Here is a 144179-nt window from a genome sequence, read left to right on the forward strand (position 1 = left end):
TACTTGATCGACATCACTCTCACTAATGATTCTATTCAAGGCATGGACAATGACGATAGAGACCATTAAGAAAAATGTACCAGCCTTAAACTAATAGTTGGCCAGGTTCTCTGATGGCAGATGGCAGTTAGCAGTCAACTTAGTTCCTTGGGATTAGATTAACTTTCAGGTTAGAGAACTTTATAGGCTCAATCAATAGCTCAGTCGAGGAGGGCGATGGCATCATGATTTCACGAGACCCAGTTCAATATCCGGGGGATGACCACGTCAGAATTATTTGACTCTGTATATACATACAGTACAAAAATGAATTGTAAAGAATCCAAAAGAGCAATGACAAAGATGGCAACCAACACTCAAAATTGACATTTGAGGCAAAGATTGTCTAAACTGGAACTACCAACCTGGAACAAAGAAGAGAAAGAGATCTATTGGTCATTCTACAGAATCCATTTTTTTGAAAAAAATAAGGCATGGAGGTCCTTAATAGTGAAGACTTATTTAAAGTGGGATAAAAGAAATAAACAAAAGGGACATGGAAAAAGGAAACTCAAATATAATAGCTATAGAAGGACATCTGAAAGAAAAAAGTTTTTTACACAGAGTGGTGGATGTCTGGAAACAAAGATTGATTGAAATAATAGTGTGTACAAATACACCACACAAGAATTTAAAAAATAAATTAGATGTTATGAGATTACAAAGACGGGTACATTATGAGTATTAGCTCCCCTTCCCGTATAATTATACATATACCAAAGGCTTTTTCCCTCTACACGGGGGGTTAGCCAAAAAAGAAAAAGGCATAGAAACCACTCCCACCAATTCCCATTTTCCTATTACAGGAGTCCCTCAAATAACGCGGGGATTAGGTTCCTGAAATTACCACGTATGACCAAATTCTGTGTATGCGTGACTTTCCATATTATAATACCGTAAAACACGTATGTATAGTGTACCGTGCGTGTGTGTGTATTTACCTAGTTGTATTTTACGGGAAGGGGAGCTTATGCTCGTGGTGTCCCGTCTTTATATCTCATTTTATCTAAAACTATTTCTAAAATTATGTATTGTTTTTGCACACACCACTTTCTTCATCTATCTTGTTCCAAATGTCTATTACTCTGTGAGGGAAAGCTATTCTTTTTCAGATCTCTTCTATAGCTGTCTTTCTTGATTTTCTTTACGTGTCCTCTTGTATTTCATTCATCCCATTTTATTAGATTCCTCTCTATCAATAGATTTTCTATGCCTTTCATTGATTATGTAAATAGTTATCAAATCTCCTCTCTCTCTTATCTGCTCTAGTGTCTGTAGCTCAAGTTTTGCTTGGTCTCTTCTTCATATGATTAATATATAAAGGGGGGGAAACAAGGAAAAACCGCTACTAACTATTAGCACCAGTCTCTCTTACAAGTATGGATAGCTAAAATTTGTGATAGAAAGAATGATCCAAAAGTAGATGGGTAAGGGCAATTTGGAAAAAAAACAACATACTAAAATCAAGGCAATTTAGGGAATTTAGACAAGGATAATCATGCATCATAAACTTAATGGTGTTTCTATTCATGGCTAATAGATAGCATAGGCTGACTGGTTGCATTTCTAGACCTGAAAAAAGCTTTTGATAAGGTGCCACATAAAGAAGTTGCTTAAGAAATTGGTTTAAACTGAGGAATACAGGGGCAAACAACTGAAGTGGATAGAAAGACTTTCTTTCATGAAAGAAAAATGAGAGTGGGTAATAAGTAGTCAAAACACTCTAATTAAGGATGAAGTGATAAGTTAGAGTTTCCACAATGGAACAGTTCTGGCCCTAATAATGTTTGCTATTATATATTACTGATTTGGAGATAAAGGGAAGTTGAAAGAATTATTTTGAGCTTCTTTGTGGATAGATGCAAAATTATTGAAAAAAGTGAACACTGAAGAAGATTGTGAGTCAACTACAGAATTATCTCAATAAAGTATGGGAATGGAGTAAGGAAGTGGGAGATGGAATTCAATATGAAGAAGTATAGTATAATGGAATTTGGGAAGAAGCAAAAAAAAACAATAGTGGGATCATATAAATTGGGAGGAAGAAGGGAATAAAAAACGTAGAAAATTGAGGAAGGACCTGGGAGTCATTATTATTGAATTACTATGTCTCATGAGAAACATATAAAATAATTTTTTTGGCAAAACTTATAATTTAATAAGAACAATCAAAGTGTGCTTTTTACAGTACCTGGATGACAGAAATGGTCTTGGAAGAACAAAATACTAGTCACTTTGATAAGACCAAGATTGGAATATGCAGCGATGATGGTGTCACCAAGTACAAAAAATGTATAACAAAAAACTTGAAAAAATACAAAGAGCAATTACGAAATTGGCACCAACACTTTCAGAACTATCATATGAAGGAGAGACTAGCAAAAACTTGAGCTACAGACATTAGAGCAAAGAAGAGGAGAAGAGGAGACTTGATAACTATTTTATAGAATCATGAAAGGGAATAGATAACTATTGATAAAAAGGATCTAATAAAAATGAGATTGCAGTAAATACAAGGGGAGGACACAGAGGAGAAATTCAAGAAAGACAGTTTATAGAAGAGACTCTGAAAAAGAAACAGCTTTCCCCCACAGGGGTAAATAGATGTTTGGAACAAGTCAGTATGAGAAAATTGTATCGTGTGCAAAATTAATTACAAGTAATTTAAAAACAGTCTAGATAAAATGAGATGTGAAGAAGGGACACCACAAGCATAGCTCCCCTTCCCATAAAAATGCAACTAGGTAAATACACAATGTAGGGACACTGGGATCTTTCATCCAAGGAAGAAGCTTAAAAATGTAAAAGGGAAACAGTTGGGTGGACAGATGGGAATGGGATGGGTGAGGATGAGTGCATTGTCTTGGCTGGCCACCCCATTTGTAAGAAGAGAACAAACTTGTTGGTATATAGATTGATAGATTAAACAATTACAAAACTTTATCATAAACAAACCTGCTGGCTTGTTAGGGGACATATGGAGGCATCTCCTGCAGGTTGTGTAGATGACCACAAAGGTGTGTACAGCCAACTTACATATCTCTTGCTGTCCTGATAAAACATAATCACATTTTATTCATGCCAATGCTAATTCTATACTATCCTCACTATTGGTTTATGTGTTGTTCTTCCTCACCATCATCACTACTTTAAATTTACACTATCACCATTACCAAGACTCACTTGCACTTTTAAGTGACCAAAATCTATGCCATCACTACCAATTAGGGCAACATGCTGTGAACAAACTCAATGAATATAATGAGACGAATTATAAAGGCACAAGAAAAGGATCTGGGAGTGTGGGTCCATGGATGACTTGTACAGCAAGTGGGCAGGGATTGTCAAAACTTTGAAATTGTGGGCATTATTGGTCTTTGAAAATAAAACAGTTACTTTGCTTGCATAGGATTCAGGAAAACCACCACATAGGTTTCCAGGAAGAGAGGTGTTAGGATAAGGGAGTTATTCTTAGATCATTAAATCACAGTTCCATGCTATGTAAAAAGGACTAGAAGGGTATCATATAATCTCTCAAAACAGATGTGTGAAAGTGTGCAATAGTGGAAGAGGTGTCTACACTGTGAGCAGTTGACAAAATAATCATAGCTCCAGTTGACTACTTCCCTTATATGGGGGAAGAAGACTTTGGAATAGAGACAGAATAGCTCCAGCTTTTCCCCACTTCACAACCCCACCCTCCCTCTTTTCTTGGCCCCTCCTGGATGAGGGTCATCCCTGTATCTCACCCACTGCCCTGGGTCAGAAGCAGTGTAGCAGGACACAGCGAATCCACAGCAAGGCTGCTTCATTTAATCAGCAATGCCACCTCTGTTCCATCATGAAGAACAAGAGAAGATGGGGAGGAATCCCTTCAAGCTGCATCAAAATATCACCCACACACACTCCCTCATCCTCCACCCACTCCCTTCCATGCATCACATCATCAATCATCACTACCTTTCCTTTAATTTCCTCCCGTCCTCTTTGTTCCACACACCATCTTTGCACACCTTGTATTTACCTAGTTGTATTTCATGGGAAAGAGAGCTAGGCTCGTGGTGTCCCGCCTTTGTATCTCACAGTGTCTAGTTTGCTCTTAAATTCATGATTGGTTTTTGTGCACACTATTTCTTGGTTCAGTTTGTTCCAAGTGTCCACCACTCTATGTGGAAAACTTTTTCTTCAGATCTCTTCTATAACTATGTTTTTTTTTTTCTTTCCATGTCCTCTTGTGTTTCTCTTGTCCCAGTTTAACAAGTCCTCTCTATCGAGTATTTCTGTGCCCTTCATGATTCTGTAGATGGTCAGTAGGTCGCCTCTCTCTCTTCTTTGCTCCAGAGTCGGTAACTCCAGTTTAGCTAGTCTGGGTGACCACAATGTCGCCCCATATTCTAGTCTAGGCCTTATTAGTGTGACCAATAGTTTTTTAATAATTTCTTCATCCAAATATGTTAATGCCACTTTTATTGATCTTAGCAAGTTTCTCCGACAATTTTGTTTATCTGTTAATCATAGGACAAGTCGTTTGAGATGATTATACCCAAATCTTTTTCAGATCCCACTTTCTTTACCTCTTTGATTTCAATTTTATATTGTCCTGATATTCTATTTTTACCTTTTCCAAACTCTATTATGCTACACTTAATGCTGAAGTCCAGTTCCCATTTCTGACTCAGGTCTTCCTGTAGTGATTTGCAATCCATTTCAGTTTTTACTTTCCTTAACAATTTAGCATTGTCTGCAAAGAAGCTCATGTAACATTGCACATCGTCATCCATGTCATTCACATAAACAGCAAACATTACTGGAGCCAATACAGATCCTTGCGGAACTCCACTGATCACCTCTTTCCAACCTGAATATTTTTCTCTGAGTACCACTCTCATCTTTCTACCAATCAGGAAGTCCTCCATACATTTTAGTAGGTTCCCTTGTATCCCTCCTATTTGTTCCAGGTTTTTTTTTTTTTTTTTTTTTTTTTCTGTGGTACCTTGTCAAAAACTTTTTGTAGGTCCAGGAAGGCACAATGAGTCCATCCATTCCTTTCTTGCACTATGTCTATTAATCTTGAGAAAAAACATATTAATTTTGAGGTACATGATCTTTGTCTGAACCCAAATTGTCTTGGGTTTATTATATCATTTGCTTCCAGGTGCTTTACCCATTTATTCTTTATGATTTTCTCACAAATTTTGGCTATAGTGCTTGTTAGTGAGACTGGTCTATAGTTAGTTGGTACTTCCTTGTTTCTTCCTTTATATATTGGTACAATGTTAGCATTTTCCCAGTCTTTTGGTATTTTTCCTTCTTTACATGAGCAACTTATTATGTTATGTATTTTGTCCATTAGTTCTTCTTTGCATTCTTTTAGAATCTAATTTGCAATTATGTCCGGGACATGTGATTTCCTGACATCAAAGTTTGATAGATGTTCTATTTTTTTTTTTTTTTTTTTTTTTTTCACTCATGGGGGGAAATCACACTTCATTTCCTTCATCCCAATATTGTGCTTTTTCTCTAGTGAAAACAGACTTGAAGTGATTATTCATGACTTCAGCCATTTCTCAATCTTCTGTGTATTCTATATTTCCTTGGCATAGTTTCACCATTTCCTGTTTATTTTTAAGTTTACCATTCACATATCGATAGAATGGCTTGGGTTGCTCTTTGCATTTATCTATAATGTCTTCTTCATAGTTCCTTTTTTCCTCTCTTCACACTTTTACATACTTATTTTCTATAGTTCATATATACTTGCCATTTTCCAATTTTTTTTTATCCTTTCTCCATCTTTTCCAAGCTCTGTCCCTTCTATCTTTTGCCTCACTGCATCTTCTGTTGAGCCAGCATTTAATGTAAACTCTATCTAGCTTCTGTCTTGGTACATGCCTATTCACCCCTTCATTGTAATTTTCCATCAAGATATCCCATTTCTCTTCCACTTTGTCTCTTCCACGTATTATTTTTCCCAATTTGCATTCGGAAGGAATTTCTTTAGTTTTACAAAGTCTGTTTTGCTGTACATCAATCTTCCTTTCCTATGTTTTTCATTTCTCTCCATGTATATTTCTTCCTTTAGTTTAGTCTCAATAAGCATATGGTCGCTCTTTCCAATTGGTGTCTTACATTGGATTTTGTCTACAATTTCAGGTTCTGTTGTAAATATCAAATCTAGCCTCCATGGCTCCTCATTATTTCTGTATCTGGTGTTTTCACTGACCCACTGTGTCATTGTATATTCCATGGTCATGTCCAGTAACATATTACTCCACAAGTCTTCTCTGCCTTTCACTATCATGTCCTCCCAACAAATTTCCCTGCAGTTAAAGTCCCCCATAATTATCAGTTTACTTCCACCCATTAGTATCTCATTCAATGAATGCCTTGTATCTTCTAGCATTTTCATATGCTCGTTCTCTTTCCAAGCATTCGTTTTTGGGGTCACATAAGTTACCACAAACTTATGTGACTTTTATCATGATCAGTTCTACATTACCTTTACCCTCTGCAATTTTTGCCACATTCAAGTTTTTCTTGGCTAAGAACATTATTCCTCCTCCCTGTTTCTTGTCTCTGTTTTTAATCCAGTAATTGTATAGTACAGTTACAACATCTAATGATGGTATTGCGCCCCTTAGTTTAGTCTCCACAATTCCCATTATGTCTGGTTTTTCTTCTAACAGGTAATCATTAAGTTCATTCAGTTCTGAAATTAATCTGTAGAAGTTAATATAGGCCACTTTTGATTTTTTCCTTTCTCAATCTTTTTTCATCCAGGAGGTCCCAAGATAAGAGGGAGGGTAGAGGATGGAGGGGAGTGGAGTGTATTAGGAATGGAATGGGTGGGAATGGTTTTTATGCCTTTGTTTTTTGGCTACCTCCCTTGTAAGGGGGAAAAAGCCTTTGGTATATGTATGTATATATCTTTTTTTCTGTCTTTGGTTTGCCCATTCTGATGTACCATTTTCTCAGTCTCATGTTGATTACTCTCCAATAGAATTCCTTGCTTTCGGTCTCCGTTCTCTTCGCATTTTTTTCCCTTGGCTTCATCTCTTAGTGTCTTCTCTTTTTCTAATTCCTCAATACTCATATCTATTTTTATCCATATCTTATTATAATGTTCACTCCTTGCCAACTTACCTACTTTTTCAAATATGTCTCCTACTACCATTTGTGATCTTAGTTTTATCTTGAACTATCTACATTCCTCCTCCACTCCTAGTTCTACTCTATCCTTCACTCTCTCCCATTCCTCTCTCATCTTCTTCTTGTACTCCTGTCCTTTTCCTCTTTCTCCATCTATCCTTCACTCTCAACTTACATTCCACCAAAAATTTATCTGATATTCCCCCATTCTCTCTTCTAAGAACATGAACATCCAATACTCTTCCTTCTCTTCTCTTGGTTACCACTATATAGTCCATTAAACCCCTATCTACAACCCTTCTATCCACCACCCTCTCCCATGTGTACTTATGCTTGACTTTCTTCCTAAACAGTGTTTCCTATCATTAACTCTCTAGACACATCTCTACTACAATTTTTTCCTGTTATGTGTTATGTCACCCTGGCTGTTCAATTTATACATGGATGGGGAGGTGTGAGAGGTAAATGCAAGGGTGGTGGGTCAGGGGTTGGAGATGGTTAAAGAAAATGGAGAAAAGTGGGAGATAAACCAGCTGTTGTTTGCGGACAACACTGCACTTGTAGCAGGATCAGAGGAGAGGTTGAGGAAGTTAGTGACAGAGTTTGGGAAAGTGTGTGAAAGAAGGAAGTTGAAGATAAATGTGGGTAAAAGTAAGGTGATGAGACATACAAGTGGCAGCAGACTGGAAGTGAGTATTAAGGGAGAGGGACTGGTGGAAATGGATAGTTTTAGATATTTGGGTGCGAATGTGGCAGGAAAGGGAGGAGTGGAGGTGGAGGTAGAGTGTAGATTGAGAAAAGCGAGTAAATGGCTTGGTGGATTGAAAAGTGTAATTAGAAATAGACATTTGGGAATGGAGGCTAAGAGGAGATTATACGAAGGAGTGATTGTGCCAACAGCACTGTATGGGGCAGAAACATGGAACTTCAGAAAGGAAGAAAAGAGTTTGAATGTGTTTGAGATGAGGTGTCAGAGAAGTATGATAGGGGTTACTAGGCTGAATAGATGAGAAATGAGGAGGTGAGGAGGAGAATGGTGGTGGAAAGGGAGTTGGGAGATAGGGTAGATGAAACGAGTATTGGGATGGTTTGGACACATGGAAAGAATGAGTGAAGAAAGACTAGTAAAAGAGGTGTGGAAGGCAGATGTGGAGGGAGTGAACATGAGGGGGCGACCTAGAATGAGATGGATGGAGTAAAAAGGGCTTTGGGGAAGAGGGGAATGTCTGTTGAGGAAGGACAGGAGAGGACAGAAGACAGGGGTGAATGGAGAATGGTTGTATATGGATGATGTTGTGATGCATGAGGTGGAATGGGTGGGGGATGGGGGGTGAGGGAGTATGTATGAGAAAATTTTGACACAGCCCGAAGGGATTTCTCCCTATCTCCTTTTCTGTGTGAGGGGACAGAGGTGTTTTTTTTTTTTTTTTTTTTTTTTTTTTTTTGCCGATTTAATGAAGTGGCCTTGCTGTGGATGTGTTGTGTCTTGCAACACTGTTTCTGACCCAGGGTAGTGGACAAGATGCAAGGATGACCCGTCATCCAGGAGGTGCCAAAATAAGAATGAAGGGAGAGGGTGGAGGGGAGTGGAGTCTGATAGGGATGGAATGGTTGTGAGTGGTTTTTATGCCTTTCTTTTTTTGGCTACCTCCCTTATATGGGGGAAAAAAGCCTTTGGTGTATGTATGTATACATGTATTCTACACTTCCCAACCACTGACTAGGTCTCAGTGTTTTTTTTAAGCTACATGAAAAATGCTGAAAGAAATAATTTTTTATGCTATTCTCAACATCTAAGAAAGAAGTGGGTACTAACATTGTTTTTAAGCTACATGAAAAAGGCTGTAAGAAATAACCTTTAATGCTATTCTCAAAATCTAAGAAAGAAGTGGGTGCTAATATTGGTTATAGTGGTGATGAACAATCTAAGCTGTTTACTTGCCTTTGAAGAATGCATTTCACCCACTGGGTTCACAGGATATAAGTAGTTTGTTTAACAGGTTATTCTTACAGCACAAAATGTGTAAAGGTGTGTAAAGAGGAATAGGAGGAAAAACAGGGAGGCTATGTTTATTGCCTCTAAAAATAAAAGAGCACAGAAGAGAAAGAGCTGGTGCTGCAGTGTCCAGCTTACAAGCAGCTGGACTGTGTGTAAAGATGATGAAGAGAGGATAGCACCACCCCCAAGAAAATAGACAGTAGTTATCCAAGCTCTGCCACAGGCACTAAATACCCACCCCACCTCCTGAAGGCTGCAGGTCTTCTGCAAGACAGACCAAGGACTGATTGATTGACTGGAAGAGGTTGATTATATTTACACTTGAACTTCATAGGTTCCAACCTGAAGATTTCAGATATCTCATTATTGGTCAATCAATCAATCCATTGCCCCTGGTCTCTCTTGCAGAAGACCCATGGCTCTAAGGTAACCTGCAACAGCCTCATGGCTCCACCTCCTTGAGAAAGGCAGGGTATGATGTATTGGTTAAATCCAGGATGAGGCTGAAGCTGGTAAAAATTGGTGATACTGTCTCCCACACTTTGAGGATTTATCTAAGGTTTGCATATTTTCAGTTGAAATGCAAATATAGAACAAAGTAATCTCATCTTTTGAAATTCAGTTTTATAATTTGGAGAGCAAACTTAAACAAGAAAAATCACACCAAGACAAGAAGCATCAACTTCTCAGTACAATAAAGGAAAACAACATCAGGATCAAGTCAAATGAAAAAAAAATTGAAGATTGGTTTTCTATACAACAGAAGGATGCAGAGATCATGAAGTGGCAGAAAAGATTATGTGAGAGTAGAAGAAGATATGGTGAAGAAAAAAATTATATATAATAATAATAGATAAATAAAAATAAAAAATAAAGAAAAAAAAATTAAATATAATAATAATAATAATAGATAAATAAAAATAAAAAATAAATAAGATAACAAATAAATAAAAGAAAAGAAATTCATAAATAAATCTTGTTAGGGATGTAGTAATCAAGGTCAAAAGTGTCACTGATGTTAGCAAGAAAGAGGATCACATTATGTTCCAGAGGGAACATCAGGAACATGAGTCGCAAAATGCTAAAAAAAAAAGTTATTTTCACAATTACTAGAAATAACTTGAAATTGACAGATGAGGTCAAAGGGATGCCTCTTGTCCATTTAAAATTGAATTCAAATCATAAGCCACAGCAAATAAGATAATCACCAGGTTTTGGAGGTGGGTAATGACATGTTTAAAGACATTTGAGTTGGGAGAAATGCCACTGAGGATGAACTTGCAAAGACATGGAAACTTGTAAAAGCCAAGGATAGGAATGAAAAGAGGACAGATGAAGTCTGCTATGTATGTTAAGTACTGTATATGTACTATCCAATCCATACAGTTACTGCTAATGCACAATCAAATTCACTAATATAAGCAAATTACAACTTCCACCCTCACACATTCTTAATCATTAATTAAATAAGATGCAACATCCTATACCTTGGCCAAGTTGTTGGGCTGGTGACATATGCAAAATCATGTCATGTGAATTTGGCTGCGATCCACCAGACTGATGACCACTACTCTGACTGCTCAGTTCATTATCTCGACTTCAAGAGAAATGTAAAAATCAATACCAAGCAAAGTTACAATGTTAAGTATTTATACATATATTTTGTTGAAGGGAGTATAAACAGCACATGTTAGGTTGCTAAGCTGTGTGCCAGAAAATACTGAAAAGATAATGAATGGTTTATAGCAGAGATGGGATTGAGACAAATATTTATCTCATCATTTACAGGAACAGAACTCCACTCACAGATTTTGATCTCCTCATTTCTATCCCCCATATATGGCTTTAAATTCATAATTTTTATTAGACTACTTCCTCTATTAAGTTATTCCAGAAGTTAATACATCTTCACTCCTTTTATTATTCTGAACACAACAATATTGTCATATTTTCATTTTTCTTTTAATGAGGGGAGATCCAGTTTTTGTACATACATATCATTACCAAAGGCTTTTTCCCCCTTACAAGGGAGGGAGCTAAAGTCAAATGCATAAATCCACTCCCACCCATTTCATCCTCACATACTCCACTCCCAATCACCACCACTCCCCTCCTTCTTTTCTTGGCTCCTCCTGGATGATGGGTCATCCCTGCATCTTGCCCACTGCACTGGGTCAGAAACAATGTGATAAAACACTGCACATCCATACCAAGGCCACTTTATTTAATCAGCAACCCTCCCTCTCTGTCCCCTCATGCAGAAAAAGAATATGGGGAGAAATCCCTTTGGGTTGCATCAAAACATCATTCACATATATTTCTCCCATCCCCCCCCCCCACCTCCCTTCCATGCATCACAATATCATCCATATACAACCATTCTCCATTCACCCCTTCTCCCTACCCTCCTCAACAAACATTACCCTTTCCCAATGCCTCTTTTAGCCCATCCATCCATCTCATCCTTGGTCACCCCCTCATATTCACTCCCCCCACCTCTGCCTTCCACACCTCCTTTATTAGTCTTTTTCACTTTCTTTCTTTCCATGTGTCCAAACCATCCCAATACTCTTCATCAAACCTATCTCCCAACTCCCTTTCCACCTCTACTCTCCTCCTTATCTCCTCATTTCTGACTCTATCCAGCCAGGCATTTCATCTCAAACACATTTAAACTTTTCCTCTCTTATGTTCCATGTTTCTGCCCTATAGCACTGTCTGCACAATTGCTCCTTTATACAATCTCCTCTTAGCATCCATTCCCAAATGTCTATTTCTCATTAAACTTTTTAATCCCCTAAGGGATTTACTTGCTTCCCTCACTCTTTATTCTACCACCACCTCCATTCCTCCCTTTCCCACCATATTCACTCCCATGCATCTAAAGCTATGGTCCTTGATAGAGAAGACTAAATTGGGATAGGAGAAACACAAGAGGATATGGAAGGAACCTTAAAAAGGAATGTTATAGAAGAGACCTGAAAAAGAACAGCTTTCCCCACAGAGTGGTGGATGATGTCTGGAACATACTAGACGAAACAATAGTATGTGCAAAAACAATACACAAACTTAAGAGCAAATAAGACATGGCAAAATACAGAGATGGGACACCACGATCATAGCTCCCCTTCCCATAAGGTACAACTAGGTAAATACATCCTCCATTTTCTCTTCCTCCCAGTTTTTGTTTCCTTCCTTCATATATTTAGTCTGGGAACAATATTTGGTTGTTGTTCTTTGATGGAAGGAAAACCCTGTGATCTTCGATGAAACTACTGCCAAATCCAAAATGTAAAACAAGACAAGAACCCCACTATTGCAAGAAGCAGCAGCCCTGGATGGGCCAGTACTTTGTCTCCAGATCTGGTCCAAAAACTCACACTATTCACATTATCACTTCTCTCCCTCTTAATCCTGTTTTTTCACATAAGGTCAGTACCCTGATGCCTTCCCTCCCACACCTAATAACAAGGACACAATAACCAACCCAAGCCCATACACATGCCCAAACAAACAAAAGCATACACTATTTAAAAAATAGTCTCAATTCAAACATAAAAAAACAATATTACAAATATTTACATACCACCTACTACATCAGCTCCCAGAGGCTCAACTCCATGTCCCCCCACCCTATCTCTCTCTGAAAGAAAGATGAGGGGGGGGGGGGCATAAAACTGGACAGGGAAGGTGGAGATGGGTAGGAGTGGGATACACATCAAACACCTTACTAGCTATATATTTGTCTTGACAGGTATTACAATTAAGGGAATAATATAAACATAAGAGGCTAGGTCTCAATTTAAAAGGTGTGTGCAGTTAACAGAAGACAAAAATGGAATGCAGTTTCCCTATTAAGGAATTAGTAAATATTTTACAACTTATTCTTCATACCTGATATAGAACTGAAAATTTGTTGCTTCTGAAATTTCAGTTTGTGGTCCTACAGTAGACAGATGGCCAGTCTGGTATCTTGGGATTAAAGTCACAGGCTGAAGTGATTCAGAAGGACAGACTCTCCTACAACTGGCTGGATGATTTGGAACAAGGAGAAAACTTCTGCCTGTAGACGATCTTGATGGATGTTGAGCATTGGCTTCATAAAAACTATTATGTGAGGATGGGTTGCTAGGGGATGGTGCATTATATATAACATTTTGAGGAAAGTTAGTAATTTCTGGGTTCTGGGGATAAAATGTTCTCATATCTTGCCATTTTCTTTTCTCAGCTTTGTGATGAAGATTGGGTACATCAACATAGTATAAAGGCTGGGTTACAAGAGAAGGTAACCACACTTCCTGAGTTGAGTCTATATTCATTTTGACCTCAGGTTCACATTTGGCCTTAATAAATGAGTTCACATTATTTGTATTATGATTTTGCAACACATTGTCAACGTCACTTAATTTACTTTGACAGCTTTCATTTACATCTTTACTTGTCTGTGAATTTGACAAAAAGTCTTTATCAAAGACTGTTGAGAAAGTATTGTTCTCTTTATCACCAACTGGATTTTTCTCACACCTTTTTAGATATTCTAATGGGTTTATTACAACTGTCTTTGAATTATTTTTCTTTAAATCTTTAATTTCTTGTTGTGGAGTATGGGGCACTGCTCCACCTGATTCAGTGCTCTGAAGTTTGTGATTCATTTTGTGTTCCTCACACTTCCTTAAGAAAGACAATGGATCAATTATCAGTGTTCTTGGACATATTGGTTCCAGCAGTCTTGAAGTCTTTGGAGTTTTGGTTAGGTGTGGGTCTGAGTGGAAGTTATTTCTTTCATTGCTATCAGTGACTGTTATAGAGAGAGAGAGAGAGAAAAAATAAAGTAAAATAAAATAATAAATAATGACTTAATAAGAATAAATACATCTATAAAAGATTTTTTCCCTTTTACGAGCCAAAAAGCAAAGGCATAAAATACACTCCCACCCATTCCATCCCCACATACTCCACCCCCATTCACTCCCTTCCTCCCTTCCTCCCTCCCACCTCGGGTCCTCCCTGCATCTCATCCATTGCTCTGGGTCAGAAGCAGCACCATAGAAAGGCTGCTTCATTAAATTGGCAACCCCCACCTTCCCGTCCCCTCATCCAGAAAAAGAGAAGACAGGAAGAAATCCCTTTGGGCTGCATCAAATTATTCTTCACACATACTCCCTCACCCCCCATCCCCCACCCACCCCCTTTCATGCATCACAGCACCATCCACACACAACCACCCTCAACTCACCCCCACCTTCTGTCTTCTTCCGTCCTTCCCCAACAGACACTCCCCTCCCTCCCAATGCCCCCCTCCCCTACCCCATCCATCCATCCCATCCCCGGTCACCCTCCCCCATGTTCACTTCTTCCACCTCTGCCTTCTACACCTCTTTCACTAATCTTTCTTCACTCACTCTTTCCATATGTCCAAACCACCCCATCTCCCAACTCCCCTCCTCACCTCCTTGTCTCTCACTCTATCCAGCCTAGCAACCCCTATCATACTTCTCAGGCACCTCATCTCAAATACATTCAAATTCCTCTTCTCTTCCTCTCCCATGCTCCATGTTTATGCCCCACACAGTGCTGTTGGCTAAATCACCCTTTTATACGATCTCCCCCAGCATCCATTCCCAAATAAAATAAGACAAATACATACATATACCAAGGGTTTTTTCCCTCCTACAAGGGAGGTAGCCAAAGTCAAAAGCATAAATCCACTCCCACCTATTTCATTCCCACATACTCCATTCCCATTCACCACTCCTCCCTCCCTCTTTTCTTGGCTCTTCCTGGATGATGGATCATCCATGCATCTCACCCAATGCCCTAGGTCAGAATCAATGTGATAAGACACAGCACATCTACATTTCATTGGCAACCCCCTCCCTCTGTCCCCTCATGCAGAAAAAGAGAAAATGGGGAGAAATCCCTTTAGGCTGCATCAAAACGTCATTCACACATACTCCCTCACCCCACCCCATCTCCCACTCGCTCCCTTCCATGCATCACAGCATCATGCATACACAACTATTCTCCACTCACCCCTATCTTCCATCTTCTCCCTTCCTTACTCAACAGACATCCCCCTCTTTCTCAATCCCCCTTTTAACCTATCCATCCATCTCATCCTCAGTTGGCCCCTCACGTTCACCACCCTCATGTTCACTCCTTCCACCTCTACCTTCCACACCTCTTTTACTAATCTTTCTTCACTCATTCTTTCCATGTGTCCAAACTATCCCAATATTCTTTCATCAACACTATCTCCCAACTCCCTTTCCACCTCTGCTCTCCTCTTCTGATCTCACTCTATCCAGCCTAGTAAACCTACCATACTTCTCAAGCTTTTCATTTCAAACACATTCAAACTCTTCATCCCTATGTTCCATGTTTCTACCCCATATAGTGTTGTCAGTACAATCATCCCTTCATACAATCTCCTCTTAGCATTCATTCCCAAATGTCTATTTCTCATTACTTTTTAATCCACCAAGGCATTTACTTGCTTCTCTCAATCTACATTCTACCTCCACCTCCACTCCTCACTTTCCCACCACATTCACCCCCAAGTATCAAAAACTATCCACTTCCTCCAGTCTCTCTCCCTTAATAATCACTTCCAATTTGCTGCCATCCTTTCCCTTGTACATCTCATCACCTTACATTTATCTTTAACTTCCTTCTTTCACAAACCTTCCCAAACTCTGTCACTAACTTCCTTAATCCCTCTGATCCTGCTACAAGTGCAGTGTCATCAGTAAACAACAACTGGCTTATCTCCCATTTTTCTCCATTTTCTTTAACCATCTCCAATCCCCAGCCCATTACCCTTGAACAGCCATGGTCACATGACACATCCCTGATGAAGTCTCACCTTTACCTCAAACCACTCTACTACTCTTGTAAAAATTCTTGGCTGTTTTCCTCCTATCCCATATATCTGCAATATCTTGTCAAAAGCCTTTTCCAAATCCATAAAGGTCCAAAAAAACATCTTTACCTTTTCCGAAAGCTTTCTCACATATCTGCCTTACCAAAAAAATCTGATCTACACAATCCCTACCTGCCCTAAACCTACACTATTCCTCCCCAATTACTCTCTCTATTCCTCTCCTAATCCTCTCAATCAAACTTTCCCATAAGCCTTCCCAACTACACTCAACAAATTGATCCCTCTGAAACTACTACACTCACATTTGTCCCCTTTTCCACCTGTAAAACAGAACTATACAGGCACTCTTCCAGTCCTCTGGTACTACCCTCTATTAGACAAACATTAAACAACCTCACCAGCCAGTCCACCATCACTGTACCTCCCTTTTTAAGACACTCTGCAACAAGGGAGGTAGCCAAAAAACAAAGGTATAAAATTTGCTCCCACCCATTTCATCCCCACATACTCCACTCCCATTCACCTCACTCCCTCCCTCTTATCTTGGCTCTTCATGGATGTTGGGTCATCCCTGCATCTTGCCCACTGCCCTGGCTCAGAAGCAGTGTTGCAAGACACAGCAAATCCATAGCAAGGCCGCTATATTTAATTGGCGACCACCCCTTCTCTGTCCCCTCATACAGAAAAAGAGAAGATGTGGAGCCCTTCAGGCCATGTCAAAATATCATTCACACATCCCTCACCCATCACCCTCTGTCCCCTCCCTTCATCCCTCAACAGACAATCCCATCCATCCCACTCCTTCCACCTCTGCCTTCCACACCTCTCCCACTAATCTTTTTTCACTTATTCTCTCTATGTATCCAAACCATCCCAATACTCTTCCATCAACCCTAACTCCTAACTGCCTTTCCACCCCTGCTCTCCTCCTCACCTCCTTGTTTCTCACTCTATCCAGCTTAGTAACCCCTACCATGCTTCACAGGCATTTCATCTCAAACACACTCAAACTCCACTTCCCTTAAGTTCCATGTCTCTGCCCCATACAGTGCCGTCTGCACAACCACACCTTCAAACAATCTTATCTCAGTATCCACTGCCAAATGTCCACCTCTCATTACACTTTTTAATCCCCATGGCACCCACTTGCCTCTCTCAATCTACATTCCTTCTCCACCTCCACTCCTCCCTTTTCTGCCACATTCACACCCAAGTACATACATATACCAAGGCTTTTTCCCCCTTACAAGGGAGGTAGCCAAAAAGGGAAAGGCATAAAATCATTTCCACCTATTCCATCCCTGAATACACTCCACACCCCTCCACCCTCCCTCTTATCTGAGCACCTCTTGGATGACGGGTCATCCCTGCACCTTGTCCGCTGCCCTGGGTCAGAAGCAGTGTCGCAAGACACAGCACATCCACGGCGATCACCCCTCTCCGTCCCCCCATTGCATAAAAGGAGAGGACGGGGAGAAATCCCTTCGGGCTGCGTCAAATTTTGCTCACACACACTACCCCACCCCCACGCCCATTCCACCTCATGCAATCACAACATTATCCATATACAACCATTCTCCATTCACCCATCTTCTGTCCTCTCCCGTCCTTCCTCAACAGACATTCCCCTCTTCCCCAAAGCCCCCTTCACCCCATCCATCCACCTCATCCTAGGACGTCCCTTCATGTTCACTCCCTCCACATCTGCCTTCCATACCTCTTTTACTAGTATTTCTTCACTCATTCTTTCCATGTGTCCAAACCATCCTAATATTCTTTCATCAACCCTACCTCCCAACTCCTTTTCCACCCCTGTTCTCCTCCTCACCTCCTCATTTCTCACTCTATCTAGCCTAGTAACCCCCATCATACTTCTCAGACACCTCATCTCAAACACATTCAAACTCCTTCTCTCTTCTTCTCTTATGTTCCATGTTTCTGCCCCATACAGTGCTGTTGGCACAATCACTCCTTCATAAAGTCTCCTCTTAGCATCCATTCCCAAATGTCTATTTCTCATTACACTCTTTAATCCACCAAGGCATTTACTCGCTTCTCTCAATCTACATTCTACCTCCACCCCCACCCCTACCCCCCACTCACACCCAAGTATCTAAAGTTATTCACTTCCTCCACTCTCTCTCTCTTAATACTCACTTCCAATTTGCTGCCACATTCTCCCCCTGCACATCCCATCACCTTACTTTTACTCACATTTATCTTCAACTTTCTTCTTTTGCACACTTTCCCAAACTCCATCACTTACTTCCCCAATCCCTCCTCTGACCCTGCCATGAGAGCAGTGTCATCAGCAAACAACTGGCTTATCTACCATCTTACTCCACCTTCCTTAACCACCTCCAATCCCTGGCCCATTACCCCTGCATTCACCTCTCATACCACCCCATCCATATATAAATTGAACAGCCAAGGTGACATAATACATCCCTAGTGAAGTCCCACCTTTTCCTCAAACCACTCACTCTCTCCATTTCTAATTCTTGTAAAAATTCTTGACTGTTCTTAACAGTCCACCTTGTCATAAGCCTTTTTCAAATCCATAAAAGTCCAAAAAACATCCTTGTCTTTTCCTTAAGCTTCCTCACACATCTGCCTTACCACAAAAATCTGATCCACACAATCCCTACCTGTCCTAAACCCACACTGTTCTTCACCAATTACTATGTTCCTCTCCTAATCCTCTTAATCAAAATCCTCCCATAAGCCTTCCCAACTACACTTAACAAACTGAAACTACTACACTCACACCTGTCCCTTTTTCCTTTGTAAAGAGGGATTATACAGGCACTTTGTAAAGTGGGATTATACAGGCACTCTAGTCCTCCAGCACTCTACCCTCTTTTAGACAAACATTAAACAACCTCATCAGCCAGTCCACCATCACTGTACATCTCTTTATTAGATAATCCACATGACACCCATCCAACTCAGGTGCCTTACCTGTTCTCATAATTTTAATAATTGTTAGTCATCTCATCTTTCCTTATTTCTTCTCCGGTTTCCTCATTCATCAATGTAATTTTCTAAGCATTTCCCACTGCAACTACCTTTCCTTCCCTAAAATACTCTGCCCATTTTCCTCCTACCACTGTCACCTCCACCTATCCTCTCCACTTGACTCACCTCCCTTTCTTCTAATTTCCTTCCAAAACATATTTTTATTACTTTCAAAAAAATTTCATACTCTTTGCCTCCTTTATAGATAAATAAATATTCTTGAATGTATTTCAGAGAAACCAATCATTTAAAAAACTTACAACACTGATGTGAATGATCTTCTACATCATTTTTCTCTTGCTTTTCTTTTCTCTCACATTCTTTCTTGCACTTCCCTTTCATCTTGACTTCTTTTATCATCTCTACCATTCCTTCACCTTCCTGTATTTCTCTGAGGTATCTTGTAATTTGACTTTTGCCAGATGGAGAACCTGAATCCCAGTGGCTGGAAAAGAAAGAAAAAATTAAAAATAAATAGATAAAATAAAATGAATAAATAAAGGAGTGATTTGTAAAAGGATGTCAAAATTACATTGTAGTATCAATAAATGTGTTAGCCTGGTTTCCTTCAGGTAACCAACAACAGCCTCTGGGTGGGTACACAAGTCACTCAGGAAAGATATATTGTGTTATGTAGGGATTATTAATGTGAATCATTGTAGTATGAGGTGTTTTGTGTTCTCTGTGTGGTGGTTGTATCTGGGGTGATTTGAATCTGTGGTCAGGCCTACTCTGTATTGGTACCATTTCAGTGCTAGATGGTGTCCTGAATGCATGCATGCAAGTGTGGTTCTTACCAGATGTGGGGCTTATTTACCTAGTTGTATTTTGCGGGAAGGGAAGCTATGCTCGTGGTGTCTGTGGGGGTTTGTTGGTGGAGTATTGAAATGGGTGGCCTTTCTTGAAGGGCTTCTTTAGTGATCTGAGTAAAGTATCTAAAGTTATTCACTTCCTCCAGTCTCTCTCCCTTAATACTCGCTTCCAATTTGCTGCCACATTCTCCCCCTGCACATCCCATCACCTTACTTTTACTCACATTTATCTTCAACTTTCTTCTTCTGCACACATTCCCAAACTCCATCACTTCCCCAATCCCTCCTCTGACCCCAGGACTGTGGAGTTGGAACACAAAACCTCCGACTCCAACTGCTCTATTTTTGGCACCACTGACTCCGACTCCGACTACAACTCCTCTTCAAGTAATTAACTGATTATGGCCTACATATTTTATAAAGTCTATTCAACACACATACACTCCAATCTTGAGTAGACTTGTATCATTATAACCAGTTTATATCAAAGAATAAAGATATATGTTATAGTGTGGCTTTCCTATGTTTGACCTCTTCATATATACTTTAAAACTGAAGTAGAGACAGATTTTTGAAAGGATATTGAAGAAAATTCAGTAAAAAAATATTCTATAATGTAAGACATTTGGAATAATATATATCTTTGCAAATATGTGATAAGTACATTTCAAAAACAAAAATACTGTACTTTATAACAAACCTAATAATAAAAAAAATATAATGGAAGATTTTTTTTTACATACAGTATATAGTTTTGCACATACAAAAAATTAAAATACTTAATAAAAGAAGTTTAGGCAAATTTCTTGAAAGGAAACAGTAAATATAGAGAAAATAAACCTTATTGATACAAGTATGGTACAAGAATGAGTGTTACAGCTGAATATGTATGATACTGAAAGATATATGTATCATACATACTTTTTGGGTATCATCATCCTTCATATGTTTTCATACCTTCTTTTGTCTTAATGTACTGAAATTACTGACACAAGTACCTCTTGGTTTAACCTCTTCAGTACGGGCCAAAATCTCGTGGGCAGCATTAGCTGCCAGACATACAATGTGTCTTAATAATACTCGCATCATAAAATATAGTCACCGCTTATATCGATCATTCTCTCTTTCACCCGTGAATTTTGATAACCATAGAAAATGTGATGAAGACAGTTTAGAGAGTATGTCATTACGCAGGGGCAACTACAATAAATATAATCAAGATGCCGATATGGCAGCCTCGCGTATCCACTTGCTCCTCATGCCGCCTACGTATGCGGCACCGTATGGAAGGGGTTAACTACATACAGGCACTCCTCGTTTAACGACCTACTCGGTAATATTTTAAACAATTATTTTAGCTCGGTATTCGTAAACAAAACACCTGTGGAAAGGCTAGGGTAAACTTACTACAGTAAATATAACAAAAGAAAAAATTAAAAGGTGTATAGACACTCAAAGTTAATAAAACACCAGGGCCTGACAGTTGGCATCATAGAATCTTAAAGGAAATGAAAAATAAGATTGCTGTTCCATTAAAGATTATTTTCAAGAAATCCGGAGATGTCCCAAGAGAATGGAAGATAGCTAACATTACACCCATAATCAAAAAAGGTGACAAAAAGAATCCAAATAACTATAGACCTATAAGTTTGACTTCAATTGTAGGAAAAATAATGGAAACTATCATCAGAGATGCTATCGAACATCATTTAGAAAGTAACCGTTTGATAAATGATAGCCAGCATGGTTTCAGACAGAAAAATTCTTGCGTGACTAACTTACTCGAATTCTACAACACAGTTATCTCGAATTATGACAAAAGAAACAATATAGATTTAATATATCTAGACTTTGCAAAAGCTTTTGATACCGTCCCACACGAAAGACTACTTACTAAATTAGCTTCGCACGGAATAAATGGTAGCCTATTAAGTTGGACTAGTAATTGGTTGAATAATTGAAAACAGAGAGTTGTTTTAAATGGAAAAACTTCTAGATGAAAAAATGTTACAAGTGGAGTTCCTCAGGCTTCCGTTCTTGGGCCACTTCTATTCATAGTATATATAAATAATACAGACCATGGACTAAAATCTACTGTTTCCAAATATGCTGATGATACAAAACTGTGCGGAATGGCAAATGATCACTTAAACCAATTAGATATTCAAGAAGATTTAGATAAATTACAGCAATGTGGTGGGGGAAACGAATACTGCCACCAAGTTTCCCACTTGGATCGTAAGAGGCGAGAAGAAAGGAACGGGGAGAGGGACTAGGCATCCTTCTCCCTGTAGCCCCAAGGGGCAGATTCCTAAAAAGCAAAGGAAAGGCATAAGGGGTGCTGGAGGGCCTCGGGCCAGCACCCTAAGGTTTGGGTCTTTTAATGTGCGTGGATGTGGTACAGATGAGAGTAAAAGGGAAGAGATAGGTAGTATGTTTGTGAGAAGAAAGTTGGATGTGTTGGCTTTGAGTGAAACTAAGTTGAAAGGGAAGGGTGAGTGTAAGTTTGGGAGTGTAAGTAGGAGGTTATCAGGAGTGAAGAGAGGGCGAGGGAGGGAAGGGGTGGCTATTCTAGTAAGTGAGGAGATAGGTAAAGGGGTAGTGGAGTGGAAGGAGGTTTCCTCAAGGATAATGTGGATGAGGGTGAAACTGGGAAAGGAGATGTGGGTCTTTGTAAGTGCATATGGGCCGGGCAGTGAGAAGAGCATGGAAGAAAGGGAGGCCTTTTGGATAGATTTAAATGAGTGCATAGAGGGTTTAGGAAGAAATGTCAATGTAATAGTACTGGGAGACCTTAATGCTAGGGTGGGAAATGGTCCAATCGATGGAGTGGTTGGGAAGTGTGGAGTTCCAGGAAAGAATCGTAGTGGAGAGTTGATGGTGGAAATGTGTCTAGAAAGAGAGTTGATGATAGCAAATACAGTGTTTTGGAAGAAAGTCAAGCATAAGTACACATGGGAGAGGGTGGTGGAGGGAAGGGTGGTAGATAGAGCGCTAATGGATTATGTAGTGGTAAATAGGATTATGATAGGAAGAGTTAAGGATGTACATGTGCTAAGGGGAGAGGGTGGGGGAATATCAGATCATTTTTTGGTGGAAGGTAAGCTGAGAGTGGAGGATAGATGGAGAAGGAGGAAAGGGACAAAAGGTAGGGAGGTTCTTAGAGTGAACTCCTTGAATGAAAAGGAAAAGGAGAAGGAGTACAAAAAGAAGCTGAAGGAGGAGTGGGAGGGAGTAAAGGATAGAGCAGAGATGGGTGTGGAGGAGGAATGGGGATGGTTCAAGGAGGGAGTCTTAAAGTGTGCAAGGATGGTGTGTGGAACAAGAAGGACAGGGGAAAATAGAAGAAAGGGTAGTGAATGGTGGGATGAGGAAACAAAGAAGGTTGTAGAAGAGAAGAAGCGAGCATTCACAGATTGGTTACAAAAGAGGACAGGGGAGTCATATGAGACGTACAAAGAAAAGAAAAGAGAAGTAAAGCAAAAGGTAAAGGAGGCAAAGAGGAGAGCAGATGTGAAATGGGGTAGGAGTATGAAAGAAAATTTTGAAAGTAATAAAAAGATGTTTTGAAAAGAAATTAAGAGAGGAAGAGGAGGCAAATCAAGTAGGGAAGAAAAGGTAAAAGGTACAGATGGAGAGTTGATAATGGAAGAGATGGCAGTGAGGGGAAGATGGGCAGAATATTTTAGGGAGTTGCTGAATGTGAAGGAGGATAGGGAAGGAAAGATAGCTGCAGTGGGAAATGCGAAGAAAATGAGAGTGATGAGTGAGGAGAATGGAGGAGAAATAAGGAAGGATGAGGTGAAGGCAGTTGTAAAGATGATGAAAGAGGTAAGGCACCTGGTCTGGATGGATGTCATGCAGAATGTCTGAAAAAGGGAGGTGCAGTGATGGTGGACTGGTTGGTGAGGTTATTTAATGTTTGCTGGAGAGAGGGTAGAGTACCGGAGGACTGGAGTAGTGCCTGTATAGTTCCTCTTTACAAGGGAAAGGGGGACAAGTGTGAATGTAGTAATTTCAGAGGGATTAGCCTGTTGAGTGTAGTAGGGAAGGCTTATGGGAGGATCTTAATTGAGAGGATTAGGAGAGGAACAGAAGGAGTAATTGGTGAGGAACAGTGTGGATTTAGGACGGGTAGAGGTTGTGTAGATCAGATCTTTGTGGTAAGACAGATATGTGAGAAAGCTATAGGAAAGGGGAAGGATGTTTTTTGGGCTTTTATGGATCTGGAAAAGGCTTATGATAGGGTAGACAGAAAGGCACTGTGGGAGGTTATGCAGATTTATGGGATAGGAGGAAAGCTTTTGGGAGCTAAGAGTTTTTATGAGAGTAGTAGAGCATGTGTTAGGATTAGAAATGGAGAGAGTGAGTGGTTTGAAGTAAAGGTGGGACTTCGTCAAGGATGCATTATGTCGCCCTGGCTGTTCAACTTATACGTGGATGGGGTGGTGCGAGAGGTGAATGCTAGGGTAGTGAGTCAGGGATTGGAGATGGTTAAAGAAAATGGAGAAAAGTGGGAGGTGAGCCAGCTCTTGTTTGCGGACGACACTGCACTTGTGGCAGGGTCTGAGGAGGGATTGAGGAAGCTGGTGGCAGAGTTTGGGAGAGTATGTGATAGAAGAAAGCTAAAGATAAATGTGGGTAAAAGTAAGGTGATGAGATGTACAAGGGGTGAAAGTGGCAGTAGACTGGAAGTGAACATTAAGGGAGAGCGACTGGAGGAAGTGGATAGTTTTAGATACTTGGGTGCAAGTGTAGAAGGAAAAGGTGGAGTGAAGGTGGAGGTAGAATGTAGATTGAGAGAAGCGAGTAAATGCCTTGGTGGTTTAAAGAGTGTAATGAGGAATAGACATTTGGGAATGGATGCTAAGAGGAGACTGTATGAAGGAGTGATTGTGCCAACAGCACTGTATGGGGCAGAAACGTGGAACATAAGAGAAGAAGAGAGAAGGAGTTTGAATGTGTTTGAGATGAGGTGTCTGAGAAGTATGGTGGGGGTTATTAGGCTGGATAGAGTGAGAAATGAGGAGGTGAGGAGGAGAACAGGGGTGAAAAAGGATTTGGGAGATAGGGTTGATGAAAGAATATTAGGATGGTTTGGACACATGGAAAGAATGAGTGAAGAAAGACTAGTAAAAGAGGTATGGAAGGCAGATGTGGAGGGAGTGAACATGAGGGGACGTCCTAGGATGAGGTGGATGGATGGGGTGAAGGGGGCTTTGGGGAAGAGGGGAATGTCTGTTGAGGAAGGAAGGGAGAGGACGGAAGACAGAGGTGAGTGGAGAATGGTTGTATATGGATGATGTTGTGACTGCATGAGGAGGAATGGGCGGGGGGGTGGGGGGTGGGGTAGTATGTGTGAGTAAATTTTGACGCAGCCCGAAGGGATTTCTCCCCGTCCTCGCCTTATATGCAAAGGGGAACGGAGAGGGGGGGTCGCCGATTAAATGAAGCGGCCTTGCTGTGGATTTACTGTGTCTTGCGACACTGTTTCTGACCCAGGGCGGTGGGCAGGGTGCAGGGATGACCCGTCATCCAGGAGGTGCTCAGATGAGAGGAAGGGTGGGAGGGGTGTGGAGTGTATTTAGGGATGAAATGGGTGGGAGTGTTTTTATGCCTTTCCCTTTTTGGCTACCTCCCTTGGAAGGGGGAAAAAGCCTTGGTATATGTATGTATGTACAATTACAAGTTATTTGGAAATTCGTTAACAAAAGTGGATAGTGAAAAAGATGTCGGTGTACTTATCAGCAACGATCTCAAATCATCTAAGCAGTGTATTTAAGCCTCTGACAAAGCAAATAAGACTCTAGGACTGATTGCGCGATCTTTTGATTTCAAAAGTCCATCACTCATTAACAAGCTATGTAAATCGTTAGTTCGTCCACATTTGGAATATGCTGTTTCCATATGGTCACTGAATCTCATTAAAGACATTGACAGACTGGAAAAAGTACAACGGCGAGCCACAAAACTGATTCCAAATATAAAAAATAAATCATACAAAAATTGACTACAACATATAAATCTGTTTTCCCTAAAAAACCGTAGACTCAGAGGTGACTTGATACAGGTCTTTAAAATTCTAAAAGGAATTGACAACATCAAAAGTGACAAAATTTTCACATTGAATGAGAATCAGACAAGAAACAATGGTCTCAAACTGTCTGGAAATAGATTCAATTTGGAAGTAGGTAGAAACAACTTTGCCAACCATGTCGTTAATGAATGGAATAAACTTCCTGCACAGGTAGTGCAATGTAGTTCAGCTCAAAGCTTTAAGAACCATTTAGATAAACACCTAAGCAAGATGCTGTAATGATTATAATTTATCTTATATTATTTGTTTTTGTTTTGTTATCATTTGTCTGTTTGATTTTCATTTATTATTAGTTATATGTCAATTTATTATTATTTACTATTTACCTGTTTGTTTATTATTTAACTATACCTATGCATTTATTTATTTTATTTGTTATTTACATTATTATAGTTTTTATTTATTAATTTATTATTATGATTTTTTTTGCATCCGACCTAGATATGGACCAAAAGGTCTCCTGTCAGCATGCTCCACCTTTGTAATCCTTTGTATGATGGGGATGGAATGGGTGGGAGTGGTTTTTATGCCTTTGTTTTTTAGCTACCTCACTTGTAAGGGGTAAAAGCCTTTGGTATGTGTATGTACACACATACACATACCAAGGCTTTTTCCCCCTTACAAGGGAGGTAGCCAAAAAGGAAAAGGCATAAAACCATTCCCACCCATTCCATCCCTAAATACACTCCACACCCCTCCACCCTCCTTATTATCTTAGCACCTCCTGGATGACGGGTAATCCCTGCACCGTGTCCGCTGCCCTGGGTCAAAGGCGGTGTCGCAAGACACAGCACATCCACAGCAAGGCTACTTCATTAAATCGGCGACCCCCACTCTCTGTACCCCCATGTAGAAAAGGAGATGGGGAGAAATCCCTTTGGGCTGCGTCAAATTTTGCTCACACATACTACCTCACACCCCATCCCCCCACCCATTCCACCTCATGCATCACAGCATCATCCATATACAACCATTCTCCATTCACCTGTCTTCTGTCCTCTCCCATCCTTCCTCAACAGACATTCCCCTCTTCCTCAGAGCCCCCTTCACCCCATCCATCCATCTCATCCTAGGACGCCCCCTCATGTTCACTCATATGTATGTACCTCCCTTATAAAGGGGAATAAAGCCCTTGGTACAGTGAGACCTCTTATTAAGGGACATTAATTAGCTGTGTTTGGGGTGTTTTTGCTGTGTTTTCGGTGTTTTTGGTGTTGTTCTTTAGTATGTGCAATCACTATACCACCCAAAAACCACTCCAAAACACCGAAAACACAGCGAAAACACCACAAACACAGCTAATTAACGTCCGTTAATGAGAGGTCTCACTGTGTACAAATGTTCAAATGTTCTTCTAATAAATCCTACTATTTGGTGGGCAGTTTTTGCAGCTTTTGTACAATGGAGAGCTGGTTATAGATCCTTAGATATTATGACACCTTTTTCTTTTTCTTGATCTGAATTCTGAAGCTGATTACCATTCATGGAATAATTGTTGGAGTTGTTTTTGTTGCCTATACACAAAATTTTACATTTGTTGTACCACTTAACTAAACAATCTATGTAAGGCTGTGGTTGATCCCTATTTGCTGCACTACTGATTTTACTAACAATTTTAATGTCATTCATAATTTTTTATATTTTACAAACCAGACAACCTATCCACACCATTTACATACATCAAAAGAGAACTGGACCAAGCACAAATCCCTGAGGAACACCACTCACTACATCACACCAGTCAGATGAATTTCCATTGAATATAACCCGTTGTTCTCTATCAGCCAATCTTCAACCCGATGCCATGTATTTACCTAGTTGTATTTTACGGGATGGGAGCTATGCTCGTAGTGACCCGTTTTTATATCTCTCCACATCCAGTTATTCTTGAAATCATGTATGGTTCTGGCATTCACTGTATCTCTATTCAGTTTGTTCCAGACATCAATCACTCTGTGTGGGAAGCTATTTTTTTCAGGTCTCTTCTGTAACTGTCTTTCTTTAGTTTCTTTTCGTGTCCTCTTGTTTCTCTTTTGTCTCATTTTAATAGGTTGTCTCTATCGAGAACTTCCATCCCTTTCATAATTCTGAAAATGGTCAACAAATCGCCTTTTTCCCTTCTCTGCTCTAGTGTTGACAGCTGTAATTTCTCCAATCTTTGTTCATATATCAGATTAGATAGTGTACATACATACATATACCAAGGCTTTTTCCCCCTTCCAAGGGAGGTAGCCAAAAAGGGAAAGGCATAAAAACACTCCCACCCATTTCATCCCTAAATACACTCCACACCCCTCCCACCCTCCCTCTCATCTGAGCACCTCCTGGATGACGGGTCATCCCTGCACCTTGCCCACCGCCCTGGGTCAGATGCAGTGTCGCAAGACACAGCACATCCACAGCAAGTGGATGTGTGGGTGCCATTTTTGTCGCTGCTCTTTAGATTCTTTCTAATTTTCTTATGTTTTTTGTTGTTATTTGTGCCCACATTGGTACAGCATATTCTAATTTCTCTCTTATCAGTGTAACAATTATTTTCTTAACCATCTCCTCATCCATGTAATCAAAGGCCACTTTCACTAATCTTGATAAGTTGAAGTCTCCAAATAATTTATTTACATGTTTCTCAGGTGTCAAGTCACTAAAGATGATTACTCCTAGGTACCTCTCTGAGTTTACTTTTTTGACTTCTTTGTTTCCAATTGAATATCTTCCCGAAACTCTATTTTTACCTCTTCCAAATTCCATTATGCTACATTTCTTGATGTTGAAGTTCATTTTGTGTCTCCGGCTCCATTCCCATACTTTATCCAGGTCATCTTGCAGCGATCTGCAATCTTCTTCTGTTTTCATTCTCTTGAGTAATTTGGCATCATCAGCAAAAAAGTTCATGTAACAATCTACTCCTTCATCCATATCATTTATGTATATGACAAACATTAAAGGAGCCAAAACAGAGTAGGACAGGAAGTTGAGGCTTTCGGACCATCAATAGGAAAAGAAAGCCTCCATGAAGAAACCAATGATAATGAGACAAGGCTAGCATCACTTGCCTTAAGTAATAATCTAGTCATAGGAGGAACATACTTTCAACATAAGAACATACATAAAGAGACTTGGGTATCACCAGATGGACATACTAGAAACCAAATTGACCATATAATAATCAATAGAAAACACAGAAATGCATTGCAGGATGTAAGAAGCTACAGAGGAGCAGATTGCAACACTGACCACTTCCTGGTTCTGGGAAGGATTAGAGCTAAACTATCAATAAAGAAATCGACACCAGGGGAAAAGAGGAAAATATTTGATTTAGAAAGACTGAAGGAACCAGAAGTAAAGGATAATTTTCAGCTGAAATTAATCAATAGGTTCAGAATATTGGATATTTTAGAAGAAGAAACAGAAGAGAAAAGTGTAAATCAGACCTGGGAAGACATGTCAAACATAGTAAGAGAAGTGGCCGAGCAGGAAATTGGTTTCGCACCTAAAGAAAGAAGGAATCATTGGTTTGATAATGAATGTAAGGCAGCACTAGAAGAAAGGAATAGAGCAAGGCAACAGGTAATAGGACAACAAAGTAACGAGGTACAGAGAGAGAATTACAGACTAAAGAAAATAGAGGCAAATAGGATATTAAAAAAAAAAAGAGACAAGCTTTTCATAAGGAAGTAGAGAATATCGAAAGAAATAGGCATGGAGGAAAAATAAGACAATTTTATCAGGGAATAAAAAAAATAAGAACTGGGTACCAAGCTAGAGAGAGAATGATAAAAAATAAGAATGGAGAAATAATAGCAGGAGAGGCAGAAGTGATGGAAATATGGAAGGAACACTTTGAAGAATTATCAAATCCGACAATGGAAAACAACCCAAACAACAATGATAATCGAAATATCCAAGGACCAGAAAAAAAGATGCCCGAAATATCTTTCGAGGAAGTTAAACGAGCAGTTAAACATTTAAGAAACAATAAAAGCCCTAACAAAGATGGAATACCATCAGAAATATGGAAAGGAGGGGGAGATTTTTTAACGAAAAGACTACACCGACTGATGAAAATAATTTGGGCAAAAGAAAGCATACCAGATAGCTGGAGGGAATAATCGTCCCAATACACAAAAAATGCGATAAGTTAGAGTGCACAAACTACAGAGGAATAAGCCTACTATCAACTGCATATAAAGTTTTCACCAAGATATTGTATAACAGAATGGAAGAATACATGGAGCATATAGTAGGAGAGTACCAATGCGGCTTTAGAAGAGGGAGGTCAACAACAGATCAAATTTTTGTTATAAGACAACTTATAGAAAAGTATTGGGAATATGATAGGGAACAACTACACCTGTTCATCGATTTTAAACAGGCTTATGATAGAGTGAGCAGAACATCTCTGTGGAAAATAATGGAAGAATTAGGAATACCACACAAGTACATCAGATTAACAAGAGCATGCTATGAAAACACAAATAGCGTAGTGAGATGTGGGAGTAAAACTACATCACCTTTTCAGATAGGAGATGGCTTAAAACAAGGATGCATACTCTCACCACTGTTATTTAATCTGGCAATGGAAAAAATAATCAGAGTTAGTATGAATAGGAGAGACGAAGGAATAAAATTGGAAGATATAACCATAAAACTATTAGCATATGCTGACGACATTGACATCATGATAGAGAATCAAACAGAAATGGAAAAACTGGCGGCACTCTTTAAAGAAGCTGCAGAAAGTGTTGGACTCAAGATCAATGAAAGCAAAACAAAGATAATGAAGGTAGCAAGAGAGTCTAATCTGCCAGAAAGGGTTCAGATTGCGGGGATGGACATAGTGTTAAAGATTTTAAATACTTAGGAGTAAAGGTGACCAATGACGGAAGAATGAAACAGGAAGTGGAAGCCAGAATCGGAGCAGGAAATCGATGTTACTACAGCCTAATAGAATTGTTTAAAAAAAGGTCAATATCAAGAACAACAAAACTGAGACTGTACAACTCAATAGTGAGACCTGTTATACTGTACGGCTGCAAAGCATGGGCCCTTACAAAAGCTATGGAGAAGAAGTTTGAAATTCTTGAAAATAAGATTTTACGGAGAATTTTAGGACCTGTGTATGACAACCAAATGCAAGAATGGAGGATAAGACACAACTGGGAAATTCGAGAACAAACAAAACAACCCCATATTAAAAATGTAATAAGATTAAAAAGATTGAAATGGGCAGGACATGTCACAAGGTTGCAAGAAGATAGATGGCCAAAGACAGTGCTCAATAGTGGAGTGCGTGGAAGACGACCACTTGGTCGACCTAGAAAAGACTGGAGGAGATGCATTGAAAAAGATGTGCAGATATGTAGAATAGAACCAAGAGAATGGAAGGAGGTGACACAGGACAGAAAGACATGGCGAGACGCTTCGAAAGCGGTTATGGATCACTAAGTGGCCCAAAGACCAGCGGAGTAAGAGTAAGAGTAAAAACAGAGCCTTGGGGGATGCCACTTTTTACATCTTCCCATTTCAAATTTTTGTCTCTAAGTACCACTCTTATTTTTCTCCCAGTTAAGAAATCCCTCACCCATTCCAACAGTTTGCCTTGAATTCCTCCTATTTTTTCAATTTTACTTATTAATTTTTTGTGGTACCTTGTCAAATGCTTTCTGCAAATCCAAGAAGGCACAGTCTGCCCATCCATCCCTTTAATGAGTAGCCAATTATGCAGGACTCTATCAAATGCTTTTTGGAAATCCAAGTATATATTCTTCCTTATAAGGGAAATAGTCATGTCAAAAGGCATGTATCCACTCCCATCCACCACCATTGTTTCCCTCTCCCTTTAGATCCTCATAAATGAAGCGTCATCCTCATCTTATGCCCACTGCCCTGGGTCAGAAGCAATGCAGCAAGACACAGTACATCCACAAGGCTGCTTTACTTAATCAGCAACCCCCCTCTCCATCCCTAGTGTGGAAAACAGAGAAAATAGTGAGAAATCCCATCAGGCTGCATCAAAATATCATCCACACAACCACCCCTGCCCTCATACCCTGCCTCCTCCCTTCATGTATAAATGTATCTATACACAGCCATTCTCCAGTCATCATTATCTCCTGCCTCTTCCCTTCCTTGCCCAAAAGACCCCCTCTTGCTCAAAGCCCCTTTCAACCCATCAATCCATCTCATCCTTAGTTGTCCCCTCAAAATCACTCAAAATCACTCCATCCACCTCTACCTTCCACTCCTCTTTTACTAATCTTTCTTCTCTCATTCTTTCCATGTGTTCAAACCATCCCAATATTCTTTCATCAGCCCTATGTGCCAGCTCCTTTTCCACCCCTGCTCTCCTCCTCACCTCCTCATTTCTCACTCTATCCAACCTTATAAACCCCTAACTTTCACAGACATTTCATCTCAAACACATTTAAACTTCTCTCTCCCTCTCTTAAATTCAAAGTTTTCAGCCTGTGCAGTGTTATCGGCAGAATCACCTCTTCTTATATTCTTTTTGCATCCATTCCTAGATGCATATTTCTCATGACACTTTTTAATCCCCCAAGGCACTTAATTGCTTCTCTCAATCTACATTTCACCTCCATCCCTACTCCTTTTCCTGCCACATGTAATTCCAAGTACTCAAAAGTATCCACTTCCTCCAGCTTCTCCCCCTTAAAACTTACATCCAACTTGCTATCATCCTCTCTCCTTGTACATCTCATCACTTTACTTTTACCTAAATTTACCTTCAACTTTCTCCTATTGCATACCTTCCCAAACTCCATCATTAATTGCCTTAATCCCCCCTCTGACCCTGCCACAAGTGCAGTGTTGGCCACAAACAACAACTGGCTTACCTCCCACTTTTCTCCATTTTCTTTAACCTTTTCCTGAGCCACTCCATCCATGTACACAATGAACAGCCATGGCAATATGACACAGCCCTGATACAGCTCCATCTTTACCTCAAGCCACTTGCTCTCTCCATTTCCAATTTCAACACAAGCTCTACTGTTCTCAAGACAATTGGTAATACTTAGTATTATGAGACTTTTAGACCTCTGGTTAGGAAAATACAGGTAGAGAAGCATCTTATATTCATACCTTCTTCGAATGTCAAACAATTCCTCAGTAATATCCTCTCCATAACCTGAAAAAATAAAAGAAAGAATTTGATCTCTGAATCCTAAGCAGCATAAATCAAAACTGAATGCAGTTATGCAACAGGGAGATGGGGGCTATACAATACCTAATTTTAATAATAAAGGAGTCCCACAAGGTTCAGTGCTAGTATCTATAATGTTTCTTATCTATGTTAATGGCATGATGAAAGGTGATATAGCCATGTTTACAGATGATGCAGACCATAGGATGAGTAAAGAATAAGGAGGAATATATGCTTTTGCAAATAGATCTAAACACTATATTTGCATGGAGCCTCAATACTAAAAAAATGGAAAATATTGAGAATAGGCAATAGCTAAAAAAGATAATCATTGAACTATTTCTTGGAAAGCACATCCATTACAAAAAGACTAAAATAGAGAAACAAGAGAGTATCAGAGTCTGGACGTACATAGATTTTCTGGATTTGAAAGAGAAGGCAATGGCTTACTTAGAGGAATAGAGATGGATAGAGAACCTAGGTATAGGAATATAATGAGGAATAGAGATATGAATGACATTGTAGATGAATTATTAGAGCTTAAAAGCGATCCTAAGAAAAGCTAATGAAGAAAACAATAGGGAGATAGACGAGTTGAAAAAGGAATTAAAACAGCTTAAGGGTGATAATGAGAGGTTAAAAAGTGAGGATAATAATAGGAACAAGGCTTTGAAATGCAAAATTAAAAGTCAAATGAAAGAAGTAACTGAAAAGGTGGAAGAAAAAATCAAGGAGAATGACCTACAGGAAATTAAAAAAAACAGTAGAAAATTTAACAGTAAAGTCAAGAAATATCCCTAAAGAAAATAATAGAACAACAAGTAAAAGATAATACCAAAGAAAATGTGATTCAGATTATTAAAGAGAAAAGTAACCTAGTTAGGGACACAGTGGATAGAAAAAGATGTTGTGCCGTTACGAGCAGTAACGGGGCCTTTTTATAATGCTGTGTATCTCCATTTTTACATATATTTTGTCTTAAGCCCGTTTCCCCATGGAAAGGGTATCAGTTTTGTTTTCTGTAATGTTATAATTTTAAGTGTATTTCGAACAGAGACCACTTCTGTTTGAATCTCTACCTTTGTAAGTTGTCTGCAAGCTGTGTTGCAAGATAACATCCCATTATTTGTACAATGTTTGCTTTAAAATTAGGAATAAGCAAACTGTGTAAAGACCTGTTGCCATTTGTGACGTCACGACTCACGTCTAGGCTTTAGTTTAGGTCTGAAACCCAAGGTGCTAACACCCTCTTTTCGCGGCCAACTCAGTAAATTTTTGAGCCAAATTTAGTTTTAGAAAATCTGTTATATTACATTATCTGTATGTTTATAATGAATTAGTCTTAAGCTGCTCATATTTTATGTTCAGATTCTTTGTAATTTTTTATATTTTTACGTTTGGCTTGTAGCTGTGTTAGTAACTAGTGCCGTTCCATGTTTTGCAGTTTTCATCTCCTCCTATGTCCCTTCTGCCCCCAAAAGTTTCAATGGCAGCACCTCTAATGTGAAGAGGAAAATGCCTCTTGTAAAGGGGCAACACCCCTCTCTTTTCTATCGTCAAATAAACGTGGCACCAAGTAAGAGTGCATTCTTGCCCTCCCGTGTGAATGATCTTACGTAATTTCATAACAGGGCAACCAGTGCCACGTTCCAGTGTATAACAAGCCAGTCCGCTGCGCCATAGATGTATAGTAATCTATGGTATTAAAGAAAAGCACGATGTACCTAGATATCAGAGGGAAAAGGAAGAAAAAGAGATTGCCAAAGAAATACTAAAAGAATTACAAACAGATGAGTTAGGCTGGGACCGGGAAATTGAGGAAACCTATAAAATGGGCAGGTACTCCAAAGAAAAACAGTGTAGACCACTAAAAGTTAAACTTAGATCGCAAACAAGTGCAGAAGAAATATTATCTAGAACAGTAAGATTAGCAAATAGCGGACAGTACAAAAATATGTGGATAAAAAAAAGAAATGAGTGAGGAAGAAAAAGAGAAAGAAAAAGAACTTAGGAATGAGGTGAACAAAAAGAATGAGAAAAGAACTGAAAAGAAAAAAAAACAGTTTTTTTGGAGTGATAGATATGCATCATACATACATATACCAAGGCTTTTTCCCCCTTACAAGGGAGGTAGCCAAAAAGGAAAAGGCATAAAACCATTCCCACCCATTCCATCCCTGAATACACTCCACACCCCTCCACCCTCCCTCTCATCTTAGCACCTCCTGGATAACGGGTCATCCCTGCACCTTGTCCACTGCCCTGGGTCAGAAGCAATGTCGCAAGACGCTGCACATCCACAGCAAGGCCGCTTCATTAAGTCGGCGACCCCCCTCTCCATCCCCCCATTGCATAAAAGGAGAAGACAGGGAGAAATCCCTTCGGGCTGCGTCAAAATTTACTCACACATACTACCTCACCCCCCATCCCCCCACCCATTCCACCTCATGCATCACAACATCATCCATATACAACCATTCTTCATTCACCCCTGTCTTCTGTCCTCTCCCGTCCTTCCTCAACAGACATTTCCCTCTTCCCCAAAGCCCCCTTCACCCCATCCATCCACCTCATCCTAGGACGTCCCTTCATGTTCACTCCCTCCACATCTGCCTTCCATACCTCTTTTACTAGTCTTTCTTCACTCATTCTTTCCATGTGTCCAAACCATCCTAATACTCTTTCATCAACCCTATCTCCCAACTCCCTTTCCACCCCTGTTCTCCTCCTCACCTCCTCATTTCTCACTCTATCTAGCCTAGTAATCCCATCATACTTCTCAGACACCTCATCTCAAACACATTCAAACTCTTTCTCTCTTTCTCTCTTATGTTCCATGTTTCTGCCCCATACAGTGCTGTTGGCACAATCACTCCTTCATACAGTCTCCTCTTAGCATCCATTCCCAAATGATAGATATGAGGGTGAGAAAAAGATATATAAGGAAAATGGAAACAAAGAAAACTGAAAAAGAAGAGGAGAAAAGAAACTAAAAATAGCTTATACTAATATAGATTGAATAATCTCAGGAATGAACGAATTAAACGATTATCTAGTCTTAGAGGAACCAGATATAATGGGAATAGTGGAAACTAAATTAAAGTATACCCTAACTCCTTACACTGTGGGACAAGGTTTATACAACTGTTGGACAAAGAATAGAAAGAACAAACAGGGCAGAGGAGTTCTAATTTTGACCAAGAAAGATTTAAATGTAACACAAATATCTGAAGGAAAAAATAATGAAGAATCATTTATGATACAAGTCGAAGGCAAACAAATGAAGAAAAGAAAATTTGCAGTGGTATATGTCCCCCCAAAAACATAAGCCTGGACAGAAAGGGATCATTCCAAGTTACTAGAAGATGCAAAAGATGAATTAATTGAAATACTGAAAGACGGAGTGACTTTAATTCAAAAGAAATATGTTGGGAAGAAATGACAGTGAAGGGGGGGAGAGGAACACTGGGGCACTGCCCTCCTTGACTTGACCATTGAATACACAATGACCCAGTGGATTAAAGAAAATACTAGATATAGAGGAAATGAAGAACCTTCAAAATTAGACTTAATACTTACGACAGAACCTGAGATTGTCGAAATTTTTTTATTACAAAACTCCAATAGGAAAAAGTGACCACGTACTAATAGAAATGGAATTGAAAGAACAAATGGATCAAAGCAAAAATGATAAACATAGAATAGGAAGACCAATGTATAACAGAACAAACTTTGAGAAACTTAAAACATTCTTTCGCAATACAAACTGGGAAAAAATCCAAAATGAAGATACAGGGATAGAAGAAAAATGGAACACACTAAAAGAAATTTATAATGAAGGAGTAAATAAACATGTACAACAAAAAATTAAAAAAAACATACATAAAAAGCTGGTACAACAAAAGATGTAGTGAAGCTAAGGACAAAAGAGACAAAGCTTGGAAAAAATGGACAAGAGATAAGAAACCAAGCAAATGGCAAACCTACATCAAACTACGAAACAAATATGTAAAAATACACAGAGATGAAAAGAGAAACCATGAAAAAAAGATAATAGATAAATGTAAGGAAGAACCCAAACTATTTTACAAATATGTAAATGGAAAACTGAAAAACAAACAAGAAATAGAAAAACTGCACCAAGACAAAAAGGAATATACAGAAGAAATGGAAATGGCTGAAATTATGAACCACTTCAAATCAGTATTCACAACAGAAAACTCGCCTGTGTAGAAAAAGAGAGAGAATTATCCCCAGCACAGGGTTCCCACAGAAAATTGAAAACTAAATTCCAGGACTTTTCCAGGATATTCCAGGATAAAAATCATCAAATTTCCAGGACTTTGAGCGGAATATCTGAAACAATTTTCAAATACAAACTGACCTTTCTGGCCTCCTCCACCCCTTACAGCCAGCCGATTCCACCCACTTTATTACACTATGCAGTCTTCCTCTGTTAGATTACAATATATATATATATATATATATATATATATATATATATATATATATATATATATATATCAGAGTATCAGGTATAATTCATTCTTTGCTCTTTCTTGAAAATAGTCACTCCATTGATTTCAGTTTCTGCTTGAGGTCTTGTAGTTTCTTTTCCAGTTTGAGATTTTCATCTGCCTTCTCAGAAACTTTCAGTCTGAAAGCATTGGACTTAGACAGCAAAGTGAAGTCATGCTCTGTTTCTGCCTTCTTTGCCAGCTGGTCTGCTTCCTTGGTTATTGACTCCATACTATCTTTCAAGAGCTTCCTCTTTTTCTCTGCTGACTGGATATCCTCTTGTAGTGCCTTTCTCTTTGAGGATTTCTCATTATCTGTCTGTGACTTCTTCTGATCCTGTTGGTATCTCATCCTCGATGCCCTGACATGCCTTTCCAGTCTGGGAGTGAAGGGTAACTCAGTGAAGTGCTGGCCCGTGGCTTGGGTACTGTCATAGACTGTACGAAGAGTTACAATAGTCTTCTCCTGCATGTTCTGAACCAGGAGGTCCTTGTTCACAGAATAACCCCTTCCTACTGATGCCTGACCATGGGAGACTGTGAGAAGCATCTTGAAAACAGACCAGAGCTTGCTGTACTTGTGGTCTTTAAAGTACTGGCCCAGAAATATGTCCAGCCTCTCACTATCTGGGGTGAAGTTCTTGAAATCTGCTGCATGTTCCTGCCTCATCTCACTACCAAACGCCTTGTACTGAGCAAGGAGCTCATCGCACGGACAGCCTGTTGGCATTCAGAAGCATCTGGAGGATTTTCTGGAACTTCGTCGCCGCATCTGTAGAAGGAGCAACTAGTTTATCTGGAGCCAGTGCAGAGAGATATCGAACCAGGGACAGTTTCAAGGGACTCTTGTCACACACTCATTCTTGAATGCCAGGACCTTCAAATCACTGACCAGTTTCTTCTCAGCAGCTTTCTTCACAGACTCTCGAGCAGCAAATCCCAGATCTACAAGTTTTGGCAGCATCTGGTTCTTCTGGTCCTTGGGGTCCAGGTTGGCCAGTTTCTGCATGGTGTCTGCTTTGTCCAGAACTTCTTTTTTGATGAAACGTCCCATGAGCGCAACAACCACTTCCTTTAGCTTCTGTCCCAAGAACGGTGCCATGGGTGCATCTGTTTGAAACCTCTGAAGGAATGGGTGGAGTTGTTTAGCTACAGAGATGAAGAATTGTAGCTTTGCGATGGAGAGTGGGTCCTCACAGGCAGCTTTGAGCACAACCAACATCCATGCAACACTGAATTCAAGGACTTTCAATGACTTTTTTAGCTGGTAGTCCTAATTCCAGGACCACTTGATTTTTGGCAGAATTTCAGGACTTTTCCATGACTTTCCAGGATCACTTTTTTTTCCAGGACTTTCCAGAATTTTCAAGGACCGTGGGAACCCTGCCAGCAATGAAAGAAATAAACGTAACACAAAAAGAAATCAGTGACCAAATAAAAACCCTTGATGTAAGAAAATCACATGGCCCAGACGGGATTGCAAACTGGATACTGAAGGAATGTTTGGAAGAATTAACTGACAAAATATATAATTAAATTCTCACTTAAAGAAGGAAAAGTGCCATTGGACTGGGAGAAGGCAAACATCGTACCAATTTATAAGGGAGGTAATAAGGAAGATCCAGCTAACTACAGACCAGTCTCACTAACAAGTACAATACCAAAAATTTGTGAAAGAGTTGTCAAAAACATATGGGTTAAGTACCTGGAAGAAAAATCTATACTGAATCCAAATCAATTTGGATTCAGACAAAGGAGATCATGTACAACAAATTTGATCTGCTTCTACTCAAGATTAATAGACATAATACAAGAAAGAGATGGGTGGGCGGACTATGCTTTTCTGGACCTGCAAAAGGCATTCGATAAGGTACCTCATAGGAAACTTATAAAGAAGATATAGTCAAAAGGTGGCATCAGAGGAAAATTATTGGAATGGATGAAAGACTTCCTGATTGGGAGGAAAATGAGAGTTGTAATTAGAGAAAAATTCTCCAACTGGGAAGAAGTAAAAAGTGGTGTCCCGCAAGGATCAGTACTGGCCCCAATCATGTTCGCCGTATACATTAATGACATGAATGAAGGTGTGGAGTGCTATATGAATTTCTTTGCAGATGACACAAAATTACTAAAGAAGGTAATAACGGAAGAGGACACAATCTGGAATTGGACTCAAAAATGGGAAGTAAAATTTAATATAAAGAAATGCAGTATAATGGAATTTGGAAAGAGTAAAAACAAAATATCAAAAGATTACAAAGTTGGGGAAGAAAAAATAAAGAAAGCAAACTCGGAAAAAGATCTTGGAGTGATGATTGGAAAGGACATGAAACCAGATAAGCATATAAATAAAATATTCGGAGAAACCTACAATTTATTGAGGTCAATCAAAGTGGCATTTGCTTATTTGGATGAAGAAATGATAAAGAAAATACTAACTACACTAATGAGACCAAAAATTGAGTACGCAGCATCACTTCAGACACCCAGTACCAAAAAGAATATTAAGAAACTAGAAAGAATACAAAGAGCGACAACCAAACTAGCACCAACTCTCGCCGAACTAACATACGAGTAAAGAATGTCCAAATTGAATCTACCCACTTTGGAACAGAGAAGAGAAAGAGATTTGCTGACTATCTACAGAATAATGAAAAGAATGGAAGTTTTAGACAGGAATGACTTGTTAGTGTGGGACAACGGTAAAATGAGAGGACACAGAAAAAACTGAAAAAGGACAGTTCAAGAAAAAACTTGAAAAGGAACAGCTTCCCGCACAGAGCGATAAATACATGGAACAAATTAGACAACGAAACAGTGTGTGCAAACACTATCCAAGATTTTAAGATAAAACTTGATACGGAGAGATACAAAGACTGGTCACCACAAGCATAGCTCCCTTCTCGTATATTACAACTAGGTAAATACAACTAGGTAAATCTAAGAATATTAATAAAAGACAAGCTGTCACTCAACAGACATCAGTAAGAATGTGAAGGAGACATGGACTGTTGAAAACAATTAAGGTGACTTTTCCACTACATGGATGAAAAAATGATGAAAAAACTCATAGTAACCCTAATCCTTCTATCACTGAAATATGGTCCTCTCTGACAGTGAAAAATAAAAGACTATGCATCAGTGGTATAGTGCCCACTGAGGGATACTACTGACAATAACCAAACTGATTCTCAACCTGTCAGATAAGTAATATAAGGAGAGACTAAAATGGTGAAGAGCCAAAGAGAATGCAGTGATCTGATATCATGGTCCCAGTTGCTAAAGGGAGTGGACTACAATCACAGAAGAGATCTCTTGATTAAGGATGGGAGGGCTTCATAAGGTTATAAGAACAAGTTGTTAGACTAAATGCCTAAAGGATGAGAAGAAATAGTTTTCTATCTATATATCAAGGGCTTTTTCCCTTTTACATGGGAAGTACCAAAGTCAAAAGGCACATACCCATTACCACCCTTTCCACTCCCCTCCACCACCACCCTTTCCTCCCTCTCATTTTAGCTCCTCGTGAATGAAGGGTCATCCCTGTATCCTGCCCACTGCCCTGGGTCAGAAGCAATGCAGCAAGACATTGCATCCACATTGAGGCTGGTTCACTTAATTGGTGACTACCCCTCCCTCTCCATTCCCTCATGTGGAAAATAGAGACGACAAGGAGAAATCCCTTCAGACTGCATCACAATATCATTCACACACAATCACTCCCTACTCCCCCCATATCCCCTGCCTACTCCCTTCCTTGCATCAAAATATCATCTATACACAGCCATTCTCCACTCACCCCTATATCCTGCCCTCTCCCTTCCTTGCTCAACAGACATTCCCCTCTTGCTCAAAGTCCCTTTCCTCCCATCAATCCATCTCAACTTCAGTCATCCCCTAAAGTTCACGCCATCCACATCTGCCTTCCACACCTTTTACTAATCTTTCTTCACTCATTCTTTCCATGTGTTCAAACCATCCCATTAATCTTTCATCAGCCCTACCTGCCATCTTCTTTTCCACCCCCATTCTCCTCCTTATTTCTCATACTATCCAACCTTGTAAATCCTACCATACTTCTCAGACATTTCATCTCAAATACATTTAAACTTCTCTCCACCTCTATTAAATTCCAGGTCTCTACTCCATACATTGTTGCAGACACAATCACCCCTTTATACAACATTCTTTTTACATTCATTCCGAGATACCTATTTCTAGTGACACTTTTAATTCCCCAAAGCATTTATTTGCTTCTCTCAATCTACAGTTTACCTCCTCCTCCACTCCCACATACAACCCCAAATACCTAAAACTATCCACTTCCTCCAGCCTCTCTCCTTTAAGACTTACTTCCAACTGTCATCCTCTCCTCTTGTACATCTCATCACCTTATTTTTACCCACATTTATCTTCAACTTTCTCCTATCATATAACTTCCCAAACTCCATCACTAACTCCCTTAATCCCGCCCTCTAACCCTGCCACAAGTGCAGTGTTGTCAGCAAACAACTGGCCCACCTCACATTTCTTTAACCATCTCCAGTCCCATGCCTATTACACTTGCACATTGTAATAGGCAGGGGACTGGCACATTGTACACATTGAACAGCCATGGCAACATGAAACAGTCCTGATGCAGCCCCACCTTTTCCTTAGACCACTTTCTCTATTCCCAATTCTAACACAGGCTCTACTATGCTCATAAAAAATTTAGACTGCTCTTAACAGCTTTCCCCAAATTTCTCTCTCAATCTCTCAAAAAATTCAAATAAAATTTCTATATAGAAGTATAAACACTTGGAATAGCCCAGAAGGTGATATAGCTCATAAATTGAAATCCAAGTATGATATTTCAAAACTCATCAATCCCTTCACCTCCATCAAGGGGTACTTTTGAGGGGGCTCACATTTAGACTCTTGACTAGGCCCAAGATCTCTATCAACTTCATCTGTATTTCTTACAACTCTTCTTACATGAAAAAGTAACAACCAAAAGCTGCTCCTGTCCTTCTACTACTTTCAGCCAGTGTCACAGAAACACAGAAAACAGTCCAATGTTTCTTTTCAGAGAGATCTGTGGGAGGGCCTGAGGACTGTTGTCAGCCACTGTGGGGCTGTGAGTTTTCCATCAAATGAAACTCAAGGCAAAAATTAATTGATTAATTATTCTAATCAAAAGTCCTGGAATATCAAAATTCTAGCATAGGTTGAAATACAACTCTGCCCTAAATATATTAAAATATTATTGTGTCCACAGCTATTTTCATGCTCCACAACAATATACAATCACAAATATTACAAGATAAGTCTTGAAGAAAAAGTTTCCTTACTCCATCCAGGGTTAAGATTCTTGTTGACCTCCTCAATTCCAATCAGCATGCTTGAGTACAGTTCCTCCTTCATAGCATCCATCTAAAATAAGTGCACAAAAATTACTTATATATGTGGAAGGGAGCTATTCAATAGATTAAAATGGAGGAAGAAGAAAACTGAGGGAGGTAGAGGTGCTGAGTGATACAGGGAGCTCCAAAAAAGATGTAACTACTTTGATTGGCTATAATAAATCTGTTGGGGCACGCACGGATTTTCCTTTTCAGGTTACATAGTCAACTAGGTTGGATTTGTTAACATGTCTTTGTTTTTCTTGTTTTCCAGATTGTATGCAAAGTGTACACGCTAGAGCAGAAGTTGAAAATCGTCCAACTCTGGTATGAAACCAAGTCACCTGCAGAAGTCCGCCATCGGTTCAACACACACCAGGGTCACAAATCTAAGTCTGAGCTTACAACACTTACAAATTTGAAAATACAGAGGATTGTGCAGCATTTTGAAAAGGAGAAAACCCTGGATCACGTCCACAAGGGAAGAAGTGGCCGGCAACTGATCATCACTTCTGAGAAGAGGGAGCAAGTCCGTGAGTCAGTGGTTAGCAGTCCGAAGAAATCTTACCGAATCCGCACTCAAGAGCTGGCTCTCTCTCCAACTACACTTTTGAGAGTTATGAGGAAGGACCTGAAGCTGTTCCAATTTAGAATTTCAACTCACCATGTGCTGCAGCAACAGGACAAAAAGAAGAGAATCGAGATGTGCGACTGGCTGAATGAAAAGTTCGAGCAAACTCCCAACTGGCTCAATACAATTGGTTTAGTGATGAAGCACACTGTCATCTTAATGGAGCTGTTAATAACCACAACAATGTGTTTTGGGGAGAAGGGAAGCCAGAAGAAATCAGTGAGAAGTGCCTCAAAGGTCCGAAGGTCACTGCATTTGTGGCGTTCAATGCAAAGCATGGTCTGCTGGGACCTTACTGGTTCGAGGAAAATGGGCACACCGTTACCATCAACAGTGAATGTTATATCGCCATTCTTGATCAGTTTCACGGTGACCTGACTCAGAAGCTAACCCAAGGACAGTTAACCTCTTCAGTACTGTTCAAAATCTCGCGGGCAGCATTAGCTGTCAGACGTACGATGTGTCGCAATATTACTCACATCATAAAATATAGTCACCGCTTATATCGATCGTTCTCTCTTACACCCGTGAATCTTGATAACCATAGAAAATGTGATGAAGACAGTTTAGAGAGTATGTCATTACATAGGGGCAACTACAATAAATATAATTAAGACGCCGATATGGCAGCCTCGCGTATCCACTTGCTCCTCATGCCGCCTAAGTGTGCAGCACCGTATGGAAGGGGTTAAGGCTTGCTTGGTTCATGCAGGATGGTGCAAGACCTCATACAGCCCACGCATCATTGGATCATCTTGGGGGACTCTTCCAGAATCGTCTCATCAGCCTCAACACAGATCATGAGTGGGCCCCCCACAGCCCCGACTTAAATCCACTTGATTTCTGGTTCTGGGGAGTAGCAAAGGGGAAGGTCTATGCCAACAGACCTCAAACACAGGCTGATCTAAAGCAGAATGTGGCAGCTTATGTAGCTGAAGTTTCCACTGAAACATGGAAAAGAGTTGGCCAGAATTTCTGCGTCCACATGAAAGCATGTTTCAACAGAAATGGGGCTCATATTGAGCATGTGGACTACCAGAAGTTTGTTTGACTTTCAGACATAATCCAACCTTATTGACTTTATGTATCTCGCATATTAAGCTTGTTATTCAAAGTCTATCTGAATAAAGACCAATCAAACTAGTTACATCTTTTTTGGAGCTCCCTGTAAGTTGAATGAAAAGGAGAAAGAGAAAGCATACCAGGCAAAATTGAGAAGTGGGAGTATAGGAAGAATGGACAAGTTTCAAGGAGGAAGTGTGTGGAGTGAAGAACAAAGGGAAATGTAGTAAATGGTAGAATGAAGAGGTGAAGGCAGTGGTGGCAGGAAAGAAGCATATGAAAAATAGCTGGAAATAAGAAATGAGGAATCATATGAGAGGTATAGAGAAAAAGGGGTGAAAGCAAAATGCAAAGACGTATGGGAGGCCAAGACATGAGCAAATGTATCTACCTAACTGTAGGTAAAAAGGGTTAGAGCTCTGCTTATGGAGCCTCATCTCTTTCTCCACTTCTCAAATACTATTCTAAATTTGTGTTGTTGGCCTGAATTATTTCTTATTCTAACTCAGGTGCTCTTAAAGTAATGCCTCAATACCCCTAGGGAGCATTGAAACCAGTTCTTTGGGGTATTGAAAAAGGCATCCTGGAAAATATTATATTAAATAAAAATGAGTCTAGAACTCAGGTGTTTGTTCATTGCTGTCCTGGTTTCTCTTGTTTACAGTAAATTAAAAGTTAAAATTCAGGAGCAATAGGCTAATATTGGAGAGGGATATCAGGTTGACCTGGAGTTGAGCTTTGGGGTATCAGGGCTGAAAAATGTTAAGACTTACTGTTCTAACTGATTCCACAAACTGATACATAGATGTGGAAAGCTATGCTTCCTAACCTCTTTTAGTTAATCTGTCTTCTTTAATATTTTGCCATGACCTCTTGTTGTCCTTTCACCCAATATTAACAAACCCTCTTCGTTCATTTTTTCACAACCCCTTTCAGATTTTACTCTTTTCTTGTAACTAATTCCATTCATATTATTGATATGCAATAAAAAATATTAGTTGCCAGTCCCAACCCATGAGAACCCCACCAGTCACCTCTCTCCCTTCAGTTCACATGTACCTATCATTCATGAAATCTTTTACCCATTAATTTCAAGTCCTCCTACATTTTTCCAACTTCCATATTATTTTTTTTTTTGGGGGGGAAGCATCTTGCCAAAAGCCTCTTCTAGGTCCAGGTATACCAACAAATATAGTACTGTTTCTATGTCACCAGCTCAAAGTGGTAAGGAGAGCAGTTACTGGTTCTCAACTCTCCATAAATGAAAAAGTGTAAGAAATACAGTTAAAGATGATCCTGTTACTCTCTCCCTTCTTTGCTCAACAAACATTCCCCTTGCACCCAAGACCCCTTCACTCCTATCCATCTCATTCTCAGTCTTCCATGTGCATATTTTACATGCAGCCATTCCTTTTTCACAATGAAGTTGATAATGTAGCTGCACATAAACAGATTATCTTAATGTTTACACATTTATATCTGATAACAGACTTAGAAAATAAATCATATGGATTCAGTTCCAACCATCCATATCTATAGTTTAAAGTACATAGGATTCCACATTAATTATCTTAAGCCCTTACTTCTATTTCATGTGCAAGCGATTTTCTACGTTTTTCTACAGCTGACAGGATAACATTGGCCTCCTTGGTCTGTTTCTTTTCTGGAACAAAGTAAGAGTGAATTATAAGACAAAGGCAAAACAAGAGCAGATGAAGAATGGGTATTTTCAAAGGAGGAAGTGCTGAATTGCACAAAAATTATGTGTGGGATGAAAAGGATGAGAGGGAACAGGAGAGACAGTGAGGACTGCAGTGGCAAAAAAGATTTGAGGAATAGTTGCAACAAAGAAGAAATGGGGAAGTATATATAAAAGAAGCATAGAGTAAAGAGGGTGGAAGCAACATACAAGGTGAGTTAGATGGGAGAATTTTGAAAAGAATTGCAAAATGCAGAATCTCAGTGCCTTCTCCTGACTTAATTTGACATCCTATTTTAGTGTTGTCCACAAACTTACTAACATCACTGTTAATCCCATTGTCCAAGTCTTTTATGTACATAATTTCAAAGGATCACAAAGGAGGAGCATGCCAACAGGAGACCTTTTGGTTCATAACTATGTCAGATGGGGAAAAAAATATAAATAATAAATAAATAGATAAATAAAAATTATAATATAAATGATAATAAATAAATAATAAACAAACATGTATATAGTAAATAATAATAAATTGACAGATAAATAATAATAAATGAAAATCAAGCAAATAATAAACAAACAAATAATAACAAACAAATAAACAAATAATATAAAATAAATGGCAGTTATTACAGCATCTTAGGTGCTTAACTAAACAAATCTTAAAGCTTCAAACTGAACTACATTGCACTGCATCTGCAAGAAGTTGTTCCATTCATTAACTACACAGTTGGTGAAGTTCTTTCTACTCACTTCCAAATTAAATCTATTTCCTGACAGTTTGAGACCATTATTTCTTGTTGGACTCTCATTCAATGTGAAAATTTTGTCACTTTTGATGTCAATTCCCTTTAGAATCTAAAGTCTACACTTTTTTAGGGAAAAGAGATTCATATGTTTTAGTCAATTTTCATGATTTATTTTTTATATTTGGAATCAATTTTGTGGCTCGTCGTTGCACTTTTTCCAATCTATCAATGTCTTTAATGAGATTCGGTGACCATATGGAGACAGTATATTCCAAATGTGGACAAACTAATGATTTATATAGCTTGTTAATGAGAGATGTACTTTTGAAATCAAAAGATCATGCAATCAGTCTTACAATCTTATTTGCTTTCTCAGAGGTTGAAATACACTAAGAACAATAAGAGACCCAAAACTGAGTCCTGGGGGACCTCACTAGAAACACTCCCCCACCTGAATTTTACACCATTTATGGTGACCTGCTGTTTTCTGTTATTGATCCAAGCTCTAATCCATTCTAGCACCTTCCCTCCTATGCCATGGCCTTTGATTTTATTTAGTAGTCTCTGGTGGGGCACCTTGTCAAACATTTTGCTAAAGTCAAGGTAAATAACATCATAACTCTCATTGTTATCTGATGCCTTATGTACTTTAGTGTAAAAGGATAAAGTATTAGTCACACATGACTTACCCTTGGAGAAATCATGCTGTGTGTCATGAATCAAATTCTCTCTCAATATGTTCTCTGAGTCTATTAACTATTATTGATTCAAGCATTTTACCTATAACTGATGTCAAACTGACTGGCCTGTAGTTGCATATAGACAATTTATCTCCCTTTTTGAACAACATTTGCCTGCCCCCAAGCAATAAACACAAAACCAAAGTCTACTGACTTATTACACTCTAAGCACTCTCAGAAAAATTTTGTCTGGACCCACAAGAAAGGAAGTGAGGAGTCTGAATGTGTTTGAGATGAGGTGCCTGAGAAGTATGATAGGGGTTCTGAGGCTGGATAGAGTGAGAAATGAAGTGAGGAGGAGACTGAGGGTGGAAAGGGAGTTGAGGGATAGGATTGATGAAAGAGGATTGAGATGGTTTGGACACATGGAAAGAATCAGTGAAGAAAGACTAGTACAAGAGGTATGGAAGGCAGAGATGGAAGGAGTAAGCATGAGGGGGCAACCATGGATGAAATGGATGGATGAGGTAAAAGGGGCACTGGGAAAGAGGGGAATGTCTGTTGAGGAAGGATGGGAGAAGACAGAAGATAGGGGTGAATGGAGAATGGTTGTGTACAGATGATGCTGTGATGCATGAAAGGGAGTGGGTGGAGGATGGGGGGGTGAGGGAGTATGTGTGAAAAATAATTTGATGCAGCCCAAAGGGATTTCTCCCCATCTCTTTTTCTGCACGAGGGAATGGAGAGAGGGGTAGCCAATTAAATAAAGTGGCCTTGCTGTGGATGAGCTGTCTTGCAACACTACTTCTGACCCAGGACAGTGGGCAAGATGCAGGGATGAGCTGTCATCCAGGAGGAGCCAAGATAAAAGGGATGGAGGGGGGTGAATGGGAGTGGAGTATGCAGGGATGGAATGGGTGGGAGTGGATTTTAAGCCTTTGTTTTTTAGCTACCTCCCTTGTAAGAGGGAAAAAGCCTTTGGTTTGTACGTATTTTTCAACCTGTCAACCATCTGGGTGTATTAGAATCCACCCTCATTTTTTTTAACCACTTCCATATGGTGACGCCTACGTAGGCAGCATGAGGAGCAAGTGGGTACTTGATAATGGTGACGTCTCCATCTTGATTATATTTATTGTAGTCGTACCTACGTAATTTCCATTCTCTCTAAACTGGCTTCATCAATTTTCTATGGTTATCAAAATACACGGGTGAAAGAGAACGAACGATTGAGCACTGACTTTATTTTTTATAATGCGGTTATTATGACGCAACATCACACGTCGGGCAGCTAATGCTGCCAGACGTGCGATGTGCCCCAGAGTGAAAAGGTTAAAGGGAAGAGATAGGCAGTGTGTTTGTGAGAAGAATGATGGATGTGTTAGTATTGAGTGAAACTAAGTTGAGAGGGAGAGGCAAATTTGAGTTTGGAAGTATTTACCTAGTTGTATTTTGCATGAAGGGGAGCTATGCTCATGGTGTCCCACCTTTGCATCTTGCAGTGTCTAGTTTACTTTTAAAGTCATGAATGGTTTTTGCGCATACTATTTCATTATCCAGTTTGTTTCAAGTATCCACTACTCTATGTGGAAAACTGTTTTTCTTCAGTTCTCTTCTGTAGCTATGTTTTTTTATTTTCTTTCCATGTCCTCTTGTGTTTCTCTTGTCCCAGTTTAGTAAGTCCTCTCTATCGAGTATCTCTGTGCCTTTCATGATTCTGTAGATGGTCAATAGGTCACCTCTCTCTCTTCTTTGCTCCAGTGTCGGTAACTCTAGTTTAGCCAATCTCTCCTCATATGATAGGTTTGCAAGTGCAGATGCCATTTTTGTTGCTGCTCTCTGGAATCTTTCTATTTTCTTTATATTCTTTTTGGTACTGGGTGACCACAATGTCGCTGCATACTCTAGTCTAGGCCTTATCAATGTAACCATTATTTTTTTAATCATGTCTTCATCCAAGTATGCAAATGCCACTTTTATTGATCTTAGCAGGTTGTAAGTCTCCCCGACAATTTTGTTAATCTGTTTATCATAGGACAAGTCGTTTGTGATAATTACGCCCAAATCTTTTTCGGATCCTGCCTTCTTTACCTCCTTGGTTCCAATTGTATATTTTCCTGATATTCTGGTTTTGCTTCCTCCAAACTCCATTATGCTACACTTCTTAGTATTAAAGTCTACTTCCCATTTCTGACTCCAGTTCCATACCTTATTCAGGTCTTCCTGCAGTGCTTCACAGTCCTTATCAGTTTCTACTTTCCTTAACAGTTTGGCGTCATCTGCAAAGAAGATCATGTAACATTTCACATCCTCGTCCATGTCATTCACATAAATAGCAAACATTATTAGTGCCAATACAGGTCCTTGCAGTACTCCACTGATCACCTCTTTCCAATCTGAATATTTTTCTCTGAGCACTACTCTCATCTTTCTACCAGTCAGGAAGTCCTCCATCCATTTTAGTAAGTTCCCTTGTATTCTTCCTATGTGTTCCAGTTTTTTTAGTAATATTCTGTGTGGTACTTTGTCATAAGCTTTTTGCAAGTCTAGGAAGGCACGATCAGCCCATCCATTTCTTTCTTGCACTATGTCTATTTAGTCTTGAGTAAAAGCATATTAAGTTTGTGGTGCATGATCTTCCTTGTCTGAACCCAAATTGTCTTGGGTTTATCATGTTGTTGTCTTCCAGATGTTTTACCCATCTATTCTTGGTGATTTTCTCACAAATTTTGGCTATAGTGCTTGTTAGTGATACTGGCCTATAGTTGGTGGGTTCTTCCTTGTTTCCTCCTTTATATATTGGTACAATGTTAGCATTTTTCCAGTCTTTAGGTATCTTTCCTTCTTTGAGTGAGGTATTTATTATGTTGTGTATTTTGTCCATTAGTTCTTCTTTGCATTCCTTTAGAATCCAATTTGCAATACCATCTGGGCCATGTGATTTTCTGACATCAAGTTTTGAAAGGTGTTCTGATATTTCTCTTTGTGTTGTTGTAAACTCACTCATGTGGGGAGATTGCTTGTTATTACCTTCGTCCCAATTTTGTATTTTCTCTCTGGTGAAGACGGATTTAAAGTGATTGTTCATGACTTTGGCCATTTCTAATTCTTCTGTGTATTCTAAATTTCCTTGGCATAGTTTCACCATTTCCTATTTGTTTTTAAGTTAACCATTCACATATCGATAGAATAGTTTGGGTTGATCTTTGCATTTATCTATAATATCCTTTTCATGGTTCCTTTTCTCCTCTCTTCTCACATTAACATACTCATTTCTATAGGTTACATAAATTTGTCATTTACTAGGTTTTTTATCTTTTCTCCACCTTTTCCAAGCTTTGTCCCTTCTGTCTTTTGCCTCACTGCATCTTTTGTTGAACCAACATTTGATGTACTCTCTCGCTTTTGTCTTGGTACATGCCTGTTTACCCCTTCATTGTAATTTTTCATCAAGATATTCCATTTCTCATCCACTTTTGTCTCTTCCATATAGAATTTATCCCAGTTTGCATTCCGGAAGAATATCTTTAGTTTTGCAAAGTCCGTTTTGTTGTACATCAATCTTCCTTTCCTATGCTTTTCATTTCTCTCCATGTCTATTTCTTCCTTTAATACAGTTTCGATGAGTATATGGTCACTCTTTCCAATTGGTGTCTTGTAATGGATTTTGTCCACAATTTCAGATTCTGTTGTAAATATTAAATCTAGTTTCGACGGCTCTTCATTGTTTCTGTATCTGGTGTTTTCGCTGACCCATTGGGTCATTGTGTATTCCATGGTCATGTCCAGCAGTACATTACCCCACAAGTCGTCTCCTCCTCGCACTGTCATGTTGTCCTGACAAATTTCTTTGCAATTGAAGTCCCCCATAATTACCAGATTACCCCTGCCCATTAGTATCTCATTTAGTGATTACCTTGTATCTTCTAGCATTTCTGTATGTTCATTCTCTTTCCAAGCATTCATTTTTGAGAGCACATAGATCACCACAAACTTTCTACTTTTCCTATTCTTGCCTTCGACTTTTATCATGATCAGTTCAACATTACTATTGCCCTCCACAATTTTTGTCACAGCTAAGTCTTTCTTGGCCAAGAACATGATTCCTCCTTTCTGTTTCTTGTCCCTGTTTTTTATCCAGTAATTATATAATCCTTGTCCAATATCGATGGATGATATTTCACCTCTTAATTTAGTCTCTACAATTCCCACTATGGTTTTTCTTCTTGCAGGTAATCATTGAGTTCGTTCAGACCTAAAATTAATCCGTCATCGTTAGTATAGGCCACTTTTAATTTTCTTCTTCCTCCATTATTTTTTCTGTCTTTGGTTTTTCGTTTTGATGTGCCATTTCCTCAATCTCATGTCGATTACTCTCCAATGGAATTCCTTGCTTTTTGTCTATGTTCTCATCAAGTTTTTTCCTTTGCTTCTTCTCTTAGTAGGTACTCACGGATCTGTAGCAAAGGAGCCTGGAAGAACAATGAGCCCCTTTGTGTGCGGCAACCTTATGGACGAGAAGTACGTGCGAAGGTGCTAGTGGGCCGGCGGCAGAGGAGTATGAAATCAGGGCCCCTCGCCAGCTGAGGTTAAAGGGCACGCATGCCAAACCAGGCTTGGAATTAGCACACCCCTCTTTTTTGCCACATTATATTTCTAGGGTAAGGTATTGAATAGGAACTATATTGTGAGCCCTCTTCACACAAGAAGAGGAATCACAATAGAAATAGGATAATTTAGTTAGGTATATGTTGGCACCTGTGTTGTGGCACTGGTGTTGTGCGGCTTGTGTATAAAAAAAGGAGCGCGGGCTCTTATAGCCATTCCCGTGCCCGCACTCTGTTCTCGCTGATCAATTGGTAAGATTCACTCATATCATTTTGTTAGTAAACTTTAGTGATTGCACTCCACCTTCTTTCTTTATCCCAGTGAAGTCTAAGTATCAAAACGAGGCTAAATATCAGCCTAGGATTCTGGATTGAAGGAACTACTCGAATTCTAAGTCTCAATTCGATGTATCAACTCAAACACAGAGCCTAGGCCCTGACACCTGTCTCAAAGCCCTCCCATAAGCCATTCTAACTATATACAACAAAATGATCCCTCTGACACTACTACAATCACTTTTGTCACCTTTTTGTTTTTAAAGCAGAACTATACAGGTACTCCTCCAGCCCTCCGGTACTCTCCACTCCCATAGGCACATAATAAACAACTTCACTAGCCAGTCCACCATAACTGTGTCCTTTTTTCAGCCACTCCACATGACACCCATCCAACCCAGGTGCCTTCCCAGCTCTCATAATTTTCAAAGCTTGTACCTCATCTTTTTTTATATCTTTTCCATTTTCCTCTCCCATCATCCTCATTTTCCTAGTGCCTCCCACCATCACAATCAATCCCCTCCCTATCCTCCTCCACATTCAACATCTCAATACTCTATCCCTCTTCCCCTTACCACCTTCACCTCCATTAACATATGTCCTTCCTCTCTTAACTTCCTTCCAAAACATCTTTTCATTCTTTTTTAAGTTCTCTGTTATACTCCTCCCTCATTTTACATCTGCTTTCCTCTTTGCCTCCTTTACTTAGCTTCTCTTTCTTGTACCACTCATATGCTTCCTGAGTCCTACTTTGCAACCAATCATTAAATGCTTGCTTCATCTTTACTACTACCATCTTCACTTCATCCCACTACTCATTACCCTTCCTTCCATTCACTCCCATCCTCCTCATTCCACATACCATCTATGCACACATTGTTACTTCCTCTTTGAAACTCATCCATTTCTTTTTCACTCCAACTTCTACTCTATCCCTCACCACCTCCCACACTTCTCAAAGCCTCTCTTGGTGCTCCTACTCTTTTTCCCTCTCATTCAAAATGTTTACTCTAAGCACCTTTCTACTTTTCACATTTTTTTCTTCACCTATCCTCTGCTCTCAACTTACTTTTCACCTAAAAATCTAACATTCCCCCAGTCTCTCCCCTAAGAATATGAACATCCAGGCACTCTTCCTATTTTCCTGGGGAAAAAAATTATCATCATCATCCATATGCCTACAACACCATAGGGTCTACCTTCAGCATCTGATTTTTCTTTAATGAATGATCCACTTCCATGAATTTGGCTTTGATTTTTTGGTATCTTTGCAGGCTTGGTCTGACTACTTTCAGCAACTGTTTTGTCTTCCATGAATGATTCACTTCCATAAATCTTGTTTGGGTTTTTTAGTTTCATTCTTGATTTAGTCTGACTACCTCTTGCACCTGTTCTTTCTTCAATGAATGATTCACTTCCATGAAACCTACTACAGTTCTCTGGTTGTTTCTTCATGGACACGATCTCACTACCTTCAGTTACACATTCCATATTTAGTTCTTCTAAACTATTGGAACTTTCTTTTTGGCCAAAGCATACCTAAAATAAATTGTATATAAGTTGTAAATGAATCAACATTCCTTCAGAATGATCAGAGAGAAATTAAAAGCCATGTAAACTTATATCTATTTCACCTTACCTTCTCATCTGCAGATGAAGAACTTGTATAGTCTAATGTCAAAGAAAGATCATGCAAAACTTTATCTGTATCTGCAAAAAAAAAAAAAAATCCTGAGTTTTTGCTATAAACTACCAATTATAAATTCATAAATGAAAAAAGCTCTTAGAACATCTTTACCATCTAAAGAATTTCCTTTTTGGTTAGAAATGTCTGCAAAATTTCTTTCAACCTCAATTGTTTTCCACTGCTGCTTTGGATGGACATTGGGGGTAGGTTCACTTACAAGTCCAAGAATTTTTGTTAAATTTCCCTCTGCTCTTGCCTTACATTCTCCTTTAAGAGTCACCTCTGCAACACAATTGTAATACAATTTTTAGCCAGGCCATATTTTTTAACCATTCAAGTTTTAACTGAGGGCCAAGTGTAAAGAGAAGGTTGTATGAAGGAGTGATAGTACCCATGATAATGTGTGGAATTTAGGGAGGAAGAAAGGATCTGGAGAAGGGTTGATAATAAGGCATTGTAGAATGTATTGCAGATGTATGGGATACACTGAAATCTGTTCAGTCACTTTTTTATGCGAGTAGTAAAGGTTGTGTTGTGGTGAAGTATGGATAAAGTGAATGGTCTGAGTTGAAGATGTGGCTGTACCAAGGTTGTGAAATGTCTCCATGGTTGTTCAGGTAAGGAGGATGGGCAGGGATTTGGAGTTGGAAGGAAGTGGGATATGAGCCATTTGTTCTGTACAGATGATACTACATTTGTGGCTGGGTCAGAGGAGGGTCTCAGGCAGCTAGTGGTGAAATTTAGAAGGATATGTGAAAAGAGAAAGCTCAAGTAAATGTGGGCAAAAGTAAAGTGATGAGAAGTTAGATGGAATGAAGAGCTTTAAGCATTTAGGGTCACATCAATTTTGTATTTCTCTTTTGTCTTTTTATTTCATTTTATTCATTTATTCATTAATTCATTTTTTTTCTTACACCAAGAGGCACACCCAGGAAAAGGTGGGTGCATGGGGAGAATAGAACCACATGAGCCTATGGTCAGTAAGTCAAACAAGTGAAAATGAGCTTGGGTGACTAGAGTTGGGGAAGAACAGATTGATTAGGGTAATGTTCTGCTCTATGAAATGGGTGTGCTGGGGAATAAATGAGGTACAACCTTCACTTAGTTTAAGTGTAAAGCAGTGAAAAGGAGGAGTGTGATGAGAATGAAAGATGGGGTAAGGATGTTCCAAGTCAAACCACCTTGCTTTGCAAAAAGAGGTTAATTAGATGGGACAGGAGAAGGCATAGGACAACCATCATCATCAATTGGGGGCATATACCTGGGAGCACAAGTCTGCAAGATACAAAGACAGGTCACTACAAGCATAGCTCTCCTTCCTATATAATACAACTAGGTAGGTAAATACATGCTGGCACCAGTCCCCAAGGTCTCTCCAAGCAAGTTCCCATGCAGACACCCTCCCTCCCCACTCTCCAAACAACTCTTGACAGGTTCAATCAACTTGCCCCAGTCATGAATTATGTGGGTGTCCCTTTTGTCTCTAGCAAGCTCGCTGACTGAGCTTGTTAGGGCATTGTTACTTGTGGCGAAGGTCAAGGTGAGGGCGGTTCGAATCCTGCCAATGACGAAGTTGAACCAAGAGCATGGTTCATTAAATTCCATGCTACAAAGCCCTCTGTGAGGGGCACCGTCCTAGCCTCCCGATAGGGGGGATTGTGTGACATTAAACCATATCATCATCACCCTTTTGTCTCCATCAAAATTTGTCTCTTGTGACGACAACCCTAAGAGTAGGATCAACATCAAGGAAACATGGCACATGCCCATACAGTGGAGTTAATATTCATGAATTATGCTGGTAACTGGCCTCGACTAAGCCTCATAGCAGAGTCTGGTTTGATATGAAATCATTCCAGCAATATCCCATGATTCTCCATTCTCTGAGGGCACCAAGTACCAAAGACATCAAGATGCCTCTTCAAGCCAACATTTAATGTCTATGTCTTATAGCCATACAGCAAGACTTGAAGCTTTGAATCTCAATCTTCCTGCATAAATAATGACATCATGACATCATATACTCTGGTTGTGCGAGTCCATGACACCATGGACAATGTCAATCCTTTGAAGTACTTCCTGACATGATCCAGTACTGTTATGTACTACACTACCAAGCTATGTAAAGCTTTCTAAGACCTCAAAGTCCTCACCACATGCATAGACTGACTGAACTGTGTCATCCAGCAAGCCCTCAATCTCCTGGACCTTGTCCAAGCAGTCTTACCTCTCTGTGCAGTGACTCGAGGGCTGCAACCAGGACAGCATTTATTTATGTATTTTGTTTGTTGTTTACATTATTATATATATATATATTTTTTTTATCATTATGATTTTTTTTTTTCATCCGACCTAGATATGGACCAAAAGGTCTCCTATCGGCATGCTCCGCCTTTGTAATCCTTAATCATCAGCAAACACAAGGTCAGTGACTTTGGTGTTCTCAAAAGATACTCTGCAATGACACTGATTGACAACTCTGCCTAATACCCAGTCCTTGCAGGTGATGAAAAGTGTTGGGGCTAGGACACACCCTTGCCTCACTCTTGAAATAACAGGAAAAAGCTGGAGATGCCTCCTCAGTACTTCACAGCACTCTCTGTCCCAAAGTATATGCCAAGTCAATAACCCTTGCAGGAATCCTATAGATCCACAGAAGATTCCAGAGCACACCATGATGCACCAAGTCAAATGCCTTCTTGAGATCAACATAAGCTGCAAGAAACCCCTGTTGAAACTCATGTCAGTGCTCCACAAGAATACAAAGTACTAAGATCCAATCAGTTGTTGACTTACCTGGTGTGAACCTAGACTGTTCAGGCCTCTGAAACTTAAGATGTGAATGAACCTGTGTCAGCAATAGATGGGCAAGCACCTTACCTGGCACACTGGGCAGTGTAATGCCATGGTAGTTGTTGCATTCCTGCTGGTCCCCTTTCCCCTTCCACATAGGGAAGACCAGACCCTTCTTCCAGTTAGAGGGAATGGTACCAGTCAGGTGAGGTGGCTGTCATTCTACTGGGACTAGCAACACACCTCTTTGGTCCTCTATTCAAGCCAAGTTGAGTGGCCCCTCTTGTCTTGGAGAGGCAAATTAAATGAGCTGATGGACTTGAATCTGTGAGTCAGGCATGCCCTGAGTCAAGCAACTACTACCTGGGCAGACACTGCAGAGTCTGCAGTTGTCATCCCCTAGTGTCAAGGTGGTGGGTGCATATACTCTCCCATGACTTCTGGAACTATTGGGTTAATATATATACCCAAATCCTGGTTTTCCCTCATTGGGCTCAGAGATGGGTGGGGCATGTGCAAGTGAATCACTGGCATATGTCCATGTCAACCATGCTGCTGGACATATATGGTGGGGATGGGATTGCAACCTGTCCCTGTCAAAATCACCAAAGCTGCTGTGCAGGGTGCTGAGGTGTTGCAAATCAGGCACAAACACATCAAGCCAGGCCCAGGGTGAACCTCTGGTGGGCTCTCTGTGTGGGCTACTGGAACATTCTCTCTCCCAGGACAACTCACTACTTTTTTTTTATCAGCGGAGCTCAGGTTGGATATAGTGGCTCTCTCAGAGGTGAGAAAACCAGGCAACAGTGAGATCAGTAATCAGGGTTGCACCTACTTCTGGTTGGGCTGAATTGATGAGGCTTACCTCTCAGAAGTGGCTGTTAGCATATCTGGCCGACAACACCATGATGTTGTAAAGGTTACTCTGGATGATGAGCATATGATGCTGATGAGGCTGAAGCACACCTTGGGCTTAATCTATCTTGTTGCAGTATATGCTCCTACTGAGATATATAACCTTGAAGAGAAGATGTTCTATGCCAAGCTTGAATCTATAGTTGACCAGTGCCCACCATGAGACACTTAATGTTTTGTGCAACTTCAATGTGATTACTGGCACTGACAGAGCTGGCTACGAAGTACGTATTTGTCCCCCGTCATTCTAGAACCATAAACATGAACAGGTCTCTCCTGAACTCTGCAAAGTCGAGAAGGCTGAGGATTGGTGGTTCTTGGTTCCAGAGTTGAGAGCCACACCGATGGATATGCTATAGTAATGTTGGAGGAGTGGCCAAGGAAATTAATCACATACTTGTTACCACTTGTTGGAAGATCCTACAGAACTGCAGGTTTTATCAAAGTTCTGAACTCTTCAGGACCTGGGTTTCACCTGGAGAAACTCAGGGAGTATGTAGTAATAATCTTTAATCAGTCTCAATTACTTGGCTCTCTTGAGGACCCTGAAGAACTGTGGGACACTTTTGAACATGAAACTCTGAAAACACTGTAGACTGGTGTGAACCTAGACTGTTCAGGTGCCAGTGGCATTGCAGGAGACACTGGAAAGTATAGTCAGGTTGTGGTACCAGAATGGCTCAGGATCTGGACCAATACAGTACTCAGAAATGGATGACTAGAGTTCTTATGAGATAAGGTGAGGTACATCAGGGGAATCACTGAGGATCTCGAGGAACATTTTAATGCAAATGACCTCAGGCCTGCTTACCAATCCCCCCAAAAAACTCTGCTCCAAATCTGAGACCCAAAGGGCCATAATCTGAACAGATGATGATGACCTAGCATTAGGTGTGGACAGGTGTGTAGCCCCTTTCCTGAGTACTTTGAGCAGTTACTTATGGGTGACCCTCCAAGCCGACAGCTTCCCCTCAGTAGTGTTTAGGTGGCAGTTTCTGATCCACCATTAGATAAATCTCTGCCTTCTCTGACAGAAGTCAAAGAGGCTGTATGGTGAAAGGTGGAAAGGCTACTGGCATCTGCAACATCAGTGTGTAGTTGCTGAAAGCTGAGCCAGGGCATAATCTGCAAGGTGCATGCAGTACTGTCTGTAGTCTGGCAGTCCGGTGCAATATGACAAGACATGTTCATTTTTGGAAACATCTAATTCCTTATCTCTCCAATACATTCTAATCACATACAAATGTCTCCAGAAAACCAATTTTATCATTGCATAGCCTTCATACACACTGCTCTCAGGTATGAGCTTTAAAGAAAATGCCTGGGCAGGTTCCATTAGCTATATATGCATGCCTATCAGCATAAGACAGCTTGCCTAACAAGATTCAAATGAGATCTACTATCAACCAACTATTTTACCTCTTTTTAACAACCCTGATATACGGCCCTGCCTGAAGATGCCCCTCTGCTTCATCTGGAGAAATATTAGAATTGCATTTTATTAGTTCATAAATGGAATTCTAAGAGAAAGTAATAACACCTCTTCTACCATACTTGAAAGAATATTAATTCACGTATTTACCTAGTTGTATTATACGGAAAGGGGAGCTATGCTCATGGTGACCCATTTTTGTATCTCCAATTTAAACCATTACTGGTAATAATCCCCAAAATATATAGAATTTTCCTTCAATTCACCACCCATCCATTCATCTCATTCTTGGTCTTCCTCTCAAGTTCACTCCATCCACTTTCACCTTCCACACACTTTTTTTGCTAGTCTCACTTCATTCATTCTTTCTGTTTGACCATATCATCCCAGTATTTTTTCATCAAGCCTACTTGCCAGTTCTTTTTCCAACCCTGCTTTCCTTCTTACTTCCTCAGCATCCCCACCATACTTCTCAAACATATTTAAATTTCTCCTTTCTGTTTCCCTTACATTCCAAATTTCTGTCCTATACTATTTTACACACACACACAAAAATAATGAGAAGAGTGAAAATAAGGATGGTAGACTATTGCAAAGAGATCTAGACACTATTTTTGGATGGAACCAAGAATGGGAAATGAAGTTCAATACCAAAAAAATGCAAAGTATTGGAAATGGGCAATAGTGGCAAAAGGCCATCCTTAGACTATTCCTTAGGGACTGAACACATTACAAAAGCAAAAGAGGAGAAAGACTTGGGAGTGTTGATAAAAGAGAACCTGTCACCTGATAGACATAGCAGGATTGTGGGAGACACAAATGGACTTCTGCAGAAGATTAGAATTGTATTTCATTATATGGATGAAGAGATAATGAAAAAACTCATTGAAACCCTGATACATCCAAGACTGGAATATGTGTCAGTAGTATGGTTCCTACACAGAGTGAAGGATTTAAGCAAGATTGAGAGAATACAAAGAGCAGCAACCAAATTGGTCCCCAGCCTGGTAGATAAACCACATGAGGAAAGACTAAAGGTACGGGGTCTGTCAACCTTGAAAGATCAAAGAGAAAGAGGTGACATGATTACAGTGTTCAGGTCACTAAAGGAGATAGAGTGCATTGATAGAAGAGATATCTTGATTAACCCCTTCCATACGGTGCCGCCTACGTAGGCGGTATGAGGAGCAAGTGGATACGTGAGGCTGCCATATTGGCGTCTTGATTATATTTATTGTAGTCGCCCCTGCATAATGACATACTCTCTAAACTGTCTTCATCACATTTTCTATGGTTATCAAAATTCACGGGTGAAAGAGAGAATGATCGATATAAGCGGTGACTATTTTCTATAATGCGAGTATTATGACAAAACATTGTACGTCTGGCAGCTAATGCTGCCCGCGAGATTTTGGCCCGTAGTGAAGTGGTTAAAGATGGGAGGGCTCTAAGAGGTCATGGAAGCAAATTAAGAAAGACCCCATGTCAAAAGGATGTGAAGAAATACAGTTTTCCATATAGATATATAAATATGTGGAACAGCTTAGAAGGTGATATAGCCCAAGCTCAAACAATACACATGTTCAAATCTATACATACATATAACCAAAGGCTTTTTCCCCCTTACAAGGAAGGTAGCCAAAAAACAAAGGCATAAAAACCACTCCCACCCATTCCATCCCCAACATACTCCACTTCCCTCTACCCTCTTATCTTGGCACCTCCTGGATAACGGGTCATCCCTGCATTTTGTCCACTGTCCACATCCACATCAAGGCTGCTTCATTAAAGTGGCGACCCGCCACCTTTCTGTCCCCTCATGCAGAAAAGAAGACGGGGAGAAATCCCTTCGGGCTGCATCAATTTATTTCTCATACATACTCCCTCACCCTCCATCCCCCCACCCACTCCCCTTCATGCATCACAGCATCCATACACAACCATTTTCCATTCACCCCTATATTTTGTCCTCTCCCATCTTTCCTCAACACACATTCCCCTCTTTCCCAATGCCCCTTTTACCCCATCCATCCATCTCATCCTAGGTCACCCCCTCATGTTCACTCCTTCTACATCTGCTTTCCACACCTCTTTTACTAGTCTTCACTCATTCTTTCCATGTATCCAAACCATCCCAATACTCTTTCATCAACCCTATCTCCCTACTCCTATTCCACCCTGTTCTCCTCCTCACCTCCTCATTTCTCACTCTATTCAGCCTAGTAACCCCTATCATACTTCTCAGTCACCTCATCTCAAACACATTCAAACTCCTCCTCTCTTCCTCTCTTATGTTCCATGTTTCTACCCCGTACAACCCTGTCAGCACAATCACTCCTTCATACAATCTCCTCTTAGCATTCATTCACAAATGTTTATTTCTCATTACACTTTTTAATCCACCAAGGCATTTACTCACTTCTCTCAATCTACATTCTACCTCCACCTCCACTCCTCCCTTTCCTGCCACATTTGCACCCAAGTATCTGAAACTATTCACTTCCACCAGTCTCTCTCCCTTAATACTCATTTCCAGTCTGCTGCCACTTTCTCCCCTTGTACATCTTATCACGTTACTTTTACCCATATTCATCTTCAATTTCCTTTTTTCACACACCTTTCCAAACTCTGTCACTAACTTCCTCAATCCCTCCTCTGATCCCACCACAAGCGCAGTGTCATCAGCAAACATCAACTGGCTTATCTTCCACCCCTCTCCATTTTCTTCAACCATCACCAATCCCTGACCCACTACCCTTGCATTTACCTCTCACACCACCCCACCCATGTACAAATTAAACAACACATCATTGATGAAGTTCCACCCCCACCTCAAACCACTCACTTTCCCCACCTCCAATCCCAACACAAGCTCCACTGCTCTCACAAAAACTCGACTGCTCTTAAAAGCTTTCCTCCTATCCCACCCATCTGCAATACCTCCCACAGTGCCCCCTTGTCCACCATCATAAGCCTTTTCCAGATCCATAAAAGCCCTTCCACTCCACTACACATTTACCTATCTCTTCACTTACTAGTTTAACCATCCCTTCTCTCCCTTGTCCTCTCTTCACTCCTGAGAACCTCCCAACTATGCTCCCAAACTCGAACTCGCCCCTCCCTCTCAACTTAGTTTCACTCAATGCCAACACATCCACCTTTCTTCTCACAAACATACTGCCTATCTCTTTTATTTTACTCTCATCTGTACCACACCCACGTACATTAAAAGATCCAAACCTTAGGGTATTGGTTGGTGAACTCCTAGACCCTCCTATGACTTTACTTTTTTTAAGAATGTCCCCTTTGAGGCTACAGGTAGCAGGATTCCTAGTCCTATCACTGTCCCCTTTTTTGTCACCTCGTACGACTCAAGTGGTGGCAGCATTCTTTTCCCTTACTACAGGGTTAGGTGAAAAAAGGAAATGAATATTCAGAGAATCAAATCTAAATCAGTTCAAATCTAAATATGATAATTGGAAATCAAAGAATTAGATTAAGTTGGAACCATACACGTATTTGAGTCTAGGTATGTTAGAAAACTAGAGAATAGGAGATGGGACCCAATGAGCATTGCTCCTTTCTTGTATACTACAATTATGTAAATACAATTAGGTAAATACATACACACAAAGAAATAAGGGACCAAATAATGAACCTTTATGTCAGAAAATCACACAGCCTGGACAGAATTGCAAACTGGATACTAAAAGAATGTATAGATGAACTAACGGACTAAATATATATGATAATAGATTGCTCATTCAAAGAAGGAAAGTTACTGCATGATTAGAAAAAGGCCAATATCATGCCAATATATAAAGGGGGAGGCAAGGAAGACCCAACAAACTATAGACCAATCTCCCTTAGAAGTACAATAGCTAAAATTTGTGAAAAAGTCATCAAAAGTAGATGGACTAAACATCTGAAGGAGAACAATATACTAAATCCAAAACAACTCAGTTTTAGACAGGGAAGATCATGTGCCACAAATTTTATCTGTTTCTATTCAAGGTTAATAGATAATACAAGAAAGGGATGGATGGGCAGACTGTGCTTTCCTGGACTTATAAAAGGTGTTTGATAGAGTATCACACAAAAAATATTAAGAAAACTTGAAACAACAGGTGTACACAGAAAATTATTGAAATGGATGTAAGACTTCTTGCATGGAAGAAAAATGAGAGCGGTGCTCAGAGATAAAAACTCTACTTGGAATAAATGATAAGTGGAGTCCCACAGGGTTCAATATTTGTTCTGATAATATTTGCTATATATGTAAATGACATGGATGAAGGTGTAGAATGTTATATGAGCTTCTTTGCAGACAATGCAAAACTACTAAAGAAAGTACAGAAAAAGATTGTGAATTGCTACAGAGAGACCTGGACAAGGTCTGGGAGTGGAGTCAAAAGTGAGAAATGAACTTCAACATTAAGAAATGTAGTACAGGTAAACGTCGACTTACGATGGCATTAGGTTTCGATAGAGCCATCGTAAGACGATTTCATCATAAGTCGATCCCCAATTTGTGTATCACTGTTCCGTGGTCACTATACCTAGCCTACCTGTATATTAACCACCAGAGATACTGAATATAGCCTATTAAACATGTACAGTAGTTTATTTAATTATTTTTATCCTTTTTACCATATTCAAACACTATAATATGTATTTTTTTATATACATGTATGTATTATCATCCTGACGTACGTATATATGCCAGCCGTACCAAGGTCTAAATATACAGGTCAGACCTTAGCATTCTTCTGCGCAGCTTCTGACGTCATTTGGCTGAGTCCATTTTCTTTTTGTGATACACTGAAGAAAACTGTGAAACGCCAAGGAAGACAGGAACTATAATATTTTATATATTATATATATATATATATTATATATCATATATATTATATATTCATATATATAGACAGGAACTATAATATTTTATATATATTTATATATATATTTTATATAATATTTGTCAGAATATAACTAATTGCTTGGAGCGGTGCGAGCGAAGGCAACGTCATTTTCCAACGACGGACCAGCTTCAACTGACAGCTATAGGACCCGCTAACCCCACTTTGAACAGCCAGGTGACGTTCACGGGCCCGCTGCGCCAACTCCCTCGAAATTCGGTCGGAAGTGGTTAGACCTTATATTCTTAGATCTTGAGCCGTACGACGTGTCGTAATAATACTCGCATCATAAAATATAGTCACCGCTTATATCGATCGTTCTCTCTTTCACCCGCGAATTTTGAAAACCACAGAGAATGGGATTCAGGGCACATTTGAGAGAATGTAAAAACACAGGGGCAACTACAATAAATATAATCAAGACGCCGATATGGCAGCGTCGCGAATCCACTTGCTCCTCATGACGCCTACGTGTGCGGCACCGTATGGAAGGGGTTAAATATATATCGTCGTCGTCGTCATCGTAAAGTCGAAAAATCGTAAGTCGCGGCCATCGTAAGTCGACGTTTACCTGTATAATGGAATTTAAAAAAAAAAAAGGAATATCAGGACAATATAAAATTGGTGCAAAGGAAGTAAAGAAAGTTAGTTCCAAAAAGGACCTAGGAGTAATTATCACCAAAGACATGTCCCCAGACAAGCAGATAAGCAAAATAGTCAGAGAAACCTACAATTTACTTGGATCAATAAAGATGGCTTTCAATAACTTGGATGAGGTAATGGTAAAGAAAAAAAAAAAATACTAGGCACACTGATAAGACCAAGATTGGAGTATGCTGCGACACTATGGACACCCAGTACATAAAAGAATATAAGGAAAATAGAATCCAGAGAGCAACAACAAAGATTGCCCCAACACTTTCAAAATTTACATATGAGCAAAGATTGACTAAACTGGAACTACCAACCCTGGAACAAAGAAGAGAAAGAGGTGATCTATTGGCCATTTACAGAATCATGAAATGGGATAGTCCTTGACAGAGAAGACTTAATAAAGTGGGATAGAAGAAAAACAAGGGGACATGAAAAGAAACTCAAAAAGGATAATTATAGAAGAGATCTGAAAAAAAAAAAAATTCCATATAGAGTGGTGGATGTCTGGAAAAATTTGGATGAAACAATAGTGTGTGCAAACATCATAGAAGAATTTAAGAGCAAACTAGATGTTGCAAGATACAAAGACAGGTCATTATGACCATAGCTCTCCTTCCCGTATAATACAACTGGGTAAATACACAGTCAACCTTTGGCGTACACCCCCAAATACTTATTTCTCAATCTCACCTCACTTTTATTTTTTATCTCCTGTACAAGTGGCTTTAGAAAATTTCCTTTAGTCCTTCTTCTGCCACTTCTCTGAAAAAATAAAATAGAATAAATTAAAACAAATAATTGTTACCACACAATGAAACTGCCCTACAGCTTCCTGGACAACACAGTATCTCTTCTTTCATTACTGTAAAAAAAAAAAAAAAAAAAAAAAAAAAAAATGCTTTGCTATGATAATGGCTACAAAAAGTGCCTGATTGTTTTCCATATATACAGTATTTGTTGTTTCTTTTCTCACTTATCCCCACAGAAAAATTCTTCCAAAGGGAAGCAAGAACTACCATATTTTTCGGACCATAAGGAGCTTCGTACCATAAGGCGCACCCGTAATTTGCTATTCCCCATCCTTACATAAGGCGCGCCTGACTATAAGGCGCACCTGGTCTCGTCATCGGATAATCATGCATATGTGAGTGCATTCAGAACTGAACATTTTCGTTGTTGAATGAGAAAAATCGGTTGGGATTTAGCAAAATTACAAAAATAAATGATATACTTTTTTTATTTTGGTCAGTGAAATCAGACCACCTCCATGGACGGTCTGCCCTGCCAATACCCCTAAAAAACAACATAAACACGTTACGGGAATTGTGGGGAATAAAACCAACATTAGCAGTTTTATTCCCGGAATTTTCTATTCACTTAAAAACACAAGATTTATTACAAATGACGGTAAATTCTTAGTTTCGACCATGGGCACAATATAGCAATAGAAAATTAATTATCAAATTTGTAAATCATAATGTATCAACGTAATATGCAATTTTGTGAGCGAAAAAAACAAACAAAATGTGCTAAAACAGATTTCGTAAGTAACGAAGTCGTGCCGGACGAATGGTACGCCATGTTTATGATAGATGCCGACGTCGAAGGAATGAAAGGATGATAAATTCGCCTAACCTAACCTAACCTGTGTTTAATAAATCATTACCTGCAAATTAAATGTCATCTGGCTCATCCTCGTTGTTGTCATCGTGAGAGACATTGGCGGGCTTTTCAACCACTCTCTCAGATTGCGGGGTATAAAAAGTTCTTGCAGCTTGAAGGAATGCATGTATCTCCGCTCCATAACATTCCTTCAAGAAAATGTACCTGGCAAGGTACTGTCGTTAGTACCGAGGCCGTCAATTGACAGACAAGACGGCGTCCCGATCCTATGCTACCAACTTCGTTCATTAGCATATTTGCTTGTAGCAAGGTATTTTCTATTTTCATTTCCGCCCACAAAATTGCATATTACGTTGATACATTTTAATTTACAAAATTAATAATTAATTTTCTATTGCTATATTGCGCCCATGGTCGAAACTAAAAAAATACCCAAATGACTACAGTCGTAAGGATGGTAGTGAGCTAGAAGTCTTAAAAGAGAGAGGCTGGAGGAAAAGGATAGCTTTAGGTATTTGGGGTCACATGTGGAAGGAAAGGGAGAAGAGGTGGAAGTAAATTGTAGACTGAGAGATGCAAGTAAATGCCTTGGGGGTTTAAAAAATGTCATGAAAAATAGGCATTTGGGAATGAATGTAAAGAGGAGACTATATGAAGGGATGATTGTACTGATGGCACTGTATGGGGCAGAGACTTGAAACTTAAGAGAGGCCGAGAGGAAAAGTTTAAATATGTTTAAGATGAAATGTCTGAGAAGTATACTAGGGATTACAAAGTTGGATAGAGTGAGAAACAAGGAAAAGGAGATGGCAGATATGGCTGATGAAAGAGTATTGGGATGGTTTGGACACATGGAAAGAATAAGTGAAGAGATTAGTAGATGTGGTACTTGTTTTTGGGAATCTTGATGTTTACCTTAGTTCAGAAAACTTTCCCTCAAAGTGTTATTTTCTTCAATTCAGGAGTCTTATCTGAAACTTCGAACCACGCCTATCGTAACTTTAAATAAGATACAATTAAACTCCCCTCCTCTTTATTTTGTTTATTAAATCTATGTAACAATTTTGGTTTAATAAATCGGGAATTAACTTTGAGAAATTACTTAATGTAAATATTAACCCGTGGCCTTCTGAGTTCTTTTCGAGCTCGTAAGAGTCCCTTGGAATACTGTGCACACTAACGTTGGAACAGTGATCAGATTACCCTGAGCTCATGACAAAGGACTTCTTTTTTGGAAACCTCTAACCAAGGGATCACGTCATCGGTTCAGAAGGCCTTCAAGATTCGAATTTCTAAAGCATCTACATTTAGAGAATCTACGCTGGTTAGAACAAAGGTGACCAGTAAGTTCTCCAATGTAATTTCTGAAATGTTAAACCGTAGTTTTCATATAGAAGAGGTGTGGAAGGCAGAGGTGGAGGGAGTAAACTTGAGGGGACGACTGAGGATGAGATGGATAGGTGGTGTGAAAGAGGTGTTGAGCAAAAGGGGAATATCTGTTGAGCAGGGAAGGGAGAAGGAGGGAGATAGGGGTGAGTGAAGAATGGCTGTGTAAAAATGATACTGTGATGCATGGGAGGGAGGGGGTAGGGAATGGGGCATTGGGAGTGGTTATGTATGAATGACATTTTGATGCAGCCCAAAGACATTTTTTCCTGTCTTCTCTTTTTCTGCATAAGGAGACAGACAGGGGGTCACCAATTAAGTGAAGCGGCCTTGATGTGAATGTACTGTCTTGCAGCATTGGTTTTGACCCAGGGCAGTAGGCAGGATACAGGGATGACCTGTAATCCATGAGGAGCTAAGATGAGAGAAAAGAAAGGGTGGTGGATGGGATAGGGATAGGTATGCATGGGTATTTGCCCTTTGACTTGGTATATACTCATTACTAGTCTTATCTTGTAGTTTTGGTGTCAACACCATGGCCTGCCTGGGGATACCTCACCTTATGTATATTGAGAAGTGCATGTAAAGTTTCTCTGGTATGTTGGCATGGCTGTGGTTGTGAATGAAGTCTGAAATCAGAGTAGTCAGCTCGACCTTACAGCATATATTTATATATGACAGTGATCTACTGCACCTCTGATGTCTGCCATTGTGGAGAGAGAGGGGTTGGAAAGCCATGAAAGTATTTTTGCACTGCAATGACTGGGGATTGAACCTGGACCTTCTGTGTTCTGAGGCAGGAACATTACTCACTGCTTCAAGAAAATAATCTTGATGTTAAAACAAGCACAGTTACAGTGAGACAGAAGTGCAGGAGCATGGGGTATTACAGCAAGCAGTGTGCAGTGTATTGTATTTACCTAGTTTACCTAGTTGTATTATACGGGAAGGGAGCTATGCTCGTGGTGACCCGTCTTTGTATCTCTCAGCATCAAGTTTTTTCTTAAAATCTTTAATAGTGTTTGCACACACTGTTTCTTTGTCTAATTTGTTCCAAGTATCTATCACTCTGTGTGGGAAGCTATTTTTTTCAGATCTCTTCTGTAATTATCTTTTTTCTTTTCTTTTCGTGTCCTCATGTTTTTCCCTTGTTCCATTTCAACAAGTCATTCTTATCTAAGATTTCCATTCCCTTCATAATTCTATAGATAGTTAGTAAGTCTCCTCTTTCCCTTCTTTGTTCCAGAGTTGGTAATTCTAATTTGGACAGTCTTTGTTCATTTGTCATTTTGGAAACAGTTGGTGCCAGTTTTGTTGTAGCTCTTTGTATTCTTTCTAAAAAAAATTATATTCTTTTTGGTATTGGATGTCCATAGTGTTACTGCATACTCGAGTTTTGGTCTTATTAGTGTAGTTAATTCTTTTTTATCATTTCCTCGTCCAAATAGGCAAATGCCACTTTTATTGACCTCAATAAATTGTAGTTTTCTCCAACTATTTTATTAATATGCTTAACTGGTGTAATGTCTTTGCTGATCATCACTCCAAGGTCTTTTTCCGAGTTTACTTTTTTTACCTCTTCTTCACCAATCTTATAATCTTTCAATATTCTGTTTTTACTTTTTCCAAATTCCATTACACTACATTTCTTGATACTGAATTTCACTTTCCACTTTTGAGTCCATTTCCAGATCTTGTCCAAGTCTTGTTGTAATGAGTTGCAATCCTCCTCCGTTTTTAATTTCTTTAGTATTTTTGCATTGTCTGCAATGCAATTCATATAACACTCTACTCCTTCATCCATGTCATTTATGTATATAGCAAACATGATCAGGGCCAGTACTGATCCCTGCGGGACACCACTTATCATTTCTTCCCAATTTGAGAATTTGTCTCTAATTACTACTCTCATTTTCCTCCCAGTCAGGAAGTCTTTCATCCATTCCAATAATTTTCCTCTGATGCACCTATTGATTCTATCTTCCTTATTAGTGATAATCTGTGTGCAATAAGAATGTAGGCAGTAACCTGAGAATGTTCAGTATCATGTATATCCCTTCCTGTGGTAACTCATGTATACTCAAGCAGTATTCCTTGTACTTTAAATTTGTGCATATTGAATTTGTGTAATAAAGGGATAATTGTATATTTTTTTCTGTACTGCTTTTATTTTGTTATTTAGTTCTATGATGATTTTCATTAGGAAATGGTCTGTGGGATCATCTATAACTTCCATGTTGTTTGTTAGTGGAGTGAAAGCAATTATATTGTTGCATCAAAGGATATTGCCTGTTGGTTCTACTGAAATAAGTACATTATAATGGAGGTAGCCAAGTCAAAGGAACGTACCTACTCCCATCCATTCAACAGCACATCCGCAGGAAGGTTGCTTCACTTAATCAGCAGCCCCCACCCCCTCCATCCCTTCATGCAGAAAAATAGAAGACATGGAGAAATCCCTTCAAGCTATGTCAAAATATCATTCACAAATAAGCACTCCCTACCCCCACCCCCTGCTGCCCCTCTATCCCTTGCATAACAGTATCATCTATACACAGCCACTCTCCACTCACCCCTATGTCCTGCCTTTTCCCTTCCTTGCTCAACAGACATTCCCCTCATGCTCAATGCCCCTTTCACCCCATCCATCCATCTCATCCTCAGTCATCCCCTCAAATTCACTCCCTCTACCTCTGCCTCCCATCTCTTTTACTAATCTTTCTTCACTCATTCTTTCCATGTGCCTAAGCCATCCCAATACTCTTTCGTCAGTGCTATCTGCCATCTCCTTTTCCACTCCCACTCTCCTCCTCATTTCTCACTCTATCCAACCCCTACCATGCTTCTCAGACATTTCATCTCAAACACATTCAAATTTTTTCTCTCTTCCTCTCTTAAATTCCAAGTATCTGCCCCATACAAAGCTGTTGGCACAATCACTTCAAGTCTGTTTTCACTAGTGAGAAGGTACAGTTTTGGGATGAAGGAAGCTAAGAGCAATCTCCCCCCATGAGTGAAATAATAATGACACAAAAAGAAATAATGGAGCAATTAACAAACCTTGATGTTAGGAAATTGCATGGCCCAGACAGAATTGCAAACTAGATACTAAAAGAATGTAAAGAAGAACTAATGAACAAAATATATAACATAATAAGTTGCTCACTTAAAGAAGGAAAAATACCAAAAGACTGGAAAAATGCTAACATTGTACCAATATATAAAGGAGGAAACAAGGAAAAACTAACTAATTACAGACCAGTCTCACTAACAAGCACTGTACCCAAAATTTGTGAGAAAATTATCAAGAATAGATGGGTAAAACACCTGGAAGAAAATTATATAAAAAACCCAATGCAATTTGGGTTCAGATAGGGAAGATCATGTACCACAAATTTTATCTGTTTTTACTCAAGACTAATATAATACAAAAAAAGGGATGGATGGGTTTATTGTGCTTTCTTGGACTTACTAAAAGCCTTCAACAAGGTAGCACACACATTTTTTTTTTTAAATTGGAAAACAAAGGAGGGATACAAGGCAACCAACTATGCTGGATGGAGGACTTCCTGAATGGTAGAAAGATGAGAGTATTACTCAAGAGAAAAATATTCAGGTTGGAAGGAGGTGATTAGTGGAGTTCCGCAAGGATCAGTATTGGCTCCAATAATGTTCGCTATTTAAGTGAATGACATGGATGATGTGGAATGTTACATGAGCTTCTTTGCAGATGACGCCAAATTGTTGAGGAAAGTAAAAACCGAAATGGATTGAAAATCACTACAGGGAGACCTGAACAAGGTTTGGAAATGGAGTCAGAAATAGAAATTGTAGCATAATGGAGTTTGGAAAAAGTAAAAATAGAATATCAGGCCAATACAAAATTGGAACTAAGGAGGTAAAGAAACTGGGATCTGAAAAAGATGGGAGTAATTATCTCAAATGACTTGTCCCGATAAACAAATAAACAAAAATGTCAAAGAATCCTATAACATGCTAAGATCAATAAAAGTGGCATTTACCTATTTGGACGAAGAAAATATTGAAAAAAATATTAGTCACACTAATAAGGCCTAGACTGGAATATGCTGCAACATGATGGTCACCCAGTACCAAAAAGAATATAAAGAAAATTGAAAGAATCCAAAAAATGGCTCCAACATTTTCAAACTTGTCATATGAAGAGAGACTGGCTAAATTGTAGTTACTAACTTTGGAGTAAAGAAGAGGGAGAGGTGACCTACTGACCATCTATAGAATAATGAAGGGCACAGAAATACTTGATAGAGAGGACTTGTTAAATTGGGACAAGAGAAACCCAAGAGGACATGGAAAGAAACTCAAAAAAGATAGTTATAAAAGAGATCTGAAGAAGAACAGTTTTCCACACAGAGTAGTGGACACTTGAAACAAACTGGACAAAACAATAGTGTGTGCAAAAACCATACATGAATTTAAGAGATACAAAGGTGGGACACCACTAACGTAGCTCCCCTTCCCATAAGATACAACTAGGTAAAATACAATCTCCTCTTTGCACCCACTCCCAGATGCCTATTTCTCATGACACTTTTTATGAAAAATTGAAACAGTTGGAAAAAAAATCCCTAATCTGATTTAGTCTTACCTTTCTTGATGCTGTTCTGGACTGCTTATATTTTCTTGGTTCTCGTGATTCCATTTTTGTGGTATTCTGAAATTAAAAATTAAAGCATATCAAATGATGTTACAATATATAAGCACAAATATAGTGCAAAAAGTAAATAAATTACAGTATACCAAAACTGTTCCCAAGTTTTAAAACTAGTTAGGCATCAATGTGTGGAGCCTTCCTGAGGACATGTTGCTCCAGAGGAAGCTGCAAGATCATAAAACAATGTTACATGGAAAGCAACAAGATCAAACATAAACCTCTTTCATAAAGTCCACACAATATTCCCCATCTCCACCCAGAGGGGCCAGTACCTGGTCTCTGGAACAGGCCTAAAAACTCAAACTCATCGTATATCATTTTATCACTTCCTTCTGATCTACTGTCACTAATTTCTTCTTTATATAAGGTCAGTACTCCAGCACTTGCCTTCCCACACCTAACCAATGGCCCTACCATCATTGAATGAGAAGTGTAAAAGGTGACTCAACAACAATGTTCATAACTTTAATGGGAATGAATAAAAGTTTCCTTAAAGAAAAAGAATAAAGAAAAGAAAAGAAGATGAAGAAGGAAAAAAAAATTGGGCTTGTTGCACTGACATTAAAATTCATGATGTGTTTTGTACACAATGTCAAGAAATATTTATGATTTTATTTGGATCAGAGAGGAGATAAGCTGCAGTTTGCATACTGTAAGGATAGGAGTATACAAGATACCACCTTATCCCTAATGCATGAAATTTGTGAACATCTTGAGCAGCCTAATTCTCATATGGGAATTGTATGTTGATTTTAAGTGCTTTTAACACTATTCATGTTTCATATATGGATATCACAACAAGGGGGTGCTGAAAAGTTCTTGGATTTAAGGGTATTGTGAAAGGGTAGAGCTGTTACTTTTACAGGGGAGGCAGGACAACTATTTAGAAGATAGACAAAAAAGTATGATGGTATACAATATATCTTTTTCCTTTTTGCAGGTTCAAGACATGATGGCAGTGCCTACAGTGGATTTTGGTCAAATTGAGGCATGGGCAGTCATGAAGTTCCTCTTCTTGCAAGGCAAAGGGGCGGCGGAAATCCATGGCAAGATGAAGGACATCTTGAAGGATGACTGCTCATCATACTCTACAGTGAAAATATGGGTGTCAAGGTTTTGGACTGGTCATTTTGAGGTCACAGATGAACTCTGGTCAGGACGGCCAACTTCCGCAACCACAGAGGAGAAAGCTGACGCTGTGTACGTCATGATTCTCGAGGACTGCCAGATTTAAGTCATAGCTGAGACTCTGGGGATATCCCGTAAAAGAGTTGGCCACATCATCCACAACATTCTGGACATGAGAAAGCTTTCCGCAAAATGGGTGCTGAAATGCCTGAACGCAGATCAGAAGCGCATCAGAGTGATAACATCAAAGGCAATTTTGGACCAGTTTGCAGCATGGATGGCCAATTTCATGGCTGAAACTTCAGTGGATGAAACTTGACTTCATCACTGTTAGGTTATGATCCCCTGACCAAAGCAGCAATTAATGGAATGGCGACACAGCGGTTCACTGTATCCCAAGAAGTTTTGGACCCAGAAGTCAGCTGGAAAGATACTAGCTTCAGTGTTCTGGGACAAAGATGAAGTACCCCTCATAAAATACCTGCCAAAGGGTCACATCAGAATACTACACGTCTATGTTGGACGAATTGCATGAAGCTTTGAAGCAGAAATGCCGTGGGAAGCCAAGTCGTGGTGTCCTCTTTTTGCAGGACAATGCACCAGCACACACAGCACATGAAAATCTACGGAAAATAAACGACTTTGGCTTTGATTTGGTAGACCACCTGCCTTACTCCCCAGACCTGGCCCCCTCCGAATATCACCTCTTTCTACAACTGAAGAAACATCTCAAGGGAACAAAATTTCACTCCGATTTGGAAGTGATCACTGCTACAGAGCCCTGGTTGGAGGCCCAACCTTCCAAGTTCTTTTTTCAGGGCTTAGAAATACTGAAGGACCGTTGTAATAAATGTGTGAATCTGAGAGGGGAATATGTTGAATAAAATCATAATTAACTGATCTTACTGTATTTTCTTTTACCTAAAGCCAGGAACTTTTCAGCACCTCCTTTGTATCTTTCATACATACATACATATACCAAGGCTTTTTCCCCCTTACAAGGGAGGTAGCCAAAGAGGAAAAGGCATAAAATCATTAACACCCATTCCATCCCTGAATACACTCCACATCCCTCCACCCTCCCTCTCATCTTAGCACCTCCTTGATGATGGGTCATCCCTGCACCTTGTCCACTGCCCTGGGTCAGAAACAGTGTTGCAAGACACAGCACATCCACAGCAAGGCCACTTCATTAAATCGACGACCTCCCCTCTCCATCCCCCCATGCATAAAACGAGAAGACGGGGAGAAATCCCTTCGGGCTGTGTCAAAAACTGTTCACACATACTACCTCACCCCCCACCCCCCCGTCCATTCCACCTCATGCATCACAACATCATCCATATACAACCATTCTCCATTCACCCCTGTCTTCTGTCCTCTCCCATCCTTCCTCAACAGACATTTCCCTCTTCCCCAAAGCCCCATTCACCCCATCCATCCACCTCATCCTAGGACGTCCCTTCATGTTCACTCCCTCCACATCTGCCTTCCATACCTCTTTTACTAGTCTTTCTTCACTCATTCTTTCCATGTGTCCAAACCATCCTAATATTCTTTCATCAACCCTATCTCCCAACTCCTTTTTCACTAAACACTGTGATTGCCAATAAAATACATGAACAAAAAACACAAAATTGGCAAAACTTTATCAATACACTTGATCACAAAACAAACACCAGCAAATTGTACAAAACACTCAACAGCATCACACTATCCAACACTAACACTACACGCTCTCACGCAGCAATAATCACAACAACAGATAATCTACCCTCAAACAGACAACAAGCAAACGCACTCATACGTCATTTTGCACAGACAAGCCATCTTACATCTCACCCTGACGACCGACGCACCATTCGACGTAAGAAAGACTTCCCCACAGACTCAGACTATACACCCTTCATAGACAGTCAGACAAAACTCATAATGCATAATCTCAAGCACTCATCTGCCTGTGGCCCTGATAACATAAGCAACATCCACCTAAAACACATTGGACCACAAGGTATACACGCACTCACAAACATTGCAAACTACAGCTATTCACACAACACTATACCCGACATCTGGAAGCATGGTAAAATAATCACCATTCCAAAACCGAACAAAGACCCAACAATCCCAACATTGCACCGCCCAATCACACTTCTCTGCACCCCCTCTAAAGTCATTGAACGCCTAATACTTAAACTTGTCACACCATATATTCCCCTTGCTGACTCACAACACGGCTTTAGGCCACTACACTCCACAAACACTCTTCTGACAAACCTCACACAAAGAATTTTTGATGGCATCAATTCAGATAGGCCCCACCACAGAACACTTCTTATAACATTGGACATTAGTAAAGCTTTTGATGCTATCCCCGCCACAACCTAACAAATAAAATATATAACACAGACATGCACAATAACACCAAAAGATGGCTGGCCAATTATCTGGCAGGCAGGAATGCTCATGTGTCATATAATGGCCAATCATCGCACATCAGAAACATTAAGAACGGAGTACCACAGGGCTCAGTTCTATCCCCCACATTATTTAATCTATACATGCATGACTTACCCACGCCAGACACCTCAGAAATACAAATCTCTTCCTACGCAGACGACATAACAATCACATGCACACATCGTAACACAGACAAAGCTGCAGAAATAATCCAGCCTTACCTTGACACACTCAACACATGGTTCATCACAAACAGACTCAAAATAGCTCCAACCAAATCTACAGCAACACTTCTCACCAACTGGACAAAAGAACACAAATACATACCTCATCTCTACATTAACAACACTCTAATACCACACACAAACACACCGAAAATTCTTGGTGTAACATACGATACATCCATGTCTTTCAAACAACACCTCACAAACATAAAAAACAAATGCACACCTAGACTTAACGCACTTAAGTCAATCACAGGAACAACATTTGGACAAAACAAAGAAACTAATATAAAAACATACAAACAATGCATACGCTCAGTGATGAATTATGCGAGTCCTGCATGGGCTCCTAATCTCAGTGAGACACACCACAACACCCTTCAAATCATACAAAACAAAGCCCTAAAAACAATTACAGGCTGCACAAATACATCACCTACAGACCATTTACACCATGAAACAAAAGTCCTCAAAGTCAAGGACCACCTCGACATGAGAGGCACACAAACACTTGCTGCAGCCACCACAAACACATCACACCCGCTACACTACATAGCAGAACACCCACACACACCAAGAAACATTAAAACTACACCCAAAGACCTTTATTACGCACAGATACTCTCTTCTCTTCCTCCACAACCACCAAATACCAGCCTCCGGAAACATATTCATAATCATATCACTCACCGCTCCATTAACACACTGAAAGACAACACACTGCTGCATGCCAGACCCCCTGATATCCACCCTTCTGAATCCTCTCTCCCACGAAAGGACAGAGTCCACTTGGCCAGACTGCGATGCGGTCACCACCCAGCACTTCTAAGCTACCAGAAGAGGCTGGACGACCGTGTTGTGAACAGCTGCCCAGGATGTAACACTTCACCCCATACCATACAACACATAATGGAAGACTGCATTATACACAATCATGCACGCAAACAACACAACATACACTCTATAAAGGATTTGTGGGAAAACCCAGTTTCGGCTGTGGCCTTCCTTGGGGAACAGTCTAGGGAACGACAACAACAACAACAACTCCTTTTCCACCCCTGTTCTCCTCCTCACCTCCTCATTTCTCACTCTATCTAGCCTAGTAACCCCCATCATACTTCTCAGACACCTCATCTCAAACACATTCAAACTCCTTCTCTCTTCTTCTCTTATGTTCCATGTTTCTGCCCAATACAGTGCTGTTGGCACAAACACTCCTTCATATAGTCTCCTCTTAGCATCCATTCCCAAATGTCTATTCCTCAAAGGATTACAAAGGATTACAAAGGCGGAGCATGCCGACAGGAGACCTTTTGGTCCATATCTAGGTCGGATGCGATGAAAAAAAAATAATATTAATAATAAAATAATAAATAAAAACCATAATAATGTAAATAACAAATAAAATACATAAATAAATCCATAGGTATAGTTAAATAATAAACAAACAGGTAAATAGTAAATAATAATAAACTGACATATAACTAATAATAAAAGAAAATCAGACAAACAAATGTTAACAAAACAAAAACAAATAATATAAAATAAATTATAATCATTACAGCATCTTGCTTAGGTGTTTATCTAAATGATTCTTAAAGCTTCGAACTGAACTATATTGCGCTACCTGTGCAGGAAGTTTATTCCATTCATTAACTACACGGTTGGCAAAGTTGTTTCTACCTACTTCCAAATTGAATCTATTTCTGGACAGTTTGAGACCATTGTTTCTTGTCTAATTCTCATTCAATGTGAAAATTTTGTCACTTTTGATGTCAATTCCCTTTAAAAACTTAAAGACCTGTATCAAGTCACCTCTGAGTCTACGCTTTTTTAGGGAAAACAGATTCATATGTTTTAGTCGATTTTCGTATGATTTATTTTTTATATTTGGAATCAGTTTTGTGGCTCGCCGTTGTACTTTTTCCAGTCTGTCAATGTCTTTAATGAGATTCGGTGACCATACGGAAACAGCATATTCCAAATGTGGACGAACAAACGATTTATATAGCTTTTTAATCCACCAAGGCATTTACTCGCTTCTCTCAATCTACATTCTACCTCCACCTTCACTCCACCTTTTCCTGCCACATTTGCACCCAAGTATCTAAAACTATCCACTTCCTCCACTCGCTCTCCCTTAATGCTCACTTCCAGACTACTGCCACTTTCACCCCTTGCACATCTCATCACCTTACTTTTACCCACATTTATCTTCAGCTTTCTTCTATCACACACTCTCCCAAACTCTGTCACCAACTTCCTCAATCCCTCCTCCGATCCTGCCACAAGCGCAGTGTCGTCAGCAAACAACAGCTGGCTCACCTCCCACTTTTCTCCATTTTCTTTAACCATCTCCAATCCCTGACCCACTACCCTTGCATTTACCTCTCACACTACCTCATCCATGTACAAGTTGAACAGCCAGGGTGACATAACACATCCTTGAAGAAGTCCCACCTTTACCTCAAACCACTCACTCTCTCCATTTCTAATCCTGGCACAAGCTCTACTACTCTCATAAAAACTCTTGACAGCTCCCAAAAGCTTTCTTCCTATCCCGTATATCCGCAAAACCTCCCACAATTCCTTTCTGTCTACCCTGTCGTAAGCCTTTTCCAGGTCCATAAAGGCCCAAAAAACATCCTTCCCCTTTCCTATAGCTTTCTCACATATCTGTCTTACCACAAAAATCTGATCTACACAACCTCTACCCATCCTAAATCCACACTGTTCCTCACCAATTACTCCCTCTGTTCCTCTCCTAATTCTCTCAATCAAGATCCTCCCATAAGCCTTCCCAACTACACTTAACCTCTTCACTCTAGGCCAAAATCTCGCGGGTAGCATTAGCTGCCAGACATGCGATGTTGCGTCATAATACTCGCATTATAAAAAATAAAGTAACCCCTGTAATGCTTGTTCTCTTTCACCCATGAATTTTGATAACCACAGAAAATATGATGAAGCCAGTTTACAGAGTATGGGGGTCACGCAGGTACAACTACAATAAATATAATCAAGACACCGATATGGCAGCCTCGCATTCCCACTTGCTCCTCATGACGCCTACGTAGGCGTCATCGTATGGAAGGGGTTAACAAGCTAATCCCTCTGAAACTACTACATTCACACTTGTCCCCTTTTCCCTTGTAAAGTGGAACTATACAGGCACTCCTCCAGTCCTCTGGCACTCTACCCTCTCTCCAGCAAACATTAAATAACCTCACCAACCAGTCCACCATCACTGTACCTCCTTTTTTTAGACATTCTGCATGGCATCCATCCAGACCAGGTGCCTTACCTGCTTTCATCATCTTTACAACTGCCTTCACTTCATCCTTCCTTATTTCTCATCCATTTTCCTCACTCATCACTCTCATTTTCTTAGCATTTCCCACTGCAGCTATCTTTCCCTCCCTATCCTCCTTCACATTTAGCAACTCCCTAAAATATTTTACTCATCTTCCCCTTACTGCCTTCTCTTCCATTATCATCTCCCCGTCTGCACCTTTTACCTTTTCTTCTCTACTTGATTCGCCTCCTCTTCCTCTCTTAATTTCTTTCCAAAACATCTTTTTATTACTTTCAAAATTTTCTTTCATACTCTTACCCCATTTCACATCTGCTCTCCTCTTTGCCTCCTTTACCTTTTGCTTTACTTCTCTTTTCTTTTCTTTGTACCTCTCATATGACTCCCTCGTCCTATTTTGTAACCAATCTGTGAAAGCTCGCTTCTTCTCTTCTACAACCTTCTTTGTTTCCTCATCCCATCACATCGTCATCAGCATCAAGTTTATTCTTAAAATCGTGGATAGTATTTGCACCCACTGTTTTTTTCATCTAAGTTATTCCATATATCCAGCATTCTGTGTGGGAAGCTATTCTTTTTCCTATCTCTTCTATAGTTGTCCTTTTTGAGTTTCTTTTCATGACCTCTTGTTTTTCCATAGTCATTTTTAGTAAATCTTTTCTGTTAAGGATTTCCATTCCTTTCATGATTCTATATGTAGTCAGTAGATCACCTCTTTCTCTTTTTTGCTCTACTGTTGGTAGTTCTAGCTTCAATAATCTTTGTTCGTATGTTAATTTGGAAAGAGCTGGTGCCAACTTTGTTGTTGCTCTCTGTATTCTTTCTAGTTTCCTTATATTGTTTTTAGTACTGGGTGTCCATAGTGTCACTGCATATTCCAGTTTTGGTCTAATCAATGTGACTAATATCTTTTTTATCATTTCTTCATCTAAGTATTCAAATGCCACTTTCACTGACCTTAGTGGGTTGTATGTTTCACCTACTATTTTGTTTATATGTCTGTCCAGTGTCATGTCATTGCTGATTTATCACTCCAAGGTCCCTTTCCGAGTGCACTTTTTTTTTTTTTCATTTTCACCAATTTTGTAATTTTTTGAAATTCTGTTTTTGCTTTTACCAAACTCCATTATGCTACACTTCTTGATATTAAAGTCCACCTCCCACTTTTGAGTCCATTTTCAGATTGTGTCCAGGTCTGATTGTAATGAGTCACAGTCCTCATTTGTTGATACTTTAATATTTTTGCATCATCTGCGAAGAAATTCATATAACATTAAACTCCTTTGTCCATGTCGTTTACATATATGGCAAACATGATTGGAGCCAGTACTGACCCTTGAGGAACATCACTTATCATTTCTTCCTATTTCGAGTATTTGTCTCTAATTACTACCCTCATTTTTCTCCCAGTCAGGAAGTCTTCCATCCATTTGAATAAATTACCTGCAATGTCACCTATTGATTCTAATTTTCCTATTAATTCTTTGTGCAGTACTTTGTCAAATGCCTTTTGGAGATCTAGATAGGCACAGTCTGCCCGTCCATCTCTCTCATCTATTATATCTATTATTCTCGAATAGAAGTAGATTAGATTTGTTGTACATGATCTTTCTTGTCTAAATCCAAATTGGCTTGGATTTAGTATAGATTTTTCTTCCAAATGTTTGACCCATCTACTTTTAATCACTTTTTCACATGTTTTAGCTACTGTGCTTGTTAGGGAGACTGGTCTGTAGTTAGTTGGATCTGTCTTACTTCCTCCTTTATATATTGGTACAATGTTTGCACTTTTCCAGTCTTGTGATACTTTTCCTTCTTTGAGCGAGTATTTTATTATAGTGTGTATTTTATCTGTTAGTTCCTCCACGCATTCCTTCAGTATCCAATTTGCAATTCCATCCGTACCATGCAATTTTCTAACAGCTAGGTTTTTTATTTGGTCACTGATTTCCTTTTCTGTTATGGTTATTTCCTTCATTTGGGAGGAATTCTGTTTTTCTATTCCTTCACAGTTAGGCGAGTTCTCAATTGTGAAAATTGATTTGAAGTGGTTATTTATAATTTCTGCCATTTCTTGTTCCTTTGTTTATTCATGACTTCCTTGGCATAGTTTTTCTATTTCTTGTTTGTTTTTCAGTTTACCATTCACATATCTTTAAAATAGCTTCGGCTGATCCTTACATTTTTCTATAATTTCCTTTTCATAATTTCTCTTTTCCTCCCTGCATATTTTTACATAATCATTTCTTAGTTTGATGTATGTTTGCCATTTGCTCCTTTTTTTTTTCTTTTTTTCCATTTTTCCAGGAACTGTCTCGTTAATCCTTGGCTTCAATACATTTTTTGTTGTACCAGTTTTTATGTATATTCTTTCTTGCTTTTGTTGTGGAACATATTTGATCACACTCTCATTATAAATTTCCTTAAGTATATTCCATTTCTCTTCCATCCTTGTTTCCTCACTAAGGAATTTTTCCCAGTTTGCATTTCAAAAAAAATTCTTTAAGTTTCTCAAAATTTGTTTTGCTATACATTGGTCTTCCTATTCTATGTTTCTCATTCCTTCTTAGGTCCATTTGCTTTTTTAATTCAAATTCTATTAGAACATGGTCACTCTTTCCTAATGGTGTTTTGTATTCTATTCTGTCTACAATTTCAGGTTCCGGTGTGAGTACTAAATCCAGTCTCAAAGGTTCCTCATTGTTTCTGTATCTGGTATTTTCCTTAATCCATTGGGTCAATGTGTATTCAATGGTCATATCAAGTGGCATAGTGCCCCATATGTCCTCTCCATCCCTCACTGTCAATTCTTCCCAACATATTTCTTTGGAATTAAAATCACCCGTAACTACTGTATTTCCTCTTTCTTTCAGTATATCAGTTAGTTCATGTTTCATATCTTCTAACAATTTGGAATGATCATGTTCTATCCAGGCCTGTGTTTTAGGGGGCACATACACTACTATAAATTTTCTACTTTTCATATGGTTGTTTTCTATCTTTATCATGATTGACTCTACATTGTTTCTTCCTTCTGTTATCTTTTTCATATTTAAGTCTCTCTTGGTCAGAAATAGTATTCCCCCTCCTTGTTTTTCCTTTCTATTCTTCATCCAGCAGTTATATAGACCTTGTCCCACTGTGCTAGGTGGTAGATTCCCTTTCAATTTAATTTCCACTATTCCCATTATGTTGTATATACAAACCTGTGGGTATGACAAAGTATTAGATATGTTCACCATCCCATTCTTGTTATAGATGTGTGGGGATCTTGAAACACCATTGTATTCTTCAGTGGGTTTATTTTTGTTTGTCCACCATTGTGCGGGTTATAAGTACAGAAAAGTAATTAACATACAAATGTATCATGTAGTGCATGAGCATCATAGTCATCTAATTTGATCCTATATATAATGGATCAAATAGCTATGCATGAATATCAAATGCAGAACACTTGAATATAAAAATATGTGATACCCAATCTCTTACATGTCAAGGGCTTACAGATCTAAGTGTGTAGGAGGAATTCCTTTTTTAGCCCTGGGGGGAATATTGGCAATACTTGGGGAAGCAACTGGTTCATTGACATGACTGTAAATGTTAGCCTTGACCTCTGGTTGTACAGGGGTAGGTGACACTGCCATAGGCTCTTTAGTGACTTCCATAGAAGCATCATAGCTATTACTGAATGAAGGAATTAACTGATCAACATGTCTCATTGCCGAATTTCCTTTTGTTTGTACTTGATAATGCATATTCCCCAATCTACTTGTAATTGTAACTGTACCTGGATTCCATTTCTCCAACTGTGCCATAAGACTGTACCAGAACTGGTGAGGACTCTGGAAACTCTTACTTTTTTCTGGCCTCTGAGTTGTTCCCACCTACATGTTCCAATTTACTCTTGAAATTTTGTAACAATAAATCAGGTTTATTTCTAAGTCTTCTTCCCATCAAGAGCTGTGAAAGTGGTACTCCTGTAGTAGCATGTGGAGTAGTTATATACACTATAAGAAACTTAGATATACAAGAGGTAACATTTGATACAGTAGCCTACCTACACTTCATATTGTTTTTGAAAGGTACAAACCTTTCAGCCTTTCAATTAGTGGCTGGATGATAAGGTACTGACAAAGTATGATATACACCATTTACAGTTAAGAAATCCTAAAATTACTGAGAAGTGAACTGGGGCCCATTGTCAAATACAATGTGTTCTGGCAGTCCATATGGGGCAAATACTGGCATCAGAGATCCAGTAGTGGATAAAACTGTAGTGGACTGTGCTGGCATTACCTCAGGCCACTTACTATAAACATCTACTGTAATCAAATAAGGACCTAAATATGGACCTGCATAATCTACATGTAAACTATGCCATGGGTATTTGGGTATTTTTCTTTTTGGCTATCCCCCCATGTAGGGGAAAAAGTCTTTGGTATATGTATGTATGTATGCATTTGGGATATTCCCATGGATGCAAATGAGACCTTGCTGGTTCATGGTGTACTGCACAATGTACACATTTCTTTACAAAATTTTCAATGTCATAGTTAACCCTTGGCCACCATACAAACGACCTAGCAATGGCTCTAGGTCTTGCAATACCTTGATGATCTGCATGAATTTCCTCTTATACTCTTTGTCTCAGTGATTGTGGTATGACCGCTCAAAACTGAGTTCTGGCCACACATTTTTGTATGGTTTACATGCCTCACTCGTTGTGACTGATGGTTTCCAGCAATAAAACTTTGTAAAATATGTGACAACACTGGGTATTCACGAGTATTCTGCACTATTGTGTCAGCATTTACAGGCAGATGACATGCTTCAATCAACAAAGTCCTATTTTCATGTACTTCCGCAGCCTTGTCTACTGGTAGTCTGGAAAGTGCATCTGCATTCACCATCTGAGCAGTTTGCTTGTACTCCATTGAATAATTGTAAGCTGATAGTATAGCTACCCATCTACCCAACTCCTCCCTTTCCCACCAAATTCGCCCCAAAGTATCTAAACCCATCCACTTCCTCCAGTCTCTCTCCCTACTCACTTCCAATTTGCTGCCATCCTCTCCCCTTGTACATCTCATCACCTTACTTTTACCCACATTTCTTAAACTTCTATCTTTCGCACACCTTCTCAAATTCCTTAACCCCACCTAATGAAGAGTATAAATTTCTAAGACTATACAGGTATGTCCCTATAAAAGTGGCCTGCACTCATAATGTGTCTTCTTCTATTCTAATTTATTGTGTTTTATTGAACTTTTTTGTCTTGCCTTTTGTGAGGACTTTATGTATTTTAGTCATTATCTTCTTGCACTGTACACCCAGAGAAGTGGTTCACCTGGATAACTTTTCTCAGTGTAAGTGCCTCTTGCATGAGATTATTCCTCAACTACTGTATGGTTTCAATGATCGATGGAGATATTGAGTACATGATGGACTAGCTCTGTGCTCCTGCATTATTTGGAGTTTTCATGTTGCATGCCATTGCCTTTGCCTGATGTAGTTTCTCTTTTTGTCTATCTACACAATATTGGACATATCATTGAGTTTCACCAGTGTCTACTGACTGAAGTCAAGTGACATCCCAATGCCACCCTTGTAGTCCTCACTGTCTATCCTAGACGGAGATACCACTGTAAATGATAGGTTCTACTGGCCCCATCAAGGTATGAAACCAAAATTAAATTTTTATCAGTGTGATATTAATGACAAGTAAAGTATTATTTATCTAAAACTGATAGAGATCTCACATTCAGGGACAAGAAAGTAGTGAGGTCATGGAAACATGTTAGATAAAAATAAGTCTCAAGGATGTTATGAAATATAGCTTTTCATACAGGTGCAGTAATTCCTGATCTTTCTAAGCTAATATTACCCAAGTTAAAGTCATCAGCAATTTCAAAGCATAATACAATAGCTGGAAAATAAGAGTTTCTCATGAGTACAACTCCTTTCCTACATATTCGATATTGCAATAAGGTTAACCTACATTCTACAACAGGTTACTCTAAATTAGGTTTGGTTAAATAATGCTTATTGTCATTTGTACAGGATGACAAAAATGACACAGCAACATAGTTTTACCATTTTAAAAACCGAACTACATTATTTTTATTTACTTCAAGATATCCTTGAGAAAACAAAATTCAAGTGAAAAAGTGGAGTTGACTACTGTCCTTAAAAATTCAATAATTGACCACCATGGGAATTTGGATCTGCAAGTCACACCCTCTACTTTAATAAACATATCTGATTTGGCCATGCTATCTGCTCTTGGTCGACCAATATTTATATCCAGTGATGGGACCTCTGTACAGTTACTGCCTTCTTAGATATGGACCCGCTGTTTGAACTTATTACAACATATTTTCTCTGTCAGTACTTTTATGTCAGCTAGAATTAAAGTGAACCACAAGTTTTGAGCTCCCTCTTCGCACGGGGTTTTACATCTGTACGAAACCATGCGATAACAGCTGTAACAGTACGACTCGGTGCTTTGCTGAAGTAAATTGTGCAATTTGCATTTATTATTCCGAACTATGTGTTCTTGTCATTATTTGCTCTTCATGTACATTGATTCATTGCCAAATAAAGTCTATCTACCTGACCTGAAATTAAGAAACCCTAATTACTTGCAAGCTTTTTAGCAATAAGTTCACGCCCAGTTAAATAATAAAATAGGTTATCCAATAATGTTTTTCCATAACGTAAACCTGTAACTTACATCATTAACAATTGTTCATTTGAAGTAGAGCCGAATTACCCGTGACGAAATTCATTTATCGTTTCACATTGATATCACAATGGACCATTTGAATGATGTTGCCGTGCACTATAATCTTGAAATGTGTTTGTTGTATGGGTATATATATATATATATATATATTTAAATACATAAATATATATATATATATATATATATATATATATATATATATATATATATATATATATATATTATATGTATATTATACATTATATACATATATATAATAGATATATACATTATATATACATATATATACATTATATACATATATATAATATATATATACATTATATATACAACATATATATATATATATATATATATATATATTTAAATATATATATATATATTATATATGTATATATATACATTATATACATATATATAAGATATATACATTATATATACATATATATACATTATATACATATATAATATATATATATACATTATATATACAACATATATATATATATATATATATATATATATATATATATATATATATACATATATATATATATATATATATGTGTGTGTGTGTGTGTGTGTGTGTGTGTGTGTGTGTGTGTACTACAGAATTATGAAAGAAATGGAAGTCATTGATAAAGACTTATTGAAATGGGACACAAGAGAAACAAGAGGACACGAGAAGAAGCTAAAGAAGAACAGTTACAGAAGATATTTGAAAAAGAATAGTTTCCCACACACTCGCAGGGTGATTGGTGTCTGGAACAAAATAAACGGGGAAACAATGAGTACCAAAACTATACAAGATTTTAAGAAGAAATTGGATGCGGGTTACTACGAGCACTCTCGTCCCGTAAAAGACATCAAGGTAAATATAATACGTTTCTAGTAAGTCTTCTCTATCAAGGACTCCCATGTCTTCCGTAATTCTGAAGATGGTCAACAAGTCACCTCTTTCTCCTCTTTGTTCCAGAATCGGCAACTCCAATTTTAATTAACAATCTTTCAAAGTTTCTTCATATGAGTTGATAGTGTAAGGTCCATCTTCGTAGTTGCTCTCTGGATTCACTCAATCTTCTTTTTGTACTGGGTGACCATTATGATTATCATAGTGTCGCTGCGTACTCCAGGTTAGGCCTTAAATACATTAACTATACAAATGTTAAATAATGATCTTATGTAAGAAGTGCGTGAAATTTAACTTTAAAAAGAAATTACCCGTCGGATGTGTTATTGTACTGCGACGCCATTGTATAGATGTGCGAAATTTTTATATATCCCAGTAATTTGGGAACGAAATAACTTTTAAACATTAAATAATCAAATATATGAATTCAAAGCGCCCCACATACAGGATGTACATGAATTTTAACAACGAAAAAATCACCCGTGTTAGGAAGTTTATTGAGTTACATTAGTCATGTGATATGAATAGCCGAAGGTGAACAGTTTTGATCAAGTTATTTTGATCAGTTTTATTGGTTTTTAATAAGTTTTATCGTAGTGTCAAACTCGTTTTAGTGTGCCTAGTGCATAAAATTTACATGTATAGAATGTGACAGTTGTGAAAAATGGATATAAATATACTGTACAAAACTCCATTTCCCATAATTCCCATAATCTTTGAATTTAGAGAGGGGTCCAGTACAAGGGGAAATAGTCGAAAAATATTTAAGCCAAGAGCAAGGTTGGACCTGAGAAAGTACTCCTTTAATAACAGTCATTAATAATTGGAATGAGCTGCCAGAATCGGTGGTAAATGCAGACACAGTCAAAAGTTTTGAGGCGAGGCTAGACAAATTCTTTGGGGGACGAACAAATATATAAATATAGAGCACAAATTAACACTGCATGCGGCCAGCACCAACATCACACTAGAAATCAGGGTGCTACACTGGAGTCATAGGCCAAAGAAGGCCTCTTCCAGTAAAATGTCAACTGTAATCAACTGTAATAATATCAGATATAATTGAACCAAAGATTTTGAGTCTGTGTTATCTTCTGCTGTAGGTAAGAGTGACACCGATAAATCGAAAGGATCACCTATCTCTATTATACCAAACTCCACTCCCAAAAACTGAACCAATCAACTAAGCAAATTAATGTCATGCAGCTAAACCCTCAAGCCAATGATTAATGAAGTACCCCAAGAGCCAACAGGCAACACCTAATGTCTTAAATCCAACTGAAACTTAAGTGAAAACTCCAAATGTTGCAAAACCAATATGGGGATTATGTTGTCTGCAAAGGAAATGTGCTTCAGTCATATAAAAGGAAAACGTGAGCAACAAAATTGCGAATACTATCATCCAATAGTTTGCAAAGATGCAAAAGAAACACAGTCATGTCAAAGAGTTTTCTGTAAGTTTTTTCAATTCACCCTCAGTACTCGCAGATACTTACCTGATTGAGCTTACCTAATCAAGAAACAGTGAGGAAATAAGTAGACTTCTTGTCGTGATCCCCACCTCTAGGGCTTGTTAGCCAGTTATTGGATCAATCTTATGTGTCTGTCATAATGAGTTTTAAAAGAGGCTAATGAGAGTACGGTCACTACACTCTCTGGGAGTGCATTTCAAAAGTTTACCTCTTGTGGCAAACCAATTTCCTTTCAAGTTCATTCTCCAGTGTTCGTGTTTAGACAACTTAAGTGAGTGACCCCTTAAGTTGATTGTGTTGAGAGTAAAGAACTTGTTGAAGGGGATGTTGTCAATGCCGTGGAGCAATTTATATACTTGTACTAAGTCCCCCCTCGTTCTCCTGTCCTGGAGGGTCTGGATTCCTAATCGCTGGCACCTATCTTCATATTCCAGGTTGGATAGTTCTGGTACCAATTTGGTGGCCCTCCTCTGCACTTTCTCTAGGGTCTGAATATCTTTCACCAAGTATGGAGACCATGCTTGGACCCCATAATCAAGGATTGGCCTGACCAGAGAATGATAGGTATTGGTACCAGGATTTCTCCATTGAGGATGGTGAAGTTTCTCTTTATAATGCCAAGGCAACTGTTTGTCTTGGTTGATTGATTTATGGAATTTTTGGCTCAAAGGCCAAGCGCCGGAGCCGGTAGGCCATTCAGCGCATATTTATCATATATAGATAAAAATTGAAGTAAAACGGTTAAAACAATAAACATTCACAAAAACACATCACAACAACATACACTCACAAGCATTCATATACACAATATTAAATTTCATAAAATAAATTGATGTCTTTTAAAAAAAATTAAACATTCTTCACATGAGCTTCCTCCCCTAAAATTTGTTTAAAAGATAAATTTGTTAAAAAATTTCCCTGCACTTATTAGAGAATGCAGGGCACTGAATTGAAATGTGTTTTATTGTAAAAACTACTTGGCAAGTGGGACATTGAGGGGCCAGCCTTTCTGCTCCACTTACCATCAAAAATTTATGAGTAATGTAGGAATGGCCAATTATCAAACTTGTCAAAACAATACTTGACCTTCTGTCCAAAGGAGGACACTTCCAACTTATAACTACCGTCCAGCCTTGTCCATTGTTCTTGCCACTTCTCCATTGTATAACAATGGATCACTTGTTTGAAGTCCGTATGTGGGACTTTTTGGTCTGTTATATGGCTGAGCCTAGTGGCGGCTTTGGCTGCAGCATCGGCCTGTGCATTTCCAGTGATACCCACATGGGACGGCACCCAGCAAAAGTTTACTTTTATCTTCTTTCTGTTGTTAATGAGAATCAACCAGTCCTGTATTTCTTGGACTAAAAAATGACAAGGTAATAATGTATTTAGAGATGATAGAATGCTTATGGAATCTGTAAAAATAACAACATTCTTATTACATGGAACAGAATTAAAAACAAATTTGAGGGCGTTGCTGACTGCCAGCAGTTCAGCAGTAAAAACAGAGCTAAAATGAGGCAACTTTCTCTTTAAAACTGTGATATCAGATACAACAGCACAACCAACACCATCTTGGGATTTTGATCCATCTGTATAAATAAAAATTTAATCAGCATGTACTAATAAATGTTCTAAAAATTCACTTTTTAGCTCTACAGCAGTTCTATTTTTCTTGTTTTTAAGAGGACATATTTCAGTGGGGCATCGGTTCCAAGGAGGAAATTTGGGAGGCGTGATCTCAGCAATTGTATTAGGATCAAGTCCTACCTTCTCTGTCCCAACTTCACATCTCACTTCTAAAGGTTTCGGCAGAGTACTTTTCCTTGGAGCTCTGTCTACCAGCTGCTTTACATATTTGAAGTTTGGATTCTGTTTGGATGTCAAGACACGAGATATATATCTAAGGCTTAATTCCTCCCTGCAAATATACAGGGGAGGAATTCCTGCATCCACATACATGCTATCCACTGGAGATGTTCTATAGGCTCCTGAACAGATCCATAAAGCCATATTGTGGACTATATCAAGCTTCTTTAATGAAGTTTTACATGCCGATCCATAAATTTGACATCCGTAATTCATTTTGCTGAGGCACAATGTTTGGTAAAGCCTTATTAAAGTTATACGATCTGCTCCCCAGTTGAAATGAGACACTACCTTTAGTATATTAAGTTGCTGTTTAACAGTGTATACAACCTCATTTATGTGATTTGTGAATGTCAACCTTTTGTCCAAAACCAGACCCAAGTATTTTACTTCATCTTCATATGGTAATATGACACCCTCTAAGAATAGTGTTGGTATCTCTTCCTTGCGTCTTAGTCTGGAAAACCTTATGGTTTTTGTTTTTCAGCAGAGAATCTGAAGCCCCTGCAATTAGCCCATGCTGTTGCTAAGTTAATAACCTCATGAATCCTTTGGCCTGTTTCTAATGTTGTCAATTTGCTGCACACAATAGCGAAGTCATCAGCACAAGCCAATCCATGAACTCCTGTGGGAACTTGTTCTAATAAACTATTAATGGCTATACTGAAGAGTGTAGGACTCAGAACACTTCCTTGGGGAATCCCTTCCTCTTGAAGATATGCACAAGAGAAAGAAGAGCCCACTGACTTTTAGATAACGGTCAGACAAGAAATCCTTTAAACAATTGAACATATTACCCCCGATACCCCACTGCAACTTGCTTCAGAATGCCTCCCCGCCAGGTAGTATCGTAGGCATTTTTCAAGTCAAAAAACACAGCAATGCTTGAGTTCTGAATTGTGAAGGCATTCTGAATCTCACAAGTGATAAAAAGTAAGGGGTCCAGAGTGCACTTATTTCTTCTAAATCCAAACTGTCTGTTAGATAGGAGATTTTTAGATTCCAAAAACCAAACTAAACACGTATTAACCATTCTTTCATAGATCTTACAAATGCAGCTAGTGAGAGCAATAGGTCTGTAACTTTGTGGGTCATGAGAGACTTTTCCTGCCTTTAAGATTCCTATGATGATTGAAGTCTTCTTAGATTTAGGAGAAGATCCAGAAGACCAAAATTTGTTCAGCACATTTAAAAGGAATTTCTTCGACAATATGGATAAGTGAGCAACCATGGAATAAAGAATGTCATCCTCTCCAGGAGAGGTTGGGGAGGATAAAGATAAAGCATGATCCATTTCATCCAAGGTGAAGAGAAGATTATATGCCTCCGAGTTTGTATTGGTAGGAGGAATAATCGTGGTCTTGGCTCTAATTCTTCTGAAATCATGTGAATAATGTAGTGGGCTTGAAATATCAGCATAATGTCTTCCAAAAGCCTCTGCTACTTCTCTTGTATCTGATATAAAAGAGTCATTGTTCCAAAGAATACAAACTCTTCGGTACTCCTTACCATAGGATACTCAAGTAGCGTAAGTTTTCTACCGCTAAACACTGTGTGCTCTTTTTAAAAACACCTCACTCCGTGGGTCTGGGCAATAGTTATCCTCGGTAAGGGGCCCCCACTGGGGCATGGGGGCACCCCCCCTCCCCCACAAGTCTAGCACAACATTCCATTCTCTTCGCGGTAGCTGATGAGTCAACATCGCTCACATTACTTGCTTCGATTTACCTTAGTTCAGTTTTGGGAACGGTAGATTTCCCTTCTTTGCTCAATAAGTGAAGTTTCTCATATTTACATACCCACCACCGAGCTATAGTGCACCCTTCTTATTCCGCGGTGCACGGTGTGCGTTTGTGTGTGGACGAAAATCGGGCAACCTGCTTCGTCCGTCTCCACAAGCCTTCAGCGGCGTCCTTTTTGGAGCGTCTTGCATCAAAAACATCCAGTTGCCTGGAATTTCTTGAATGCCCTCTTCCTATCCCGCTTCATTTCCTTAACCGCCCCGAGCATTCTACCCTTCTCTTGTAAGTATGGAATCTGGTTCTCGTGTTGTTGTTCGAGATAGGTTGTGTGCCTTCGCCGAAGGGAAATATCTCTGCCATTCCCCGCTCCCACCAACGCACGCGGATCCACATATTTGGTGCATCAAGTGTAGGAATATGGAGTGTTCCCCTTCATCCCCATGCGAAACTTGCGCTCAATGGGATGATAAGCAGTGGTCCACGTATTTTCGTGCTCACAAGAAACTGCTTGCAAGGACCAAGGTACGCAAGCCGCCGTCACACAACGAAACAAAGAGAAGGCATACTACGCCTGCGGAGGAGACGAGCAGTTCTCTCCCTCCTCCAAAGCGTAGTAGATGGAAAGGTTGTACAAAATCCCCCTCGAGTCAATCTCAGGCCCAGTTGTCTCCTATTCCTTCATCCAGGGCAGTTAGCATAGATGGACATGCACCTCCGGCCATCTCTGACTACCGCTCCTGTACGAGCTTTTTCCCAGATGTGGCTGTTTGTGGCATTCCCTCGGCCCTTCCCAGATGCTCTTCTAACCCCAAATGGACAAAGAACCCGAATTCGAAGACAAAGAGCGCCTCAGCCTCTTCTTCTAATCGGGAGTCATGCAGTCCACCTTCAACCCATCGTAAGACGAGCCGGGTGATCAACGGAGCCCTTCCCATGCCCGTGGGGCAGGAGGCCCAAAGTGCACCCATGCTCGCGTTACTTGCGGGTAATCCCCCCTTATCCAGAGGAGGGAACCTCCCCTTGGAGTCCCCCGGACCATCTGCACCCACGCAGGACTCTCTGAGTGGGCATTCCCAGGATCTCCTCCCCACTCTCTGTGCACTCATTAATACAATGAGGGAACAGATGGAGGAACAGCGGGAATTTTTCCGGACGCACCAAGCACGGTTCCAGTTACTCCCGGAAGCTCGTCAGGAGTCACCACCTCCAAGGGCCCCCCTAGACCATATTCCACTTGATAGGAACCCCCACGAACCCATCAGTGACGTTGGTGGAAGCGTGGTTGTTTCTTCCTGACCGTGCAGACCCCTCCTATGACAACAACGATGTCCACAGCGCCGTAGGGGAGGGGACAAGCTCCCTCTCCACACACGATTCCCAGTCGGAATCCCCGATGGTGGTTCAACAGTCCTTCTCAGACATCCTCGCGAGAGTTCGGAGGGCAAATCAGCTGGACCCCCAGAAGAAGAGGAAGCCACATTCAAGTCTGAAATCTTCAAGACGGGCAATTCTCAGAAAACGAAGCCTCCTCCAATCCACCTTCCATGGAGTACGCAGACAGTAAGAGCCATGACCCAGGCCTCCAACGCCCTCACAAGAAAGACAACCGAGAAAGCACGTTGGCTTTTGGTCCCAAGAAAACACCAAAAACGCTTCTACACCCCATCAGGGACAAACCTCAGGGAAGCCTTGATTCCCGTGCGGTTACCAGAGCTGGTCAAAGTGGATGCGGAATCACTACACAGAAGGAACGTCCTCCTTTCCGGCAGAGAAGTCAGAGACCACATTCAATCCCTGGCTCTGTCCCTTGCGGTGAACTCCTGGCTGGAACACCTCCTTGCCTCAGTAAGGGAGTTCTTACCTGACCTGCAACCCCAGGAAGAATGCGACCTCCAAGCTCTATTGGAAAGCGTGAGCAGAGCCCTGAAGCATCAGGCTGCATGCCTCTCCACATCTTGGGCCAACGTCGAGTCCCACAGGAGAGACACCATCCTTGGGGACCCCAGTGACCCCCTCCTCAGAGAGATTTATGCTCCCTTGAAGAGGGCCCCCCTTCTCACCCACATGCTGGTTCCCCCGGAAATGGTGGACTCGGCAATTGCAAGCGCAAACCAATTGATGCACAACAGAGCCATTGAGAGAACAGCCGTCCCTAGCTCGAGGCCCAGGAACATCCCCCCATCGGCCCCTAGGTCCTCTCAGACACAGAGGCAGCCTTTTCATCACCGTAAGATAGAAGAAAGGCCACCCCCCCATTCAAAGTCAAAGACACAGACAGAGAAGCCTCGCCCCTTTCCGAATAGAGAACAGAGGCGCAAACATCGTCGAGGCTCCGGACCCCCCCCCCCCAGAAAATTCTAGGAATTCACCTGCCCTCCCGCAGAGGATAGGAGGTTGCCTCTCTCTCTCTACTGGAGGGCATGGGAGGAGGCCGGGGCGGACGACTGGACCATACTGGTCATCAAAGCAGGCTATCACCTTCCTTTTCACACCGTCCCCAACCTCTCCTCCCATCCCATCCAAGTCAACAGCTACCATCTGGACTCGGATCGTGGGCGGGCCCTGGCGGAGGAAATCTCCGCTCTGCATCAGAAAGGAGCTCTAGAAGAAGTCTCGACTCCGGACCCAGGGTTCCACTCAAGGCTATTCCTCGTAGCAAAGGCAACAGGGAGGTGGAGGCCAGTCATCGATCTGTCTCCTCTCAACAAGTTCCTCTCCCTGACGAAGTTCCAGATGGACACCCCAGAGACCGTAAGGGCGTCTATCAGGGAAGGGGACTTCATGGTGTCACTGGACCTCCAAGATGCCTATTTCCAGATTCCGGTGCATCACTCATCCAGAAAATTCCTCAGAATCGTCCACAAGGGCACCACCTTCCAATTTACCTGCCTATGCTTCAGCCTTTCCACAGCACCCCAAGTCTTCACCAGAGTGTTCAAACTCGTCGCAGCGTGGTTCCACTCCTAGGGAATTCGCCTTCTATGATACCTGGATGATTGGCTGATCTTGGCACAGTCTGCCCAGCTATGCCAAGAACACCTGGGAATGGTCCTAGCCTTCGTCCGCAAATTGGGCACCATAGTCAACCAGACGAAGTCAGATTTCATTCCAAGACAGAGAGTCACATACCTGGGTATGACTCTGGACTCTTCCCTAATGAAGTCCTTCCCAGTAGAGAAGAAAATCCAGAATCTCACTTCTCTAGTTGTACAAGCACTATCGGCCGGGTTCCTGACGGCGAAAGTGTCAAGTCCTCCTGGGCCATATGGCCTCTGTCGAGAGGTTAATCCCCAAGAGCAGACTCAGAATGCGACCACTACAGTGGCTCCTCAAGTCTCGGTGGTCCCCGCAAGGGGGAAACACCCGGCGACGCATCACCCTTACCGGAGAAGTCAAGGATTCTCTTCTCTGGTGGAAGGACCCGTGCAACCTGCTCGTGGGGATGCCCCTCGGCCCATCTCCCCCCGAAGTCCTCCTATTCTCCGATGCCTCCAAGGAGGGCTGGGGGGCTCACCTCAACGACGATCACGTCAGCAGTTCCTGGTCCACAGTCAAGCAGACAGCCCATATCAACTGGCTAGAGTTGAAAGCAGTACTGCTGGCTCTCCGTCACTTCACGGATCAAATCTCGGGGAAAGTAGTGGGCATCATGTCGGACAACTCCTCGTTAGTAGCCTACCTGAACAAGCAAGGTGGCACAGTCTCACATGACCTATGCCTTCTGACTATGGACATCCTCAATTTAACCGAGAGTCTCCAAGTTTCACTCAGAGCTCGCTACATTCCAGGGAAGAAAAATGTGTGGGCGGACCACCTCAGCAGAAGGAGTCAGGTAATCAGCACGGAATGGTCCCTCTCCCAGATCCGCTGGCAGGAGAGGACGCTCCTCTGCAAAGCTGGGACAATCTCGACACCTACGCTTTCCCACCGTTTCCCTTGCTACAGAAGGTGCTCCAGAGAGTAAGAAATGCATCCAACTTTCGGATGACTTTGATCGCTCCCTGGTGGCCAGAAGCCCCATGGTTTCCAGACGCCCTCAAACTAGCAGTGGAAGAGCCCCTGGCCCTTCAGGGAAGACCCGACCTTCTACATCAACCAATCGGTGGGGCCTGGCACTGGAACCCGTCAGCTCTGGCACTTCACGCGTTCAGACTATGGTCCAGATCCTCCTAGAGAAGGGTGTTCCCAGAGAAGTGGCGGAAGACATGTCCGCTCCTATTTGCTCTTCCTCAGCTAACCTTTATCAAGGGAAATGGAATGCTTTTACAGAATGGTGCCACTCCCGGACTATAGTCCCAGATCAAGCCACCATTCCTGAGATTGCCTCCTTCTTCCACTTCCGGAAATCCAAGAAGATCTCCCTCTCAGCAGTGCAGGGCTATAGGGCAGCACTGAATCAGGTGTTTTCTCTGAAAGGCATGGATCTAGCCCTGTCACCAGAAATTTCCATGCTCTTCAGACATTTCAGGAAATCATGCCCCCCCAGGGAAATCACTTCCCCTCCTTGGGATGTGGCATTAGTCCTGAACTCTCTGCAGGGTCCCCCTTACGAACCCCTCCGAGACGCTCATTTGAAGGACCTCACCTTGAAGACAGTTTTTCTCTTAGCCCTAGCATCTTCCAAGAGAGTAGGGGAGTTACATGCCATCTCTTATAGAGTCGCCCACTCAAAAGGATGGCAAGAGGTCTCCTTCACCTTTCTGCCCCAATTCATTGCCAAAAACCAGGATCCGGCCAAAGCTGACCCTAGATTCTGGTCCTTTAGTGTTCCTTCCTTGGCCGACTTTGTAGGGGGCGAACAAGAGGAAATGGTACTATGCCCAGTACATGGCATCCGGACCTACCTCAAGAGGACTAAACATCTTAGACCAGAAATGCATAGGTTGTTCGTCTCTATTAAGAGTAAGCCTAAGCCCATCATTAAGCATTCCATTTCTTACTGGATTAAGGAAGTCATCTGCAGGGCCTACGGAATGAGCCCCACGGATTGCCCTAGGGCAAAAGCCCATGACCTGAGGGCAATAGGGACCTCCCTAGTCTTCCGAAAAAATATGTCGGTCAACCAGGTCCTTCAAGCAGGTATATGGAAGTCCCAGACTATGTTCACTTCCTTTTACCTCAAAGCAGTCATGTGGGAATCTTTAGGGAACTTCTCTTTGGGCCCCATAGTGGCCGCCCAAGAAGTCCTGAGATGACATACCCCTCCCCAATAGCACACAGCCGACCCTGACAACTCATCCAGATTCTGGCTCGGCAAACGTGGTGATACCTACCCAAAGTCCTTCTCATACTCCTACATTCCCTTACCTCACTGAGGGCTCTCAAGCATTCCAAGGGAATCAATTCAAGCCCTTCAGGTGGTACAAAATGAGTATACCCTGTCTGTTTCCACTCCTGGGAACAGAACTAGGTGCCTTTAAAACTTTAGGGGAATGTATAAGGGTCTGGTCAACATAGGTCGTAGCACACAAAAATTTTCCTTACGGAGGTTTCCCAGGCTAGATAACTACAGTACTTCCTTCCCTCCTAAGTCCGAGTCTCCTATTGTAAGGAGTACCGAAGAGTTTGTATTCTTCGGAACAAATGTAATTTTCGCAGGAAAATTAATTTTTCCCTGATACAAACCTGAGGTACTCCTTACCTCTAATGGCCCTCCTCAGCCACCCCTCTAATAGTTCCTTCTCTCTTGCCTGTCAAACCTGGTGATTAATTTCATATCTGGCTCAGAGAATGGTGTGTGCAGTACACTTGTGGGGGAGGGAGGGGCCCCCATGCCCCAGTGGGGGCCCCTTACCGAGGATAACTGTTGCCCAGACCCACGGAGTGAGGTGTTTTAAAAACAACACACAGTGTTTAGAGGTAGAAAACTTATGCTACGTGCAAAGTATCCTATTGTAAGGAGTACCTTAGGTTTGTATCAGGGAAAAATTAATTTTCCTGCAAAAATTACATTTTTCTTTCTTGCAAAAAGTTTTCCATCCATTTAAGCAGTTTGCCCTGTATACCTCCTTCAGTTTCTAATTTCTTAAGCAACTTCTTATGTGGTACTTTGTCAAAAGCTTTTTTTAGGTCTAGAAATGCACAATCAGCCCATCCATCCCTTTCTTGTATTATATCTATTAGCCTTAAATAGAAACATACTAAATTGGTGACACATGATCATCCTTGTCTGAATCCAAATGTTACAAGTCAGATATATGAGCGAGATTCATAACTTATAAATTGGCGACCTTGCCAGGATTTTAACGGTAAAGTGAAAGAATTACCAACGAAAATTCTTAGTATTAAATAGGATCAATAGTGTGAGAAAATGAAGTTGACAAGTGCAGAGGAGGTATGGGAGTTTGTACACAAACAACCCAGTAAGAAAGAGATACAGAGCCTTACTATAAACAAATTGAGATTCATAGCACAAAGTCTAGGGGTTAGGTATGTAGTTTTGCATAATGAACGTTGTAATGTTCACAATCCACAGGGTATCTGGTTTGAAGGACCAGCCTACAAGAAAATTGGGCTATGCAATCTGTGGAGTATATTATGACTTCCTACAGATTTCCCATCTCTTTTAATACAAATGTTGATGGTGTAAGTTAATCTAGGTGACCATCCCACCAAGTTAATACTGGGATACTCTGTGTGAACTTGTATACAACTTTCAGCAACAACAAAACTACGTACCTGTGATCGGCAGGGAACTCATCGAACCCTGAAACGTACAATGGCATCACAAAGCATCATGTATCTTTATGAATATGTAATTATTTAGATCATTCATATTGGTTTGGATATTTCATGTAACTCAATTTATGACTTACCGTGGCCTTGGGGCCACTTAGAAATCTTCTTCGTCTTTGTTCTGGTTAATGACGGTGATGTGTGCGACGACTTCGGGCATGGCATGGAGGATGAGGGGATGGGAGATGGATAAAGGTATGTTGTGGGGAATGGTTCTCTCACAGAATCCCCTCACTGGTTTAAGACACGCTTCATCGTATATGCACTTCACACATGATATATATGAGGTCTGTGATTGGGGTAAATTCATATCACTTCCCAGTCATGAATCACTAACACTTTGGTCAATTACATTTCTTGTCTTGGACTTGTCTTGTCCTCAACTAGTACTCAACTACTACTCAACTGCGTTATAGGGGCAAGAGTGGCCTCTCTTGGTCCCGAACGCCTAGTGACCTTTGACCTCTCGTTGCCAAGGGTCTATGGGAAGTACAACTTCACCTTAACTGAAGTGAAAATGTTGCATGATACATATTATATAATCCCCATGCTTGGGAACTATAGATGGGTAATGCACCAGAACCAATACTCAAGACGGAGAAGACACCAAGTGGTAAATAAAATTATTAATAATGAAAATGACATATTGGTAACTCGACATTCCTGAGAGGGGTTAGACAACCGGCTTGGTAACTAAGGGTGTCGAGTCCTTACATAATGCTTTATATGATGTTTTTGTATATAGGAACAAAAATGATAGGCCACTCTATCGAAATGGAAAAAGTAAGATATAATTTGTTATGTATGCTTTCATATACTAAGTTTCAAGAATACAAATTTCATACAGCTTGATATGCTTAATTGCTGTATTTCAATCTTAATCCTAATTCTACAGCTATCAATTCACTAAATTAACTGAGGCCGCAACCACAGATGTCTATATTAGTAAAAATGCCTCTGTCGGGATTTATTCCCAACAGTAGTTGCAGTGGGAAGCGCTAAGAAAATGACTGTGATGAGTGAGGAAAATAGAAGAGAAATAAGAAAAGATGAGGTGAAGGTAGTTGCTAAGATGATGAGAGCAGGTAAGGCAACTGGGTTGGTGGGGTATCATGCAGAATATCTAAAAACAGGAGGTACAGTGATGGTGGACTGGAGGAATGCCTGTGTAGTTCCACTTTACAAGGATAAAAAGGGACAAGTGTGAGTGTAGTAGTTTCAGAGGGATCAGTTTGTTAAGTGTAATTGGGAAGGCTTATGGGGTCTTGACTGAGAGGATTAGGAAAGGAATAGATGGAGTAATTGGTGAGGAACAGTGTGGGTTTAGGACAGGTAGGGGTTGTGAAGGTCTGATTTTTGTGGTAAGACAGATATGTGAGAAGGCTTAAGGAAAAGGTAAGGATGTTTTTTGGACCTTTATGGATTTGGAAAAGGCTTACAATTGTAGACAGGAAGGCTCTGTGGGAAATACTGCAGATATATGGGGTAGGAGGAAAGCAATAAAGAGTTTTTACAAGAGTAGTAAAGCCTGTGTTAGAATTAGAAATGGAGAGTGAGTTGTTTGAGGTAAAGGTGGGAATTCGCCAGGGATGTGCCATGCCACCATGGCTGCTCAATATATACATGGATGGGGTGGTGCGAGAGGTAAATGCAAAGATAATGGGCCTGGGATTGGAAATAGTTAAAGAAAATTGAGAAAAAATGGGAGAGTCAGTTGATGTTTGCTAACGGTACTGCACTTGTAGCAAGATCAGAAGAAGGATTAAGGAAGTTAGTGACAGAGTTTGGGAAGGTGTGAAAAAGAAGGAAGTTGAAGATAAATATGGGTAAAAGTAAGGTGATGATATGTACAAGGGGAGAAAGTGGCAGCAAACTGGAAGTGAGTATTAAGGGAGAGATACTGGAGGAAGTGGATAGTTTTAGATACTTGGGTGTCATGTGGCGAAAAGGGAGGAGTGGAGTTGGAGGTAGAACTTAGATTGAGAGAAGCAAGTAAATGCCTTGGGGGATTAAAAAGTGTAATGAGGTCTAGTTTGTTCTTAAATTCATATATAGTTTTTGCATACACTATTGTTTTGCCCAGTTTGTTCCAGATACCGCTGCACTGTATGGGGCAGAAACATGGAACATAAGAGAGGAGGAGTTTGAATGTGTTTGAGGTGAGGAGCCTGAGAAATATGATAGGGGTTACTAGGCTGGATTGAGTGTGAATGAGGAGGGGAAGGGGGGTGGAAAGGGAGTTGGGAGATAGGATTGATGAAAGAGTATTGGGATGGTTTGGACACATGGAAAGAATGAGTGAAGAAAGATTAGTAAAGCAGGTGTGGAAGGCAGAGGTAGGAGTGAACATGAGTGGGTGACCTAGGATGAAATGGATGGATAGGGAATGTCTGTTGAGGAAGGATGGGAGAAGACAGAAGATAAGGGTGAATGGTTGTGTATGAATGATGGTGTGATGCATGAAAGGGAGGGAGTGGGTGGGGGATGGGAGGTGAGGGAGTATGTGTGAAAAATAATTGACATGGCCCGAAGGGATTTCTCCCTGTCCTCTCCGTTTCTCCATGAGGGGTTGGAGAGGGGGATCACCATTTTAATGAAGCAGCCTTGCTGTGGATGTGCTGTGTCTTTTGACCCAGGGCAGTGGGCGAGATGCAGGGATGACCCATCATCCAGGATGAGCCAAGATAAGAGGGAGGGAGGGAGGGATGGTGAATGGGAGTGGAGTATGTGGGAATGGGATGGGTGGGAGTGGATTTTATGCCTTTGTTTATTTTTTGGCTACCTCCCTTGTAAGGGGTGGAAAGCCTTTGGTATTTGTATTATTATTACTATGATTGTTAGACTAATTCCTCCCATCATCATTGTACCATTGTTTACTCTCCCTCTCCTTGCCCTTCCTTAATATGCCACATGCTTCATTTTTAATTTTTCTTCCTTTTTCATCCTTTTAACTCATTCTCTTCCTAGGATAGAAATACTGGTAAACATCAACACCCATAACAGCAATATTCTCATCCCTTCTGTGATTTTCTTCAATACTTATTGTATCCTTTCTCATACACCTTCTGTTTTTTTTTTTTTTTTTTTTTTTCTAATCTCATTCCCTTCTAGCCACTAAGCTCAGCATGCCACAGAAATGACTGGCATGTCACTTCTTGTCTTCCTGTGCTATGTGCCATTCCACATACCTCTCATAAAGAAATTGGCCAACATTTTAACCTAAGAATGAGTTTGTAGTATTGAGCTGCTTTAATCCTTACTGTTTACAAAGCTGACTTTTTTCTTCTTTTTTTTCATCTTCTTCTTTTTCTTCTGCTTTGTCCCGAAATCCCTGGACAGTGGAAAGAGGAGGGGGTGGTTGAGGGGCATGAGAATTCTCATACACTGAGAAATTGGCGAAGGGAGATAGCTGCAGTTGGGAGCCAAAATCCAGGAAATTTGGGATGCCAGCTGGGACCCCGCATGTTCCCTTCAATCCGAGCATGTAATTTCGATTTTGAAGGACCAGAGAAATGTTTCTCAGAGGGGAGCAAACTCATGTAATTCACAGTCCTAGGCTAATTAAACAGAACATACTACACTGATTTTATTATGATTCAAATTATTTCCACAAACAGTGTCATACTGCTGATATTCATAAGTTTTATCTTCAATATTATGAACTTTTACAGTAATTCATTTGTCACCTAACGGAGCCAGATACGTAATTATGCATTTGGTTGTCCTACGTGGCCAACCCTACGCGCTCTAATCCTAACTAATTAAATGCCTCTGACAATTCTCTTCAGTAATAGTGTACTGACTGGTGATGTCTTCATATGATGTCCTTGGTTGAACAGGATGCTGTTGATATTCATGGATCCATGCATTGCGTAGGAGGCAGCGGGAACCATGCCTGTCCTTTTTCGTTGGCACTACATGTGGTTGGGGAGGGGAATCACGTCCAATGGTTTCTTTTCCCCTATCTTCCACTTTCTGCTCTAACTAAAGTTTTAGTTCTTGAATACAGATTGAATCACTGGAGTGGGTTTGGCAATGAACTCCGATTGAACTTTAGATTCTGATTTTGGGTCATGTCGCAAAACACAGTTCAAGCATGTTCCGATGCACCTTTGTGGGCATGTCACGAAACACATTTCTTGTTTCAGTAAGTTTCTGGGACACTGTACAAGTCACTGATACATGAATGGCGATGGCCAAACAAGTCACTATTGAGGACTAAAGGTCCTCAGAAGACACCCCATGGGAGAGAGTGGTGTGCCTCCTACTCCCATGAGAATGTGATGCCTACTGCCAAATACTATATGCTCTATGCATGGGGTCCAGTGATAATTTTTCTAATCACTAAATTTTGAGAGGAATGCAACAACGTCTGGGTAGGAGTCAAAGCATTTCTAATAGTCTTATGAGGTAGCTACTTGTGATGAGAGAGGGATATATGATCCTAACTAGCCTAATTAAAACTAGCCTAGACAAGAAGTGGCAAGCATGCAGGGGGGGGGTTAATAAGTGAAACAGTTGAGAAACAAAATCAAATGGTAATACATAGGTAAAATATACCAATCCTAATCATAAAGTACAAGGATACAAATACAATATGGTGAACCAGTAAAACAGAGAAGTTGAGACATTTCAATCTTAACATTATACCCTGTCTGGGGTATTGGCTGCTTGTTATTGTGGCAAAGTAGCATGCAGTTGATACTTTAGGGTCTATATGGGGCACCCCTACGGACCAGAGCCACACATCATTTTGTCTAAACTGTTCATAGAGAAATGATGACACTTTTATACTACGACTGTCCCTCCGTTATGCTGTCCCCCAACCCCTTGTTGCTGTCCTGTACCATTTCTCTGAGTATTCTTTTTCTGTGGTGGGGGAAAAGAATACTGCCACCAAGTATTCCCACTTGGATCGTAAGAGGCGAGAAGAAAAGGGCGGGGATTGGGACTAGGCATCCTTCTCCTTGTAGCCCCACAGGGCACATTCCTAAACAAAAAAGAGAAGGCATAAGAGGGTCTGGAAGTTCTCAGACCAGCACCCTAAGGTTTGGGTCTTTTAATGTGCATGGATGTGGTACAGATGAGAGTAAAAGGGAAGAGATAGGTAGTATGTTTGTGAGAAGAATGATGGATGTGTTGACTTTGAGTGAAACTAAGTTGAAAGGGAAGGGTGAGTGTAAGTTTGGGAGTGTAAGTGGGAGGTTATCAGGAGTGAAGAGAGGGCAAGGGAGGGAGGGGTGGCTATACTAGTAAGTGAAGAGATAGGTAAAAGGATAGTGGAGTGGAAGGAGGTTTCCTCAAGGATAATGTGGATGAAGGTGAAACTGGGAAGAAAGTCAAGCATAAGTACACATGGGAGAGGGTGGTGGAGGGAAGGGTGGTAGATAGAGTGCTAATGGATTATGTAGTGGTAAATAGGATTATGATAGGAAGAGTTAAGGAATATCAGATCATTTTTTGGTGGAAGGTAAGTTGAGAGTGGAGGATAGATGGAGAAAGAGGAAAGGGACAAAAGGTAGGGAGGTTCTTAGAGTGAACTCCTTGAATGAAAAGGAAAAGGAGAAGGAGTACGGAAAGAAGCTGAAGAAGGAGTGGGAGGGAGTAAAGGATAGAGTAGAGCTGGGTGTGGAGGAGAATGGGGATGGTTCAAGGAGGGAGTCATAAAGTGTGCAAGGATGGTGTGTGGAACAAGAAGGACAGGGGGAAATAGAAGAAAGGGTAGTGAATGGTGGGATGAGGAAACAAAGAAGGTTGTAGGAGAGAAGAAGCAAGCTTTCACAGATTGGTTACAAAATAGGACGAGGGAGTCATATGAGAGGTACAAAGAAAAGAAAAAAGAAGTAAAACAAAAGGTAAAGGAGGCAAAGAGGAGAGCAGATGTGAAATGGGGTAAGAGTATGACAGAAAATTTTGAAAGTAATAAAAAGATGTTTTGGAAAGAAATTAAGAGAGGAAGAGGAGGCGAATCAAGTAGAGAAGAAAAGGTAAAAGGTGCAGATGGAGAGATGATAATGGAAGAGAAGGCAGTAAGGGGAAGATGGGCAGAATATTTTAGGGAGTTGCTAAATGTGAAGGAGGATAGGGAAGGAAAGATAGCTGCAGTGGGAAATGCGAAGAAAATGAGAGTGATGAGTGAGGAGAATGGAGGAGAAATAAGGAAGGATGAGGTGAAGGCAGTTGTAAAGATGATGAAAGCAGGTAAGGCACCTGGTCTGGATGGATGCCATGCACAGTGTCTGAAAAAGGGAGGTACAGTGATGGTGGACTGGTTGGTGAGGTTATTTAATGTTTGCTGGAGAGAGGGTAGAACACCAGAGGACTGGAGTAGTGCCTGTATAGTTCCTCTATACAAGGGAAAAGGGGACAAGTGTGAATGTAGTAGTTTCAGAGGGATTAGCTTGTTAAGTGTAGTTGGGAAGGCTTATGGGAGGATCTTGATTGAGAGGAATAGAGGAACAGGAGTAATTGGTGAGGAACAATGTGGATTTAGGACAGGTAGAGGTTGTGTAGATCAGATCTTTGTGGTAAGACAGATATGTGAGAAAGCTATAGGAAAGGAGAAGGATGTTTTTTTGGGCTTTTATGGATCTGGAAAAGGCTTATGATAGGGTAGACAGAAAGGCACTGTGGGAGGTTATGCAGATGTACGGGATAGGAGGAAAGCTTCTGGGAGCTGTCAAGAGTTTTTATGAGAGTAGTAGAGCTTGTGTCAGGATTGGAAATGGAGAGAGTGAGTGGTTCGAGGTAAAGGTGGGACTTGGTCAAGGATGCGTTATGTCGCCCTGGCTGTTCAACTTGTACATGGATGGGGTGGTGCGAGAGGTAAATGCAAGGGTAGTGGGCGGGGGATTGGAGATGGTTAAAGAAAATGGAGAAAAGTGGGAGGTGAGCCAGCTGTTGTTTGCGGACAACACTGTGCTTGTGGCAGGATCGGAGGAGGGATTGAGGAAGTTGGTGGCAGAGTTTGGGAGAGTATGTGATAGAAGAAAGCTAAAGATAAATGTGGGTAAATGTAAGGTGATGAGATGTACAAGGGGTGAAAGTGGCAGTAGACTGGAATTGATCATTAAGGGAGAGCGACTGGAGGAAGTTGTTGTCGTTCCCTAGACTGTCTGTCCGAGCAGTCCCGTCTCCCTAAAGAATGCTACTGCCGAAACTGGGTTTTCCCACAAATCCTTTATAGAGTGTATGTTGTGTTGTTTGCGTGCATGATTGTGTATAATGCAGTCTTCCATTATGTGTTGTATGGTATGGGGTGAAGTGTTACATCCTGGGCAGCTGTTCACAATGAGGTCATCCAGCCTCTTCTGGTAGCTTAGAAGTCCTGGGTGGTGGCCACACTGCAGTTTGGCCAAGTGGACTCTGTCCTTACGTGGGAGAGAGGATTCAGAAGGGTGGATATCAGGGGGTCTGGCATGCAGCAGTGTGTTGTCTTTCAGTGTGTTAATGGAGCAGTGTGTGACATGATTATGAATATGTTTCCGAAGGCTGGTATTTGGTGGTTGTGGAGGAAGAGAAGAGAGTATTTGTGCGTAATAAAGGTCTTTGGGTGATGTTTTAATGTTTCTTGGTGTGTGTGGGTGTTCTGCTATGTAGTGTAGCAGGTGTGATGTGTTTGTGGTGGCAAACATGAAACAAAAGTCCTCAAAGTCAAGGACCACCTCGACATGAGAGGCACACAAACACTTGCCGCAGCCACCACTGGAGGAAGTGGATAGTTTTAGATACTTGGGTGCAAATGTGGCAGGGAAAGGTGGAGGTAGAATGTAGATTGAGAGAAGCGAGTGAATGCCTTGGTGGATTAAAGAGTGTAATGAGGAATAGACATTTGGGAATGGATGCTAAGAGGAGACTGTATGAAGGAGTGATTGTGCCAACAGCACTGTATGGGGCAGAAACATGGAACATCAGAGAAGAAGAGAGAAGGTGTTTGAATGTGTTTGAGATGAGGTGTCTGAGAAGTATGATGGGGGTTACTAGGCTAGATAGAGTGAGAAATGAGGAGGTGAGGAGGAGAACAGGGGTGGAAAAGGAGCTGGGTGATAGGGTTGATGAAAGAATATTAGGATGGTTTGGACACATGGAAAGAATGAGTGAAGAAAGACTAGTAAAGGAGGTATGGAAGGCAGATGTGGAGGGAGTGAACATGAGGGGACGTCCTAGGATGAGGTGGATGGATGGGGTGAAGGGGGCTTTGGGGAAGAGGGGAATGTCTGTTGAGGAAGGACGGGAGAGGACAGAAGACAGGGGTGAATGGAGAATGGTTGTATATGGATGATGTGATTGCATGAGGTGGAATGGGCGGGGGGGTGGGGGGTAAGGTAGTATGTGTGAGCAAAATTTGACGCAGCCCAAAGGGATTTCTCCCTGTCCTCTCCTTTTATGCAATGGGGGGACGGAGAGGGGGGGTCGCCGATTTAATGAAGTGGCCTTGCTGTGGATGTGCTGTGTCTTGCGACACTGCTTCTGACCCAGGACAGTGGACAAGGTGCAGGGATGACCCGTCACCCAGGAGGTGCTCAGATGGGAGGGAGGGTGGAGGGGTTGGAGTGGATTCAGGGATGGAATGGGTGGAAATGATTTTATGCCTTTCCCTTTTTGGCTACCTCCCTAGTAACGGGGAAAAAGCCTTGGTACTGTATATGTATGTAACATTATAACATCTGTGATGCCTTCGATCCTGAGCATACATCTTGGAAAAGGGGGGGAAAGAAATTCGTGAGTAAATAGGAGATACTTAAACTCGATAAGGCACTGTAACTAACTAGTACTAAACTTGGACAACAGTTGCTGGAGAGAAGGGGGAAGGCAAAATATTAAGAAGTAGCAGTTCCATAGAGCAAGAGAAAAGTGATAGCCGAAGGGGCTGAAAAGAGATGAAAGAAAATGGGAAGCAGACAGTGTCTCAGTGATTCCATAAAGCAAAGGAAAATTATAACCGAATGGGCTGAAAAGAGACGAAAGAAGATGGGAAGTAATAGGCAGCGTGTCACAACACAAAGTTGTGACATTCTTCTTCTTCTTCTTCTTCTTCTTCTTTCTTTCTTTCTTTGTGTCCCATATTTTCTGAAAGACATTCATTTTCCCCAATGCAGTTTAGGTAGCCCTCATATCTATGTAGGATTCAGTTTATCATCCCAAATTTTATGTAAAGCATGGTTGAACATCTTGAGCATCACTATGAGAGCCACAAAATTTAAATATTACACACTTGTGCCAACGAAATGGTGTTGGTCAAAGTTTGTCAATGTTCACATTTATATGTGGCTACCTCAAAGATGCCTTTTGTTTACTTTTCTTGCATTGAACAACATTTTGCAGATACTTGTCAGCACATTTCCAATGTATTGAGCCAGGCCTTGCCTCCTTCATGCTGTTGCTCAAACTATTTTATTTTTATTTTTGCTACTGCATTTGTCAAGTCCTCCAGCTCAGACTTCTCCCCTTCCTTCATCATCCCCATCTTTCTTTTATCTCCTGGCAGCCAAATTATAGTATTTTTCTTACGAATAAATGTTACATCAGAATATCCTACACTATTTTAGTCCAGTAGTGATACTGTAAGTAGGAACACAAGGTTTTATCCAAGATTGGTATATCACCAGTGTAGGATATGTACGATATGTTGGGCCGACATATCGGCAACGCGCAAGCCGTCGTCGGCGCTGCCGCGCACGGTCGGGACAGTACACTGTAGACCATGACACAATAAATTATATTGTACATGGCGCAGTGAGAGATCAAACCTACGCTACCCACCATGGCTGGACGTGCACGAGAAAGACCCACCTATACCCCCAGATCCACCCACAGGAGAGTGTTGGGTAGATCACAGACGCCGACAGCACTCGAACAGGCTCACCGGCTGCTCCTGGCGCAATCCGACGCCATCGTCTCCCTACAGCAGCAGCTGGCAGCGCACCCTGCTCAGACCACATCAGCCTCACGGTCGTCAGCCCCTGAGAAGTGCGACATGGACATGCCCACAGCAGCGTTCCGGTCGTGGAGACGTTCGATGCAGTGTTGGCTGGACCTGAATGGGTGGGCACCGACGGAGGCCGTCCTGTACATCCGCCTCCATTGCAACGCTCCTTGGATGCCAGGTTCACCGCAGCCGAGTGGCAGGCACTGACCGTCAAGGAAGCCTTGGACTCTATCAGTGGCATCGCCCTCCAGGCAGCCGACTGGTGCAGGTTCTTCACCGCTCGCCAGGAACGCAACGAGCCCATAAGTGAGTACTTTACTCGGTCTGCTCAGTGTGCAGAGGATTGCGAATTTAAGTGCCCCCATTGTGACAGTAGCTTGTCTGAGTACATGCTGCTCCGTAAGCTAGTGAGTGGTTTGGACAGTGTTGGTTTAAAGGAGGAGGTATTTCGTAAATGTGATTCGTGTAAGGATACAGATTCCTTGCGTAAGTTTTGTGTGGCGTTCGAGGCGGCTCACAAGGACGCCGCTCCCCCAGGTCAGGACGGTAATCTTGGGCGTGAGACGCTAACGCCAACGGCGGCGGTGACTCCGCAGCCATGCGCACCGCAAGAGGATCTCCAGTCACAGGTCGCTGGGGACCGCCCACCACCCCACAAGCCCCACTGTGGCAACTGTGGGGGCAAACACAAGCCAGGGAAAGGCATGTGTCCTGCGGAGACGCTGACATGCTACGGGTGCGGCAAGACCGGTCATCTACGTCGCCTGTGCAGGAAGAGTAAAAAAGCAGCTGCGACGGAGGGGGAAGCCTCCGGTATAGTAATTGCAGCCGCAGGGAAAGCCCAGAGCCAGCCGTGTATTTGGGTGACCGTCAGCGACACACGGAAGGAGACATCGGCCAGGATCAGAGTGGTACCGGACACAGGAGCCCAGGTGTGCGTTGCGAAACCAGGCCTGCTAGCCGCCCTGGGCGTTGATACGAAATCGCTAGTGAGCCGGGGCAGCCTGCGTGACGTGGCGAATGTGAGCCTGAAACCCATGGGCGCAGTTACCTGTCGCATGCAACATGGCAGCAGGTTCACGACGCAAGAGGTCTTCGTCGTGAAGACCGCCTCCCGGTGCTACATTTCCTTACAGGCCTGTAAGGATCTGGGTTTGGTACACCCTGACTTCCCGCACCAGCCCGCAGTTGCAGCATCGGCTGCCACCGAGTCAACTGACGGCGCACTGCTGCTGCCGCGGCCTACCTCAGTCCCGTTCACCTCACTAGAAGAAAATGTGCCACAGCTAGAGAACTGGCTTCTCCGCCATTTTTCCGGGTCAACGTTCAACACTGACAGGAGCCCTCTGCCAGTAATGGAAGGTGAGCCACATGTCATCCACCTGCTCCCGGACGCCAAACCCTACGCCTGCCATACACCGGCTTCGGTGCCGAAACACTGGGAGGCGGTGGTGAAGAAGCAGCTGGACGAGGACGTGAGGAAGGGGATCTTAGAGCCGGTACCAGTTGGAGAGGCAACAGAATGGTGCGCAAGGATGGTGGTGGTCGCGAAGAAGTGGGGCCAACCGAGACGCACCATCGACTACCAGAAACTCAATGCCGCCTGCAGGAGAGAGACCCACCACACTCCTACACCGTTTGACATGGTATCTGGCATCCCACGCCACACCTACAAGACAACAGATGCTCACTGGGGCTTCCATCAGGTAGAGCTGCAGGAAGCCAGCAGAAGGCTTACTACCTTCATCACACCTTGGGGCAGGTATAGGTACTGTAGAACCCCCTTGGGCCACTGTGCTGCTCCGGATGCCTATACCAGAAGGTACGACGACGCCATCGCTGGGATCCCAAGAAAATTCAAGTGTGTGGACGATACCCTACTGTACGACGCCAGCGTGGAAGACGCCTGGCACACGTATGATTTTCTGGAGACATGTGCCATAAGGTGTGACCCTGAAACCAGAAAAATTCAGGTTTTGTAGAAGGCAGGTGGACTTTGTGGACTTTCATATAGGCTGAGACGCCTACAAGCCCACAGAAGAAAGACTGGCCGCCATCAGGAACTTTGACATGCCTGTCGAACCATCTATAACAGTCATACGCTCCTGGCATGGGTTCGTCAACCAACTGGCACCTTTCCTAGCCACCGCTCCAGTCATGGAGCCATTTCGGGAGTTACTACTGTAAGGTATACCTCTACTAATCACCTATTACCACCTAACAACCACTACGACACTTCTGAATCACACCCCGCCACGTCGCACCATGTTTCATCGAGCCGGCTTCAAACCCTCGAAGCACCTGAGGTTTCGACTCTCTCCTATAAAATGAGGGTTCACCGCCCCATGAGTCAGTCTCAGCTGTAAGCTGAATACACTCGCTTCTAACCTGGTGTTGGTGGACGAGAGACGAAATCGGACTACTCATCATCCCTTCGGTGCTGGTAACGTAGGGCGTTGCGGAAGGAACCAAATTCTCTGTGTACTCAAGTTCTTAATTTGTTCAAGTTCCTAGTGGTCAAGTTGAATAGTGTTAATTTAATTTAAGATAAGTCTAATTTAATGTTAAGTTTAATTGTATTTGTTGGGAATGTCAGTTGGTAATAAATATTGTTAAATGTTATTGTATGCTTTAAATTCATTCACTTCGAAATGTTATGTATGTTCCCCCCTTAGACTAACCTTGACGTACGTAACATTTGTGGGGGCCCGACCGGAATCTGACCCGTTGATCGTAATAAGTCATCGTAATCACTCTGATTCTCTCTAATAGTTTGATAATTGTATTTAACTTGAAATTGAAAAATATTTTCACCTGGAACTTGACTTCTCTCCGCAACGTCTCTATACCTTGTGTGCATTTATTGTGAATCCTGCTTGTACCTGCTTTAAATTCTCTATAAATGGCCAAATAGGGGTAGTTAGTACAGTAGGTTCTATGTATTGTTCTTACCGACAGAAGTGGTGTTCTCCCACATACAGCTTGCAATTGTGACTCCTTTTCCTTGCTTACTATAACTTATGTGAATTTACTTTATGCACGATTACGTCGCTGTAACTTGACCAACCCAAATACTCTACTTTTTACTTAAACTACAGAGTATACCTATGAATAGGGCCCTTGTTTTACAGTAGTGTGGGCTGCTGTCCCCCTGTTTCCTTTTGGCTTGTTACGAGTAGAACGTACCTTGCAAGAACCTAATTCGGTCTTGCCACTTAAGTTTATGCCAGGTGATAAACTTCATGATACCTGTAAGGCCTTTAGCTTATTCTCGAGTTAACTTGCCAGGCTCTAAGCAGGTTTCACTTATATATGTATATAGAGTACGGAATCTTTTAAATTTAAACCATGGCTAAGCAGAGTGATTTCAAAGCGACTGAGTTTGTGGGTAACCCAGAGATCCAAGAATTCAAAGAGACTAATATTTGTAAGGACGATTTAAAGTATATAGCAAAGACCTTCAATATCTCTTTCAAACCTGACTTAAGGAAAGATGAGCTACGTGCTCTAATTCTAGCTCACTTAGGGGATAAAGATGTCCTCGAAGCTTCACGTTCGTTACAAACTTCAGATCCTAATCTACTACTTGAACTAGAGAAAGTGAAGCTAATGTCTCAACAAATGCAAATAGACTATGAGAGAGAAGAAAGAGAGAAGGAGAGAGAAGAAAGAGAAAAGGAAAGGGCTCATGAACTTCAACTTAAGCAATTAGACATTCAAAACAATGCCAACTCTCCTAAAACTAAGACTGATTTGCTGAAGTATGTCAAGCTTATACCTACATTTCCTGATAGTGATCCTGAGTCTTTCTTTAGGGAATTTGAATCCACAGCTCTACACTTTGAAATTCCTAAACCTGACTGGGTTTGGCTTATTAAACCTAAGCTGTCTGATAAAGCACTTAAAGTATGTAATAATGTGGACGATAACACTAATTATGACGAGGTTAAAGTAGCAATTCTAGCTTCGTACTCAATCAGTACAGAAGGATACAGACAAGCATTTAGGTCACTTAATAAACTTCAGTATCAAACTTACCATGAATTTGCCTCTGAGAAATTAAGGGGTCTTAAGAGGTGGTTAAAGTCAGCCAGTGTTAATACTTTTGATGAACTTGTTAATGTTATAGCATTAGAGGAATTTATAAGAAAGATTCCCTACTCTATCAAAATGCACCTCATCGATAGGGGAGAAAATGACCTGATTAAGGCCGCACAGTTGGCTGATGTGTTTTCCCTGGTCCATCGTTCGCCCACCAGGGAGAGGAGAGTGCTCCAGCATAATGTAAAGTCTAATAGTGGGTTTAAGGATGGTGAGCTGGTAGATCAGAGTAATTTAAAAACAAATCTAACCTGCTCATTTTGTAAAAGACGTGGACACCACATAAAACAATGCCCAGACCCTAAATGTAAAGTGTCACAAACTACTGCTCCCAGCAAACCTGTAGCTGCAATTCTGCCTGTGCCAACCAGTAAAACTGCCGATATCTTTCAGCCTTTCCGTTCACTTGGTGCCGTGTCTCTGGAGGATGGTGGCGAGGTGCACCCCATTCGTATCGTGAGAGATACAGCTGCTGCCCAGACGGTTATACTAAAGTCATCTGTTCCTGGTATAGACAGCAATTATACCGGCGAAAGTGTGTACCTCCATGACTTTAACAGCCAGTTTCCTTTGAGACTAGCTCGGGTGCACCTCAGCTGCGGCATTGTTCAGGGACCTGTAACGGTGGCGGTGAGCGAACAACCTTCCCTTCCTATCCCAGACTGTAGTTTACTTCTTGGTAATGACATAGCTGGTGGACTTGTACAAACTCCTGCTCCTATCATTTTGAGTGACACTCCCTTAACGCATAACCCTACTGATGAGTTAGAGCGAGAACAGCCAAATTTGTTCCCTAGTTGTGCGGTAACCCGATCCCAAAAATTAAAAGACACACCTACACATTCACCCCTTCCCCCTCCAAGTGCTATTCCACAAATATTCACTGAACAGAGTTTATTAGAAGCACAACAGAATGACACTACTCTAACTCCCTTACACTCTAAAGTAGTTCCCAAGGAAGATATTCTACATCCTCCATCATTCTACTATCATGATAACATCCTCATGAGACTTTACAGACCACCGCAATTATCAGATGATGACACCTGGGCAGAATGTCACCAAATTGTATTACCCACCAGCTTGAGAACTCCTATAATGGAAGTAGCTCACCAAGGTCTCTCAGGTCATTTAGGAATAAGGAAAACATATCTTTGCCTTCTGAATGAGTTTTATTGGCCTGGCATGAAAAAAGATGTAGCTGAATTTGTTAAGAATTGCCACCCATGCCAGATTGTTGGGAAACCTAATGAAACTATACCACCATATCCATTGCAGCCTATTAAAGTACCTTTTGAGCCTTTCAGTAAATTAATTATAGACATTGTTGGACCTCTCCCAAAGACAAAGAAAGGCAACCAATACATTCTCACCACACTTTGCCCAACTACAAGATACCCTGATGCTTTTCCTCTTAAGAATATCTCTGCTAAAACTGTTGCTAATACACTCACTAACTTGTTCACGACCTTTGGAATCCCAGAAGAAATCCAATCAGACAGAGGTAGCAATTTTACCAGTGTTCTATTTGCAGAAGTTCTAAAGCTGCTCGGTATTAAACAAACTCTATCAACAGCTTACCATCCTCAGTCGCAGGGGGCCTTGGAACGTTTTCATCAGACTATGAAATCTATGATTAGGAAGTTCTGCTGTGAGGAAGACAGAGATTGGGATGAGGGCCTGCAATTTCTTCTATTTGCCATAAGGGAAACACCATCAGAATCCCTAGGGGTCTCACCTTTTGAGTTGCTCTTTGGACGCAAGGTAAGAGGACCCCTCAAGGTCATCAAAGATCATTTGATCTCCTTACCTTCTACAAAGTTAGTCACGGTAAACAATTACATTACCTCTCTTAAATCTAACTTGGATAAAGTTCGTTCTTTTGCCAAAACTAACCTAGCTCATGCCCAGTCTGTAATGAAGACTAACTTTGACTCAAAAGCCTTGGTCAGAGAGTTCAAAGAGGGGGACTTAGTCCTGGCATACATCCCTATCTCTGGTTCACCTCTTAGCGCTAAATATCATGGACCATACAAAATTTCTAAGAAACTATCAGATTCTAACTATGTAATTTCAACACCCGACCGTCGCAAGGCTACCCAACATATTCATGTGAACCTAATTAAACCATATAAGACCACTAGCCCACTACTAGACTATGAGAAACAAGTGTTAGCGGTGAATACTGTACCTAATGTTATGTCTCATACACCTAATAATGCCATGTACATTAATTTTGACAAGATTTTACCGAACATTGACTCCCATCCTACCGATAATTCGCATATACTTGGTAACCTAGTTCCCTACCTTAGTCATCTCACGAATGAACATGCCAATAATGTAACTGAAATCATTCACAAATATGACTCTCTCTTCAAAGATGTGTCCGGCATCTGCAACATTGCCACTCATGACGTGAAGCTTGTACCTGGATCTTCTCCTATTAGGCACAATCCTTATAGAATCCACCCCCAGAAGCGAGAGCAGATGAGGAGTGAGGTCAACTTCCTGCTCGACCACGGATTGGCCAGCCCGAGTCAATCCCCCTGGGCTTCGCCGTGCCTGCTGGTGCCGAAGGAGGGAGGTCAACTTCGCCTGTGTACGGACTATAGGAGAGTCAACTCTATAACTGTTCCTGACGCATATCCATTACCCCGCGTTGACGACCTAATTGACGAGGTGGGAACAGCCCAGTACATTACTAAAATAGATCTAATGAAAGGTTACTATCAGATACCTTTAACAGAAGAGGCTAAATTGATCTCTGCTTTTACAACACCATTTGGCCTCTATCATTATAATGTCATGCCCTTCGGAATGAGGAATAGTCCGGCCACCTTTCAGAGGGCAATGAACTACCTATTGCAAGACTTAAAGGGTGTGGGGGTGTATTTAGATGACATCTTGATTTTTTCTCATGACTGGCAACAACACCTCCAACAGGTAGATGCTGTGCTATCCAGATTATGCCAAGCCAACCTGACTGTCAAACTCTCCAAGACCAGCTTTGGAAAGGCTACAGTGACGTATCTTGGACATGAAGTTGGGCAAGGCATCGTTCGACCCAAGACTGCTAACATCTCTGCTGTCATGGAGTACCCTGTTCCCGCTACCCGGAAGGCGCTCATGAGGTTTTTGGGTATGGCAGGGTACTATCGGAGATTCTGCCCGAACTTCGCCGAAGCTGCACTTCCTCTCACCAAGCTGACCAGCGGTTCTGTTCCATACAAGTGGACACAAAATTGTCAAGCCGCGTTCGAACATCTTAAGGCGATGCTTACAAGGGACCCAGTTCTACGGTCACCAGACTTCACTAAACCCTTCGTTCTCCACACCGATGCTAGTGATGTCGCTATTGGAGCTGTACTTCTCCAGGAGAACACAGACACTCTTCACCCAGTGGCCTACTTCTCTGCAAAACTAGACGTCCATCAACTCAACTATTCTACTGTAGAGAAGGAGCTACTGGCTATAGTGGCTGCTATCAAGAAGTTTGAGTGCTACCTTCAACCTAGCATAAAACCTCTCAAAATATACAGCGACCACAACCCTCTGACTTTTCTACACCGTAACAAAACTTCGAACCAAAGGATGCTTCGGTGGTCTCTGTTCCTTCAACCATTTAACATAGACATCCACCATATCACCGGATCCCAAAACGTGTTGGCCGATACCCTGAGCCGTATATAAACCATCTTATTCTGGGGGGGGGGCGCTACATCCCGATGTGGCGGCGTCTTAATGGTGGGGGAGTGTAAGGTATACCTCTACTAACCACCTATTACCACCTAACAACCACTACGACACTTCTGAATCACACCCCGCCACGTCGCACCATGTTTCATCGAGCCGGCTTCAAACCCTCGAAGCACCTGAGGTTTCGACTCTCTCCTATAAAATGAGGGTTCACCGCCCCATGAGTCAGTCTCAGCTGTAAGCTGAATACACTCGCTTCTAACCTGGTGTTGGTGGACGAGAGACGAAATCGGACTACTCATCATCCCTTCGGTGCTGGTAACGTAGGGCGTTGCGGAAGGAACCAAATTCTCTGTGTACTCAAGTTCTTAATTTGTTCAAGTTCCTAGTGGTCAAGTTGAATAGTGTTAATTTAATTTAAGATAAGTCTAATTTAATGTTAAGTTTAATTGTATTTGTTGGGAATGTCAGTTGGTAATAAATATTGTTAAATGTTATTGTATGCTTTAAATTCATTCACTTCGAAATGTTATGTATGTTCCCCCCTTAGACTAACCTTGACGTACGTAACACTACGGAGACCACAGGGGAGGAAAGTCTACTGGGACGAAAACCTACAGGAAAAGTTCCGGCAAGCCAAAGTAGTCTGCAAGCTCGCCAAAGAAGGTCTAACATATTACAAGGACAGATCTACGGTGGTAGTGACGGACTGGAGCAAGGTGGGCATTGGCTTTGTTATTCTACAGCAATACTGTCCCTGACCCCTGAGAGAGGCTCCCTTCTGCAGCAAGAGCGGGTGGCGCTTGGCGCTGTGTGGCAGCCGTCACCTAACACCCGCGGAGGCAGGTTACGCACCGGTGGAGGGCGAAGCTCTGGCTGTCGCATGGTGCCTCCGTAAAGCTCGCCTTTTCCTGCTTGGATACCCCAATCTCCTCATAATCACCGACCACCGTCCGCTAGTGAAGCTCCTGGGGGACAGTGAGCTGAAGGACGTAGTGAACCCGAGACTGCTTGCCCTGAAGGAGAAAACGCTGCAATATAGGTTCCAGATCAAGTACCTCCCAGGTAAGCGCAACTCTGCAGCCGATTTCTTGTCCCGTTACCCAGCGCTCTGTGCACCACCGGACGTCATAGATGAAGAGCTGGCCAACGACATGGAAGCTGCTGTGGCGGCCGCAACAGTGGCGGTGCTCGACAGCGATGACCAAATAGCCCTGGAGAACTCGGCAGTGGTGCAGGCCGCCGCCGATGACCCAGACTATCAGCTACTCATCGCTAAAGTGACCCAGATTGGCACCCACAACGGGCTCTAGAGCTGACCTGCCTGCGACAGTTCTATGGAGTCAGGGACAGACTGGCGGTGTCGCAAGGGCTGGTGACATACACCTACGAACAAGGAGCGGTCCGTTTAGTGGCACCTGCAGCACTGAGACACCGTGTGGCAGCAAACTTCCACGCAAGCCATCAAGGTTTAGACGGGATGCTACGAAGGGCGAGACAGGCTGTGTACTGGCCTGGCATGGAGGGTGACCTACAGCACCACAGAGACACCTGTGCCAGCTGTAACACGCACTCACCCTCGCAAGCCGCCGAACCCCTCACCGTGATACCCCCACCCCAGTACCCATTCCAACACACCGTGGCAGACCTGTTCCAGCTCGACGGACGAGTATACTTAGCGTACACAGACAGGCTCACGGGCTGGCTGGAAATAGCGCACTTGACCAGCGGAGCTACATCAAGCAAGCTCTCGTCAACACTTCGACAGTACTTCCATCGGTGGGACGCACCAGAGTCAATCTCGACAGACGGTGGAACCAACCTAACCAGCGAGGAGATGTGCAACTTCTTTGGGAAATGGGGAGTGAAGGGAAGAATCGCTTCTGCTCACTTCCCACAGTCGAACGGACGTGTAGAGGCGGCAGTCAAGTCTGCCAAGAGGCTGCTTCGCGACAACACAGGCGTCGGAGGGAGCCTTGACACCGACAGAGCAGCTATGGCGTTACTGCAGTACTTAAACACACCTCTACGCGGGGTGAACAAGTCACCAGCGCAGCTGGCTATGGGCAGGCAGCTGCGGGACGGTGTTCTAGTCCACAGGCAGCACTACAAAGTGGACATCCACTGGCGACACGCCCTCCGGACAAGGGAGCGTGAGGCAGTACGGCAACAGGAAGCATGGGTTGGGAAACAAGGCACACCCAGATCGCTGCCCCCATTAACGCTTGGTACCCGTGTGTTTGTGCAAGACCAGTCCACGAAGCTGTGGGACAGACAAGGCGTGGTCAGTGAAATACTGCCGCATCGTCAATATACAGTCAAACTCGAGGGAAGTGGACGACTGACGCTACGCAACCGCAGGCATCTGCGAGCCGTAAGAGGCTCATCTCAACTCACAACACGGACAAACCCAAGTTCTCCTCCTCCACCAACTCCTCGACTCCACACACAGCGGCGTCGTGTCAAACAACCAGCATGGATGGCAGATTTTATTACCACACCCTCACATTAGATATATGCGTGTATATCTGTTTGTATTTACGTGTGCATTTTTGTACAACTACAGTTTTTTTCCCCTTGGTTCATCTTATACCCTGTAAGATACTCTGATTAAATTTACATTCCGTTATGTTTATATTCGTGAATTTGTTCCTGCAGTCAGATACTACACTGTCCATACATTGTGAATGCCATGTACATGTATTATCTTGGGGGGAGATGTAGGATATGTACGATATGTTGGGCCGACATATCGGCAACGCGCAAGCCGTCGTCGGCGCTGCCGCGCACGGTCGGGGCAGTACACTGTAGACCATGCCACAATAAAGTATATTGTACAACCAGAAATAATCAATGAACTTGTAGTGAGGATGCTGCCATGAGAAGGAAAGAGGTTTGGTGAGTTTGTCTCCTTTATTATTAAGGTAAAACAACTGATTATACATGCTGCCAGGAGCCAATATATCCCACATGGATTAGGTTAGGTTAAACAGGATTGCACGGTCATGGGCAGGTGTGCGTGGCTAGGGTGTCAGGTCATAGCCACATGGCTGACACAATGTGCATCCCATTTTTAGGTCATGTGGTTGTACAGCGACCGCATGGTTTGTACAACCTAAAGCACTGGGTACCGGGCCAAGGCCAAGGTTCAGCCATTTGGGGGCTCACCACACAACATCCATTAGTTCATGGATGTGGTGAGGACATTGAGGTCTTGCAAAGCTCCAGTTACCTCAGTGGTGGGTCATGTCACTTGGAAACCACTCAGGCAAAGGCTATGGGCACCAGAGGCAGAAATGTGAAAAATCAGCAGAAAAAAAGACTCAAATTTGTCAGGTCGCTACACACCTGCCCATGGGTTCAGGATCCTTGCAGTGCACTGCACTCTCTGCCTCTGGGGGAAGTTTGGGCCAAATTGGTGACATAATTTTTGGCAAATTCCTTATAGTAGGGCACTAGTACTAGTATACTACACTAATGCTAGTACACTAGCACTAGTACCCTAGAACTAGTAGACCTAACACAACGAGAAGTGGCCGCTAAGGCGGGAATAGGGAATTTCCCGGTGTTGCCACATCTCCACAGATAACACGGCTCGCCCACCCACCCACCCGCTTTCTCTCCCTCCCTCTATCCATGGCGAGAACGTGCGTGTGGATGCAATGCTTTCTGAATGCAATGTGGGGGCGTGGCCAGAGAAGGGATGGAGTGGCAACGTCGCGCTCTCCTGCTCATATGCCATGTCCACGACTCGAAGAAACGAAACCTTTGTATAGAAAACATTGCTTTGATTTTTACCTCAGTGGTGGTGTGTGACAAAAAAAAATTATATGTGGCAACATTATAAGATTATAAAATAAAATGAAATTATAAAATACAGTAATTATATGTGGCAACACAGGGGGAATCCCCGTGCTCCGCGCTAACGGCCAGTTTTCGATGCACCGAGTATAGTATGAGTACACTAGTACGAGAACACTAGTATATTCGTACTAGTATACCAGTATATTAGTACTAGTATACCAGTGTATTAGTACTAGTATACCAGTGTATTAGTACTAGTACACAAACATATTAGTACTAGTTCACTAGTATATTAGTATAAATACAAGTACACTAATATATTAGTACTAGTACACTAGCATATTAGTACTAGTACACTAGCATGTTAGTGCTAGTTTACTAACATGCTGGCACTAGTACTAGTACTTTAATACAAGTTCAGTAGTACTGATACATTAATACCAGTACACTAGTACAAGTACATTAAAACTAGTATGTCAGTACTAGTACATTATTACTAGTACACTAGTGTACTTGTGTACTAGTTTGCTTGTGTGATAGATTCCTTGTGTGCTAGTGTACTTTTGTACTAGTGGGCTAAAGTACTTATGTACTAGTGTGTTAGTTTGCTAGAGTATTTCTGTGCTAGTGTACTTGTGCTAGTAGTGTATTAGTAATCTAGAACACTAGTGCTACAATACACAAGTACTAGTACACTGGTACTATTACAGTAATACACTAGTACTACAAGTACTAGCACACTAGTATTAGTACACTGGTACTAGTACAATAGTACTGGTACACTTGTAATATTGCACTAGTATACTAGTACTAGTAAATCACTAGTACTAGTACATAAGTTCTAGTAAACTAGTGTATTAGTACTAGTACACAAGTACAATAATACTAGCACACTAGTACTAATCAACTAGCATACTGGTGCTAGTCCACAAGTAGTACACTAGTGTAAATCCACTATTAATCCACTAGTACCAGTACAGTACTATTAGTACACTAATATTGATCCAATGGTAATAGTCAACTTGTACACTAGCACTAGTACAATACAAATCCAATAGTACTAGTCCACTACACTAGTACCAGTTCATTAGTACACTAGTACTAATGTATTAGTACATTAATACTAATGCAATAATACACTAGTACTAGTACATTAGTGCACTATTGCAGATATACTAGCACACCAGTAATAGTACACTAGTACTAATGTACTAGTGCTAATAAACTAGTATTGGTGTATTATTGCAAGTACACTAATGTAGTAGTATTAGTACACTAATACACTTGTAACATTAAGGGAACATTACTTGTGCTTTGGTGACGAGGGAGTGAATGAGACTCGAGAATGTTTGCTGGTTTTATTATGGTTAGTGCGAGTGTCGACCTAGGCTGGGTCGGCGAATGGGCTCTGAGGCTGCCCTAACCGCGAAAGTGACCGCGGGCCTTGGGTCGCGCATCACTGGTGACAAGTACAGTACAGAAGAGAACTAAACATGGGGACCACAGCCTGTCATCATATATACCACCCTGCGTACCAAAAGGTAGTGAAGGACCCAGCCTCACGGGAACATGGCTTTGGCTATGGTAATTGTGGAACAATAAATTCAATGGGAAAAACTGAGAATTTACTTGTTAGCGTTCTCAGACTTTGTGGTCTGAATTAAATTGGAAGTTAAAAAACTTCTGTTGAGAAAGGTCCCTTGCCGTCAGGTTTCAAGATAGGTGTCTCAATGTCCAGCTCTGGGAGTGATCTGAGTAGACCGACGAAAAGTAGCCGCATACGGCGGGACTCATACGTGTTCGAAAACTCGAAGCCACGGGTTAACTTTAACCTTGAGCAAATTCTCAAAGTTTTCCAATTTTTAAACCAAAATTACTGTATAGATTCAATAGAAATAAGGGAGGGGAGTTTAATCGTATTTTATTTAAAGTTACGATAGGTGTGGTTCGAAGATTCGGAAAAGGTTCCTGAATCGAAAGAAATTACCGTAATGCTTTGAGGGAAATCACCGAACCAAGGTAAACATTACGATACCCAAACAACAATTACCACATGGCAGGGCCAAGGTTGTAATATGGACTTAACCTACACAAAAGTAATACAAGGCCGAAGGCCAGCTGTTTCTACAACACATATACATTCTTTGTCCATCTCATTTCTGCAGCAGCGATACTGTAAGCCACAATATCGCATAGAAGCACATGTGTGGGACTGTTCACCACACACTAGTACAAATACACTGGTAAACTAATAGTGGTCTATTAGTACTAGTACTAGAATATTACTTATGCAAAAATACAATTACATTTGTAATTATACACAAATACTAGTAATATTACCTTAGTAATACTAGTACTAGTAATATTACCCTATACACTATTACTATTATACTAGTACACTTACACTTGTGCATAGTACACTACAATTAGTACACTAATACACACCACTAGTAAACTAGTACATGTGCAATACATTTGCTATGCTAGTACACTAGTGCTAGAACATTAGTACACTATTACTAATGCAATAGTAAGTTTTAGTATATTTGTACACTAGAACTACTAAACTAGTATAATAGTACTAGTACATTAATACACTAGTATAATAGTACTATTATAAACTAGTACATGTGCAATACATTTGCTATGCTAGTACACTAGTGCTAGAACATTAGTACACTATTACTAATGCAATAGTAAGTTTTAGTATATTTGTACACTAGAACTACTAAACTAGTATAATAGTACTAGTACATTAATACACTAGTATAATAGTACTATTAAGAAAATGCTAGTACATTAGCACTAGTACAATGGCCCACTAGTATTAGTGCAATAGTACTAGTCCACTAGTACTTGTACATTACTAGTATGTTAGTGCTAGTACAGGTACACTAGTACTATTATGCTAGCTCTTTACAATAGCACTAGTATATTGATATAGTACTAGTAACTAGAATGCTATTACAAGTACAGTAGTACATTAGAACACTATTATTAGTACTAGTATACTAGTACTTGTATATAAATACACTAGTACACTAAAACATTAATACATTATTAATAGTACTTGTACACTTTAGTACATTTATAAACTAGTGCACTAGAATTAGTACACGAGCATTAATGAACTAATACTAGGACACGAGTATTTGTACACAAGTACACTGGTACTAGAACACTACTAAACTAGTACTACATCAGTACTGGTACAATAATACATTAGTACTGGTACATTAATACATTAGTACATTTGTACACTAGTACTTGTACACTGATACATTAGTATAATAGTACTTGAACCCATGTACATTACTTGTACACTAGTACATGTACACGAGTACACTAGAACTAGTACACTAATATTAGTACACATACTAGTACACTAGCTCTGGTCTAATGGTATATTAGTACTAGTACATTAATACACTAGTACTAGTACATTAGCCTACTAGTAATAATACACTAGTACTAGTACACTAGAACATTAATACATTAGTAATAGTACTTGTACAATTTAGTACATAAACTAGTAGTGCACTAGAATTACTACATGAGTACTGTACTAATAAACTAATACTAGTACAGGAGTATTTGTACACAAGTACACTGGTACTAGAACACTACTACTAAACTAGTACTACATTTGTACACCAGTACTTGTACACTGATGCATTAGTATAATAGTACTAGAACACATATTCTTTAGTACTTGTACTCTAGTACTAGCAAACTAGTACATGTACATATGTACACTAGAACTAGTACACTAATATTAGTTCACATACTAGTGCACTAGCTCTAGTCTAATGGTATGCTATTACTAGTACACTAGTGCTAGTACATTAATACACTAGTACCTCTGGGGTAAATTTGGGCCAAATCGGGGACATGACGATATTTGGCCATATCAGTGGTTCCCTTTGGTAATTTTGGGGGTCATTTGGGCCTCTTGCTCCCATTGAGTCGTTCACAGAGCACGGCGATATAGACTGGGGGAATCTGGGCCCAAGGGCGAGGTCATGGGGACCTGCCAAATTTGTGTATGATTGTGTTTTTCCCCTCTCATTTCCGCCTGTTGGCGCCCGTCATGTCTCCGATTTGGCCCAAACTTACTCCAGAGGGAGAGAGTCGTCCACAGGGCACAGCGAGGTAGACGTGGGGAACCTGGACCCAAGGGCGAGGTTGTGGCGACCAGCCAAATTTGTTCGTGTTTGTGTCATTTTCCCCTCTCCTTTCCGCCCGTTGGCGCCCGCACTTTTAGCCTGAGCAGTATCTAAGTGCGATCCGCAAGAGCCCTGTTGGCCCTCGACCTGTAGCTGAGGTGGTGACCCAATCGGGACAAGTGGCCAAAATGACCCTCAAAATGACCCACGGATTTGGGCAAAAACCGTCATGTCTCCGATTTGGCCCAAACTTACTCCAGAGGGAGAGAGTCGTCCACAGGGCACAGCGAGGTAGACGTGGGGAACCTGGACCCAAGGGCGAGGTTGTGGCGACCAGCCAAATTTGTTCGTGTATGTGTCATTTTCCCCTCTCCTTTCCGCCTGTTGGCGCCCGTACTTTAAGCCTGAGCAGTATCTAAGTGCGATCCGCAAGAGCCCTGGTGGCCCTCGACCTGTAGCTGAGGTGGTGACCCAATCGGGACAAGTGGCCAAAATGACCAAAGGGGTTAACCCAGGGATTTGGGCAAAAACCGTCATGTCTCCGATTTGGCCCAAACTTACTCCAGAGGGAGAGAGTCGTCCACAGGGCACAGCGAGGTAGACGTGGGGAACCTGGACCCAAGGGCGAGGTTGTGGCGACCAGCCAAATTTGTTTGTCTTTGTGTAATTTTCCCCTCTCATTTCCGCCTGTTGGCGCCCGTACTTTTAGCCTGAGCAGTATCTAAGTGCGATCCGCAAGAGCCCTGGTGGCCCTCGACCTGTAGCTGAGGTGGTGACCCAATCGGGACAAGTGGCCAAAATGACCAAAGGGGTTAACCCACGGATTTGGGCAAAAACCGTCATGTCTCCGATTTGGCCCAAACTTACTCCAGAGGGAGAGAGTCGTCCACAGGGCACAGCGAGGTAGACGTGGGGAACCTGGACCCAAGGGCGAGGTTGTGGCGACCAGCCAAATTTGTTTGTCTTTGTGTCATTTTCCCCTCTCCTTTCTGCCTGTTGGCGCCCGTACTTTTAGCCTGAGCAGTATCTAAGTGCGAACCGCAAGAGCCCTGGTGGCCCTCGACCTGTAGCTGAGGTGGTGACCCAATCGGGACAAGTGGCCAAAATGACCCTCAAAATGACCAAAGGCAAAAACCGTCATGTCTCCGATTTGGCCCAAACTTACTCCAGAGGGAGAGAGTCGTCCACAGGGCACAGTGAGGTAGACGTGGGGAACCTGGACCCAAGGGCGAGGTTGTGGCGACCAGCCAAATTTGTTCGTGTTTGTGTAATGTTCCCCTCTCCTTTCCGCCTGTTGGCGCCCGTACTTTTAGCCTGAGCAGTATCTAAGTGCGATCCGCAAGAGCCCTGGTGGCCCTCGACCTGTAGCTGAGGTGGTGACCCAATCGGGACAAGTGGCCAAAATGACCCTCAAAATGACCAAAGGGGTTAACCCACGGATTTGGGCAAAAACCGTCATGTCTCCGATTTGGCCCAAACTTACTCCAGAGGGAGAGAGTCGTCCACAGGGCACAGCGAGGTAGACGTGGGGAACCTGGACCCAAGGGCGAGGTTGTGGCGACCAGCCAAATTTGTTTGTCTTTGTGTCATTTTCCCCTCTCCTTTCCGGCTGTTGGCGCCCGTACTTTTAGCCTGAGCAGTATCTAAGTGCGATCCGCAAGAGCCCTGTTGGCCCTCGACCTGTAGCTGCGGTGGTGACCCAATCGGGACAAGTGGCCAAAATGACCCTCAAAATGACCAAGGGGTTAACCCACGGATTTGGGCAAAAACCGTCATGTCTCCGATTTGGCCCAAACTTACTCCAGAGGGAGAGAGTCGTCCACAGGGCACAGTGAGGTAGACGTGGGGAACCTGGACCCAAGGGCGAGGTTGTGGCGACCAGCCAAATTTGTTTGTCTTGTGTCATTTTCCCCTCTCCTTTCCGCCTGTTCGCGCCCGTACTTTTAGCCTGAGCAGTATCTAAGTGCGATCCGCAAGAGCCCTGGTGGCCCTCGACCTGTAGCTGCGGTGGTGACCCAATCGGGACAAGTGGCCAAAATGACCCTCAAAATGACCCACGGATTTGGGCAAAAACCGTCATGTCTCCGATTTGGCCCAAACTTACTCCAGAGGGAGAGAGTCGTCCACAGGGCACAGCGAGGTAGACGTGGGGAACCTGGACCCAAGGGCGAGGTTGTGGCGACCAGCCAAATTTGTTTGTCTTTGTGTCATTTTCCCCTCTCCTTTCTGCCTGTTGGCGCCCGTACTTTTAGCCTGAGCAGTATCTAAGTGCGATCCGCAAGAGCCCTGGTGGCCCTCGACCTGTAGCTGAGGTGGTGACCCAATCGGGACAAGTGGCCAAAATGACCCTCAAAATGACCAAAGGGGTTAACCCACGGATTTGGGCAAAAACCGTCATGTCTCCGATTTGGCCCAAACTTACTCCAGAGGGAGAGAGTCGTCCACAGGGCACAGCGAGGTAGACGTGGGGAACCTGGACCCAAGGGCGAGGTTGTGGCGACCAGCCAGATTTGTTTGTCTTTGTGTCATTTTCCCCTCTCCTTTCCGCCTGTTGGCGCCCGTACTTTTAGCCTGAGCAGTATCTAAGTGCCATCCGCAAGAGCCCTGTTGGCCCTCGACCTGTAGCTGCGGTGGTGACCCAATCGGGACAAGTGGCCAAAATGACCCTCAAAATGACCAAAGGATTTGGGCAAAAACCGTCATGTCTCCGATTTGGCCCAAACTTACTCCAGAGGGAGAGAGTCGTCCACAGGGCACAGTGAGGTAAACGTGGGGAACCTGGACCCAAGGGCGAGGTTGTGGCGACCAGCCAAATTTGTTCGTGTTTGTGTAATGTTCCCCTCTCCTTTCCGGCTGTTGGCGCCCGTACTTTTAGCCTGAGCAGTATCTAAGTGCGATCCGCAAGAGCCCTGGTGGCCCTCGACCTGTAGCTGAGGTGGTGACCCAATTGGGACAAGTGGCCAAAATGACCCTCAAAATGACCAAAGGATTTGGGCAAAAACCGTCATGTCTCCGATTTGGCCCAAACTTACTCCAGAGGGAGAGAGTCGTCCACAGGGCACAGTGAGGTAGACGTGGGGAACCTGGACCCAAGGGCGAGGTTGTGGCGACCGGCCAGATTTGTTTGTCTTTGTGTCATTTTCCCCTCTCCTTTCCGCCTGTTGGCGCCCGTACTTTTAGCCTGAGCAGTATCTAAGTGCCATCCGCAAGAGCCCTGTTGGCCCTCGACCTGTAGCTGCGGTGGTGACCCAATCGGGACAAGTGGACAAAATGTCTCCGATTTGGCCCAAACTTACTCCAGAGGGAGAGAGTCGTCCACAGGGCACAGTGAGGTAGACGTGGGGAACCTGGACCCAAGGGCGAGGTTGTGGCGACCAGCCAAATTTGTTCGTGTTTGTGTAATGTTCCCCTCTCCTTTCCGGCTGTTGGCGCCCGTACTTTTAGCCTGAGCAGTATCTAAGTGCGATCCGCAAGAGCCCTGGTGGCCCTCGACCTGTAGCTGAGGTGGTGACCCAATCGGGACAAGTGGCCAAAATGACCCTCAAAATGAGAGCAGTCGCCCGTCGTCCACTCTCTATGTGTGAAATATGGAAAAACATTTAAAGTTAATGAATAGAGAAATTTATGTAATTGGCAGTTCCCAGCAAGTCTATAAAAGAAACATTGTGTGAGAACAGAGACTTTATAGAGTTCTGACAAACAAAACATACTTGAGCCATCCTCTCATTGTCTTCCTCCTGATAAAGAGAGCTTGGTCCCAGTCTGGAGACTGAGTGCCAGCCCCTCAGGGCTGCACCTCCTTATGGAGGCGAGGTGAGGGGGTTGACGGATTTTGAAAATGGGCAGCTTTGCTGTCCCTCTTGCAGGACCACCACATACAAGCCAGTACCCGCCATCAGTCCAAGAATGTGTAACAGTGACAAAACATCTATGGACACATGCATCTGACCCAGCATTGCATCATATGAGCACTTTGATCTCTTACACATGTACTTTGAAATAATACAATAACAACATGAACACAATGTCACGTCACGAAAGGCCGTTTAGGTTTGGTTTCGCTCCTGAGAACAAGAAGTGTGAAAGTACACAGTGCTGTATCATGTACATTTGTCTGGAGCTAAGCACTAATGATTGGCCATTCTAGTAAATACCTGGCAGTTTTATTCAGCTGAGGCTCAATTTGTGGGTTCTTCACTGATTGCTTCCTTTAGTATCAATTTCACTAAATGTATCATTCTTTCCCTAGTATATATATTTTTTCTATCACTGGTTGGCCACCATATAGATAATGATTTAGTTATCTACTTCATCAGAATGGAGGTAGCCAAGTCAAAGGCATGCTTCCACTCCCACCAGTTCTACTTGTACACACCACCTTTGTTTCCCTCTATTCTTGGCTCCTCATGGATGAAGGGTCATCCCTTTCTTGTGCCTACTGCCGGGTCAGAAGCAATGCAGCAAAACCTGTTGATTCATCATTATTATTTTTAAGCACATACATGGTGGTGGTTGCCCTCGTACATGTATAAAACAACCTGTTGCTTGACAGGACATCACCCATAGCTTGTCATCAGGTGTACCGTCATGTAGTCTACCCCTGTAGTACGAGTGGGGTGGAGGGAAAGCTTTCTCCCGTTTTTAATAAAATGACAAGAGGGTCCTACTGGACCAAAAGGAGTTTAAAACAGAAACTGGTAACCATTCTTACTATATGTACTTTTTTTTTTTTAAGGACAAGAAAGAATCCTGCATGTTTTGGTAAGACATTTATTACAGAGATTTAGTTGCAAAAGCAAAGAAATATGGAGTGGACCAATGAATATAAAGCTCATGGGGGATGGGGGTGGGGGAGTAATAATAGCACCTTTCACACAGTACAAAGCAGGAAGCCAAGAGAACCCGCCCTTCTACTGCCACCTCGGTAACAACCCCTCCTGGAAGTGGCGATCTGTCGTTGAGGGGGATCAACCATCCGCTGCAAGATGGTGGCAGGGGGAGTACAAAATGGCGGCCGACCGGTAGGGTTGGTTGCTTCTTTGTCTTTCGTACATTGTGTATCCTATTCCTCCAATTTTTTTTGGGGGGGTAAGTGTGCGGCCCTTGGGCATGGGAGGAGTTGCTTCCTGGGGCGGCGGGGGCTCGGGGTGGGGTCGTCCCGTCGACACGCACGCACAAGAGAGAGAACAGCAGCAGGGGACCCTCGTCGTGCAATCAACGGAACGGCATCTCAGCATACGGCACGACCCGAAGGCCCGCCCTAGCCTCCTGGCTGCCTCAACGGCTCTCGTCCTTGAACAGCTGTAGCAGCGTTCTTCCCAGATGCCGATTGCAGAAGAAATCGCACAGCGATAGGTAACTTACCACATGTCAGGAGGGCTAAACATGGCAGCTTAAGGAATCGAGGCTACAGCTATTTATTTTTTTGAATAAACACTCTTATATACAGTAGAAAAGATAATTTCACTTTGAAGATAATAAATCAGCTTTGAAGGTTGGTGTTGTCGTCAATGGTGTGTTCAGTGTTCTGTGTTTGTGAACTTTAGTGGAAATTAAGATGCTGTGAGAATGTGGGAGGTGAGTGTAGCATGTGACAATAACTGTCACAATGCACACAGCAAGGTAGCGGGGGTGGGTGGGTCGGTGCTTACTAGTCTAACACTGCATTAGGAAAGTCTAGGCCACTCTGGGCTGTCATCTGCTTGGAGCACAAGTAGCCTGGCCTAAGTTAATGTTAATAACAAGGCAACAGCAAGTTAACAACAGCAGTTGTAGTTTAACATGAGTGGTGAGGTGCCTAGTCCTCACCAATTGGGGTTGGGGGAATGGGGATGGGGTAGGATAAGGATAGTTGGGTCAGGGTGGGGTGGGGGTCTGGTTGGCTGGCATATCAAGGCGCCACTACAGTGCTAGTGCCACAAGCATGCAAGCCACACCGTTGTCCACAAGCACCTCCACGTGGCACTAGCCACCCGCCCCCCCCTCAGGAGTGGGAGTGTTCTTTTGGCAGGAGGGAGTGCTCCTGACGCAGGAGTCGTACTGCAGGTTGATCCCCCACAATGGGCAGGGCATCTTTATTTTCTATATAATTTTAATCCCAGATCACAATGGACGGCAGCAAGTGCCTGTGGCACCTCTAACCTTGGGTTTTACTTTGGCGCCTCAGCTATGACGTCATGTGTCTTGGGTCGGGGAGGGGGGGCGTGCACGCCAATGTGCACTTAAGGGAGACTAGTCAGATGCAGACTGTGCGTGCAAGTGGGTGGTGGCGGCAGCTTGGTGTGCACTTCCTGCAGCTTGGTGTGCACTTCCTGCAGCAGCAGCAGCTGGGCACTTGCTGCTTTGATTAAGGCAACGTATTCGGTGTGTTTCCATGTGTTGTGTCAATCATTGAACATCATGATTCAAACTCTCTATATAAGAACTAAATCATCTATACAGTATTAAATTAGCTAATAAGGCAAAGAGTAAGGATCATAACGTGTTATGGGATTTTTTTTTTTTTTTTTTTTTTTTTTTCCCCAGTTACACTTAACGTGTTACGGGGTTCTTGAATTATGCTTAGGATGATTTTTTATACCTTTTTTAAGTCTATTTTAAGAATATGGCCTTCCTGTCCACTTCCATTGCCCGGACATACGTGAGACAAGTTTTTGGCTTTACAAAAGAAAAAATAATAATTATACCACACGTAACAAAGGGCCTAACAGTGTGCTATCTGCTTACGTGATAAGAGATATCGTACATTTAAACTTGTTCCAAGGAAATGGACAAATCTATGTGACCCACCATGGGCCCCAGAGGCGCAGGTCACATCCGGCCTTGGTACAGTGCCCCAGGACCTGACGTGCGTTACTCTGCCGCTTTCACCGGCGTTGCCTTCAGGTGGGCGTTCGAGAATATGAGGGTGACCTTTCGTTGGAAACCTCCCCCAGGGGTGGTCTGTTGTTGCGTTTGAAAATGTCACCTAAGTAAGGGGGGTCGAGTTCTGTGGGGGGATAGGGGGGGTATAAGTCCGGGCTGCTGTAGTCGTTATTCTTTGGACAACAGCGGTTGTAGTTAGTGGTTGCTGGCAGTGTATCTGTGTTGGAATTGTGTCAGTTTCCTTTGTTGGCAGTTCTGTTGGAAGTGTCACAGTTTTTGGGAGGAAGGGGGGATGCTAGGGATAGTGGGGAGGGGGATTATGGGGGGAGGGTTTAGACCAGCTTCTGCTTGGCACACTCGGGGCAGAGAATGTCAGTCCCATCTGCGATAAAGCCCTTGCCTACTAGCGAACCCTTGCACACGGCACAGATGAAGCAGTCGTTGTGCCAATGTCGGTCTTCAAAGGAGATGAAACGAGTACCACCAATGCCTGCAAAGAAAATGTGGTTAAGGTGAGAGAAAAGTCTTCACAATTCAGAAGAAGCTATCAGCTTAAAATATATATATATGTATGTATATATAATTATAATAATATTATACAGGAGGAAATAAAAAGGTAGTGAGTGGTGGGATAATGAACCAAATAAGGTTGTAGACGAGAAGAAATGAGCATACACAGATTGGTTACAAAATAGAACAAGAGAATCATATGAGTGGTGCAAAGAAAAGAGAAGTAAAGCATACGATAAAGGAGGCAAAGAGGAGAGCAGATGTGAAATGGTATGACAGAAAATATTGAAAATAATAATATGTTTTGGAAGGAAATTAAGAGAGAAAGAGGAGGCGAATCAAGTAGAAAAGGTAAAAGGTGCAGGTAGAGATGATAATGGGAAACAGCAAAGAGGAAGATGGGAGTTGCTAGATGTGAAGGATAGATAGTTGCATTGAGAAGCACTAAGAAATGACAGTGTGAATGAGGAAAATGGAGGAAAGATGAGGTGGAAGCAGTTATTAAACTAACGAGAGCAGGTAAGGCACCTGAGTTGGATGGGTGCCATGTGGAGTGTCTAAAAAAGGGAGATACAGTGATGGTGGACTGGTTGGTGAGGTTGTTTAATGTTTGTCCAAAAGATGGTAGAGTGCCAGAGGAAAACAGGACAAGGGTGAATGTAGTAGTTTCACAGGGAAGTTTGCGAGTGTAGTTGGGAAAGCTTATGGGATGGTTTTGATTGAGAAGATTAGGAGAAGAACAGAGGGAGATTGGTGAGGAACAGTGTGGATTTAGGACAGGTAGAGGTTGCATGGATCAGGTTTTTGTGGTAAGGCAGATATGTAAGGATATTTTTATTTATTTATTTTTTTTTTTTTTTTTTTTGGGGGGGGGGGGGCCTTTATGGATTTGGAGAAGGTTTATGACAGGGTGGACAGGAAGGCACTGTGGGAGGTATTGCAGATATATGGGATAGGAGGAAAGCTGTTAAGAGCAATCAAGAGTTTTTACAAAAGTAGTAGAGCCTGTGTTAGAATTAGAAATGGAGGGAATGAGTGGTTTGAGGTAAATGATGGGGCTTCACCAGGGATGTGCCATGTCTGTTCAATTTATACATGGATGGGGTGGTGCGAGAGGTAAATGCAAGGGCAATGGGGCAGGGATTGGAGAGGGGATGGTGATGGATACGGAGCTGCCTAGTGTAGGCCTTATGGTCTCTTGCAGTCTCCTTTATTCTTATGTTCTTATTAAGGAAGTGACAGAGTTCGGGAAGGTGTGCAAAAGAAGAAAGTTAATAATAAATGTAGGTAAAAGTAAGGTGATGAGATGTACAAGGGGAGAGGATGGCAGCAAATTGGAAGTGAATATTAAGGGAGAAAAACTGGAGAAAGTGGATAGTTTTAGATATTTTGGGTGCAAATGTGGCAGGAAAGAGTGGAGGTATAATGCAGATTGAGAGAAGCAAGTAAATGCCTTGAGGGATTAAAAAGTGTAATGAAAAATAATAAGACATTTGGGAAGAGGAGATTGTATGAAGGACTGATTGTGCTGACAGCAGTATATGGTGCAGAAACATGGCATATAAGAGAGGAAGAGTTTAAATGTGTTTGAGATTAAATGCTGGAGAAGTATGGCAGGGGTTGCTAGAGTGGATAGTGTGAGAAACAAGGGGGTGAAGAGGAGAGCAGGGGTGGAAAGGGAGTTGGGAGATAGGGTTGATGGAAAAGTATTGGGATGGTTTGGACACATGAAAAGAATGAGTGAAGAAAGATTAATTATTAAAAGAGGTGTACGGAGTGAACATGTGGGGGCATTGCTTAAGAGGGAATGTCTGTTGAGGAAGGAAGGGAGAAGACAGAAGATAGGGGTGAATGGAGAATGGTTGTGTATGGATGATGCTGTGATGCAAGGGTGTGGGCAAAAATTCTTGATTGCTCTTAACAGCTTTCCTCCTATCCCATATATCCGCAATACACAGTGCCTTCCTGTCTACCCTGTCATAAGCCTTTTCCAAATCCATAAAGGTCCAAAAAACATCCTTACCTTTCCCTAAAGATTTCTCACATACCTGCCTTACCACAAAAATTTGATCCATGCAACCCCCACCTGTCCTAATACACACTGCTCCTCACCAATCCCTCTGTTCCTCTCAATAAAAACCCTCCCATAAGCATTCCCCACTACACTCAATAAACTGATACCTCTGAAACTAATATACTCACACCTGTCCCCTTTCCCCTTGTATAGTGGAACTATACAAGCACTCTTCCAGCCCTTCGGTACTCTACCCTCTTTTAGACAAAAGTTAAACAACCTCACCAGCCAGTCCGTCATCACTGTACTTAACTCTACATGACACACATCTAACCCAGGTGCCTTACCTACTCTCATCATTTTAATAACTGCTTTCACCTCATTGTCATTTTCTTAGTACTTCCTACTGCAACCAACCTATCCTCCTTCACATTTAGAGGCTCCCTAAAATACTCTACCCATCTTCTTACTGCTATCTTTTGCATGATCACCTTTTCTTCTCTACTTGACCCTCTCCTTCCTCTCTTGATTTCCTTCCGAAACATCTTTTTATTACTTTAAAAAATTTCTGTCATACCCCATGTCACATTTCTTCTATTTGCCTCCCTTATCTCATGCTTTACTTCTCTTCTCTTTGTACCTCTCATCCTATTTTGCAACCAATCTATGAATGCATGTTTCTTCTCTTCTACAACCTTCTTTGCTTCATCATCCCACCACTCACTACCCTTCCTTCTATTTCCTCCTGTCCTCCTTGTTCCACACCTTGTAACTCCCTCTTTGAAACATCTCCATTCCTCCTCCACTCTTAGTTCTACTCTATCTTTTACTCCCTCCCACTCATATCTCAGTTTCTTGTACTCCTTTTCTTTCCAATTTAAGCATTTTATTCTTAGCACTTCCCTACCTCAAGTCCTTTTCCTCTTTCTCCATCTATCCCTCCACCAAAAAATTATCTGATATTCCCCCACCCTCTTCCCTAGGAACATGTACTTACAAAACTCTTCCAATTCTTCTCCTGGTTACCACTATATAGTCCATTGAACCCCTATCTACCACCCTTTCCCATGTGTACTTAAGCTTGACTTTCTTCCTAAACACTAATAGTAATAATAATAAAAATAGTAAAAAATGAATATGTAAACATCGCCTCCATCAGGAGGTGCAACCCTGAGGAACTGACACTCTGTCTCTGGACTGGGCCCAAGATCTCTCTACATCTACTTCAGCTGTATTTCTTTAACTTTTTCACACATGGAGAGCTAATGACCACTGCTCTCCTCTCCCCTCTACCACTTTGAGGTGGTAACATAGAAACAGTCCCTCACAGTAATACAACACAAACAAAAGTCCAACATTTCTTCCCAGAGAGACCATCTGTGGGAGGAGGTGCCCATGCAAGGACCATTGCCAGCCATGTGGGCCTGCATGTTTTCCACTTGTGGAACTCAAAGCAACGATTGACTGAAATACCACATACCCGCTCAACAAGGTTCTTCTGCAAAGAGAGACCAGAGTGCCCAAAGGATTGGGGAGAGGGAGAGAGAAAGGAAGGAGGAAGACTCACCAGTGATGGGCTTGGTACAGGACGTGCACCGCTTGGCGAAGAGCTCCCCGAAGCAGTCGGCGCAGTAGGGCTTGTCGTCGCGGGACGTGAAGCGCTGTCCGGCGAGGGACGCGTTGCAGTGTGTGCACGTGAAGCACTCACGGTGCCAGGGCTCGTTCTTGTATGTCACACCTCCTGTCGTGATAATCTGAAAAACGAAACGCCGTCCTTAGTCGACGGGGTAATACTCGAACACAAGGGCAAACACTTCTATACCATACAAAAACTTCCATATATATTCTACATACCAAGGGGGCTCACCCCCCCCCCTTTATACGGGAGGTAGCCAGCCAAGGCACGTACCTACCCCCCCACTTCCCATAGTTTCCCACTGCCCGCATCAGAAACAATGCAGTAAGACACAGCACATTCCGCATGAGGGAACAAAAACTACAACTGTTAAATCGATGTCTTCTCCCCATGGCCAATTTTCAGACCACTCGTGCACGCGTAAAAACACATCCACGCCCAGTTCTCTGTTTAAGGTCCCACTTTTTGAAACCGCGCCCACGGTCCCGACCCCCCAGCTCATGCAGACTAAGATCCGTTACATTCCGGGGGCGGGAACGAAAGCACCTTTTCAAGCCGGGGACGCACTCTTGACTATTTCATTCTGGTTACGGACGTCAGGCGATGTTATTCAACTGATGGGGTAGGAAGTAGGGGTGGGGGTGAAGTCCAAGACTAGAAGGATCTCTCGACCGACGGGTTTCCCTCAACTGAATAAAATCGCCTGCCGATCTTCGCCAGAATAAAACCGTTAGAGTCCGCCACCGCATCGAAGAATGTAAACAAGACGAGATCTGAGGAGCAGGTATACAAAAGATCTCGCGCGAGGCAAGACACAGGAAGTCGGTGATTCAGGGAGACCAAAATCCCGCCCTAAACAACCCTGACGGTTACTACTTCCATCCCGGTTGGCGTCAACTCGGGTCACAAGGCTGAACTCCAAGACTCGGTAACCTCCTCCCCCTCCACACGTTACTGGCTCCGGTCCTCTTGGGATCCGGTAGACATTTATTTTGCATTGGTTGGCGACCACAACCTTTCCGGCCAGCTCGACCTTTCCCCAATCCACTCTACAAAGACTTTTCTTTTTGGGGAATTCCCTACATGTGCGCTGGTGGCGTCATCGGAAGCATGCTGGTCTCGCATTCGCTTAGTTGCGGGTTCGAATCCCGCACTCCTCTCCGATTCCCAGCAGTGACTGTTTGCTACCTGCCCTAATCGTCCAAAGTCATGGGCTACAGGTGGCAGCTTCGGCCGCAGCTACTCAGCGCCTCCTCGCCTTCAACATTCGGCAATAGTCAATGCTTGGAAGGTGAACGCACTTGCTGCCTATAAGGCGCATTTGCTATCTGGGATACTCAATTTTAGTGCTATATTTGGGAGTCCCAATTGTTGGTGTCGGTCTGGTAAATCATGAATTCCCGTCATAAAGAAAAAGTAGCCAATATTAATTCAACTTTTTGTTTTTGTAATTCTACAGTTTCTTGTGGTTGAGGTAGACCGCACAGTGCTGCTTTGTGGAATGCGCAGGCGGACCGTGCGCCCCTCGAGCGGCACCAAAGGACGGCGGCAGCAGCAGTAGCAGCTGCACTTGATCAATGTCAAATTCTGGCCGAGCAATTGGCCTGACCGACGAAACTCCGCGTGTCATGGGGTCTTTAGGTCAAATGTAAACTGTCGAACGCATCCGCGGAACCTTACAAGCGCCCTCCCTTCCCTCTCTCCAAAGAATGTTCTACACACATTTTATTCTGGCTAACGACAAGTGACTTTACGGAGCCGGAATGGGCGGAGACAAACTCGAGTAAACTTCATCAACCGTTAGCCAGAATGAAATTGCTCGTTTATATAATTACCAGACTGCAGGGGGGGGCGGTTAAAGTATGGTCGTTCCGAGTTCCCTGGGGGAAAGGAAGAGATCGGATGCCTCCCCCCCCCTTGTGTGTGCGCGCGCGCGTGTACAAGTTATCGAGTCTGTTGGCCATCCCAAGGTAAAACGAATGCTGTAAGATAAGTTGGCGGGGGGGGGGGAGCCAGAAAACCTCTCCACTGTGCAGGTAGATGATGACGTCAATGGAAATATCGAAACCAGGGTTCCGCGGGTCGAGAGCTGTCAGTCACTCACACACCAGTGTGTGGAGCGAAGCTCCACCTTATGATTAAAGGGGTGCTAAGGCAGACAAATAACAACATAAAAATGCCAACAGTTTGTATAGTGCAGAAGTGCAATGCCGTTAGACTGAAAGGTGATAAAAATATACATTTCTTTTCACTACCCAAAGATAAAGAACTTAGAAAGAAATGGATTGAATTATGTGGCACACACAACACTCGGTCATCTGGATATGTATGCAGCCGTCATTTTGAAAGTAACTTTTTATTAGCAACATTTCCTGAAATTTTCATTCAATTGCAAATAAACAGACTAAAGAATCCGGTTAAAACATAACTGAGCTTGGTGGAGATAAAGGTCTACATATAAAATCCACGCTTGAGGAGATATGGAAACCCACGCAAATTCAAAATGTAATATAATAAAAACCATATGATGCTTTTATGTGTCATTACTACTGGGTTTATATTCAGCTAGTTGGTGTGTATCAACAGTATAATATCTTCCTCATCTACCTGGTCAACATATAAATTGACATGTCATCCCATCTAATAACTCGTCATATTAATATAATCCACCTAATGTGAAAGCATGGAAAACATTTTTATAACTTTTCTGGCGGTCATGTCTGATAATATCTGATACTGATAATTTGAGGATAAGGAAGTGATACAGAGTAATTTCAGTATTATGTGAACATCATAGTGTAATTTTACAGATGGTTATCTTTAAAGTTTACATTTTCTTTCACCTCTCACTCTCTCCCCCTCTGGATTTCCTATAACGCCACGGTGGAGGTGCGCGGAGGGGGGGTGGTCAACGTACCTTATAGTATTCGTTTTACCTTGGGCCATCCTACTTGCTCGCCTATACAGACGTGAGAAGAGGGGGAGGGTATACTACTCTTTCTCTCCTGCTATGTCAGTCACGTGGGAAATGTAAACAATGCGGAGATCGAACCCCACCCCCCGTGCCTGCCGTGTAAATCTGGCCGCCAGGAAACGTCCCCCCGAGCCGCTTTGTGTACATTTTCACACCATGTACACTCCCCCACCCGCCTCCCCTCTCGTGAATGTTCAAACAAATATACGCCTCTGAGCACACTAACACCATCATCAAGACTAACACCACCACTGCGATTTTCCCTTCCTGATATTTTCCTTCCGCGTTGCCCTCCTCCCCTCTTCTCTACTCCTTCCCCCAACTTACTCTTCTCCTCTTACATGCTTCCTTCTCTATCTTCATCATCTACAGCTCCCTTCCCCTTTTCTTAGCGCTCCCTCCTTTATCAGTGTACATAACCTTCCCTTCTTTCTTAGCTGATAACCCCTCTCTCCCTCCCACGATCCTTCCTCGAAGTAGTACAGTGGAAGACACAAAAGAAATTTCATGCTGAGTTTGATGAAAAGTATCCCTGTACCAGTTGTTTGTACGCGTGTAGTATTCACATACAAGGTTAAGCACCTCTCCCTTGTAGGAGTCATCGAACCAGAAGGGCATAAGCCTCTTAGAGAGAAAGAGAGACCGTTTCCCCACGCCCTTCGTCACGCACACTCTCAAAAATGTAGTACATCACGAGTACTCGAACTGTAACATGTACTACATCCATCGGACATTCCTTAGTAGTCGTCTTTGTCGCCGCCTCCCTCCTCTCTCTGTCTGTTCTCTTTATATGTTATCTCCCCCGCCATCTTCCCCTCTTCCCTACGTTTCTACCTTGGGCCTATGTATTGCTCTTCAAGTTCTCCCAGCGCGCGCGCTGTGGTCATGTCAACCCGTTTTCCCTCTCTTCACTCCTCCCATCTACCTTGGGATCGTATTCTACCATTCCGTCATACATATTTATCTTTTTTTTTTTTTTTTTTATTCTTGTATGATCGTATCAAAGCACTCTTGTTCCCTCCGCGACCTTTTCTCACACAAGCAATCTCTCACGGGTCCGCTTTTGGCTCCTCACCAATACTCCGCACGTCACACTCCATTGCCCTTGAAGGATTCTTTTCCGCCGCGACACGTCTCGCGCCCAACTCTCGAACTCCATCGGTTCCAACTTCCCAACAACTCCCAACTTACTCTTTTACCTGTCGGCGGGCGACGTTATTGTGCTGCAGGAAGTAGGGAACCTCTTTGTGTAGCGAAAGGGTAGCAATCCCTCTTTTGATTCATTTTGGTCCAATTGGGCTAGAATCTGCACATCGGTCAGGGTTGGAGACAGTCGGACCACCCAAAAAGTCCTACTGCGCTGAAGTTAAGAGGCTGCCCTGGCCAGTAGGTCAATACACCTACCTAGGTGGTCTCTCACTCCGACACTCGCCAACCGCCACTTGTGCGGACGTTTGGACCCAGGTCATAAACCCACTTCGGGAATTGGTGGAATCTCATGTCCTGGGTTGAGACACACGTTTACCTTAAGTATATGGTTTCACTGACGCTTAAACATTCTTTTTCTAGCTACCACTTCCTCCAACCCTACCTCCTTGCACCACCGACTCTCCAGGATTAAGATTGCCTCTAAAGGGATGGGAAGCTCGGAACTGTTCTCCTGACTGCATTATATCGCCCACACAACGAAATTACTCATTTGAAATAATAGCAATAATAATAATAATCTCTGGGGTGAAGGCAAGGACAACAACGACATAGATGACAATAAGGACCACCATCACCACTCCACTTCACCAGCACTAACACGGCCACCACCACTCCAGCTCCACGGGCACCCACCTTGTTGCACTTGATGCACCTTGTGGCGAACTTCTCTTCGTAGCAGGTGGCGCAGTAGATGTCCTGGTCGCGGGGGATGAAGCTCTTGGTGCCAATGGGCGTCTTGCACACGCAGCAGCAGAAACACTTCTCGTGCCACTGCCGGTTCTTGTACTCCATCTTCTTGTTACCTGCGGCAGAAGGAGAAAAACGACGGTTAAATGCAGTCCGTAGAATAACAGGCGTGCGAGAGGTCGGGTCTTCAGTAGGGTACTTGGAGTATATGTACTGTGTGTGTCACCTTGGTTCACCTTGGTCTTTGGATCACGGGTTGGACTCGTGATCGACAGCTATTTCCCTCCCGGAAGAGAGATCAGAGCTCGTATGACCGATCTATGGGCAATGTGTGTGTGTGTGTGTGTGTGTGTGTGTGTGTGTGTGTGTGTGTGTGTGTGTGCGTACGCGCGCCCGCGTGTACACATATCTATACATCTAGTGTATTTTGATACATGTAGGAATACAATTCGTAAGTAGATAACAAATCTATTTTGCAAATGCATACAAGAAACAAACATTGACAAGTACATTAAAATGTCTTTATTCACAAACATTCCAGTACAGTTCACAAAGTAACATCATCATGAAATGCATTACGAAGATTGTGTGTGATTTAGCAAAACATGTATGACAACTTGTGTTGTTGGAAAGCGAGACATTAGCTTCCCCTCATCATCACGTCACACGTGAAATCCTACGTGCGGCGACGTGCTCCCTCGCGCGTGAACAAAAATCTCACTTGTGTCATGTTACGTGCGACACATTACCCCGGATGTGACGCGTGACACGTTTTATTCTGTCTGCCGCCGCCAAGCTGCTACCGTCAGTTAAGTGCTTCCCCCCGCCCCCTTAGGGATAGAAGCGCCGGTGAAACATCGGTGGCGAACTGCAATGCCCCTTTTTGGAAGGCAAGGCGTTGAAGGGCTGATGTTGGAAATGAGGTGTTTTGTAAATAGGGAGAATGTGGGAATCTACTGAGTGGAAAAATATTTCCAACATATGTGTGTGTGTGTGTGCGCGCGCGTGTGTGTGTGTGGTGTGTGTGAACAAATGAGTGTGTTCCTTAAAGCAGTTTTCATGTTACACCACAAACACATCAAAATAAATACATAAATCAAATTAAACAAAATGAAAAGAGATAAATAAATAAAACCAGTCTGGTCTCATCCACAACCGAGCAAGACCTGCCGCACCGAGCAGGTGACAACTGAACCCGACGGCGGCGGCTGCTGCGGCTCCATAGCCGCCACCTGATCAGGTGCCACTCCAGGTGCACCGCGTCTCGCACGGGAACGCAGCTCCCCCCGCTCCGCCTAGGTGCCAGCCTACCTGAACCCCCGCCCCCTTCTCCCCCCCCCCCGGCCCCGTAACGCGCATCTGTCTGGTACACTGAAGAGTACTCTCGAGTAGACCAACGATGCCCTACAAGTACATTTTAAGGTCGTCCTGGTCTTTGTGTGCTTCTTCTTTTTGGGCAGTGATACAGTACAGTACACCAAATGGTTTTCACAACAAAGGCTATGCACTGAACATACAACCCCCCCATATATATATATATATATATATATATATATATATATATATATATAATGGAAAATGTAACAATAAAGGGGAATGACCTGTACCAATGAAGAACCAAACGAATTATTTTTACGAGTGGCGCGGCTATATGTAACACGCATACAAAACACGTCACAAACTCTTTGTCACATTTGCGCTCTCTCTCTCTCTCTCTCTCTCACACACACACACACACACATGCAGAATTAGGTCCAATATGATCAGTTCCTTTGAAATAAGACAAAGGTCTGGTTACATCAGGACTCGCGTGTGATTGTGGGTCGAACAGAGTAAGTTCAATTTGTGGCCACATTACAAGCGGAAGTAGATTTGCAAATCGAACATTTGTAAACAAACGGAATCGTCTTTGTTCTCGTCCCTTTCTGTCGTCTCGCACTCCGGCCTTTGCTGAGAGAGAGAGAGAAAAAAAGGAACGTACACCTGAGCGCCAACATCTCTCTCTCTCTCTCCCTCACTCACTTTCTTCTGGCTTACTTAGGCATGGTAGGACTGTATTTCTCTTGTGTGCGTGTGAATGATTTGTTAGTTTGAATAAATATTAATCACAGAAACTTGTACAGTGTGACTAATTTCTCCAGTACCTCTACGACGTCTGGTACTGACACATGATAAGTATCGATTAAAAAACAAATTGACGGGTGAGGGGGTTTGAAGATGATGATGATGATGACGGGCCCACTCGGCGAGACCTCGTACAAAGAGTTGGTAGGTAGGGTAAACAAGGAGCGACCCACCCGACCCTTGGAATCAGTTAAAGCCAACAAAGGCATCCAGCCCACACTTGTGGTTCCCCCACCTACCTCTCATCACTCTTGCTAACTTTGTGACAACAAAAAGTCGCGGGATCAAAGAAATGACGACGACGACCCTCAACATCATCATTATCTCCGAACGCTGTGACCTAAGGTGCCTTTTATTCCTGTTGGTGCCAGGCGATTGTATTGAAAATGTAGTAGGAGGCGGGGAGGGGGGGGGCTGCAGTTGCCATTAGGGTTTACCTAAAATAAGATTTATGAACTTGGTTGACGCCTTCTTACTCCAAAGAACTCCCTATTGTGGGAAATCTTTCAGAAAATAGGAATTTATATAATTCAGGAGGAAAAAAAATAATATCCTAGACACCAGATGGGCGTTTCCCTTCCGATTTTGGACCATTCCCAGTAATGAAGAGAAATGCCATCTTCAACTACTCGCCGCGGCAGACCCGATCGGACGACGCAAGCAGATGTGTTTAGGGGTCGTCGTTAGCATGGAAACGACTTCATCCCCCGCCGGTCGCAAACAAGACGGAGGGTGCGGCAGGGGTGAGGAGGCGCCTTGAAGAAGAAATGGTGGTCAAAAGGTCCTGACCCACCATGTAGTTTTCACTATACATATGCGGCGTTTATTGACGAGTTTTCTGTGACATAAAGGCATGCTTTACCCTCACGTGACTACTAAGAAGACGCACCAAATAATCGCAAATAAAATAGATAAATAAATAAATACAAAAATAAACGAGATCATCGTTTGCATGACGCACACTTCCTTAGGACGTCTCCAAGGCTACCTTGGTAATCA

General features: G+C 41.7%; 3 protein-coding genes across 3 annotated transcripts in view; 1 reads left to right on the top strand and 2 right to left on the bottom strand.

The window, feature by feature from the left end:
- Nucleotides 1-10603: 10603 nt before the first annotated feature.
- Nucleotides 10604-72921, bottom strand: LOC143032989 (uncharacterized). The gene is made up of 12 exons (XM_076198183.1): nucleotides 72801-72921; nucleotides 65855-65926; nucleotides 59579-59633; nucleotides 54563-54733; nucleotides 54404-54474; nucleotides 53964-54303; nucleotides 46337-46416; nucleotides 43010-43091; nucleotides 33099-33144; nucleotides 19349-19533; nucleotides 13082-13985; nucleotides 10604-10784 (listed from the first exon to the last, which is right to left on the bottom strand). The coding sequence occupies exons 1-12, from the start codon at nucleotides 72852-72854 to the stop codon at nucleotides 10646-10648; spliced, it is 2199 nt and encodes a 732-aa protein (XP_076054298.1). The 5' UTR covers nucleotides 72855-72921; the 3' UTR covers nucleotides 10604-10645.
- A 39819-nt stretch (nucleotides 72922-112740) lies between these two features.
- On the top strand, nucleotides 112741-117186 carry LOC143033509 (uncharacterized). The gene is made up of 3 exons (XM_076199015.1): nucleotides 112741-112992; nucleotides 113140-116175; nucleotides 116440-117186. Exons 1-3 carry the CDS (start codon nucleotides 112741-112743, stop codon nucleotides 117184-117186), a joined length of 4035 nt encoding a protein of 1344 aa, XP_076055130.1.
- A 12730-nt stretch (nucleotides 117187-129916) lies between these two features.
- Nucleotides 129917-144179, bottom strand: part of Lmpt (four and a half LIM domains protein limpet) — a 264405-nt gene continuing 250142 nt past the window's right edge. The window contains exons 8-10 of the mRNA XM_076198403.1: nucleotides 141003-141172; nucleotides 136118-136304; nucleotides 129917-132516 (exon numbers count right to left, since the gene is read on the bottom strand). Coding sequence (XP_076054518.1) covers nucleotides 132359-132516; nucleotides 136118-136304; nucleotides 141003-141172 — 515 coding nt within the window. The 3' untranslated portion in view covers nucleotides 129917-132358. The remainder of the gene's footprint in view (nucleotides 132517-136117; nucleotides 136305-141002; nucleotides 141173-144179) is intronic.

This window comes from Oratosquilla oratoria, chromosome 15 (genome assembly GCF_046742065.1).
Source record: "Oratosquilla oratoria isolate Oo_2021 chromosome 15, ASM4674206v1, whole genome shotgun sequence".
Lineage (NCBI taxonomy): Eukaryota > Metazoa > Arthropoda > Malacostraca > Stomatopoda > Squillidae > Oratosquilla > Oratosquilla oratoria.

Excerpts from the sequence above, each read along its gene's own strand:
- LOC143032989 (XM_076198183.1), bottom strand. The coding sequence starts at position 72,854 with ATGGAATCACGAGAACCAAGAAAATATAAGCAGTCCAGAACAGCATCA. Across the intron at positions 54,475-54,562 it reads AAAAGGAAATTCTTTAGATG|ATACAGATAAAGTTTTGCAT; the intron begins GTAAAGATGTTC and ends TTTTTTTTGCAG. Across the intron at positions 10,785-13,081 it reads AATTTTCAGTTCTATATCAG|TCGAGATAATGAACTGAGCA; the intron begins GTATGAAGAATA and ends TTTCTCTTGAAG.
- LOC143033509 (XM_076199015.1), top strand. The coding sequence starts at position 112,741 with ATGGCTAAGCAGAGTGATTTCAAAGCGACTGAGTTTGTGGGTAACCCA. Across the intron at positions 112,993-113,139 it reads TACTACTTGAACTAGAGAAA|ACTGATTTGCTGAAGTATGT; the intron begins GTGAAGCTAATG and ends CCTAAAACTAAG. Across the intron at positions 116,176-116,439 it reads TTGACGACCTAATTGACGAG|GTAGATGCTGTGCTATCCAG; the intron begins GTGGGAACAGCC and ends CACCTCCAACAG.